General features: G+C 42.3%; 1 protein-coding gene and 2 long non-coding RNA genes across 15 annotated transcripts in view; 1 reads left to right on the top strand and 2 right to left on the bottom strand.

Moving 5' to 3' along the window:
- Positions 1-17,496: 17,496 nt before the first annotated feature.
- LOC139702318 (small integral membrane protein 36-like) lies at positions 17,497-99,189 on the bottom strand. Of its 13 annotated transcripts, none has more exons than XR_011704914.1 (5): positions 99,102-99,182; positions 67,584-67,660; positions 58,309-58,810; positions 38,902-39,406; positions 17,497-17,734 (listed from the first exon to the last, which is right to left on the bottom strand). XR_011704914.1 is itself a non-coding variant. In XM_071603155.1 (5 exons), exon 5 carries the CDS (start codon positions 39,377-39,379, stop codon positions 39,098-39,100), a length of 282 nt encoding a protein of 93 aa, XP_071459256.1. In that variant the 5' UTR covers positions 39,380-39,406; positions 58,309-58,810; positions 67,584-67,660; positions 83,863-83,995; positions 99,102-99,178; the 3' UTR covers positions 38,898-39,097. The 13 variants fall into 13 exon arrangements, 6 of the variants coding, with proteins under 6 accessions (XP_071459256.1, XP_071459255.1, XP_071459258.1 ...); XR_011704915.1 differs by lacking the exon at positions 17,497-17,734 and adding an exon at positions 37,899-38,470; XM_071603155.1 differs by lacking the exon at positions 17,497-17,734 and adding an exon at positions 83,863-83,995 and having other exon boundaries at positions 38,898-39,406; positions 99,102-99,178.
- Positions 99,147-100,117, top strand: LOC139702319 (uncharacterized). Its single transcript, XR_011704921.1, has 2 exons — positions 99,147-99,213; positions 99,388-100,117. It is a non-coding gene; the product is annotated as an uncharacterized lncRNA (long non-coding RNA).
- A 10,302-nt stretch (positions 100,118-110,419) lies between these two features.
- LOC139702435 (uncharacterized) overlaps positions 110,420-121,896 on the bottom strand; it is a 42,292-nt gene continuing 30,815 nt past the window's right edge. The window contains exons 14-17 of the long non-coding RNA XR_011705048.1: positions 121,006-121,196; positions 120,336-120,386; positions 113,826-119,272; positions 110,420-112,263 (exon numbers count right to left, since the gene is read on the bottom strand). This is a non-coding gene — a long non-coding RNA (uncharacterized lncRNA). The remainder of the gene's footprint in view (positions 112,264-113,825; positions 119,273-120,335; positions 120,387-121,005; positions 121,197-121,896) is intronic.

Below are 121,896 nucleotides of genomic sequence, written 5' to 3'. Positions count from 1 at the left end.
AATACAAAATGACCAGAAATGACAGTTTGTGACCCAGGGCAAATTTTTTTTTAGTTTCTTCATTGCTAAAGTGAGAAAAATATTAATATTTATCTCACGGAGTTGTATACATTAAATGAGCTGCTCAGATAAAGTTAACCTGGCACATAGCATCAACTCCATAAACATAAGCTATTATTATCACCAAGGAGTCTTATATGGTACTTAATCTTTCTTAAGTTGTCCTTTGCTAAGTATGCGCAGGGAATGGGACCAAACAACAGAGTCAATCTCTGTGTAATTGGTGGTGGTGGTAGAGGGGGATAGAAAAAAAAAATCTTAGACCAATGATGTGCCTTAGCAACTTGACATTATTCAGTTTCTAGACTGGCAGAGTGTATCCTCTTAGGTTTGGAGTTAAAGTTTCAAAATTTAATTTAAATTTTGAGTTTTCAAAGTTTGAGCTTCCACACTTTGAGTTGTAAGGCAGATAGCTGGGATACCTGGACTAAAAGGAGTTCTGGAAGTTTCCATTGGGGAACAGGACTTATAGAATAACTATCTATTATGTGCAAAGTTCTTTCTAAAAAAAAATTCAGGTATTAGGCCAAATACTTGGGAACGAGAGACAAAGATGACATATTTAAGTATCACAGCCTAGTGACCTCGAAAAGTCCAAGACCCTAGCTCAAGGGATTCACTATATTGACTCTCATTTCTGCTGTTATTTGTAGACTGTAGGAGGCGTGTTTATTTTTCTTTTAGGTCTTTAATTATTCTCAAAGTTCAAACAGAGGTGGAACCAGGAGATAAAGCAGCACATGAGGCCATTTACATAAGAGACTCATGAGGATGTGGTTAGATAATGCTCGCAGAAGGATGTGCTAACCTTCTTTCCACCCACTCAGTCATCATCTGAAAAATAAACTCGGATCAGGAAATGAGTCTGGGCAGACATGGGATGCTATTGTTGATTCTGTTGTGATTTCTGCCTCTTCTGGGATCAGTATTATCACTACTGATTTTTACCCCCATATGCATTACATGTCAGACAGATGGGTTCAGACCCTGACTGTCCCTTGTAATGGCTGTGTGGCTTTGGAAACTCTCTCGGTTTCCATATCCTTTCATTTTATTACAGTAAAATAGACATAGTATCAAATTTATCATTTTACCCATTTTTAAGTGTGCAATTCAGTCGCATCGAAGAGCTTCAAAATGCCATGCAACTATTGCCACTGCCCATTGACTGTGGTTTCTGTCTTAAGGGTTGATAAAATCTATTTCACACAAATTATTGTGAGGATAAGATAACTAGGAAAAGACTGGGTATTTAGGGGGGTGCTCAACTAATGCTATTTTCTTCCTTCTTCCTGGTTTATAAGTTTACATATTTCCTTAAAACCTTAAGTAAAGGGTATAATGAAGGGGGTGGGATGATTTTTGTTCTTTTTCCATGCCTCTTTTGATTCCTCTGTTATAATCTCTCAGCAGCGTGGCTTTTCATATTATTTATGGAAAGAAGTTTCTCTGAGAGTATGCTTGGGGACTTGGGAAGGTGAGGTTGGGGAGCCAATAGGATGACCATAGAAAATGGAAACAGACATCCAGTTGGTGATATGTCACTAGGCCTAAGAATATTTGTTAGCTGAAGGATCTGCTAACTTTTTCCAAAACAGCAGTAGAGCTTACTACAGAGATAATGATCTTTGAAACCTGACTCTCCTTATTGCAAAAGCCTCAAGTGTTCAGATCTGGGCCATTGAGACTGGAAAAAGAAGATCTTTATCTCACTTCAATCCTTTCTTCTTTCAAGGGCAGATGCTTCCCCTCAGAATAGTAGTAGGACAGGGCAAAAGGTTATATATATATTTTTTTTTCCTGTAACTTAAATAGGTGTCTCAAAGGATCCTGAGGAAAAAAAAGTATCTATTTAATCTTGAATTCTTCTTGGGGAATATAAATGGGGTGAGGGCTTCTAGAAGCCACTTGACTAAACCTCTCTCTTTAGAAAGCTAATACCCAGACAGCTGGAGGGACCTACATGGCCAGGGTCATAAGAAAAGTTGGTTTGGAGTAGGCACTAAATCCCTGATCACTTCCAGTCTAGCTGAGTATTTCCTTTGTTGCTTTACAGATCAACTGGGGTCCAGCTGATTTCCCCAACTTTGAATTTGAAGGCAGATGGCTGGGATACCCTCACTAAAAGGATTTCTGGAAGTTTCCAATGGGAGCAGCACTCACTGAATAACTACCCACTCTATGCAAAGTCCTTTACTGAGCACGATGAAGGAGAGGTGATAGAAATGGACACCGGGCTGAATGGGGACTCTGGAGCGAGGAAGAACGATGTCTGAAAATAGTGTGAAGATCTATTTGGGATGGAGGAAACCGATGTCTTCAGGGGCTTGAGTGATAGCCTCCTAATAGACAAATTTACATCCTGATTCCCAGAAACTGAATACTACTTCATGTGGTAAAAGATTGAATGATGCTTTACAGGGCAAAAGATGTGGTTAGGTTAAATCTTGACAGTGGGATTTTATCCACTGGGATTATCCACATGGGCCATAAATACATACACAAATATCTTCCTTACAGGTGGCAGGCAGAAGAAGATTTGAGGGAGAAGAGGAGGAGGCCATCTGACCAGGAGGTTAAGATTGGAGGGATGCAGACCGGGAACTCATTAGCCCCTAGAAACTGTCAGCCCCTGGAATGGATGTTCCCTAGTCTTTGGAAGCAAATCTGTTCTGCTGACACCTTGATGTCACACTTCCAGCATCCAAAATCCAGGAGGTGTCATTTCTGTGGTTGGAGGTGCTCCACGTTTGACGATTTGTTACAGCAAACCAGGATGACATCTAACACATGACTTTTATATTTCCTCCTTGCTTCCACTCAAGGCCCTAATTACCTGCTATTAATCTAGTTCTGTTGTCATGAGAGGCTTAGAATAGGGTCTCAGGATGTTGGAAGTAGGTGGATTCGTTCTTTGAGTTTGCTTTATAGGTGAGGTGAAGGAGGCTCTTAGGGCGGCGAAGCAACTTTGCCCCTACTCACGGCTCCTTGGTGTCAGCCCAGACTCCATTCCAGGTGTGATTACCCACACAGAATTCTTTGTTTTATGCTTAAGGCTTAGAGAACGGGAACCTGCAGCTGAGCTAGGAAATAGGCTCACAGGCGTACATACCAGCGTAGCACACATAATGTGTTTGGGAACAGAAAATCCAAGCGATCATCATGGAGAGTCCAGTGAGATCTACCTTCAAGGTACATCTCCAGTTGCCCTCTTCTTTCCATCTCCCTCACTGCTTAAAACTCCCTAGTGGCTTTGGATCACCCTTCGACTAAGACCCAAATTAAAATCAGGAGATCGCAGCCCGACCAGCCCTCCCTGATCCAAGACCTCTACCTTCCAGCATCTTCACCCCTCCCACCCTTCAGAATTGCCACTCTGGGCAGAACCTGGCCCAGCCCTGGAGCCAAGGTCTTTTCCGTCCCTGGGACTGTGCACTTGCTCTCTGTCTGCCTGGAATGCCTACCCATGGCTCTTCCTGTGGCCGACTCACATTTCAACTTCAAGTTGTGGCTCGAATAGAGCCCCAGAGAACCCTTGAAGGGGGCCCTGCCCATTTCTTTTATATGCTTCTTATCACAGGCTGAAAATATTTTGTTCACTTGTTTAGTGTCTTCTCTCGAATAATCAAGTTGCTATGAAAAGGAGGTTGAGAAAGACACACCTCTATACCTGGAACACTACCTGAGTAGGTACTTAGGTTTGTTGAATGAGTGCATTTACCAGTCTTCCTAAATGAGGTTGTCTGAGGAGTTGCTGCATATTCCTTACCAAAAAGACTGAAGATTTGGTTTCCTCTTGACCCTTCACAATGCGAATCACCATCTCTAGAAGTTCTAAAGAAAACACTTCAGCAAACCCAGCATTCCCCAGGTGTATTTGATCATAAGTCTCTTTTGTTCAAGAATTTGAATGCATAGGGGAGCTCCACAGAACACAGTTTGGGAACTGCTGGCGTAGAAATTGCTAACCACTGCAGGTAGTTAAATTCCTCGTTTGTTGGAAAACACTGGGTTGACTCCAGGATGTCATGTACATGTACACACAGTTTTGTGTACAGAAGACAGCAGAGAAGAGCTGCCACTGGAACTGGGTCAGTGGGCCTGGTGGGGGAAGAACTCACTGGGCTGGAGGAGTGGGCGACTGTGACCTTTGATGTGACCTCTGACCACTACCACTGAAAGGGATGTGGGGTGGAACACCTTCTAAGCTTCTCCATGGGACCTTGACCATAAGCCCAGGCAAACCAAGAACTTGCCGTGAAGAGCCCACAGAAGGCTCTAGCTCTGTTGCCTCCACATGATTTGCTCACCCAGGCGTCATCCTGTTCTAGAACGTGGGCTTTGGCACCATTCAGCTTGTATCCTGTTCCTGAATGACCCGAGGGTGACCTATAAAAGTTTTGAATTTGCTTTCTCCTAAGAAAAATGACTCTGTCAGCCAATGTTGTATTATTTTCATACCCTCCCCCGCCAACTATGTCTTTCCTGAAACACAGGCACCCAGGAGAACAAAATCACTAGGTCATGGTTTGTTAAATTCAAAGTCCTCCTTTTAGGGTTGGCCAAGCTGAAGCCCAGAAGGGGAGGAGGGAGGTACTCAGGGGCCTGGTCTCTGAGGGCAGGCCTGGGAATGGGCTGCAGTGTTTGGACTCCTGCCACACTCCTCTCGATAGTTCCTCAGATTGTGAGGCCACGCAAGGTTTCTAAGCACCTGTTTCCTACTCTCCTTCTTTCCTTACACTCTCAAGAGGTCTGCAAACCACAAATCATCCTACAGGCTTCTTGGCAAGTTCGTCACTACTCAAGTCAAGATACACCAGAACCTTTGCTCTGGGAATGGCCATCACAGTGTGTAGGTTGGTTTTCTGTTTTTGTATTTTTTAAACTTTATATTGAAGTATAACAGATTTACTAAAAAAAATGCCCCTCATCATTGGGGAACAGAAAGGACTTCTAAAAGTGGAACAGAAAGGACTTCCGAAGTGGAACACACCCCTTACAATTAGCACCGAAAACAAGAATCAGAATATTCTGAGCTCCCCGGGAGGTCCCAATTGCTCCCTCCTACCCCTGCAGGTATGAATATATCACAATTTATTTACCAGTTATGCTGCTGAGGGGAGATCCCCAGGTTTTAACAGTAAGTTCCAGAGATGTTCAGAGTAGGCGGGTCAAGGCTATTCAAGCATGGTGGTGGGGTGGGTCTTCACTGGTGATCCCTGCTTTTGAGTCAGTAGCAGAGCCGTCACTCTGAGAAATGGCATCATGGGAATTTGCAGGGGGTGAGACTCCGGAGATCCCCCTGCAGACGCAGTGGGCTGGCAGGAGGTCAGGGCGAGTTAGAGCCTGGTCACCTTCCTCCTGTCTAGTAGAAGGAGCCCCGACTGCTGGTGACTCAGTGTCACCTGGTCCCAGGGCCATGAAACTGTTGCCCAAAGCCGAAGTGACTTTCCTAAGATGCTGGTTTTGAATATATGTTTGGTGGGCTTCTCTGTAATATTTATATTTAAAAAGCTGATTTATAGAGATGCCCAGGAGAAAGGGAGGAAGAGTTAAGAGGTAAACAAAGCTCCTAAATAAATTATCCCAGACAAAACCAAGCCTTCAAAGACAGGATGGATGGAGACAGGGGCATGTCTTGTGGCATCTAAATACATGTTGCCAAAAACAAAGAACTGCTGAGGTCATAAATCATCCTTGCTGGATTACCCTCCTTGCTAAAATAAACAAACAAACAAAAACACCTGTATGGTTTTGCCTTCAAAAAGGGCATTAAAGAAGATCTTGGAAAAAAACATCAGTTAAGAGATTATTTTGATTACGTTATTTTTAAAAAAAACCTATGAATTATAAAAGACCAGGAAGTAAAATTTTAATGCATTAATTTCACAATTGGGGATAATCACTATTAATTTTTTGTGAATATTCTTGTAGTCTATCTGCGTGGATTCACATGCCTTTTTACAACACTGATCGTGCAATGCTTACTGCTTAGCCAATTGCTTTATTTCAATAAAAGTTCATCTTGGATTTTTTATGTAGATAAGGTGCACAGGCAATTAAAAAAATCTCTGGTTTCTTATTTGAGAAAAATAATGGCTGTAGTTTGGTTCTGGAGTGCTCCTCATAGGCAATGTGCTAAAGGCCTGGTTCTCAGCTTGGCACTATTGGGAGGTGATAGGAACTTGAAGACGTGGGACCTACTGGGAGGTTTTAGGTCACTGGGGGCATGCTCTTGAAGGGGATTATGGATACTGATCTCTACTGGTCTCTTCTCTTTCTTTTGCTTCCTGGCCACCATGAGATGACAACTCTACCAAGTGCTCCATGCCTTGTTATGGGCCTAAAAAATGAGGCCAATCAACCATGAATTGAAACTATGAGCCCACATGACCTTTCACTTTGTAGGTTAATTTATCTGAGGTATTCGTTACAGTAACGGAAAGCTGACTAACACAAAAATCACAACAAATCTAAAATCTTCACAATTTGTCACAAACATTTCCCTGTGTCATTAATGATTCCTTGACAATATATTTTATAACTGTTTTTCCATCATAAAGAGGCATCATAACTCATTTAATTTATTCTCTATGTGAGAACATTAGTCAACTTCTAATTATTCATTTCTAGCATGAGCACTTTAATAGATTTCTTTAGAGAGAAATCTCTGTGCACTTTCATTGTTTACTTAGAGTAAGTAAATTCTTAGGTAAACCATTGCTCAGTCAAAAGCTATGCCCTTTCAAAGCATTTTGGTACTCAAAACAGGCTAGTAGACCAATGGTACAGAATAGAGGACACAGAGACTAACCCACAAAATTACAACTACCTTATATTAGACAAAGGTGCCAAAACCATGCACTGGAGAAAGGATAGCATCTTCAACAAATGGTGCTGGGAAAACTGGAAATCCATGTGCAACAAAATGAAATTGAACCCCTATCTCTCACCATGCACAAAAGTTAACTCAAAATGGATCAAGGATCTAGGGATTAAACCAGAGACTCTGCATCTAATAGAAGAAAAAGTAGGCCCTAATCTCCATCACGTGGGGCTAGGCCACAACTTCCTTAATAAGATGCCTATAGCACAAGAATTAAAACCAAGAATCAACACATGGGACGGATTCAAACTAAAAAGATTTTTCTCAGCAAAAAAAATAATATGTGAAATGAATAGGGAGCCTACATCCTGGGAACAAATATATCTCACACATCAGATAGAGCTCTAATCTCTAGGGTATATAAAGAGCTGAACAAGATAAGCACCAAAAAAAAAAAAAAAAAAAAAAATCCAATCAATAAATGGGCCAAGGACCTGAACAGACACTTCTCAGAAGAGGATATACAATCAATCAACAAATATATGAAAAAATGTTCATCATCTCTAGCAATCAGAGAAATGCAGATTAAAACTACTCTAAGATACCATCTCACTGCAGTAAGAATGGCAGCCATTATGAAGACAAACAACAACAAGTGCTGGAGAGGATGTGGGGAAAAAGGTACACTCATACATTGCTGATGGCACTGCAAATTGGTGCAGCCAATTTGGAAAGCAGTATGGAGATTCCTTGGAAAACAGGGAATGGAACCACCATTTGACCCAGCTATTCCTCTTCTTGGACTATACCCAAAGGACCTAAAAAGAGCATATTATAGGGACACAGCCACATCAATGTTTATAGCAGCACAATTCACAATAGCTAAACTGTGGAGCCAACCTAGATGTCCTTCAGTAGCTGAATGGATAAAAAAATGTAGCATTTATACACAATGGAATATTACTCAGCAATAAAAAAATAATAAGAGCATGGCATTTGCAGGGAAATGGACGGCATTAGAGCAGATTATGCTTAAGTGAAATTAGCCAATCCCCAGAAAACAAATGCTGAATGTCTTCTCTGTTATAAGGGGGTGGAGATGACTCAAAATGGGGTTGGGAAGGAGAGCAAGGGAGGAAGATTACCTCTAGATAGGGAATAGGGGTGGGAGGGAAAGGTAGGGAAAAGGGGAATAGCATGGATGGCGAAAGGAGATCTCATCATTATACAAAATACATGTATGAAGATGTGAATTTGGTGTCCACATACCTTATATATAATCAGAGATATGATAAATTATTGTATAATGGTGTATTAAGAATTGTAATGCAAATTAAATAAATAAATAAACAAACAAATTAAAAAAAGAAAAAAAAAAGCATTTTGGTACTGATTCCCAAATTGCTTTCTAGAGAGGTTGGATCAATTGAAAATGCCACCAGCAGTTATTATGATCGTTTGTGAGTGCTGAGTAAGTAGGAGCATTTAAAGAAGTCTCTGGAAACTTGATAGGGAATATACAGTACTGTGTGCTGTGCATCAAGTACAAAGTCCTCATCTGGTCTCTGGTTCCATTCACAATAGGGCCGCCATCTATCTTTCCAGATTCATCTTCTCTTCCTCTACCGGACCCCAGATACAGACACACACACACATGCATGCACACACCACTGCCGTTCACACAAGATTCGTGCACTCCTAGCTTTATGTTTCTTCTTTGACGACATTCATATTCCATTCAGTCTCACCTTAGCCTTCCCAATGATATCTCAAAATCTATTATCTGACACTGTTTGTAAGGCCACATCCCTCACTGGGTCTCTTTTGGACATCCCCAGTCAAATGGAAGCTTTCCCTTCTCCTCCTGTAATTATCTTACTCTACCCCTTGTCACATCCATAGTTCCAGAAGGAGGGAGGAGGACCATTCATCATTCTATCCTACACTGGGAGCAAGTCATTTTCCTTGCTGTGTCTTAGCTTCTCCTTCTGCAAACAGAAGGGGGCTAATCCAGACTGGGTGATTTCAAAGTACCATTTCACCTTTAACAACTTACCCTTTGATTTATACCCGAGTGATTCCACAATGAGCACAGTGACCCTTAAATTTCTGGAAGTCACAGATGCATTTGAGAATGGAAGGGAAGCCCTGGGCCCTATGTGTGACAAATTGTGAAGATTTAGAGGAGTGGATATGTAATAGCAACGTGTTTATTCAACCATCACTAGAAGTCCAGTTAAGGGGCCAAGGTAAAGAATTTGACTTCTCCCACCACTCCCTGTAGTGGGAACTGAGCTCAGGGGTGCTCTACTACCCAGCTACATCTTCATTTTTTTAAATTTTTATTTTGAGAAGGGGTCTTGCTAAGTTTCTCAGGGCTTTGCTGAGGCTGGCTTTGAACTTGTGATCCTCCTGCCCCAGCCTCCTGAGACACTGGTATTACAGTCGTGCACCACTGTGCCTGAGACAAGCATTGGACTCTATGTTGATGAGTGTTCGTGTTTCTCTCTTGAATATCATAGGAAGGTTCAATAAATATTTTTCACTGTGAATCATATTCAAGCAGGAAGGTGGTGAGACTAAAAAATAATTATGTGCGTTACTCTGAAATCTCCATTCGTATCAACACCCTAAAAAGGTTAATTGAGAGGTTTGCAGAATACATTGGAAATAGACAACGACTTTTAGTCTTTGAGGCATCATTCAGCAGCAAGCATTTTGGTGAATCTGCCCATGCAGTTTGTGACTTCAGATTTCGTGAGCGAAAGGATTGTAAATCGGTAAGCAGTTATAATGTTTTTCAAACACAAGGGCACATATTTTTAAAAGATTAATTCATGGCATAGGAGTCGATTAAGAGAGGATAAACCAGGCTATTTTCATGAAAGTCTGCAGTATTGGAAAATACAGACATGCTCTCTAAGTAAAGAGGAACCGTGTTTATATAGGCTTGTATTAAAAAAAATAATGCTGTTGACAGCTCTCAAGATCTTTATCTGATTATCTCACTAAAAGGAAAATATTTGTGCATACCATTAACCCACAGTATGCTACTTGTTCTTGAGACTAAAAGGGTGGAGAGAGTTGAGATTTGCCTGCTATGTGAACATCTGCACATAGGTATGTGGTCTCTGTTGTTAAAACTGCATGTTTTTTCTTTTGTTTTTCCTGCTTTACATTAAAAGGAAATTAAGCAGCATGCACTACTTAGCATGGAGACATTAATCCTATATTTTGAACTTGAGGGTTTTTTTTTTTCCTTCTTTAAAACCAATTATTGGATGCAACCTGGTAGTAAAGTGAAGAGGAATGACTTGATCTTGGACTTTGTATTACTCAGCGTCTCTGATTGATCCTCCATCAAAGCAAACAAACAGGCCCACAGACACAATGTGCAGTGGCTGCAGTTCTGTGCATATTTCTTTTGAGGGTGTTGGTGTAGCTGCTGATATCATCCACTTGTGAGGAATGAGTGGTGGATTCACACTATTGATGATTTCAATTTTAAATGGTCTATGTAGCTCTAAGTCATCTCTACGTCACCTGGGTTTGACTCATCTCTCCAAAATAGTTCCTTGGGCCTAAGTTGTCTACAATCAGTCCTAGGTTTCTTTTGGTCAAACTTACCCTTTGGAAAACAAAAATGCAAGACCCAACTGGTATATACCCAACATATGTGGCTTACGTGAGTCTGCCTCCGAGAACTTGAACCTTAGTCTCAAGATGAGTTTATGTCCTCTTGTTAAAAATGCTCATACTGGGGCTGGGGCTGTAGCTCAGTGGTAGAGTGCTTGCCTAGAACGTGTGAGGCCACTGGGTTTGATCCTCAGCATCACATTAGAATAAGGTATTGTGTCCATCTACTATAAAAATATTTTAAAAAAATGCTCATACTACTCATTTTCTTCACAATTTTAGACTTACTGATATCATTTTTTATAATTAATTATACAATTATCATTTTCATATAGTCCTCCATAAGAAACTGTCTGTTACAATTATTTCTTTATACCCAGGGTTTAGCAAAACTCCTAGAACAGAGTAGATGCTCAAAAATATTTCTTAAGTTTTTACTACTAGAAACAGTCATAGCAAATATGTGTAGAGCTCTTTACAGTTTTTGAAGTACTTTACATAAATTCATCTTAGACAGATCTTAAAAACACAATTCAAGCCAGGTGTGGTGGCACATACCTGTAATCTCAGCAACTGGGGAGGCTGAGGCAGGAATTTGAGGCCAGCCTCAGCAACATAGCAAGACCTTGTCTCAAAATTTAAAAAGTGGAGGGGTGGCTGGGGATGTATCTCAGTGGTAAGGCACCCCTGGGTTCAATCCCTAGTATTAAACAAATAAGCAAACAAACAAACAGTGCTCAGTTTAAAAGCAATAGTACAAGATCTATACCACAATACCATTCCTGTGAATTTGAAACACATACATAAACAAATCTGTACCATATAGATTTTAAGAATCCATATACACCTAAGCACATGTAGTGAACACACAAGACAGAATCTGGGAGGAGGAGATTGGCAGTGGTACAGAGAATAAATTAAGAAACATAATACAATTAAGCAAGAGTGAGACTTCACACAGACGGAAGGTAACAGGATATTGGAAACAGAAGTACGATGATCTCAACTCTGGCAAAAGGCCTACAAGAGAGGAGGAAGATATTTGTCTAGACCAGATTTTGGGAAAAAATCTAAAATAATCGTTTGCACTATATTTTGAGTGCATTCAATTTCCCAAATGCCAAATAACTGATTCTTTTTTTGGTTCCTGGGATTGAACCCAAAGATGCTTTACTATTGAGCTATATCCCCAGCTCTTTTATTTTTTTTTTTTATTTTTTTGTATTTTGAGACAGGGTCTTGCTAAGTTGCTTAGAGTCTCACTAAGTTGCTGAAGCTGGTCTTGAACTTGTGATCCTCTTTCCTCAGCCTCTCAAATCTCTGGGATTACAGGTGTATTCCACTGTGCCCAGCACCAAATGCCTCATTCTTAATATCACCCTACTTTTCAAAATCACTTTTCTATGATCCTTCCTTCATTTCTTTCTTACCTTCTTTCTTCTTCTCCTCCTTTTTCTTTTTTCTCTCTCTCTTTTTCCTCATACTTTCTCAAAACACCTTCACAAAAAGAAATGATTATCCATGCAATCACAAGGATGATTTGAGGCCTATCTAAGTGAAAAAAAAAGAAAAAAAAAAACCAGACTCAAAAGGTCACACACTGTATGATTCCATTTATAGGTAGAACTATGGGCATAGAAATCAGGTCATTGGTTACCAGGGACTGCTGGTGGGGAAAGAGGATTCACTACCAAGGGACACGAGATGACTTTGGAATGATGGAAATAATACATATCTCTGTGGTGGATACAGCACTGTATTGGCTGTCTGGGGTTGCTATAACAAAATACCACAAGCCAGGAGGCTTAAATAACAAAAATTTATTTTCTCACAGTTCTAGAGGCTGGATGTCTGAGACCAAACTGCCATTGGGGTCAGTTTCTTCAGGCCTCTCTTCTTTGCTTTCAGATGCTGTCTTCTCACTGGTCCTCACACACTCTTTTCTCTATACACAAATCTCTAAACTCTAGGTGTATTTTCCTCTTTTTATAAGGACACTAGCCATCCAACATTAAAGTCTCATTTTGATGACCCCAATTAACCTTAGTCACCTCTTCAAAGGCCCTGTCTCCAAATATAGTTGAGTAATGACAACGATCTTCTGGTCAATGGGGACCACATATACCTGGCGGTTGCATAAGATTACATCTCCTAGTGACATTGTGGCTTCTCAGTTTACGTAAGAACACATTACAGTGTTCACACAATGACAAAATCATCTAGTGGAGCATTTCTCAGAATATGTCTCTGTTGTTAAGTAATATATGGCTATACTGTCCTTTGGTAGCATAGGACTTCTATATGTGAACCTTGGGCACACATAATTCAAACCAGAGCAACTGTATAATCAAAATGCATAGAACTGTACACCTCATGAAAGTGTGTATTACTCCCTATGTATCATATCTCAATAAACAAAATATAAATTGTTCACTTATCTAAAAGTCATGGTGTACATTCTGATACAGAAAACAAACACATTTCTCTGAATATTCAGAACATATATAATTTGTTTGCTTTCATGACATTACTTTTTAAATGAAGTTAAAAAACAAGACCAACTCTCCCATCCCACCAAAAAAGAATCCCCCAAACCCTAGACCTCTCCCAGTGGTTATGTTGAATATGTTGAATGTCTCCTCAAACTCATATTATTTTTAGCTCTGTAAAGTTGTTAGTAAACAGGACAATTCAGGGAGAGAGTTCATGTGGAAGAAGGCTGCAAATGTAGGTTACAGTAGGAATCCACTGGGGATGACTGGTCTAGAGTAGCAGATGGGAAAGTTCATAGACATGGGTGATAGCCAAATTCATATTTTTCTGGGTAAATTATTTGGGAGATAGTTCAGGTCAAATTTGAAATAATTTTGGACAGAGTTTAGGGCAAGCAGTGAATGTGGAAAGTGTATGACTTTGGATTTAATCTTGGATTTACATCAATAGTCTCAGATTTGAATATTGGCTTCTCCAGTTATTACCTTGGGAAAAAATGAATTTCTCTGGATCTTCATTTCCTCATCCACAAAATGGACTAAAAAAAATATAGTGTGTAGGGTTGTTATGAAGATTTGAAATTAAACCCCAAAGCCATAGAGAAGTAGATTGGCACTTAGTAAGTGTTCAACCATTCACAGATTTGATTTTCAGCATGCTTTGGTTTAGACAGCAGAATTCACAATAGGTCAGGCCTAGAGATAGAACTCTCAAGTGTCTGGGGTCATGACCCCAGACAGTACCCTGGAGAGCTCCTTTGAAGGCCAATAGCTGTGTCTGAGAAATGATGGAAGGCTTCTTATCCCTACCAAAACCCTAGAGCCGGGGAACTCTATTGAAGAGGTCTTTCCCTTATTCTTATACATTTAGTGCCTAGGAGCTGGGTAATTGACTTTACTCACCCAACAGCATTTGACCCTTGAGTCAAGGAAAAGGCATTTCTTTTGTCCTAGCTAGAGTTTTCACAGGATCCCCCCAGGACATATAACAGTTGTTCACTTACATGAGTCAACACAAATAATAGGAAAGTGTAGATTCGTAACTCCACTGGTGGGTGTGATGGAGGTTCTCTAGAGTTTAGAAGCCTGGGCCTTTGATCTGGTGTTTGCTTTTTTGTTTTCCCCTAAGTAGGTGACTTGAGGTGAATATTTTATCTTATTTAGGTCTCATTCTCTGATTGTTTGAAAAGAAGATGTTCTTTTAAGCTTCTGTCCAGCTAGGGTATTCTAATATTCTATGATTTGAAACTGGAGAAGGATCTTAATGAATTGATGGATGTGGATAAGGCTTGACACTGTACTCACTGGATGTTGAGCCTGTGTGCTGTGTGCTGTGGAGTTAATGAATGAAACAGAGAGAGAGGCCTTTCCTGGCTTGAGCTAATAACTATCAGAGGGATTCAAGGTCAATTCCTATTCAATATTTTTATTTCCTGTTCAAGGTCAATTACCATTCAATATTTTTATTTGTAACCTAGAAGGCATGTTAATACCATTTGTGCAAAGTTCAGAGCTGGGAATGTCTTCAGAGACATTGTGTGGTAGATCGTGCTTTCATCTCATTCCATGCAGAAAAGCAACCATCAAGAATTTGATGGTTACACTGTCACTGAGTTTTTCTTTCTTCTTTGGGCAGACTCCAGTGGTGATATCGCTCCTTAAATACAATATTCAGAATAGAACGTATTTCTTGTCAACTTTTCTGTCCAGAACAGAGTTCTCTTTCTGCCCACTGTGTACATTTTCTGTTAGCCCAAGATGATCTACTATCACTTGGTGGGATTGTAAATTGGTACAGCCCATAGTTTACACTGTTGGTGGGATTGTAAATGAATACAAAACCCATATGGAAATCAGTATGGAGCTTCTTCAAAAGACTAGGCATGGAAGCACCATATGATTTAGCTATACCACTCCTCAGTATTAATCCTAGAGAATGAAAGTCAGCATACTATAGTGATTATGGTTTGGATATGACTTGCCTCTGAAAAGCTCCTGTGTTAATACAGGAATATTCAGAGGTGAAATGAGTGGATTGTGGAATCTGTAACCTAATCAGTCCATACTAGATTGAATGGGCTAGGCAGGTGGACATGGGTGGAGGAAGTGGGTAACTGAGGAGAGTAGTGCCCTGGAAGAGTGCATTCCCATCCCTTTCCTGACTATTCTGAGGGGAGAAGCTTTACTCCACTGTGCCCTTTCCCCAAGACGTTCTGCCTCACCTTGGGTCCAGAGAGATGGAGTTGGCCTTCTGTGGACTGAGACTTCTGATCCCTGTTAATGATGTGGATAGCAACTAGTTCCATAATCTCTTTCCCTTAGTACTGTCCTTTATCTTTTCTTTCTTTTGCTCCTTTGAGACCAGGATGTGCCTTACCTAATCCTGTGTCCATTCCTGTATTCCTACGCCACAGTTCTTTGATTAATAAATTAGAAGTAACAGCAATTAATAAATTAGAAATAACAGCAGTCCAAGTGACAGTAGAATCAGAGTTTTAGTTGACACCAATTAATTGTGTAAGGGAGCTGCTAGGAAATACCAAGATCATCTTGGGCTGTGTTAACAGAAAATGTACACAGTGGGCAGAAAGAGAACTCTGTCTCTGTTCTGGACAGAAAAGTTGAGCAGCAGTATGTTCTATTCTGAATATTGTATGTGAAGAGAGATATCATCACAGGAGTCTGCCCAAAGTAAAAGGAAAATAATTAGTGACAGTATAACAAAGTTGTTAGGATATCTACTTTGGAGTCACACAGACTTGTTCAGGTCCAAGCTCTGACACCTTGTCACCTTGGTGAACTCACTTAACCTCAGTTATCGCCTCTATACAATGGAAATAATAACAGAACTTGCTTCATGGAGTTATGGTAAGGGTTACAATAATGATGATCAATTGTGATTTACAGTTGAAGGAATTAGGATTGTTAGACTACTAAATTTGAAAACTTAGACATTGGTCGATGAATTGGAAATGGTATCCATTATTAGATATTTGAACAGTTGCGATGGGAAGAGTCGATGGACTTTTTTGGGTAGACTCATATGCCTGAATTAGATAAAAATCCTGGAGATTTGCAGAGAAGAAGATGATACTTCATATATAGCAGAAATTTTTGATAATCAGCCTTGTTTAAAAATGGAATTCAATGCTTCAATCAGATGGTGACTTCTAGACCACAGTGAAGTTTCAAGCAGAGGCTACTTCCATGCCTGAAGATGGTATAGAGGGGCATCTTGTATGGGGTATGTGAATTGGGGTTATCAGGGGTTCCTAAACTTGAGAATCATCTGGGAGTAGAGATCAGGAATCACTAATAAGCAGACATTTCAGGTGGTTCTGAAAAGGTGAGTCTCTCGATAGAAAATTTGGACCCACTGGTGTGGAGGATGCATGTCCTTTCGCCTGTATGAATCCGGGTGATGGGATTCCAGAGTAAAGATGTTTCAAGCAAGGAGACATGAAGATACACTTATATTCATGCCAAATATACTTTGGAATCTTTTGATCAGAATGAAGATTTCAAGCTAAGGAATGTCTGGGAGTTGACCTGGGATGGGGAGTTAGGGCCTGTGCATGGAGAAGTTTAGGTGCTATGGGTGCGAACTTGCAGGTTACCAGGAAGGATTCCACAGTGAATGTAGCAGTTACATGCAAACTCCCTCTGAAAGAATGAGCTAAATAATAAATAAAGGCAACTTTCTTTATTCCTTTCTCTCTTGCAGTTATCTAGCTTGGAATCTGTAGTTTGAATCGTCACCTGCCATTTCCTTCATTCCCAGCTATTCGTTAATTACACACTACGTAGAGATCAATCCTCACCTCCAGGCTCCCTTCCATTCCCAGCATGTGGGAAGCCAGGGGGACTTTCACTGACTATTCCTCCCAGCTGGTAGAGAAAGCACCCAAGTGTCTGCTCAACATAAAAGCGAGAGATCACAGTCTTGTTGACCACAGAGGTGCTCAGGGCTGGGAGCCAAAGTTCAGAGCTTACTTTTGAGGGACAAGTTCTTTTGCCTATGCTCAACCCTACTTCTTTCATGTCAGCAAGTTTGTTCTTATCTCAAGGCAGTTCTTAAGTTAATTAGTAGCAATTATTAGCTCTACTGCAGTGGAATGCACAATAACAGAAGAGGCCATTGGGGAGATGTGGTTGGGTACTCTGAGATAACACCCAGAGGAACTAGAGCTAGTCACAATGATCAATTAAGCCTTAAGAAGAAGAAGAAGAGAAGAAGAGCAGGAGGAGGAGGAGAAGGAGGAGAAGGAGGAGGAGGAGGAGGAGGAGGAGGGAGGAGGAGGGGGGGGAGGAGGAGGAGAGAGGAGGAGGAGGGGGAGGAGGAGGAGGAGGAGGGGGAGGAGGAGGAGGGGGGGGAGGAGGAGGAGGAGGGAGAGGAGGAGGGGGAGGAGGAGGAGGAGGAGGAGAGAGGAGAAGGAGGAGGAGAGAGGAGAAGGAGGAGGAGGTCTCAAACCAAAATCTGCTTCGGAACCCTCAGAGAGCAAAGGACATCTAAAAGTGCAAAACATGAGGCAAATGTACTTACACACTGTTCTTTCTAATATCTGCCCAAATCCGAGATAGTGAAATGTTCCTGAAGATGGTCTGCTGTGGGACTGAATCACAGCGGGCAGAAAGAATCATGAGGCTTGTTAGAAGCTGTGGGTTTGAAGGCTTCTTTACTTTATTTGCTGTGGGGTTTGGGGCCGGTCGGTTCCACCACCTGCAGAATAGAGATAGATACACCAATCTCAAAGGAAATTGAAGTCTTCCATGTGACACACCAGCTGCCATACTTTTTTTAGTTTGATAAGCACAGGTTGGGGTTCTGGTTGCCTCCCTATAGACTGACTCTCCTGCTGGGCCAATACACAATCTGCTTGCCTCTGTCTTTGCACCTTCAAGACACCACTGTTTTCTAGGATTGATCTCTGCTACTCCAATACCATTCCCAGCCAAGGATGTCTAAATCTGCACATTTTCAAAGAGGCAGATTTAGACGTATTAATAATGTGCATAAGGGTTTTCAAGTTGTATTAGTTTCCTAGGGCTGCTTTGTTAAAAGAACCCAACGTGAGATGCCTTCAAGTAACAGAAAGTTATTGTCTCATGGTTCTGGAAGCCAGGAGCTTAAATTGAAAGTGTTGGCAGGGTCATGCTCTGTGACGGCTCTAGGTGAGAATCCTCTCTCCTGTCTTCTGATTTCTGGTGTTCACATCCAATCAGTGGCTTTCCCTGGTTTGTAGACACATCACCCCTGTCTCCTGGCTGTCTTCTTCCTGTGTCTTCAGCTGGTCCTCCCTGTGTGTGTGTGTCTGCCTCTGTGTGCAAATTTCCCCCTGTTTATAACATACTGGTCCTTTTGGATTAGGGCTCACCCTGATGTCCCCATTTTCATATGATTATATCTGTATAGCCTTTATTTTAAAATAAAATCTCATTCTGTGGTGTTATGGATGAAGGTTTCAACATATCCTTTTAGGGGACAACCACATCAGGAATCCTACAGATCTGGGCTTGAATCTTGGAGCTACCATTAATTAGATACAGTCTTGGTTAAATGATTCACCTTCCTATGCCTCCATTTGTTCATTTCTAAATCTGGGAATACGCTCTCAGCTACACCATCAGGTTGCTATGAGTTTAAAAGGGGATAATGCTTTTTAAGTACCCAGCCAGTGAAGAAGAGGGGCATTTTCATGGACCTATTGTTTTTAAGTTGTGGTGGGAGAGAAGGTCTTTCCTAGAAGCCCCCCAGAGGAACAGGTCACAATTTCATGTCTTCATAGAAGGGAGACTGGAAAAGTTAGTGGCTGTCATTTTCTGCCTCAATGATGGGAGGTGACAGTGGGAGATGAGTTCTTCCAGAGAAGAAGAGGTGGGTTGTGGGTGGGAAACCCTCAGCAAGAAGGCCCAGGTCGCGACTGTCTTTCTTACCTATGTTTCTACTTCCTAGTGGGGTGGCTTTCATGTTTTTGGGGGGAGGGATTGAACCCAGGGGAACTTAACCGTTAAGCCACACCCCCAGCCTGTTTTTTTTTTTTTTTTTTTAATTTTGAGACAAGGTATTGCTAAGTTGTTTAGGATTCACCAAGTTGCTGAGGCTGGCCTTGAACTTGCAATCCTCCTGCCTCAGCCTCCTGAGCTGCTAGATTATAGGCACGTGTCTAGTGCTGTCACCAGTTTTATGATTAACAATACTTTTGACCATGACCCTTCTTTCAGAAGCATGCCCTTGGTAGAGAAAACCCCAACACTCCTAGGAGGCAGGGCCATGCTATGTGAGTGTCCTATAGTAACCTGGGCACTGCTTCCAGCTCAGCACCATGAGAAGAGATAGAACAGGAAGAAATGGGTAGGAGCTCATGCATGCCTAGATATCTTGTCATCTGGGCACAGACACGGCTGATGGGGCTGACAGGTACATGGTGAGCTGGGCAGGAAGCTCAGGGGCAGAAAAAGGAGTACTTGGAATAAAAAGCAATGTCCTTCTGACTATCTAAAGCCCCACGTCTAAATACTAAATGGTTGTGAGCACACAGACAATCTGGATTTCTTACAAAATCAGACCTGGGTGTGATAATGGTATTGCAGTTATGATGGATTTGGAAGCTTAATTATCGTGGGGTGAAAATCTCTCCCAAACTTCTGGTCTTAGTCCCAGATCTGCTAAAATAGACTCTCGATAACAGGCTCCAAGCACCTACATTTTGAACAGGATTTCCAGGTGATTTTGTTTAGCATAGGCATTGACTTTCTCTGAATCCATGTCTGTTGAGTCCCTCATACACTGATGTGGGAGAGATGTGCAGGATTTCTCATAATAATTATCACACGGGTAGCAGCTCATAGTAGCTGAAGGAAGTCTCTTTGGGGATCAAGGGACCTCAAGCCAAATAATAATTTTCTTTCAATTTCCCAGTAGGAACGTGGCCTAAACATGCAACTGTTATTTCTCAGAGATAATGGCTGCAGCTTACCCTGCCTCTGAATAATCACGGAGCCTGTCTAGCACAGGGGGTAATTTTTATATACAGTCCTACAAAATGCCTTGTTATCTTCAATGTTCTATGCTTTCTAATTTCTCTAGGAAAATTACGGATGGTCATACTTAGCTGTCATGCACTCACAGTAAAAAAACAGAAGGGAAAACCTCACTTAATCACATACATAGAGATACCTCTCCATCTTTGACACACTCACAAACACACATGCACGCGTGTGTACACACATACATTTAATTGAACAGCCCAATCAGAGCCTGGGATACATCTCAGTGGAAGAGCACTTGCCTAGCATATGGAGGTCCTGGGTTCAATCCCTTGCACCACAAAAACAAACCAACAAGTCAACAAAACCAGCCAGACTAGAGCCAAAGGGCACTAAGTCTCAAGATACTTTACATCTAGTCAACCTTCTTATACCCACTCTCAGAACTTACTCTTATTTTACATGTTGTTCTAACAGAACTTGGATCTAGTTTCCAATCCTCAAGTATAAGAGAAACAGCAAACAGACAGAAAGAAATGGGAAAAAAGGGGTAGAAACATTGAAAGCACCAAAATCTGTGAGCTAAATGCTCAACAGAAATGGTAGAGAGGGAAAAAAACCAACAACCAACCATATAACAAAGAGAGCATTCTGGAGCCACCGAGTTGAAGGATAATACTCCCCTGAGCCTCCAGGGATCCCCACAGTCCTGTGGTACTTCTGTCCTGACAGTTGAGTATGATTTTTTTTTTCTGTTTTTGAGGATGACTCTGCATCCTCATAAAGGCTAGATCAAGTTCTTTGTTTTTTTGTTTAGGAAACATGGGCTTGGGCATTATAGCTAAGAAAAGATTTATATCTTGAATGTTGAAATTTTCAGACAAGCTTAAGATTCTGACAGTCAGAGTTTTAGAATTGGAAAACATGTAATCTTCGGAAAATTAGGACTCATTGAGAGGGGATATGACAATAATCCTCTCTGTTAAGCTGACCCACCAGCTGTGACTGTCTACTACCCATCAGTTGAAACTGGTGAGCCAGAGAAAGCCTTTTTGACATTTCCGTTTTAGATGAATTGAAAAATCCTCTCCACATTGCAGAAAAGGAAGTTATAGGTAAAAAGAGAGAATTCACTGTCTGCCACAAATAGCACTTGTCCAGATGTCTTTCCTACTTTTTCTTTCCCACGGTACCACTACCCGGGTCATTCTATCTGCCCTACCCCACCTCATCTCTCAGGTCCTAATCTGTTCCTATTCTTCAGATTAGCTTCAGTGCCTCCTCTTCCAAGAAGCCACGTGGAATCTTCAGCTTGGTCTGTGAACTGGGTTTCTGAAGTTCCATGAGATGTTACGGAGCTCTCTTATTGTACTCTTCAATCTCTTGTTATAGGTATTTCCTTTTTCTTCCTATTAATTTTGCTCAAGGACAGAATCTGGATTTGCTTCATTTCTGTACCTTTAATAGCACCTGGCATAAGCTTTTGCATAGAATGAGTGTTTGATAAATGCTTGATGAATGAACCAACAAATAAATCGAGGTAGACTTTGCATTCATCATTGCAACATTGAAAGCTACCTTTATTGATCCTTTGCCTTTGTCATCCTTACATTGTTGACATAGAGAATTAGAGACTCTAGGGGAAATAAGAACTTAGTGACAAAGGCATCCATGTGGAAAACTGGTACTCTGATTCTTTTTCCCTTAGGAGAGGAACAACTTTCCCTTCTCTTAAAATGTGGGGCCCCCAAATCACTGCTTCTCTCAAGTGGGGAGAAAGTTATTGACCTTCATAATGTGGCATGAACTCACAGCTACAGCGTCTGAGTGCATTTGCTTGACACTCTTTGGTTCATTGGTGCTTAACAAAAATAGTCTTAAGAGCATCTGAGATTTGTGTAATGAGTAGGGTTTTCAGAATGCTTTGATATGCAGTCTTTTTTGGTGTCATAACAAAATATAACAGGCAGGACACATTTTCAGATGAATGTCCTGAGGTTCAGTGAACTAATGTGAGCTGCTCAAGGTTATGTAGGATATGGCAGAAATAAGTGCATTTTTTTTTTTTTTTTTTTTTGGTCAGCATTTGGTGTAGCACCCAACCCAGCAGGGCACAAAGAAATTACTAATTCAAATCTTTCTTATTTGTTTCTCTGTTATCTTTGAATGCCTGCAGTAAAGCATTGATTTTTATCACTCAGCATTTTTATTGTTGTTGTTATTATTATATATAAATATTGATACAGTAATGATTAATTTTATGTGTCAACTTACAATATCTGGCTATGACACCCAGATATTTTGACAAACACCAGTCTAGATATCACTGGGAAGATATTTTAAAGATAAAATTAGCATTCAAGTCAGTAGAATTCAAATAAAACAAATGATCTTCCATAATGTGGATGGGCCTCATTCAATCAGTTGAAGACCTTAGGAGAAAAAAAAACTCAGACTCCCTGCTCCCAGAGGACTTCTGCCAGCAGACTATCTTCAGACTGAAGTTGCAACATCCACTTTTCTTTGAGTTTTTAGCCTGCCTGACTGTCCTGTAGATGTCAGATGTGCCAGTCTCCACAATTGTGAGTCATATTCCAAAACAAAACTTCTCTATATATGAGCATTACATTATTTTTCTCTAGAGAAACTTGACTAATATAGGCAGCTTTTAATTTATGAGGCTAATTTTTTTATGAATGCATTTAAATTTAACATGTAAGAACTCATGAATTTATGATACTGTTTTCTTAAAAGAAAGAAAAAATTTCCCCAATAAAAACAAACAAGCAAATAAAAACACTCAAAAAAAAAAAAAAAAAAAAAAGAAAAGAAAACTAAACTAAACTAAACACCAAACAACTAAAAACCAAAAACCTCTAATAAACTAGACACTGTTGGAAGTAACTAAAATTTCAATGCCATATTCTGAAAACCAACTGTTCGAAGGAAAGAGTTAAACATTTTTTCTGTTCTTCCTCTATAAATGGTAAGTGCAGGGCAAACAAGCCTGAGCTGGTGAGAGAAAGTTTTCCTTTACAAAAGAATTCCATTCAGTACATGGGGAAGGGATGGTGGAGCTAGAACTGTTTCCTAACCTTTGATGTAGTAATTGATTCAGGTAATGATTGACAATGCGGAAACCGTGAAAAATCCATGAAGAACTTTATGGTGGCTTGATCATGCTGACCTCATATGAACCCGTTCATCAATTTGTGGATCACCAAGAGTGGAGCAACAGGACACTGCACACCTCCTGACATGGGGTGACATATACCAAACAGGAACATTGATGAAAAAATTTTGCCAAAAAGTATGTAAGCCTGAATCCAGTCTTTAACATCAGTGTACAGGAAATATAAGCAGATAGAAGAATAAATTAGAGCAAACAATGAAACACACGGACAAACCACAAATATGTAGCATGACTAAGAAAGAAAGGGTGCTATTCATAATTGTACTGGGATAAAGTTATAAACCTAGACTGCCCCAGTCATAAGAATGTGTTTCATTCTAATGGACCTTTGGCCTGGTTCCTGCAATAAGTGAGAAAAAGGAAGAGACTGTTTTAGATGAAGAGGTTTGAGAAAAATTAGAACCAAATGTAATGAGTAGAACTGATTTGGATTCTGACTCCAACCACTAGGAAACTAGGCCACTATTGACTGGATTCTAGAGATTCCAAGGAATCCTCACTTTGTAGATAGAGGAAGAATGTTAAGATCATGTAAGCAGGTCTCTATACTTTGTCAAGATGCACAATGAAATCCACAGGTGATAAAATGACATGATGTGATTTTTAAAATATTGTTTTATGAAAAGTAGGTAAGGTTAGTATGGCCATATCTTGATAAACTATTGCATTTGGGTGATCATTTTATGGAGAGTGTCTACCATTTTCTCTACTTGGTCCATTTGAAAATGTTCATAATACAAATGAGAAGCTAAATCAGAAAAAAAAGACCTCCTAAAAATCAGTGTATGCCATGGATGTTGGTCTTAGAGCACAATTAACTTTTTAACCTATAATTTATAGAGTAATGTTAAATATCTAATACACATTGTACTTGTTACATGCAGTTCCAAGTACATTATGTGTACTTTTACTCTAGATAGCTATTATTATCACTGCCATTTCACCTTTGAGGACACTAAAGCACAGACACATTAAGGAATTACCCTAGGTCACTTCTCAAGTGGTCGAGAAACTGGAGACTGAACTGTGCAGTGTATTTCTAGCATCTAGCATTCTTGTTTTTTCTACTATTTTATATTTGGATGTTAACTCCTTTGAGTAGAGTCATATAAATTTCCATGTGACATAGGACAATGAATTATGGGACAGAGAAACAGGAGAAAAAGAGCTTTCTTCTACGGACAGCTTTAGGCAAAATTTTAGAACACGTGTGGTTTACTTTGGGCCATTTTTCTCTTGGTCTTTCTAGGCTCCTACTTTCATTTTGATTTCTTCAAAACCCCAAATGTTTAGTGACTTTATGTTTTCCTGATCCCTCTCATAACAATTGGCTGGGAGATGATAATTCAAATGGAGATCCAGATGCCCATTTCACTAGATTTTGATAGTTTGGAAATTTTGGAAGTTGTACTTTTAATAAACATTCAGTTGATTTTGATATAGCTTGTCCTGGCCACACTTCAAAAGGATAGGGCTGACATTTTCAACATACTGTACCCAATCCTCTAACCCAAGTGAACTTATCTTTCTCCATTCTAATCTCCAAGTCAAGTATTAATTTCTCATTCTTTTTTATTTTTGATTATTTTTTGTTGATGCCTATTAATTATACAGAATAGTGTGTGCATAAAAGCAGACATGCAGACCCATGGAACAGAATAGAAGAAACAAAGACAAACCGCAAAGCTATAATAATCTCAATCTGGACAAAATTCCCCAAAACACACATTGGAGAAAAAAAAAAGCTTCTTTAACAAGTAGTGCGAAGAAAACTGGATATCCATATATAGAAGAATGAAACTAGATCCTTATCACCCTGTATAGAAGTAAACTCAAAGTATATCAAAGATTTAAATGTCAGATCAGAAACTTTCCTGGTATTAGAATAAAAAAAAAAAAAAAAAAAACCCACAGGGAAACTCTTTAACAAACAGACACAGGCAAAGACTTCCTGAATAAGACTGTCGTGGCTCAGGAAATAAACAAAGAGCAAATAAATGAGAAGGCATCAAATTAAAAAGCTTCTGCACAGCAAAGGTAACAGTGAACAGAGTGAATAGATAGATTACAGAAAGGGAGAAAATCTTTACCAGCTACTCTTCCAAACTAGGACTAATATCAGAAATTATAAGAACTCAAAAAACTCTACATTAAGAAACAACAAATAACCCAATCAATAAAATGAGCAAATGAACTGAGCAAACTTTTCTCAAAAGAAGAAATACAAATGGCCAACAATTCTATGAGAAAATGTCCAACAACTTTAGCCATCAGGGAAATGTGAATCCAAACTGCACCAAGATTCCATCTCGGTTTCATATTCTTTTGTTTAGCACGAATAGGAAAGCAGTCCAATCAAACAAACCAATTCACACTAAGATGAGAATAACTAATAGCAGCTCCTTCAAAGTTTCAGAATTCTTCACCTTCTAGACAGAAGATAATTTGCCACCAAGTTAGAGCAAATTGACTGATGGATGTGCTTGTTCATTTACTTATTTGACAAACGTGTATTAAACACATGCTGTCGGCTGGGCATAGAGAACACAGAGGTCAGGAAGCCACGGCCTCTGTTCTTAAGGAACTTATGCCAGAGCTGGAGAACAGAGACTAGAAGCAGGTGATTCCAATATAGTCCCTATGGAGTTTAGTAGAGGTTGCTGTGTGGTCACAGGTCAGGATCCCAGAGTGGTGAGGAAGGTGAGGTGTCAGGAGAGATTGCACTGAGAAAGAGGATCTCAGCTGAGCCCTGAAGTTCCCTGCAAAAATCTAAGAGGCAAAAAAAAAAAAAAAAAAAAAGGGGTGGGGGTGGGGTAAAGTCAATGGAAGAAACCCCAAATACGAAATACCAGAATTGAGGGGTATTTCAGGTGGGTGGGGAATCGCAAGAAATGAGGCCTGGGTCAGTCCTTGTGGGTGCCTCGCTCCATCCAGTTTAGCTCCCTGGGGCTTTTCCCTCTTCCCGCAGGTGGTATCACGCAGGAGGGCTTAGACAGACATCACGGAAAACAGCAAGCAGCTAAGTCAAGTCTCCAGTTCTGCTTCCTTGAGAAATCAGGAGAGGCAGGGCTGACACCCCTTGCTGCTAAGTAGTGCTGTCAGCCTTTGGCTCTTCTGAGGCAAGTGGTTGCAAGAAGCCTAAAGGTCATCTGGAATCTGGGCAGATTCAAACAAGGCTTTCGCTGCTCTGAGATAAAGTTACCAGGGAGGTGAAGTAAGAAGCTATGCTTATTTCCCCTCAACTCTTATCTTTACTCAGAAATTGAACACTTTGGGGTTGGCTGATTACAATGACATGGTCCAATAGAGTCCACCTTGGCTCTTCACCAACATCCAAAAGTCAGTATCCAGAGTCAGGCCAGGACACTAGCCCCATGTCCACTGAGTCTGCACTGGAGACCAAAAGAACTTGCCCACTTCTCCCTGGTGGCTGGAATTACTTGCACTCTGATAGCTCCAGACAGAGGTGTCGTAACTAGTAGGTTGGCATGGAGACTGTATTAAGAAATGCTCCCCAAAGGCCCTTTGCCTTCCTTTAAACACTTGCCCAGCAATGGAAATTCATCATAGAAAAACTGGAAATTATGCCTAACTCTAAAGAAAAAAATATCACAGTTGCCCAGGGTTCCATATTGTTCATGCAATTTTGTTGCTTGTGTTTCCAGACATACAGAAATATGCATATGTATTTTACATATATATTTTTACTATTATGGAATCATATATACTATTCAGAAATTACCTTTACTTCCCTTAATGGTGTATGATCCTCATATTAAAATGTCCATTAATTCATTGCTACAATGAATGCATACTATTTCAGTGTAAAGATACGCCAAACATTTAAACGATTCTCATTTTGAACATTTAGCTTGTCACCAATGTTTCATTCTTTCTTTATTTTTTATGTACTTCTTATATGTGCATTCGATTTTTTTTTTCCCAGAGGAGAAACTGCTGGGCCAAATATTTTCAATTTTTAAAGGCTTTTGATGCATGTCAATTGCCCTATAAATAACTTGTGTGAGTGTATATGCTCAGCAGTAGGGTGGAAAAACCCATTGTCCTACATCATTGCCACCATCGTCATCATCATTGTCATCATCGCCATCATCGTGGGCATCGTACTGGTTAATATACACTGAGCACTTAGCATGTTCCTGGCAAAGGTCTAAGCATTTCATTTGCAGCATCTGATTTAGCTGTCACAACAACTCTGGCAGATACTATGATTATTCAAAATGTAGGACAGAGAAAGTGCAATTCATGATTATACTTAAAAAACAGAATGTAAATGAAAAAGTAAAAAAAAAAAAAAAGTTATTTCTATCATTTTCAAATTCCACTGTTGACAATTGTCACTGTTCAAAGCCTTGTCTGTGCTTCTCTAGATGTTTTCTATGCACATAAAAAAACATCTAAGTGTGGGAATGTACTTTTTATTAAAACACGGAAGAGATATTACAGACACCATCAAACTCTTATGAAACCTCCATTTTCTTCTAAGAGTACATCAGGGTCTTCTTTCCATAGCAGTTTCCATAGCAGTCTGTGTAGATTCACCTCCTTGCTTTTCACAGGTGCCTGGCATTCCAATATGTGAACACACCACATTGGTTCATGTGTCTTTCTCATCTTCTAACCAGGCTGTAAATTTTGTAAAGCCATAGCACAACTCCTGGCATTTAGCAAAGGTCTGAACTTGTAGCAAGTAAATATGGAAAGGAGGGAAAAAAATGTTTTCTACAGAATGTATATTTTCTCCGAAAGATCAACTACGCTAAATAGAAATGGTAATCTGATTAAGCTACCCTGAGCAAGTTATGAATCTCTATTTAGTTAATGTCAGGAATTAGTTAATGCCATTAGTAACTGGCTACCGTTGGGGGGTGGGAATCCTGGGAAATCTTATGAATTATATTTTCAAGGAGACATAACATCTTTGAAGTTTCCCTGATAGTTTCATCATCAAAAGCATCTGAAGTAGAGGGGGAAATCAGTAGAAAAGATCTCAGCGGCCTAGGTGTGGCACTGTCCATGACAGTATGACTTGAGCAGGGCGTTTTTCTCTTCTCTTTGCTGTTTCATTAGGGGTTTGGACTGCTGAGGCATGCATGAGGACTCTTTCTTAAAAAGTCATGACATCCAATGAATTTATAAGACAGAACAAAATCCACCATGTGAGGCATATGGTGGGAATGAGCATGGTAGCTCATGTTCCCTCAAGAATAATTTTAACTCTTGGTTCGTACACTTGACATTTTTTGAGATGGAAAAATACATAAAGGAGAGCATATAATATGGTCTCGGAGTGAAAGTGAGAAGTGAGCCAGCCCTGCCGTATGGTCTCCCAGAAATGGTGCAGGAGAAAAATCAGTCTACGCTATTCATGCCCTCCTACTTCAAGCACATTCCAAACAGATTTAACCATGATTGGAATACTGTTATGAGGAGCCAGGGATACACTGGGTAGGGTCATATGCAAATTCACTCATTCGATGCAGAAAGTGAAAACAAGAGGTGCCAACTGGTACATACACTGTGATTATAAATATGCACAATATAGATATATATATAAAGAATGTCAGAAAATGCAACAAAATAGTGTAGTACAATCTGGGTAATGGGATTATGGGTGAATTCTATTTTCTTCTCTCTACTCTGCTGTATTTTTTTTCCCTCAAAGTTTTCCAAATGAATAGGCATTCCTTTTATGATAAAAAAAAATGCAATCAGAAAACATCTTCAAATATTAATTGAAAAAATGAGCAAACCATGACATTGCATGCTACTAGAGATGGCTTCCAAGTAGTTCACATCATCCTTTCCTTCTCTGAATTTTTCAAGATTATCTCAACAAGTGTTAGAAGGTGGTGGAGGTGGTGGTGTCGGGGGGAGGGGCGGGAAACAATCCTACTAGGGCGATTGCTCATTCCAAACTCATTCTCTCCCTTTTCCTTTCCAATGGAACCCTGGTTTCATTTGAAATGTTGATGTCCCCAACAAAAAATCCACCTCTTTCAGTCTTCCTTCTAGATAGATGTAGACGTTAATTAAGTTCTAGCCCATGAAATATAAATAGAAGTGTGGGTGAGCCTTGCAGCTAACTCAACTAGCATGTGTCTCTTTGCTTTTCCTCCTACTCCTCTCCTTGCCTGGAATTTAGACTGAAGATTTGAAGCAACTTTTAGTGAGAAGACTACCGCAGGAATGAAGAAAAGCTGGTGGAGCAGAATTAAAGGTACCTGGGATATTGGGGGCATCTTGGAGGCTCTGTTTCTGGCTGAACCACTTTGTTCCCAATCTTGGGCTGCAGGAGAGAGAACAAACTCACCACTGCATTCTGCTTTTTTTTTTTTTTTTAAATTTTCATAGCTAAGCATAATTTCTAACTCATGTACCCAGAACAATAAGGCAAACTTGAATTCCTAGCCATCTTTTTTTTAAAAAAAAAAAAAAAAAAAACAATTTTAGGGAGAATGCAATTGAAATTCACTGAGGATAGAAATTACAGGCAATATTCTACTAAAAATTAAAGATCGTCTCCAAAATGCCAATACATCAAATCTGTTTCCCATCGCCGTCGTCATTCCACGTATGGTGGTGATTTCATTATTTTTACATTTGGGGACAATAAGCGTGTCCATACACCCCAGCAACTAGGAAATCAACACACCACCATATGCCTGAACTGAGACCATTTGTCACGGTTTACGTTCCTTCCAAAGACTGCAGAACAGAGCTTGACTTGAAGAAGCACCAACGTGGGAACAGTTACTTGAAATGTCAGATGGAAAGCACATTAGCAAATGGGGTGTGTGCATGCACCCCGGAGAAGGAAAGGACTCAACCCTCCATTAGGCTTCCTGCTGCCGCCCTCTGATCAACAATGCCCCAGCTACCGTTTTTCAGACAAATCCTCCCGTCACTAGATATTTAATTCTAGAAGGCCAAAGTGGGAAGAGACAGAAAAGATCAGGGAAAAAGAAAAGATGCTGGGTCAAACATGTCAGAGCTGAAAGAACCTTGGAAGGTGACTCATTAATTCTAGCATATGCAGATGAGCAAGTGGGGACTGGTGTCCCTAGGGAGAATGACTGGGTTTGAGATGGAACCCTTGGTTGCTTCTCATGGGCCTCCTTGATTGTAAGCCTGTCTGCTGCATCCCCAGCCTTCTGTACCCACTTGAAGCATGTCAGCCTCTTCCCTACTGTGAGTGGCAGCAGTTTGTTTCTACAGGGATGCAATTTTTGCTCTCCAATGGATGTAAACTATCTTTCTTTTTTTCCAATGAGAAACAAAGTCATCCCCGGAGGATGGAGAATTCGTGATGTGTTTAGTTCTTTACTAGGTACTGTGGGGGGTTGAAACAGATGTATGAGACAGTCTTTTGCTTGAAGTACTTAAGATCCAGCCAGGAAAGAGAACACAAAGGAAATGAATCGGATTTATCAACTAAAGGGAGAACTTACCTTTGCATGTAAAATAGTCATCCAGGAATTCTGCAAACCATCCTTGGCAATACAAAGATTTATTCCCCACGTGAACATTATTATTTTTTACTTGAATCTATTTCTTACGTCAAATTCTTAGACAGGGTTCCAGAATAAAACCTGGGGTTGGTTAGGTGGGAGAAGATTGGAGGTAGATTATTCCCATTAGTCACAGACCTAATCAGAGCTGATACAGTGGAGGGATAGAGGGCAGATCTCCAAAGTTAGACATACAAAAAGATTTATATAACATGCATATGATTTAAAATAATGTGTATGTGTGTCTGTCTAATGCACAAAGGCACACTGTTTATTTATTTAAGTAGACACTCACAGGGTGAGTATTAAAATTTTCTTGACTGATGCTCAAAGCCATTTAGAGCCACTGGTTTAAATAGTTTCTTTGAGCTTTGGAGCCTCAATTGCCTAAAATGTATAAAATCGGGAAAATGTCATTACCTCTCCAGGTAGTAGTGATCCTTCAGACAACGTATGCAAAGTGCTTAGTACGTTTTTTGCTGTCTCTTGGGACATTTCATAAAGACAGAGCTTACATCTGTTGTGGGCAGTGATGCATCCCCTGACCCTGGCATTGGGTGTGCAGGAAGTAGGTGCTCTGTAAGTATTCGTCAGATAGATGGAGAATGGTCTGTAGGTCTATACAGTTCCTTCCACATTAACTGTGCCTCCAAGTGTATCTGCGCTCCACAAGTGACATAATTGGAGTACACAGGACTGAGAATGACATTGTGGTGGGAATAACCCTCAACTCACCTTCTGTATACAAACAGGTCCATCGTTCATTAGCTTAGGTAATTCTTTTATTTTTTTTAAATATTTTTTTAGTTGTTAATGGGCCTTTATTGTATTCACTTATTTATATGTGGTGCTGAGAATCTAACCCAAGTGCCTCACACATGCTAGGCAAGCGCTCTATCACTGAGCCACAATCCCAGTCCCTAGTTTGGGCCATTCTTAATGGTAAAACAGATGATTTGCAACACAGGGCACAGTAGACGGTGATTCACCAGTATGCTATGACTGTATGCTTTCAGCCACCTTTCCAACCACATCTTATCACACCTTCTGATCTAATCTGAATCTGGATTCTTTTACCAGACACGTTTGGATAAATCACTGACTAAACAGTGTTTTTTTTTTTTTTTTTAATGAAACCAGAAAAGGTGTAAATGAGAGAAAATGAATGTAAAGTTCCAGAGCAGAAAAGAACTAGGCTACATAGAGGGAGACCTTCTTGATGGTGAGATTTGTCAAATCTTGTAAGTCGTCGATTATTTCCTTCTCTGGGTCTTCTGATTTTCCTCCTGAGCATGTGTATCATGATTGTTGCATGTGAGTTTTTCTCCCAAATTCGATTGTCAATATCAGCTTTTCTTCCTCCTGCAGTGACAGACTTTTGCTGGTAAATTGCCATGATAGGAATGCTTTTATCCTATTTGGTCGGTGTTCCAGATTCCAAATTCCACTACCACATTTCCACTGAACTGCTCTTGTGCGATTATAAGGCCTCTTTCCAAACAGCACCTTTTCTCTCTCCCTGCAGCATTTTGGGCTTCCAAAAAAAGTCTCCATCCTGCAGGTATCTCGAGCTTTATACTGTATGCTTATCAACTCTCAATTGTAGTTGAGGCCACCAGGCTGCGATGTGCCAAACAGAACCAGCCGATCCCAGCCTATGGTTGGGGTTTAATTAAATAACGGGCGGGTGCAGAGAAACCTCAAGTTAAAAAAAAATGTGCAGACAACTTCCCACTCTCTTGAGAGATTATGGAACAGCTAAGATCTTTCTTACTCTTCGTGTCACAAAGCCCTTATCTGGAACTGACAGCGTGAGAAGGTTAAAGTTGACATCAAGTGTTACAACACAGGTAGCTATAAATGTTCTTGTACTTTCTATATCTCAACCACCAGTGTTCTCAGGAAAGGGGAAGTCATGAGAAAGAAGCTGTTCTCAACACTCCTGAGAAATACTGGGTGGCCTCTCAATCCCAGGGAGTTTGGGCCTTCATCTAGAGGACTGTGTCATTCAAAACACAAAAATAAAGCCAGGGAGTGACAAATGGCAAGAGTGTGTCAGATCTACATCCATCTTGACGAATCACTCTGTGACTCTGCATGGATTCTGGGCAGCTATGGAATCATGGGGCAGAGTCAGAAATGAGTCAGGGTCTCTGGACTCTAAGAATTCCATCCCAAAAGTTTATGCAAGAGAAGCTGGAATTCCCCTGTCTCTGAAAGAAGAATAATGGTTTCTGCCCCTACACATTTTCAGGAGGATTCAGTGAGGTACCTAATACTTGCATGATGGCTTTTCCAGAAGTCATGGGGTATCTGGAGAGACTTTGGATCATTTGGAGCTAGTTCTGGGCTTTTTCTGCTTCAATCAAATAGTTTTGCACAGGAAGCCCATAGTTTTACTTTGTGACTTGTTCCTGGTCCCAAGACCCCCGACTCTGTCTCTTCCCATAGATTGGAGTAACTGACCTTGAAGAGGCTTGAGGTGTTAAGCATCCCATCCTGTGTCCTAAATATTCCCTTCAGGCACTCTATTAGTTCATTAGGGCCATCCTAACCAAGTGCCTCAAACAGAGTGACTTAAGAGAAATTTACTGTCTCACACTTCTGGAGGCTGAAACCCAAGATCAAGGTTTCAGCAGGGATTGCTCCCTTCAAAAGTGCAAGGAAAGGATCGTTCCTCGCCCTTTTTCTACCTTCTGGTTCTTGGGATGGTGGTGACATCACTTCAGACTTCATATGGTCTTTGCTCTGAGTGCATGTCTGGGCTCAAATTCCCTTTTATAAGGATGCCAATCATATAGGATAAGGGCCCTTCCCGACACCCACATGACCTTATTTTCACCCATACAACGGCAATGACCCTATTTCCAAGCAAGGGCACCTTTGAGGGGCTGTGGTGAAGGACTTCAACATATAAATAGGGGAGAGTTGCAGAGTTCAATCCAAAACAGATGCTTTCTCTTCTTTCCAAATTTCTGCTGCATGTGACCCCCTCTCCAACCTCTCAACCCTCCCTCCTCAGCACTCCTGCAAAATAACCTGAATTGGCTGAGCCTTCCCGTGAGGCCATCTCTCTTTATTGTCACCGTATTTGCTGGCATAATAATAGTGGCTTTCATTCTGTTGAAATCTTACTGTATGTTGAGATACTTATGCATGTTATTTCAAACCTCATCGACATTAACATTACATCCACGTTTTCATTACAGGAAAAGGTTCAGAAGTTAAGTGTACGTGAAGCTTAAGACCAGTATTGACCCAGGGGGACTTGAGCCAGGCCTGTCTGGTTGTCCGCCCAGTCTTTGTCCACTCCACCCCAGTGTCTTATGGAATACCAGGGAACAATGTTCTGCCCAAATCTCAAAGATTACTTTTTTTCCTCTAATGGAAAACCACAGCCATATTTTTCAGAGGAGAAAATCTGCAAGTCCATAAGATCATTTAATAGACATGCATTGAATAACCCTCTAGGGATTAGATTGCAATTCTAGCAAAAGAGGAGAGAGAGAGAGAGAGAGAGAGAGAGAGAGAGAGAGAGAGAGAGAGAGAGATATCAGGTAGGCAGAACAAACAAGAGGGGACACTTTCCTTTAATAGCCGGGCACAGTGGCACATGCCTATAATCCCAGTGGCTCAGGAGGCTGAGGCAGGGGGATCGTGAGTTCAAAGCCAGCCTCAGCAAAAGCAAGGCCCTAAGCAACTCAGTGAGACCCTGTCTCTAAATAAAATACAAAATAGGACTGGGGATGTGGCTCAAGCGATCAAGTGCCCCTGAGTTCAATCCCTGATATCCCTCCCCCAAAAAAGATAGGGCAGAAGGCCACACCTCCAGAGCTGAGTTCAAATCCTGCCCGCCCATGTGGGCCAGCTGTGTAGCTTTGCATGAGCTTTACCTCTGAGCTTTCAGGTCCTTATCTTTAAACTAGTTTTTGCTCGGCTTCTCTCAGAGAGGAGTGTGAAAGTTAAGTGATAATGTGAATAAAATGTACCTAGCAAAATTCCTGATGGATCTCCATTCCCCGCCCCCCTCACTTCCTTCATCTTGGAAGTGTTCTGCGTGTGTTCTTCCCACAGTTGTGATTCACATTAGGCCCCGATTCTGCATTCACTTTGATACAAATTGCTCGCGATGAGAGAGTAATGGGTTAAAATAAAGTGAACTAAGGGAGTCCTAATCCCGTCAGGCAGAGTACTCGAAGGTCCAGGGGGTTTCTCGGTTCCAGCTGGTAATCCATCCCACCAGGTTTTAATACTATATTTCTAACGCATTAGAACCTCACAGCCGCACCACTAATCGTTCCATTAGGAAATGAAATTTTAATTAAAAATAAGAAATAATTCATGAAGGTTTAAAATACAGAGAGCTAAGGAGATCATGTTGTAGAGAGAGCCTGGGGGCAGAGACAGGAAAAAGGCAGGGCATGAGTCCCTGCTCTAAGGCCAGATACCCCTGGGAAAATCATGATTTCTTCTGGGCTCATTTCCTCACGGGTTGCAATGGTTTGAATGTGTTCCCCAGATGCTCATGTTGGAAACTTAATCCCCAAATTTATATATTAATGGTATTTAGAGGTGAGGCCACTGGGGTACCTAGGATTAGATGAGGTCACGTGGGTGGGGCCCCTATCCTACCATTAGAGGATTTATAAGAGGAGGAAGAGAGACCCAAGCTGGCATGCTCACTCTGTCTCACCATGTGATGCCCTCTGCTGTGCCATGATGCAGCCAGAAAGCCCACAGCACATACCAGCACCATGTTCTTGGACTTCTCAGCATCCAGAACCGTGAATTAAATGAACCTCTGTACTTTATAAACCATCCAGCCTGTGGTACTCGGTTATAGCAACAGAAAATGAATAAGATGCCAGTAAAATTCTTAATTTTTTATATCTCTATATTCTGTAAGATTCCAAGAGTAGATGATTTACAGAAGAGATTATTTTAAGTGTTAAGAATGTAGTTTCTGTTTAAAGAGCATGAATTCAATGAACCCCAAATCAAATCAACCAGAGGCTTGATTTACTCCAAATTCACCTTAGAGTGTTTTCTGTTTCCTTCTTTTCTTCCTTTTTTCTTTCTGTCTTTATTTTTGTTCCCTTTATCTGTTGTAGTGGTTATGATTGCTATTATCATCATTTGTTTTTTTCTCTTGTAATTTATTTTTCTATTCTCCACTTCTGTTAATTTTCCTCTTCAATTGATTCTAATATAAAATAAAGACATAATTGGAAATATTTTTATTTAAAAATTTTTGAATATTTATTTCATATTCTTTTTTTTTTTAAATTTTTTTAGTTGTTGATAGACGTTTGTTATTTATTTATTCATTTATATGTGGTACTGAGAATCGAACTCGGTGCCTTACACATGCTAGGCAAGTGCACTACCGATGGGACACAACCCCAGCCCCTATTTCATATTCTTAACTTTAATATTAGATGGGTTGAACATATGTTTCTGTCTCTCAATAACATACATTAATTATTATTATTATCATTGTTTTCTTGTGGTCCACTGATATTTTTTTCCCCAATTGATGAATATATATGTATATTCATTCCCATGACAGGGGAAATAAGAAGATTAGTCCAGGGGAAGCTCACACTAGAGAAATAGCAGATTCCTAGAAGACACTGTGAATTTACTGTGTTTACCCCTTCCTTTTATATTTTCATTATAAAAGCAGAGATGACTACTTGACCATAAAAGAAAAAAGGTTGTGTTAGTCAATTGCTGTGACAAAATACCTGAGAAAATGAACTTGATAAATAAAAAAGGTACATTTTGGCTCATGGTTTCAGTGCATGGTAACTTGGTTCTATTGCATTAGGCCTGTGATAGGACAGTGTGTCAGTGGTAGCGTGTGGCAGAGGAGGCCTGTTCATTCATTGGCCAGGAAGCAAAGAGAGAAAGAGGATGGGAGCAGGTACCCAACAGCCCATCAACAGAATGCCCCCGGTGACCTAATTTCCCTCCACCAGGTCCTTTCTTGAAAAGGTTCCACCACCTCCCAATGGTGCCACAGGCTGGTGGCCAAGCCTTTAACACATAGGCTTTGGGGAAGCTTTCAAGATTCAAACTATAGCAGGATTTTCAATATCATTTTCACATCATTTGCCTACGAGAAAGTATACTTTTCTGATATAATCAGAACAAAATTAAAAATAAATGTCAAAATCAGAAAAAAAAAAAAGAAGAGGGGTTATCTTCACCTTTGCTATAGCTATTTAATCATTCAGAGTGGAAACCGTGCTCCTTGTGACCGCTGGCAGGGAGGCTGTGCCAGGCCCTGCTCTCCAGAGGGCTGTGGGGGCCACTCACCCTTCAGTCAGAGTCTCTTATCTTTGATGCCCAAGTCTAAGACGGAACTGGCCATTCAACATCATTCGAGTGCTCCTTGAGCCCTTCCTGCACACGTGGCACCTCTGTGGACTCCTGGACCCTGGGTGGACTTCTAGCAGAGCACCTGCAGTGCCTTCTCCTTCTTCATTGACTAAGTCACCCGGGACCCCTCTTCCTTCTGTCAGGCAGCAAAGACCAGAGGGCACGGGGCCTGATGGGCTTGTTTCTTTGTATTTCTACCCAGGTCCTCATGGGAAGAAGGGTTGAATAAATCACCAAAGGAACATGTAAGTTGCCCTGAGATCAGGGAGAGGAGGATTAATACACACACACACACACACACACACACACACACACAAAACCTCTGGAGATAATAATGCAAAATTAGGCCAGTAAATGAATGAACAGGGTAACAAGTTGATTAGTCAACAACAATGAACAAAGGGCGTGAGAAAGATGCCCAGCAGTGTTCTGGGGAGTGGAGACACCAAGCTGAGGGACCTTGACCTCAGCTTGATTGAACCCAGGGACACTTAACCACAGAGTCACATCCCCAGACCTTTTAAATTTTCCTTTTGAGACGGGGTCGTGCTAAGTTGCATAGGGACTTGCCAAGTTGCTGAGGCTGGCTTTGAACCCGCCATCCTCCTGCCTTGGCCGCCCACGCCGCTGGGATTACAGTTGTGTGCCACTGCACTTGGAAGAACCTTGGCTTTTTAATGAGCCTTCACAAACTTTGTATTACAGATTGGAGGACTCAGGTCAAACAACTTGACGAGCAGCATGGCAGGGAATCATGACCCCAAGTGTCATAAACGCTATGGCCATGCGACAAGCAAGGTCTCAAGTGCTCTCTCATTTACATAGCCCAGGCCTGTCACCAGGCTGAGGCTCGAAGAGCTGGCTGACACAGCCATGGTGACACAGCTGCTAAGTGGAGGAGGCAGGTTTGAACCCAGGCTCCAAGCTTTGCCATCTTCATTGTATGCTCTACAGTGACCATGTTCCCTTCTGCCAAGCGGCCAGCGCTGGCTTCATGAAAGAAGGTTCGGTTCATAAGAAATTACTAGGGAGTTTTTAATTAAAGAGACAGACTCTCATTACCTTTAACACCAGCTCTGAGAGGGCTTCTCCTAGCTCCCGCCTCCAGCCACCTAATGCAGTGGCAAGGTTTACTGAAGAGGGGAGAGAGAGAGAGAGAGAGAGAGAGAGAGAGAGAGAGAGAGAGAGAGAGAGAGAGAGAGAGAACACGCCAGGGAGTGGGCTTTTATTGGGGAACAAAAAATCCCAGGGAAAATCCCATCCAATGAAGGTTAAGGGGGCAGCATCCCAAGGTCAGGGGTGACGACTGGGTCTTCAGGACAGTGGCCAGGCCCACCTCTGCACGGACAAGCCCTCGGACCTGGGAAAGGGTGGGGAATGGCTCAGACACAGCTGTATCTAAGCGCCTCTCACCCAGCCAGGGAGGTAACTCAAATCACGTGTGAGATTGGCCTCCCACATTCCCTACACTGACATACTGTCACCAGGTGAAGAACTGCTAAGTACAGAAATAACAGTAACCTGAAGCCAGTCCAGCATAGTCACCTTGAATGTAAAGGACTTGGAAAGTATAGGAAGGATTTGAGTGTCATTCCTCATTTCTCTCTCTCTGCCTGTCTCTCTCTCTCTCTCTCACACACACACACACCTCTCTTCTACTCTTTCCTTTCAATCCTTACTCAACGCCAACCTCTCCTATCAGGAATGACAGTAACTGACTTCATCATACAATAGTCCTGCTGATATTTTGCATTTGGAGAATTCAACTGAAGACCACTTTGGGCATCTTACCTTAAACAGTTGCTTTATCTACAAAGAGGGGGGACCAGAAAGCAGAAAGTAAGACAGACGTCCAGCTTCCTTAGCCAAGCAGGACCCACGTGCTGGGAGAACTGGAGCCACTATAGGCAAGAGTTGGTCCTCTCTTGCAAGTCCAGGGGTCTCTCCCCAGGGTCCAGTGGTCTCTCCCCAGTGTCCCATATCCAGCTCACACCATGGTGCTTTTCTTCCCCAGTGGGGCAGGATCTTTCATATGAAGGCCAGGCCCCCTGGCCCAGGGGGCCCCAGGAGTGCTCTGTGGCATCATCACCAGGCGTATGGAGGGCGGGGCGTCCGCGGTGGCCTCGGGAGCATACTCCTTACTGGGGTCCTTGCCTCGGCAGTCATAGAGCACACAGGAGATGAGGAACACCAGGAGCAGGATGACGTAGCTCACAACTAAGATGATCAGGTTCAAGGTGACAGGGTCGATCTCCAAGTAGAACTCCATCACCTCTCCTACGGTGGGGACGTGGACCTAGCGGAAAGGCATTTGGGGTCAGTTTTGGCCCGGCAGGGAGCAAACTGTAGTTCATTAGAATAGCTCCATGGACTCTGTTGTAAAAAAAAAAAAATACAATAATCCCCACTGTTCCAGGAAACCTTGAGGATTAGAGCTGCTCTGTTTAATAACTTAAGCTCTTGCTGTTAATACCCCAGAGCCACCAAATCACAGACACCGTCTCTCCCCAGTTCCCCTACACAGAGAGAGAAAGAGAAGGAGAGATGGTTCTCATGCTACGAAATCCTGGTACGTAAGGAGTGACCACAAAAATCCCCCATGGAATTTTTGGTGAGCCAAAGCACCGTCAATAAGCACACCGAGATTAAAGTTAAGAACCTGGATTGTCCTGGGCCAACTGCATTGTTTTCATTTAGTAAGGAAAGTTCAATGCCAAGTATGGAGTGATTGGGGCTATCAAACCGGTGGCCTTTGGGAGTGGTTGTATTTCTTTAACAACAGGAAAACACCAGTAGCTGGCATTTTTACCCTCTCTTCATTTCCCACCCCCCCACTCGTCAATTAAAAAATAATTCTAGTCCTTCTCCTGTGTTTCAGGCTCTGTGCTAAGCAAGGAAAGTGTGACAGAAATAAGATACAGATGCATTTAGTCACCAGGGCCGATAGATGTTAAATAACTGCACAGGGCACCCTGGAGGAAGGCTGGGAATAGTGGGTCACAAGAGAAAACAGACAGACCCCAAGAAGCAGCAGCTCCTATGAAGAAGCAGCACTTAACCTTTGACCTGAAGGATAAGTGGAATTTAGCTAGGTGAGGTTAGGTATGGAAAGTTCTCTGGCTACAGAGAACAGCCTTTGTGGATGCTCTGAGCAGCAAAGGCCTGGGCAATCGGAGGAACTGGAACAAGGACAGTGTGAACTGGAGCATCCAGAGAGAATTGGGGAGCGCAAGGTGAGAGAGGAAGGAAGGGGGTCAGGTGGCACAGGGGCTTGTGGGCCACTGAGAACCTCAGACTTCCACCTTGAGCAATGGGATGCCACTAAATAGCTTAGGTAGGGGTGTGACGCCATCCATTTGCATTTTAAAAAGATCCTTGGCTGCTGTGTGGATCAGGAAGACATGCAAATTGAAAGGAAGATCAGATACAAATTAGAACATACTTATTGATTTACAATCTTTTTCTTGTCTCAGTTGTAGCCCTGTCTCCATACTCCTAAATAGGGCCAGCCAGCTTCCTGGGAGTGTAATTGTGCAGGAGACCAAGGCCCTTTGCTCAGAGTACTCACTTGGTTTAATGCTTTACTCTTACTCTCTTGAAACTATTCATAATTTTTAAATTTTGCATTGAGTGCCATAAATTATATATCTGACTTTGGTCTCATATGTATTTTGGTGGTCCCAAACAGTGTACCAATAGCCATTTCTCCAACAACTAATGGGATTCTCTTGATACATATAGTTAAAGGCTAGTGCTTCCAGAGGTTGGCTATTTCCTTAACATTGATAAGCTTTAGTGGACTGGCAGCTTTTGGTCAAGCTCCTTGATACACAGCTTCCATGGGAAATTGAAAGGTCAGGGGTGCTGTAGAAGGGAGTTCTTATTCATCAGGAGACCTTCCCCTCCTACCCCCCAAATAAAATACTTCCTGATTCTTTGCTCCTGGAGTAACCTGTGGGATTATACTCAAGAAGATGAACAGTTCTTATACACCAGAGGTTTAGGGGTAGCCTCACTGGAATCCTTTGGCTTCTTAGGAATACAGATTCTGTGTCAACCACATCGACTGAGTTAGAATCTTTGGGGCTTGAGTCTGGGAGTCTGCATTGAATAAAATTCTTCATGCATAATTTTGATATGCAACCAGGATAGAGAGTCCTGGACATGAAGAGTGAAAAAAGGATGTGAAGGAAAGGATCAGCAACCAGGAGTCTTGATCAGGTGCCAAAAACATCCCAGCTGGCATTCAACACAGAATTCAAGGCTCTGAGTCCAACAGGTTCAGAGAACGAATTTTGTCCAGAGGAAAAATTTTTTTTTTCCATGGTGGCAATTCACATTTACCAAGCTCATAAGAGACTGATGTTAAAAATACAGAATAGCAATGCATTAAACTTCCGTGACCAATGCAATTGTTCCAGGGTTGGGAGTGGCTTGTACTCCGAAGACCACAGCTTTTCTTCCTGGAGGCTTGATCTACAGGAAGAAATTTCCATCAATCATTGGGAAGACTCCTGATGAGCGCACAATCCCAGGAAGTGGAGGGGTCCATTGCATCTGGAAATCACATGCTACACAACCGAGAGGAAGCAAGGCTTAAAAAGCAGCACTGTACTCCAGATGATTGCTGTCTTTCACCCACGCTCAACTCCAGATTCTTGACTTCTATAGGGAACTGAGCGTATGGCCCTGGTGCCTCCATGAAACCATTTAGGGGAGTTCTTTGGTGCCTTTAAATAGGATGGCACAAGGATTTGTTAAGAATTGACTCTGAAATGAGAACTACATACAGCATGATCTGCATTAGATTAGAGTGATCTGCATTAGAGTCTACACAACAACTCGGTTCTGTGGAGTGGCATTTTCACAATCCGTTCTAGGTTTCTCATTGTAGTGGTGATACTCCTTCACCGTGGGGGTTGATCTGGTCAGCCTTCTTGCATTGTCCCAGCTGTGCTGATCTTCCCCTGGGGTCCCAGAAAGTTATTCAAGATCACTGTTCTTGACTCCAGTATCTTATTACTATTTGCATAGTTTTTTTTTGTCTCTGTTTTGCCCAGTGCTCAGAGTTCATTTTAAGTTCATCCTCCTCCTGGAGGCTTCACTTCCTTTCAGTGTCTTGGGTGAACTGTTGCCTACCTATTTTACCGATTTAACCTGGAGGATGTCTGCTTTATTCCTATTGGGGCCAATTTCCCATCTTGCCTCATTTCTGTCTTTCAAGGACTTTCCTCTTGCGCCATCTAGTGGCCAAGGCAGAGGCTGCTCAACAAAGAAAACCTTTGTAGGCCACAGGGAAATGAGGGTGGTCAGTACTATTTAGCAGAATAGGGGCCTATAGCTATTAACAACACATTTCAGAACAACCCCTTGAAATCGTGGGGACATACTCGTTCTTTCATTCACTACAAACATGAATTGCACACTTACTAAAGGCTGGCGAGGTGCTAGGCATTTTGGAGCTTGATTATGTGATAAATAATGAAATGGCACTACACACTCCATGTGAGAGAACTCCGATGAAAAAATGAATTATTAAGCCCATTTCTGGAAAGAGAAAATTGAAGCTCAGAGAAGTCATGTAATTCTAATGAGCTCATTCTTGTTCCCTTCCCCCTCTTACTCTGTCACCTCTCTTTTCTAGTGCCTGAAATATGAATCAAATTCTTACATAGAATGCCCTATGTTGTAGGGTATTTGAAACTCCTGGAATCCTTACCTGTATGCACATTTATTTGCATTACAGTCCATTTTAACTGCTGATCTGGAACATGACTTCCTAAATACCTGGCAAATGTGTGTCCCATATAGTTGCGAAACTCTAGTTGTATTTCTAGGCAACTGGAGTTAATTGCTTAAAATACCAAAAATATATTTTTTTGTGTGTGATTTTACTCTTCTGGAAGGGGAATTTACCTCTGGTATTACATTCGGAGTGCCTTGTGTCCTCAATAAAATATGGTATCACAAAAGTCTTAGTGCAGTGTTAGGTTTTAATAACTCCAGGGCTGAAAAATGTCACAAATATCCCCCAAAGACCATTGGAAATTTCATTATTTTCAGGATACTATTTTTGAGCACATTTAGACTCAGTGACAGAAACAAGGCTTTAAGGCAGGTTTTTTTGAATTCTAGTCTAGTTGCCTTTATTCACTGGAACTCTCAACTAGATAGAGTGAAACTTGAAATGACAATGGATGCTGTATAAACTAGCATAGAGAGAATGACAATAATGACAAAAAACAAATGCTAGGCACCTATATTTTCAAAAGACAACTTGCCCTTCAAATCTGCACTGAGGACAGACCCCTCCTCCCAATCCACGGCTCTTCTTAGCTTCCCAGTTATAAATCTAGTGGGTTGCTCCTCTGGGAACCCCTGGAGAAATGCTGCCACACTTTTATCACAGAACAATTTTATCTTTGAATAGTATGCCCTTAACCCCAGTTTCTATCCACATGGAACCTCAAAATGTGACTTTATTTGGAAACAGGATCTTTATAGAAATAAATAGTTAAGATGAGGTGTTACTGGATAAGAGGGCGTCTTGAATCCTGAAAGAAGGAACAAGGCTTGTCATCGTAGCAAATGCCCATTTATTGAGGAACAGCTTTGCATATTTATAGAGCCAGGGGTGGTTTGACAGTTGGCATGGGGTGCTTTTGATTGGAAGGTAAGGATCAGGTGAGCCAGCAGGGCTAGTCTGATTGGTGGGTAGGATCAGGTGAGCCAACAGGGCTCTGATTGGTGGGTAAGGATCATGTGAGCCAGCAGGGCTCACCATTGGACGGCTCTTCTTGGGGGATGGGGAAGTTAATCTTTGGAGCCGGGGCCACTCCCAACAAATCCAGTTACTGGTGTTCTTATAAACTGATCATGTGAAGATAGAGAGACACACAGAGAGGAATACCATGAGGAGATGGAGGCAGAAATAGGAGTGAGGTGTGTATAAACCAAGGAACACCAGATGCTGTGTGAGAGAGGCAGGGGACAGGTGCTCCCTCAGAGCCTCAACCAGCCTGCCGCCATCTTGATTCCGACTTCTAGTCTCCCTAGCAGTAAGGGGATAGATCTCATTGTTTTAAGCTACTCTTTTTAATTTTATTTTTTTAGAGCAATTCTAGGGAACTAATGGATGACCTATCTAATGCATAGATTAAAAAAAAAAAAAAACAGAAATGGCTCAGAGAAAACTGAAGTATGTTAAGTTCTTTCAGATCGTCCTCTGTTTTCTTTTGGCACTTGCTCTTTATGATTCTGCTCCCTTTTTCTCAGGTATGACAGCAGAACAAAATGTTCACGATGAGAGAATATTCCTGTAGGTGAGATTTACTTCCATAAAAAAATAAATAAATAAAGACCTTCCATTTAAAATAGCATCTGGCTGGCAGTCCCTGGAAGTAGCCTTTTATACCTTCCCAGTAAAATTCCTCAGAAGACAGAAAAATGTAAAAACCTACAAAAAACAATGAAAAACAAAGTAGTGGGGGATGATATTTTTAAGATCTTAAGGTATTGTGTCTCCCCTCTCTCCTTCCCAAGACTTATTTGAACCCATTTCTCTTGTCCTTTGTCTTCAGGATTTTTTAAGAGTAGTGACTTTCAGGAGAGATCCAGTCTGGAAGAGTCAAATTCATCATTCTTGAGCTTCTTGGTGGACTTCTCTACATTCATCCCAAAGTCCATAGTCTTAGAACCATAGACAGTGGGGAGAGCAGGGCTCTTTTTAAATTTGAAAATATTGGCAAGAGACTAAAAGCATAAAATTCACACCAAAGACCTGTGAGCAGCTTTGCTACCCTAAAAGCAGTAGGAGTCAGAAAGAACTCCTACTCCAAGAGGAGATAACAAGAACCTAGATGTCAACCAGTGTCCTTAAGAAGGTCCCATGGGATTCAACAACACATCATATATTGGGAGAAGGGCTGTAGAATTACCAGAATGGACACTCCAACACAGAAAGGCTTGGACTTTGATGCCATGCGTACCCTTGGGAAACTGTCAGGTTGGTGGAGAAGTCTCATGCCCTTTATGACACTGAGCAGCTATGTTCCGTGATTGTGGAGAGCAAGAATGGAGAAAAGAGCTAATGGGACCACAGGGCTACTTTACAATTGAAAGTGTACTTAGATGCCAAAAGAAAGTGGCTAAGAGTTTCTAAGACTTCAAGACTGAGGTGGGAGAGTTGAGAAGATGAACAAGGGCCCATGGTTCTACCAAGAGGACAGAGTGAACTACTGGGCCTAGGGGGATATCATTTAGTGACATGTGCACGACAGGGGCAAAGTAGGATGTGGGTGGTGGATAGAGAGTCCACCTTTGGTTTGGTGATATTTGAGATGTTGAGGAGTCAGTTAGATATCTGAGCCTAGATCCTAGTGGAAAGGTTAGTATTGCCAACACAGATTTTGGAGCTATCCATATGTAGGTAGCATGTATAATCGTGGAACTGGATGAGATGGCATTGGCAGAAAGTGCAGGTAGGGAAGAGAAGAAGGATAAGGACGGGGCCCAGAATATTCCAGCAGAGTATTCCAATTAGAGATTGAGCAGAGAAGAAAGAGCCAATAAGGGAGGAAAAGAAAGTGTGGATAGTGAGGTCAGAGGAAAACTGGGAGAACCTGGTGTCATGGAAATCAAGAGAGAGGAAGTTTTTACCAAGAAAGAGGCAACAGGGCTCGGAGGTGGACAATGGTTGAATAATATGAGAATGGAGAATTGGCTTTAGTTTTGAGAAATTCATAAAAACTAAAGGAGTTTAAGAAGAGATGAGGTGAGGGATGAAACCCCCAAAAGTAGGCTGAGGAAAGAATATACGGTAAGACGTGGAGACAGTAATGACAGATCATTTTGAGGAGGTCGGTTGTGAAAGATTGCAGAGAAACAGCTAGAGGGGAGAGGGAAGAAAGGATTTCTTCTTTGTTTTAGATGAGTAATATGAAGGTATGCGCAAGAGCCCACAGGCAATTGAGGATACAGGAGAAAAGGAAAACTTGTAGGAGCAAGGTCCTTGGGCAGAAATGCATCCAGAGTAAACATGGAAGGATGGGTGTCAACTAGGAGCAGAGACAGTTCCATTGTATCAAGAGAAAAGAAAAGTGAGTGGGTTTGGGGTGGTTTTAGAGGTAGGAAGAGGAGGTTGGTTTTATCTCATTCCTGAGTGTGTTTTTTTTTTTTTTAAATCCCACACAGGAAAACATTAAGACCATTAGCTGAGACTGGGCGGGGGAAATGTGTGGTGTATTTAAAAGGAGCAGGAGTTTTGAAATCATTATTTTGAGGAAAGAGGAGACAGATATCCTATAGAGAAGCAGGTCAGGATTGCTGGGCAGTGTTGGGTTCCCCCGCGGGGTGTGTTCTGGGAGTTTAAAGTGATGTGTTTATCTGCTCAAAGTCAGCAGATAGTTTGTGGGGCGGGAAGTTTAATGGGGTGGATAAAACAGAGGGTGGGGCGGTAAGGGAGTGAAGAAGGAAAGGTTCTGATCCTGGATCCCAGCCTCTGAACAGGCAGGTGGGGAGGGAACCCTGGAGAGGGGTGTGGTGGGGCAGGAAGCATTGGGGGTGGCTGTAGACTGTGGTGAGAGAGTGTTATGGGGAGATGCCTCAGAAAGCACTCTAAGTCCAAATTCAAATCAATAGAGAGCTTTATTTACCTGGCCAGGGACTGTCACCCACCATAGAGACTCAAGTTCTGTGGGAGGACAGCAGCTTCCTGGTCCATCCAAGGAGAACATAAGGACAAACCCCACAACTCAGTGACTTGTTTATTGTCATGTAAGCTAGCCAATCACAGCAATTAAAACATTAATAAGTGGGACCTGTGGGCTCTGGGCAGGACTAGATTTTTCCAGTCAGCAAGCAAGTGATAAACAGAAGCTAAAAAAGCATTAGGTTTGCAGATCACTTGACCACAGTCCTGGGTTTGAGCAGGTGCTAGACAGTCACATCCTGAACTTGGGTGGGGTGAGAATCTACTTCAAAGTCATGTAGACCCACACAGGCATTCAAACCCAGGATGTAGCTCACCAGGACCACCCCGACCACCACTGCATCCTGGGTAGGATACAATTTGTGGGGTACAAAGTACAGAAAGACAATTTTTAAAAAAAAATTTTTAAAAAAAACAGCTTTCATTTCAGTTTCTCAGAAACAGCTCTTGTTTTTCTTTATAGAAGGCAGCAAAATGGAGTCTGGGGCCCACCTATCACAGTTCTTACTTTATTATTAATTGTCTTCTCTCACTTATCAAAATCTTATATCTATAATCTATATTGTTTACTAATCTATATAACTTACACTTTTATTGGTTGTGTTTATCAGTTCACACCACAACAAGGGGAGTCAGGGGAAAGGTGGATGGTAATGGTCGAAAGATCTGGAGTTCAGGATTAGTGAGTGCTTCAGGGGGTTGGCGGAGGTGGCTGGAGAAGGGCAGGGCTGGAGCAGAGATTGGGGAGTTCTGGGGAGGACCCTGAGGATGTCCTGCTGGGGCGGAGTGAAGGGCGTGTCTTTGGCACAGAGGAGGCCAGACATCTAGAGGAGCAAGAAGGAAAAAGAAGGAGTGGAGAGGTTGAGGGGAGCCCAGTGCCTCGGCCCCGGGGGAGAGGCTGGTCACAAGCAAGGCCAGTTAAGTTCGATGATGGGCCCTTCGCTTGCACACCGGCTCAGGATTTCTATGTAGAAAAAGGAAAGAACAAAATCTTTAGAAGTGACAATGTGGGGTAAAAAATCACCCACGGAAATCGCAGGCCCTGAAGTAGGCAGTCATGTTTCCTATAGTAGCTGTAATAAATAAACACATATTTGTGGCATAAGACAAATTTGTGGCCTAAAACTACAGACATTTATTCTGTCACAGTTCTAGAGGCCAGAAGGGCAAAATAAGCACCAGCAGGCCAAAGTCAATGAGTTGGCAAAGCCGTGCCCTCTCCAGGCCTGCGGGAGAATCTGCTCCTTGCTGTCCGCACCTCCACCCCCCCACCTTTTAAAATTTATATTTACTTTATATTTTTTATTCTAATTTGTTATATATGACAGCAGAATGCATTGCAATTCATATTACACAGAGCACAATTTTTTATATTTCTGGTTGTATATAAAGTATATCCACACCATTGGAGTCTTTATACATGTACTTAGGGTAATGATGTCCATCTCACCCCACCATCTTTCCCCTTTTCTTCTCCTATTCATCCATTAATGGGCATCTGGGTTGATTCCATAACTTCATTATTGTGAATTGGGCTGTCTGCATTCCTTGGCTTGTGATCTCCTGGCTCCCATCTTTAAAGCCAGCATCTTCAGGTATCTGCTCTGCTTTCTCATTACCTTCTCCTCCTTATGGGGAAAATCTTCTTTTGCCACCTTTTTTTTTTTTTTTTTTTTGTAATCATGTTCAGAGTTTTTTTTAAATTAGAGCATTATAGTTATACAGAGTAGCTGTGTTCATCCTGACAAAATCATGCATGCATGGAATTTGATCTTTGTTCACAATCCCTCCACTCTTCTCTCATCCTTCCTCCCTTCCCTCCTTCTTCTTCCTCTACTCTGCTAGACTCCCTTTGGCTTATTCATTTATTTTTTTGGTATCAGGGATTGAACCCAGGGACACTGAACCACTGAACCCCACCCCCAGCCCCAGTTAAGGACAGGGTTTCACTGAGTTGCTCAGGGCCTCCCTAAGTTGCTGAGGCTGGCTTTGAATTCATGATTCTACTGCCTCAGACTTCCCAGCCGCTGGGATTACAGATATGTGCCCATACACCTGGATATTTATTTATTTTCTTTTGGTTCTTCTTATTCATACATGAAAGTGAAATTCCCTGTGGTTTATTTATATATGCTCAAAACATGATTTTTTTAAAGAATTCATTTTGCATTTCCTTTTCTTTCCCTTCCTTCCCTTCTGCCTCTAGATCTCCTTTTTCTACATTACTGTTCTTTCCTCTAGCTTTATGATATCCTATCCTTGCCTCCTCCTTTCCTTCCTTTTACTCTAGCTTCCACACACGAGAGACAACATTCAACTTGGATTTTCTGAATCCGGCTTATTTCACTGAGCATGATTGGTGTCCATTTTCACCTATTTACCAGCAACTGCCAAACTTTCATTCTTCTTCATGACTGAGTAGAACTCCATTGTGTATACATACCACAATTTCTTAACCCATTCATCTATCAATGGGCATCTGGGTTGATTCCATAACTTAGCTATTGTGAATTATCCTGCTATAAACATTGAGGTGGCTGAACTGCTATAGTATGCTGATTTTAGGGGTTTTTTTTGAAAAAAAAATCCCAATGAGCAGATTAGCTGGTTCATATGGTGGTTCCATTCCTAGGTTTTTGAGGAATCTCCATACTGCTTTCCACCATGGTTGCGGTCTGCAGTCCCCCAACAGTGTGCAAGTGGACCTTGTTCCTCACATCCTCTTCCACCTTCATTATTACTTGTGTTCTTGATAAATGCCCTTCTGAGAGGAATGAGATAAAATCTTAACATAGTTTTAATTTGCATCTTCCTGATTATTAGAGCTGTGGAACATTTTTTTCATATATTTTTGCAAATTTACATTTCTTCTTTTGAGAAGTTTCTGTTCAGCTTTTTTTGTCAATTTATTGATTGAGCTATTTGTTTTTTGAGTTTTTTTAAAAATATATATTCTGGGTAATAATGCCCTATTGGAGGAGTAGCTGGCAAAGATTTTCTCCCATTTCTGTAGGCTTTCTCTTCACAATCTTAAACATTTCCTTTGCTGTTCAAAAGTTGTTTTTTTTTTTTTTAATTTGATAGCATCTCACATAGTGATTCTTGGTTTTACTTCTTATACTTTGGGAGTCTTATTAAGGAAGTTGGGGTGGCACCAATATATTGGAGTGTTGACCTTGTGTTTTCTTCTAGCAGTTGCAAGGTCTAATTATGAAGTCTTTGATCCATTTTGATTTGACTTTTGTGCAGTGCCTCCCTCTTATAAGGGTATAATGTGACTACACTTTTAGCCCACCTAGATAATTTAGTATAATTGCCTCATTTCAAGAAACTTAATTTAATCACATCTGCATAAATTGCCATGTAAGGTAACATTCATGGGTTTCAGGAATTAGGGAGTGGATATTTTCCGGGAGGCTCAAGTTTCTAGAAAAAAACCGGCTTCCATTATTATAGATGTCTAGTGTGGAACCAGTGTCCTCAGGACAGTCACTTTTCCATAAAGAGGATGCCAATCATTGTCATAATAATTTTTGCTTCATAAAAATTAATGTTGATTTAAAGATGAATGTATGAGCAAAAATCAGGGAAAGAGAGATGAGCAGAACCAGGTTACATGCTCCATTTTAAATAAGAAAAACTAAGATGACACCAATTTCCCTTAAGTTCAGCGGTTAGAAGACCATTTTTGTAAGCTTGCTTTTGCACGTATCAGTGAGAACCTTCACAAAAAACAACTGCACCATTCGAGTTACCCAGTTTTAGGGAGAGCAAATTTTATCACTTCCCTGGTTTGCTTTTCTTTCTTCTGCTCTCTTTCCCTTTTCTGGTTAGAAATGTTTCACACTCATAATGGCATTCTGCATTTCCTTATCTGAGTCTCATACCATCTGGAGGAATGTTCTGCAATGCTTTTGACTTTGGACTTTTTTATAACCCGTGATTAGGGTATACATGGCTAACGATGCCTACTATATCTTTATCCACTTTCCCAAGTAGAATGTATGTAATGTTAGTGTTCATTTATTTGGATATGTAGATTGGACTTGGGAGGACATGCATGGATTTAAGATGTATACTTGGCTCCAAGATAGAAAGAGTGCTCAGATGCAACTAAAACTTTGACAGTACTAATTGCCAGGATGCCAAAAGCAACCCAGAGAGAGGCTCGGGTGCCATATGGGACAGCAGAGATTCCTGGTGGCTCTACATTTAAATTATACTAAGAATCCAAACCTCACTGTTTCAACTTTGTGCCAAACCTCTGTTATCTCCAGATTTGACTTGCAACTAGACTATCTGCTCAGCTTTCTCCATTGCCTTTACCTGGACTATTCTCAGCATAACTCGAGTGAACCTTTGAAAACACAAGTCAGAATATGTTAGAATAACATAATAACATATGCACAAGAATGTGCATAAAACCTTCAAAGGCATCCCATTTCACTCCAGTAAAACCCAGCATTCTTGCAAGGATGAGAAAGCACAGTACGAGGTGGCCTGACCTACCTCTTTCTTCTCACTTCCAAGAGATTTGTCCCTCACCTATTCTATTTGAGCCACTTTAGTGTTCCTTGGACCCTCTAAATCACTTCTACCCCAGAACCTTAGTACTTGCTATTCTTTCACTAATCATCTGCATTATTTTTTTTTATTCCTGAGCTTCCTTCGGGCCTTTGCTCAGATATGAATTTATGAGAGAGGCTGTCTATGACAACTTATAAAACAGTAACCCTCCCTGCATGGGGCACCTCTTATCTCAATTATTCTCCTCCATAGCACTTGTCCTCATTCGACATAATCTGAGGGATGCTGTGTTTCCCCTTATTGGAAAGTACTCTAAACGACAACAGGGGGTTTGTCTATTTATTGCTGTATCCTTGCACACTGCTCAGAGCATGTGCAATACATATTTGGGAAATGAAAGAATGGAGTCATTCACAAAAATACCTCTTGCCTTTCTTGATAAGTTATCAGATTATTTACTATGAGATAGTGGTGACAAAAGAGATCCTCTTGACATTTATTGCCCAATAATCTATTTAAATTTTAATCAAATGGATTAACCCACTGACCAAGCTAAAGCTCTCATAATCATTTCACCTCTGAACATTGCTTCATAGCCTGACATGAGCTTTTTCTGGGGGGCACTTCATATCCAAAACATAACATTCTACCCCTAGCCCCTCAAAGCTCATGTCTCTCTCATGGTGCAAAATGCATTTAGTCTATCTGTAAGAGTCCCCACAGTCTTAACAGTTCCTGCATTGCCTAAAGGTCCAAGTCTCATCTCAGTGTGAAGGCAAACACTTGGCTGTGAGACTCTGTAAAGCTTTAAAGATCAAGCAAGTTAAATATATAGAATACAAACATAATGGCACAGAGCAAGCATTCCCCTTGCAGAGTGGAGGAATAGCAGCACAGAAAGAAGGGATGGGCCTAAAACAAGACCAAAACCCAGCTAGACAAAAATTGGGTCCTGTAGCTCGATGTCTGGCATCTGGAACATGTGACAGCTGTTATCTCCAAAGGACTTGTGCATCCCCATCCCTAAGACTTCGCTGCTTGCACCTCATATGGCCTCTCTCTTAGGTGGGCTCTGTCCAAAGCCAGCAAGCTATCTTGGCAGATTTTCTATGTTTTTGGCATCTCTTAATCTTGGGGGTCTCCACTGGAGCTTTGGCTTCCTTCTCACAGCTTTATATGTCACATCACCTTCTCAGGGACAGCCCACAGGGATTCCACTCTGCTCAACTTCATTTGTACTCCTAGGATTTTCTTTGAAATCTGGGTGAAATCCTCCATGACCCCTTAACTCTAGCATCTTGAATTCCTGCAGAACCAGTACAAGTGGATGATGCCAAGATCTCCCACCAGCTTGAGCAATAGCCAGGCCCCCTTGACCATGGTAAAGTGGCCTGAGTGCCTGGGTGGCTGGCACAGTGAAATGAATTCCAGGGAAACAACTTCCTAGGCCCCCCTATATATGAGCAAGATGCCTGTAAGTTCTCTTAAATGAATTTTTATTTTTACATCCTTGAGCCAGCCATGGGTGTAGTCTTGCTGATTCTTGAGATGCTCTCAAGGCATTTTTCCCATTGTCGCTGTGCAAAGTACTTAGCATCTCTTTAGTTGTGGTGATGTCTTCAACAATCACAGTTTCCTTGGTTTCAGTTTACATGTGCTTCTCTGGCCAAACTGCAAGTTTTTAAAATCTTTCTTCTAGAGTCCTGCTCCTGATGATTACAGTAAACCTGAAACAAAGCTGCCAGCAGCACCTGTGCATTGCTTGTGTGCTGTACTGTCTTAAACTTCCTCCATCAGATCAATTAGTCCAATATCTTCAACTTCACAGAAAGTCTTAGGACATGGACAAAATGTACACAAATTCTTTGCCAGAATGTAACATAAATGGCCTCGAGTCCAATTTCCCTCATTCCCTTCTGAAACCTCAGTGAGCACAGTCTTTACTGTCTGCATTACTACTAGCATTCTGATCTTCTGAGCTCCTATCAGAATCACCCATTAAGCTCTACTTACAAAATTCTAAGTCTTCTCCAGCCTGAATTACTAGAGTTTTCTAAACTCCTCCTACAAACAAGTTCCAAAAGTTTCTGAACCACACCAGCAAGTTAGTCACTCACCCTACTTCTATTATCCATTTCTGTGTTAGTTGGCTTTTGGGGGCTATAAACACCTAACAAGATCAACTTAGAGGAGGAAAAGTTTATTTTAGTTTCATAGTTTGAGATGTCTTGGCTTACAGTCAACCAACACCATCGCTCTGGACCCAAGATGAGGCAAGGTGGAAGGGCATGGTGGAGGAAAGCTGCTCAGCCAATGGCAGCCAGAAAGAGAGAGAGAGAGAGAGAGAGAGAGAGAGAGAGAGAGAGAGAGAGAGATCAGTGGACAAAAATATTGCCAAGGGCATGCCTCTAGTGACCTAATTCCTCTAGCCATGCCCTACTTGCCTACGTTTACCACCTAGTAATCCATTTAAATTATTAATTGAATGAATTAAACCACTGACCAGTGTATAGTTTTCATAATCTAACCATTTCACCTCTGAATGTTGCTACATTGTCTAACATGAGCTTTTCTGTGAGGGACACCTCATAGGCAAACCATAACAGCCTGAATCCAATCTGGTTTCTTCCCTTCCTCTTCCTCTTCCTTCTTTCTTGTTACCAGTGATTGAACCCAGGGATGCTTAACCACTGAGCCATGTCCCTAGACCTTTGTATTTTTTATTTTGAGACAGGAAATCGCTAAGTTTCTTAGGGCCTTGCTAAGTTGCTAACATATGATCCTCCTGCCTTAGCCTCCCAAGGCACTGGGACTACAGGGGCCGATTAGTTTCTTTATAAGAAGAGGAAGTTGGGACACCCAGAAGACACCAGAGATCCCCGAGTCCAGGGGCGCCTGGTAGTTCATGATTTCTAAGAGGGAAGGGTTATCTTAGTACTAGAAGCAATTGTATGAAGCTAGTTTGATTTCAATCCTGATGCAATGAAGGGTCACATAAAAGAAAGAGGACCACTGTATTGCCATCGTTGTAGTGACTACTGCTGATTGAGGGCTGACTGTGTGCTAGGTTCCTTCCTGACTCCTTGATATGCATTGAGTCATCTCATCTTCACACAAACTCTAAAAGATTATCACTCATTTTACAGATGAGAAAACTGAGGCATAGAGAGGCTGAGAAAGTTGTTCAAGGTCATAAGTTTGTACATGACAGAGCCAAGATTTGAATTCAGGCAGTGGGTCTGGAGCCTGTGCTTAACTCCGGCCCTCTGCTGCCTTTAATATGTCTCCCTCTGCCTTCAGAATTTGTTTTTTTCTGCACATTTAGATTTGTTACTCCCTGACCTGCTGGGGCAAGTTTTTACCTTACCTATTAGCAAAAAAAAAAAAAAAAAAATTACCTTTCCTGCTTTATTTTTTATTCCTTTTTTTTTTTTTTACTTTTTAAACTTTTTTTTACACCTATATCTAGAAAATTTGTATCAGTTCTTGTTTCTCAGTTTTTCCCTAACTCAATTTACTTATTTATTATTGTCACTCTAATTTCCTATACTGTCTTCTGTTCTCATGCTTACCTGTACTCTATAGCTAGAATTCACTCCTCAAGACCAAGTCTAAATCCTACCTTCCCCATGCAGTTTTACATGAACTTTGTCTTTTGAAACTTCCATTGCATGCAAAACTCATTTAGGAATTAATAATTTACCTTCTTATTAAAATTCTTCTTTTGATGACTCAATAGTCTCTAAGCATCCTTTGAAGACTTAATTTCTCATCAGTTTCATGTTTCATCATCAAAATAGATTTAATTCACTGAGGCTAGGGATACTATGGTACTTCGGTACTTTGAACAAAATGAAAATGCAGTAGAGATTTATTAATCTGCTTTTAGCTGATTTGAAAAAAAAGGAACAATCTAGGTTGAAGAAGGAAAGAATAAATGTGGTCATTCTAATTAAGAGCCAGCCTCTTGCTGAATATATTATGTATGTTAGTTCATTTAATCCTGATGTTACTATAAGGTAATTACTGTTATTATCCTCATTTAATAAATGAAGGAAATGAAGGTTAGAGATATTATGGAGTTTGTCCAAAGTAATATAATTCGTAAATGTTAGGGCTATGATTTAGAAGTGTGGTGATATGCTAACCTGAAGAATTTTATAGGAAGGAAGGATTTCGATAGGGTGAATTATCAGAAGAGATAACACAAATTGAACTCTAAAAGTTCTGGTAGCCATAAACTAGAACTTGGTCACCAAAATCTGTGTTCTTCTTGGGCACATAAAATCTTCTTGGGCACATAACTAGACTGCATTTCCTGGCATCTGCTCCAGGTAGGGGTGGCCTAAGCACTAACCAATGGAAAGTGAGTGCAAATGGTGGAGGATGTGATTTCTTGGTCTGTATGTTCCTCTAATTAAATGCATATGATGGTGAGGCCCTATAGGATAGCAGAGCCTCAAATAAAAGAGACCTGGGGCCCTGAGTCACTGTGTGAACAGCTGCCTGTGGAGCAAGAACTCCTCCTTAGGACTGATACATAAGCAAGATTAAAAAAAAAAAGTATTGAAGGGGTCTATTTGTTACTCCAGCCTCATTGACTGATACACTAGAGCAAGCTTAAGATATCTGTCAAGGGAGTCAGATCATTCTCAATTATCCTAGTACCAAATCGGGTATTTGTTGTGGAGTATAAAGGTCAGCTTCAAATGTCTCTCAGTCATAATTACCAGCTTGTATGTCACATCTGATAGGGAACTATTAAAAGTATTGGTTCTGTCTGTCCTGATCCATGATCCATTGTGCTTTCAGTGAAATGAAACAAACTGTCAGAGCAGCTCTCTCCAGAGGAGCCAAAGACGCCTCCTTCCGCCCCTAAATTGGAAATCCTTGATCTAGGCACCCTGGGCTTCCGAATTTACATGGTCCGTACCACAAAGAATACTCCATCATTGTAAAACAATTCAGAATGTGTAAGACTCTGTAAAAAGTCAAAAATGTAGAACTTCTTGTTGTCTTTTTCAGGGGATCAAACATACAAAATTCTGTCTCTTACGAAGATGAGAATACCAGCTATTTCTGTTAAGATGACAGGTTGGAGGGAAAGATGGTTTGGGCCAGTTAGTGCTCTTTTTCTCTCTCCCTCCGTTTTCTCCCTGTTTCATCACACCTTCTTTCAGCATCCATCTGCTGCTGAGAGCTGCCCTCCTCTAGACACTTCTAGGAGTTCCATCCATTTGATGGTCTAGTCCTGTGGACTCAGGAAAGTGCTCGTTCATGAGTCCCTGTTTCTGGCTGCTGCCTTGGAAAGAACTTTTAGGATTTTTATGTCCCTTTTTCTCCCCCGCCACCCTCCCACTTTTTTTTTTTTCTTTTCCTCTTATTATGTAACAATTATTGTTGAGTCTCAGCACCTCCCCTCCCCCGCCAGTTTCTGGATGGGCCCTCTATCTTTCCTCCAGGAAGGCAGCTGCAATCTTTCTCCCCGCCAGTAGAGGGCACCCAAAGACCACAACCCTGTGCCAGCCTAAGGTTTAGGGTTCAATTTTCCTTTCCATCAGGAGCAGGAAAGGAACAATAGTGGCTTGGAGGATAATGGAGTTTTCTCATTTTCCAATTCAATTCTTTTCATCATCAGTGACATTCTTCGGGCAACGACTGAAAAAACAAATGACTCCCCTCCCGTCCATATAACCACTCACAGTTTGCTTCCACACTCTGCCTCCTTCTCTATTTCCAGTAACTGTTTCCCCCTTAATTATGCATTTGCCAGAATAATCGGTGGAACATTGCAAGCTGGAGCATTTCCAAATCCCAAGATCCCACCACCCCAGGGGTCATCTCTGCACTCTCCTTAACAGGCGGCTTGCCAGCACACTTAACCATTCCATTGCACGCTGGAAAAATGAGATCATCTAGGAAGAAGATGCCCTCTTGAGTGCCCTCTTGTGCTCAAAAAGCAGCATTTGGATGATATGTTGCTGGCAGATTTTTACTTTAAAGGGGTGGATTGCAGGAATGGGTAGTGATTCTGCCGGATGTATTCACATTATTTACCATCTTCAAATAGGCTTTTTAACAGTTAAAAATGTGAGAAGAAGTAAAAGGGAAACTTGTTTGGGCCAATTATCTCTGGCTGCTGTGGAAAATTCAGAGGCTAAAGCTGCCACAGCCAGAAACAATATTTTTCTCCTGGTGCAGATTCTCTGGTTTATTCAGAATCATTAACTCCCATCAATGTCATCAAAGTACCAAGCACTTTACATTCATTCAAGACACAAGAGCCATGGCTTCTGGAAGTCAGGGAACATCAGAGAAGGAGGACTAAGATCAGGTAGTGCAATTTACTGATTGAATAAGCAGAAGCGCAAAAGCCTGAGGTCATCAGGCCTATGAGACCTTGTTTCTCTCAGTCTATGCTTCTGACCCCCCCATGCCTACTCTTATTGCCAACTGAAGTACCTGTCAGGGGAGTTGTGCCTTATTCTTAAATTTGTAGGAGGGAGCTGTATGCAATTCTAATCAGGAACATCTATTTGTCTGTCTGTCTATCTAGATATTCCTGAAATATAACTAAATATTTACTTTTTGGATACACACACATGTATCCTTTTTTGCAGGAAAAGGCTGCATGTGAATTCTCACCAAGAGAGGGCGCACATGGAACAGGAATTTTCTCTTGCAGACCATTTTACAGTCAGGGAAAAAAAAAAGGCTAACTCAAACAGATCACTGGAGATGGGAACTAGCAACTTAGCTATGCAGATAAGTCTTCATTTCCTATTGTTTTATATCCATGAGACCTTGGCCACCTTGTTAAGTCAACTGAGACTGTTTCCCATAAGACTCATAGAGGTCCCTTTAGGGATGAGGATTTTAACCCATAGCCCACCCTCAACCTGAAAACTGAGCTCACCTCCAAGTCTGAGAAAGGGAAAGAGAAACAAAAGAGAAAATTTTACCTAAAAACAACAAATCTCTCCAAATCACCCACAAAGGATCTGCAGACTCCCGTGGGGGATTTGGCAGAAGGCCATTTGGATTGCTTGGGGCAGGATGGGGTCCTCTTCAGAGATTGCCTGTGGTGGTGAAGATCAGGAGGTGGGGAGAGGAGGATTGCTGACCAATTCAGCTCAGGACAGTGAGTGCTGCTCTGGGAACTCAGATCCACTTCACTCCCTACTCTGCCATTCACAGAGGAGGCCTTGGGGTCCACCTTCTGCAACTGAAATGTTTGTGGAGGCAGGAGGCTTTCGTGGGAGCAATAGGGATGGGAAGCTCAGGGGCAGTGGAGCTCCTTCATGCAGACTGTTCCAGAGGCAGTTACAAATGCAGGAGAGCAGAAGGAATTGCTTGGAGGTAGAACTTTCCATCTGGGAACTGGAAATTGTCCAGGGCGGCAGAAATAAGTGAAGTTGTTTTGACCCTCTTTTGCGAGGCGAGTTCGCCATCAGATTCAGGCAGCTGGGCACAGGAAATCAAATAGAGATGTTCTATTCAGACCTAATAATAATGATCTGACTTTCCGGCTCTTCCCCTGGTCATTACTGTAGTTGAGACGTTTGTACTTACAGACTTCATTTCTATCTCCTTCCGGCCCATTTTTTTTTTCTCCCCCAAAGCACCTATTTTCTTAATCATGCAGATTTCTATCAGCTTTTGTTCCACAGTTCTCAAAATCAAGGCCAAACATCTGTCATGCCAGGACTTCCACAGTCCCCCACCCTGCCTTTCTCTTTTCTCTTCCTAGGCCCACATCTCCCAGCGTTCCTTGCTCAGGTGAGGGTTTACATGTAGATTCAGGCCTTTGCCTTCCCCTTGTGCCCTCTCTCTCCTGTTGGCTGGGCAAAGACTCACCAATTCATAAAAACTTGCTTCTGTCATCACCTTCCTTTGAAGTTTTTGTATCTCCCTAAGGTGGGTTCTTTGATACCTCTTTATATTATCTTAGCCTTGTGTCTACACCGGCCCCCATTTTTTGTTTTCATTTCTGTTTCCCAACTGAATTTATTATTCCTGTCTGGGATCCTACTTCCTGGCTGTGCCATTCATTATGAGTTGTGGCCCATAAATATTTGTGGCATTAATGATCTTCTTGTTACTTAACTTTTGGTCTCAATAAAAACGAGAGTGTTACGTGTCCGCTGACCCATTGGAAGAAATAAATGTCAGAGTAAAAACAAACAAAAAACCCAATTAAATTATTTTTTTTCCTTTGAAACCCAACTCTACTTTGTATAGATGACTTTTATTCCCACGACTCATCAGTACACACAGTCATTGTTTTACATACACTCCGTGCTCTAGCAGATATAATTGTTTCAGAAGCGGAATGTAAACACTATAATAAGTGGAGACGACACAATCATCCGGAATGGGACCCAAGAAGGGACTAAACAAACTGGACAATGGTAAGATAAAGTTGAAGAGGAGGAGATAACATTCATGGGGACATTCGCCATGATGTGGACAGGTGTCTCTCCCTTCTGGGACCAGCCTTTATTTTTAAACTCCATAGATGACATTGCTATGGAATAGTCACACCCGTGGATTTTTGTGGTATTTCAAGACTTTGCTCATGTCCCAGTGTGTTTCCTCACTATTGCTCTTAAGTTCTGCTTTTTGAATTCTTTCTTTATCTCTTTTACTTGAAGCTTGGGTGTGGGAGGCCAGCCTTACACGTGACTGAGTTACACTCCCTGGCTGGGTGCTGAGGCTCTCAGTCACAGAAATGTGGCACCCTTCTTGGGTGTGAGGGTCGGTGTCTCGTGCATGGATGTGTCTTGCTACAGCCCCATGGGTGAAGCTATGTTCACCTGTTCCTTTGTAATATAACCCCTTGCCCTGTTTAGGATAGAATCTTCCATGGAAGTGCCTTGTGTGTGTCCCCTCCTCTTACTGTGCCCTTGGGTGTGGCCTACCCAGGTGTCAGTCAACCTGCTGACAGTGGACATCATGAAGATAGACTCAGCTCCCTGAAATTTGACCCCTTGCCTCATTTGAATGGCTTCTCCTCAATAAAAGGGGTCAGCGGGTGCTCTTGCTCTCTCTCTTTCTGTGGACAGAGGAGCCGTCACAGCGACCCCAAAGAAAAAGGTATTTGTGTCTCTTGTGGTTATTTCGTGCAGCCCAGTTTGCCCAGTTTAACTGGAGTGACCCCTGAGCCTTTTAGTCGTGAACAGAAACCCAGCAATTGGCGCCCAAGGGGGTAACAGATCTTATAGGACAGCACCATGTAGACAGCAGCTTAAATATTAGATATTAGAATACTAGATGTTACTGTCTTAAAATTCATCATCTATTCCCTGCCATAGGGAACGTCTTCCTGCTTTTATGAAGGGCTGGCCTTCCTTCTTGTAGCTCATATCTTTTCATCTCTCTTTTCTTTATACTATCTTGCCTGAGTTGGCTTTTGAGATTCAAAGTTCTTCTCCCTTAATTGTACAGAGCAATTAACTTTTAAAAAAATTTCTAGATCCTCCCAGACTATGCCTGGGGTGGAGTGGTTCAATGAGGTTCATTCTGTTTTAATGAACAGCATCTCCTCTCATCTGATGCTACCCTGAAAAGGTGCAGAAGAAACCACCATCTGCTCTTGTACTCCTTAGCAGTTTTCTTCTTCTGGATGCTCACAGAAACAATTGGTTTATACATTCAGAATTTTCTGGAACCAGAAGCATGGAAGTCCAGAATGTCTGATCTGTGAGCAATATTAGAACTGAAACAAATAGAGTATGTCCATTTTTTTTTTCTTTTCTTATGTCTATAGATTTTCAACAGCTCGTCCTCATTACATAAAAGTCAGATGTGTAAAAACCACACGGGAAGCTAGTCTCATAGAATGAATATTAACTATGGTCCAAAAATGTGCCAGGGGCTGCCTATAGGCTTTCTTTAGCTCCGTTCTTTGTTACCCAATAATGCTTTAAGTTACTCCAGTTTAATGATTTACTTTTAGTGGAATTGAACTTGAATGTCTTATCATTACATGTATTTGGTTTGGGTTACAGTCACACACTTGTCCAACAAGTCCCACGAACTACATCATTGATAGTGGTCAGACACAGTAGTAGCAACGAGATACATGATAACTAGCTAACTGGTTAGAAAAATTCCTCAGGAATGATTAAAATAAGAATAACAACAACAATCATCACTTGAGTGTCCCTATGTGCCAGGTTCTCTCCTAAGCTCTTTCTCTAATAACAGCCTTGAAACAACCCTCCCTGTGAGGTATGCATGATCAGCACCCCAGAGTACGGCTAAGGAAGTAGAAGCACAAACAGTTTAGCTCCCTGTCTAGGGAAGGGAGACCCAGTAGCACATAGGTCTATAGTAGACCCAGTAGCCTATAGGTCTCATGCTAGATTCTCTTTATTTCTGATGAGATTGAAAGAATGAAAAGGCTAAAATTCACAGAAGTGAAGACACTTGTAAAGATGAAGCTTCACACCAGCTGACCCTCCCTTACTATAATACCTGCTCTCGTTTTCCCAGAAGTTTGGAGTTTCAGTTTCTGTGGAAAAGGGTATAGGTTTTGCAGCTATCTGGAGGCAATCAATAAATGGCCACTGGGCTGGGTTTGTGACTCAGTGGCAGAGCGCTTGCCTAGTTTGTGAAGCACTGGGTTTGATCCTCAGTACCACATAAAAATAAATAAATAAATAAATAAATAAATGTGTGTGTGTGTACCACATATCTTGAAAATAAATAAATAAATACATGGCAGCCATAATACAGCAGTGGCTCCCTGGTTTCTTTGTTCTTAGGAATATCTAGCCATTATTCCAGAAAATAATTAATTATTAGGTATTAACCTGTTCCTGATTCAGGAATGTTATTGGACATCACCATAAAGATTTCCACCACTGTGACCCTCTCTTCAGCCTCATAAAAGCCATATGTCATCCCAATTGATAGAGATTGGCACAGAAAAACAAAAAGATACAATTCTCGACATGCGGTCATCTTTTAGTTATTTGAAACTCTTAGATGCCAAGCAACTTCTCTTTCTGGTCAAGCCACAAGTTAATTCAGATTAAAAGGGGTTGGGGAGGAGAAAAGCACTTGAAAAGATTTCTCCATTAGGGTTCCCAATCTGGTTTGAAAAAGCCACTTCAAAACCCAAGAAAGACTTTTTTGTTGTTGTTAATAACAGAAAGCAGCTTGAATTAGTCTAAGTAAGAAAGAAGAATTTAATATACAGGACAATATAATATAATGTCCTAGAAGCCAATGACAACGATGCAGCTGTGACTCAAAAAAGATTAGAAATGGAAAACCATGAGCAGCCCAGAAAACAGGGTTTCTCTATTTTTTCATTTCTGCTTTTCTCTGAGAATGTTTTTCATTTGTTGTCTTTGCAAATCAGCTGTAACTCATCTGCTCCTAAGACGATCACTATGTCCCAGTTCTGAGTTTATATAGTTTCTTATGAGTGATTCCATATTAAGATTTTACTCTCTGAGTCACAGTTATAAATTCCCAAGGAGGGGCTCTGATTGGCTCCGTTTTGTTGTGGTGCTCAGCCATTGTCCAATCAGCTGAATCCTAGGCAATGGCTTTCTATAGCTAAAACGTGGCTTCCAGAGTCCCATCCCTGGGACCCAGGGGAGCAGAGTGGAGAGCCGTTCTCAGAGAAGGGGGAATTGTGAGCTGGACAAACCCCACAAAGGCCTCTTCTATTCCTATGTCACTAGGTCTCTGTATAAAGTCAGCCCTTAAAAATTCAAGGACTATGTTGAATTCAAAGACAAGGGTCCCTTCTCTCTAGCTAGGCATATTTTTAGACGAGATCATTTGCCTATGTAATTAGAGCAACAAATTTTCAGCCGGGCGAAACCAAAATGTTGATTTGAGTCTGCTGCTGCAAACCATCAAATATAATGGATCCTAAAGCTAAGTGGAAATATTTTGGATTATGTTTGACACCACACCCATAATTTGTGGGGATAATTGAGATGCATCCAAGCTTTGAGTCTTGCTGATGATATTTAAGAGTTAGCTCAAATTAGACTACTACATTTCCTGCTGTAACTGATGGTCAGATCCCTGAAGACTGCAAGGGTTTTCAGATGCCTGCATACAATTATACAAAATTAAGCCGGGAGATGCATGCATGGAGAAAGAGGAGGTTCTTGTTATATTTCTTATGTGTTTTTTATATTCTCCTGAGATTTGAAAGAAATTTCAGAGATCAACCAGACTGATCCTCTAATTTTTACAGGTGAAAACAGAAGCACAGAAGAGAAAAATGGCCAGTGTGCTATCCAATGTCATATGAGTGGCAGATCTAGGATCAAAATCCCAATTCTAATATTTTTTTATTATGTCCTATTATTAAATGTAGGATTCACAAAACAGAATACCACTGCTTGGCAGTAATGGTTCCCCTAGTTTTTAAATTGCTTTCCCCCTCCCAACATCTGGACTTTACATATTCAATCTAATTTTATCAAGTCCCTGAGTATAAATTCTCTGGATAATTTTCTGGCTAGTTCAACTCACCTGTAGCAGCAGCTTAGATGATTAAATAGTAAATCAAATTTTGTTTTGCAATTTTTTTTTCAGAGAAAGAGTTTCAAGTTTTCTTATTTGCAGAAAGAAAAAAGAGCAAGCAGGCTTAGTAATTTGGAGTACACTTGTTCTGTACCTCAAATTGTGAAGTCCTATATGGACAAATATCCCTAACCATAATTTCATGTGTTAGAATCATGAAAAATCAATGACCCCAAATACCTTTTATCTTTGTTTCCTTCACTCCCTGAAGGCAAACTCCAAGAACTGGGCTTTAGATGAGAAATTAAAAATTGGTTCATAGACTTATGTATGCACAATATTCTTTCAGACTTTCTCCTTTCATTGTTCACAACCAAGAGGAAATATGACTAATTCAAAATATGAAAATATGACTGATTCAAAGATGGCCATGCTAAATTTCAATATGCATTGTTAGTTTCCAAATAATTTTGGAAGTGAAACATGATGATAAATAGAAAAATGAGGTGGGGGGAGAAGAAATAAAAAGATAAAGAAAAAAAACAGTAAGTGCAGTGTGTCAACCTCTTTTGGCCAAATGGCCTGAGTCCCAAATATATATTACATTAACTTGATTTTTCAGAATAAATTATTTGATCCTTAAATGGACTTTTTTTTTTAAATTTCAAGGACAAGTTTCCTAAAATAAAAAAAAATACGAAAAAAAGACTTTTAGGGATACAGCTCCCTAGAGATTTTAATTTTTCCATTTTAATTAAAAATACTATCAGAGAATAACCATTATGTTGTAAAAATTAAAACAGACCTACAAGGTCCTGTTCCCTAACATCACGTAACACTTCTAGAAGTGGCAACTTTCAACTCTTAGTGGACTCTTCCCAATTTTGCTTCCTTACACATAAATATGCTGAAGAAGTATTGATTTTTTTTTTCACAATTGTAGACATTTTATTGACTGACCTTGTACCTGAATTTTTTCACCACCTGAACTACAACTATTTGCATGGTGATGATATTATTAACCATGAATTTTGGTTTATCCCAAAATTGTTAGATCAGGAAGGTGGCGGTGGAGGGGAGTGTATGTGAGTAAGTGAGGGACATTAGAATATGTAGATCTAAATCCTTTTCCTCTGTCATCAGTGTAGAAGTAATCAATACAGTAGCACAGAGAGTGTGTCTAAAACAAGGGGGTGGGGTGCTGTGAACTCTTTGGTGATAGATGCCTTTTAAATGAAGCTTTTTTTTTTTTTTTTTAAATCAAAGAAACACAGTTGACTGTTACTTCTTAGGACAACCTTTGTTTTCCAGAGCACTAATCATTGGTTTAATTTTTGGTTTACCCTCCTTTTCTCCCATGGGTCTAGCACTAATTCATTCTAACACTTTGCGGGACTTGAATATCTCCTCTCAGTACAAACATTTGAGATAGTCTATCAGTTCTATTTCTTTTTTCCCCCTGCGCGCGTCACCCTGTAGGAAGTTTCCTTCCTCTTCTACCAATCTTGACAGGTTACTGGGCTTGATAACCAGCTAACACCCTGGGATTGCTCTCTCTATACCTTCCTTCTGGAAAATTTTTCCTTCTCCTGTGTGTGATTGTGTTTCCTGGAACCTCTTTATTGGGCTACTTTCTCATTTCATAGGGTATGTTTTCCCGTTGCTTGTGGAGAAGGATGCTGGATGACTAGAATTTTGAGGCAGAATTTTTCTTTTTTCTTTTTTGCAGATCATCGAGAATTCGTTTATATATTATTCCAAATTAGGAATTCATTGAAAATTTTTGCCCTGATTGTTTGTGTGATTTTCTTTTTTTAAAAATTTTTTTATTTGTTTTAATTCTGTATCTAAAAACATTTTGATTCTACTCCTTCGATGATTAATAGGGATTGTGGGCATTTGTGTGCATACGTAGAATTCTACCCAGAATCTCATTGTCTCTGAAACTGAAAGACATTTGCTACTTTGTCTTTTAGCTTCAAATGTTCTTGTGAAGAAGCTTAGTATCAATATGATTTCACAGTATTTCACATGCATGCTTCTGGTGTAAATTTCACAATAATGTGTGCCAGAGTAGGTCTTTTAATAAAACCTATTGGGTTGGACACTCAGTGGGAAATTTTTATCTGAAAAATTTTATTCTTTTGTGAAAGAGCATTTTTTTTTTTTTTTTTTTGCTAAGAGTTTTATTTTCTCTCTTCCAAGATGACTTGGATTCCTATGGGTTGGGGGTGGGTGGTTGACTTCATTTTAGGGAGACTGGGCGTAGACTTGGCTGATTTATTGGGGAGCTCCAAAAGTCCTGAACTTCGTTTCTGCAGAGAGGAATTGTTCAGTCTGTGGACTCATGTTACAAGTCCAGCTGCCAATGCTGGGGAGCACAGCTGAGAGATGAGAACTGAGAACTGGTTAAATTTTTCCAGGCAGTAAACTCCGTTTAACGGAAGGAGGGCAGTTAACTAGTTTGCGGAAGGGTGATGGGATTTGGGGGCCTTTAACCTCTTATATAATCCTGCTATTCCACTGTTTGACTTGACCATCTGAGAAACCTGGTGTCCCAGTACTCTCAGCCTCTCTGGGTTCCGTGGAATGAGCTGCTTGTTGGTCTTTCACTCTGTTACCTAGGTTTATATTGGACTTATCAAGTCAATTAGTACTGAACCCTCTGTTGTGGTTTGACTATGAGGGCTTCCAAAAGCTCAGGAGACAGAGCTGTAGCCTGATTAGTGAATTAATCATTTGAAAGGACTATTGGACTTGATAACTGTTCTACTGGTAACTGTAGGCAGGTAGGGTGTGGCTAGAGGAAGCAGGTCACTGGGATGTGCCTTGGGGATTCTATCTTGTCCCTGGATTCTCTCCCACTCTCCCTGCTTTCTGGCTATCAGGAGCTGTGTGGCTTTCCTCTGCCATGCCCTTCCACTGTGATGTTCTGCCTTATCTCAGACCCAGAGCAATGGAGTTGGTCAATCATGAACAGAATTTTTGAAACCATGAGCCCAAAATAAATCTTCCCTCCTCTAAGTTAATCTTTTCAAGAATCTTGGTCACAACTGATAGAAAACTAACACACCATTTTTTTTTTCAAGTTTCAATACTTTGTCAATATCTTTATATACTATTTTCATCTCTATTGCTCTCTTTAAACTTGAGTATTTATATTATTTTAGTTTGTATCAATTTAACTCCTTTATTTCCTTCCTTTTGGAAAAGTTTTTGGGAGGGAAGAAGGATAGATTTGTGTATTTTTTTTCCACTGTATTTATTTATCCTTCAGGGAGTCAGAGCTGACCGTCACAGGCTGATCGCTTGTTCCAGTCCTTTTGGCTTTGACTTCAATCATTTATTTTGGCAGGCGAGTGACTGATGTTGCACTCACAGTGTAATATCAAGCAGCTCTCGAGAGAAATACTTGTACCTGGCTGCTAAGCTTGTTTTTCTGATTAGAATTCTTTCTTTCTTTCTTTCTTTCTTTCTTTCTTTCTTTCTTTCTTTCTTTTGCAGGTCTTAGTCACAAAAGATGCAGTCTTATGGGAAATAGTACATTGTTGGAAGAGAGAATCAAGACTTAGAATATGCAAAGTTGGCCTGCACAAATAAGAAAACACTTAATCTCATTAAGTTAAACTATTCATTGAGGTTAAAAAAACTTGACTATAGAAGCATAGGATGGGAATTCCTATCTTCTTAACGGTCCATATGAAAATGAGCTGAGAGCTTAAAAGGTAACATGACTCACATTTTGTCAATGGTACCGAAAGCAAGTGTGTTAGGGCTGGGGATGTAGTTCAGTGGTGGAACGCTTGCTTACCAATACTGAAAAAAAAAAATAAAAAGAAAGAAAGCAAATGTTACATGTGTTTATCAGATTACATTCTATAAGTATTTAATTTAAATTCTGAAAGATCTGATTACACCTAGAGTTTTGTGTTCACTTCTGAGTACTCTGTTTTTAAAAGAAGATTTTAAACGGAACTATATCCCCAAACAAAAGTGTTTAGGATGCTGAAAAGTTTTGAAAGCTTATCCCATGAGGAGTGGTTCATTTTCCTATAGGTAGCCCAGAGAAGGGGTAACAGGATAGTTTTAAAATATTTAAAGAGAATTAAGTAAAAGAGGGAGCAAATTGATTTGGTTTCATCCTGAAGGTCAAAACTAAGATGAGTCTAGTATTTAGAATTTCACGGCAGAGCCCCGATCAGTGCAGAGAGCTAGCAGACTATTGTATTTCTTGGCTTGGAACCTTCCCATTCTGCTTTGCAATGTCAACAGAGGCTGTTCCACGTGGCAACTGTTGGATGTCATGTCATCGTCTTTGGATTTATAATAGCCACTCTGAAGGTCCTTATTTCTAGCATCATAAACTACTCCTATTTTTACTTTAAGATACTTATTGCATGCTAGGTCCCTGATACTTGGGGTACAGAAGAGAAGGAGACAGATAGAGCTCTTCCTTTAAGGAGAACATATTAAATATGTGATAACACAATAGCCCCCGTCACTCTTTCCTTTTTCTACTTATTCCTCTTTGCCACCACCTGACAGACCCTATGTCCATGGACCTACTTATTTATTTATTTATTTATTTTTTATTCCAATGGCATTGTTCATTTTGTGAGAATAGGGCCTTTATTCTCTTTACTGTTGTATCCCCATTTTCCAGAAAAATGTAGTGAATACTTAATAAATGTCTGTCAAATTAATGAGTGTTGAATGAGAGTGCTGCTCCAAGAGGAAGGCTGGTGTGGTGGAATCCCACAGCCTGGTTTACCCCCTCAGAATTAGTTCTTGGAACCACCCACACCAGATTCATTTCAAGCGATTGTTTAACATGCAGATTTTTGATCTCCTCTCCAGAAACACTGATATTGAATTTCCGAGTGTGAGACCTTCCCAGAGAGTTTGCATATACTCTGAAATTGGTGAATTGCTTAATTGATTTGTGATATAGAAAAAGCCAAAGAGAAGTACTGATTTAAATGAAACTCTGAATGATGTGTGTGTCCTCATGTGTGCGTGTATAAGTACACACATGTGTGCATGTGATTTTGTGTGTAGATTTAGAGTTGAGGGGTTCCCATTTCTGGGACAGGGATTAGCACAACCTTTCTGTAAGAAAGAACTATTTTAAGGAGTTTTTTTTTTTTTTTTTTAAATCAGGAAAGTGACATAAGTAAGTCCACGTTTTTAAAAAAGATCATCTGACAGTAGGAGGTAGTTCCATTTGTCTAGAAACCCCTGCCTTGTGGCCAAGAGATACCATGTGCAGAGAAGAGATGGTGATTTGGGGATCAAATAAACCAACACAGGCTCTTATTAGCTCTGTGATTGAGTAAAACTACAAATTTCTGTTAATCTTTCTTGCTTTCATTAGTTAGTTTTGTGTCACTGTGACCCAACCAAAACACTGAAAGAAGGAAATGGTTACTTGGGGCGCACCATTTCAAAGGTATCAGTCCAGAGACGGCCAACTCCATTGCTCTGGACCTAAGGGGAGGCAGCACATCACAGGGGAAGGTCCTGTGATGGTGGAAAGCTACTGGCTCATGGTGGGATCAGGAGGCAGAGAGCAAAAGCCAGAAAGAGGCAGCTGCAGGGAAGATGCACCCCTCCAGGGAACACCGCAGTGACCTTTCTTCCATCAAACCCCACCTGCCCAGAGTTGCCACCTAGTCCGTCCATTCAAACCAGGATATATGACTCTACAGTTTGCATGATCTAATCATTTCACCTCGGAATATTCCTGCATTAGCTTTTGTGGGGACACCTCCTATCCAAACCATAACACAGGCAAAACTGGGACAGCAATATTTTTTTTATCAGGTTTTTTGGAAGGAATTGAAAAATTCAATTCAGACCCGGGGATAGCGTTGGTTTTTAGATGACTCTAATCCTCAGGGTTCTTCTACCTGGCATGCCAGAGCCAGTGATAGTGAGTTGTGAAACCAGCTGCAGGTTTGAGGAGTCCTGAGCAATGGAGTGGTGACACTGTGGGTAAGAAAGGGCTCTGAGAGAGCTATAGTAATAAAAGCAGCATGATATTGGCACAAAACCAGACACAAAGACCAATGGAACAGAATAGAAGATAGAGACAAACCCCCATAAATACAATTATCTCATACTAGGCAAAGGCACCATAAACATACATTGAAGAACAGATAGCCTCTTCAACAAATGGTGCTGGGAAAACTGGAAATCCATATCTAGTAGAATGGATTTGAACCCCACCCTGCACAAAACTCAATTCAAAATGGACCAAGGACCTAGACATTAGACCAGAGACCCTGTGCTTACTATAGGAAAAAGTAGGCCCAATTTTTTCATCATGTCAGCTTAGGAACAGACTTCCTCAATAAGACTCCTAAAGCTTTACTTCTTAGTAAAATCAAGAATCAATAAAAGGGATAGCATCAAACTAAAGAGTTTCTTTATAGGAAAGGAAACAATCAAGAACTTGAAGAGAGAGCCTACAGAATAGGAAAATCTTTGCCATCTGCACCTCAGACAGAGCATTAATCTCCAGGATATACAAATAAGTAAAAAAAAACTTGACACAAAAGAAGAAATAATCCAATCAATAAATGGGCAGAGGAATTGAACAGGCACTTCACAGAAGAGGTCAACAAATATATGAAAAAAATGTTCAACATCTCTAGCAATTAGAGAAATGCAAATTAAAACTACACTGAGATTTCATCTCACTCCAGTCAGAATGGCAATTATCAAGAATACAAGTAACAATAAATGTTGGTGAGGATGTGGGGGAAAAGGTACATTTAAACATTGCTAGTGGGACTGCAAATTGGTGCAACCACTCTGAAAAGCAGTATGGAGATTCCTCAGAAAACTTGGAATGGAACCACCATTTGACCCAATTATTCCACCCCTTGGTTTATACCCAGAGGACTTAAAACCATAATACTACAATGATGCAGCCACATCAATGCTTATAGTAGCTCAATTCGCAAGAGCTGAGCTATAGAACTAGCCTAGGTGTTCTTCAATAGATGAATGAATAAAGAAAATGTGGTATATACACGATGAACTATTACTCAGCCATAAAGAAGAATGAAATTTAGCATTTGCCAATAAATGGAAGGAACTGGAAATTATCATGCTAAGTGAAATAAGCCAGTCCTCAAAAACCAAAGGCTGAATCTTCTTTCTGATATGTATATCTTAACCCACAACAAGGGAGGGTGGGGAGAGGAAGAATAGAAGTCCATTGGATCAGACAAAGGGGAATGAAGGGAAGGGAGGGGCGTTAGATACAGGAAAGACAGTAGAATGAATCAGATCTAACTTTCCTATCCTTATACATGAATATACCACCAGAGTAACTTCACATCATGTACAACCACAAGAATGGGATCCTAATTAGAATAAGTTATACCTCATGTATGTATAATATGCTAAAATGCACTATACTGTCATGTGTATCTAAAAAGAACAAATAATTAAAAGAAGAGATAAAGAAAGGACTCTTAGAAGAAGCAGAGTCTGGAGATGGAGAAGAAGGTGGTGCAACCAGTTCTTGACGAATAATTTATACACAGAGAGTCTTTGCCATCGGTGACTGGGATTGGTGGCCCACTGTTCAATAAGATCTTTCTCAAAGACCAGCACAAATTGCTTTAGTTCTGTCAATAAAGTCTTCCAAGTATTTCATTAGAGTTCCCTCCTCCCTAGTGATATGTTGCTCTTAATTGCATAGAATAAAAACATCAAGAACATTGGGTTTCTTCCTTCTCATTCTCTTCCCTTCCCTTTTCTATCCTTCCTTCCTTCCTCCTCTCCTTTCCTTCTAAATCACATCTTAAACAATTAGCTTCTAAGAGTTGGGCCTGTTTTTCATTTTCCTATTACTGGAGCCGAGCGATGGTTTGAGAGAGATCCCCGTTCCCAAGTCACCATCATGTCCTTTGCGCCCCCACATGCCCTTGGCTGTGTTCAATCATCTCTCATTAAGTTTCTTATGGTCTGAGTGCAGCCTGCGCCCTTTGCAAGTGCCCTCCACAATTATTGTAACCTTCTTTCCACTGGTGAAAAGGGAGATGCCCAGGGTCAATCTTGGCTCAGGGTAAAATTTCCCTTGAGAATTTTTTTTTTTATTCAATTAAAGGTAAATAAACACATACACACTCTCACATAATCTTGAGTGCCTTTCTAGGTGCCTGGCAGTATTAATACTAGTACACATTGTGAATAAAATAACCAGCATCCATGCAGTCATGGGAGAGAAGGACAAAAACCACACACAAGACACATATATATAATGAATAGTGATAAGTTCTATAAAGTAAATGAAGAGGGCACATTGACTGAGAGTCATAAGCAAGGGAAGAGGGAAGACCCAGGCAGCAGGACCCCAAAGGCATCTCTGAAGTTATGAAATTGTAGAATGAGACCACTGAGGAGCAGGGGTATATGTGCTCAAGACTTGATGGAACAGTGGAGTGAAGGCCTGAGGCAGGAAAGCCGTGTGTGTGTGTGTGTGTGTGTGTGTGTGTGTGTGTGTAACTGAAAGGGGCCACTCTGGCCTGGGAATCAGATGTAAAGAAATAGAGTGGCCCACGATCTTTAAATGTGATAACAGATGTGGTGAAGGGATAGTGTTATGTTGTACTACTTTTCCCCCTATTTCTACCACCTGATCTTTTCCTTTTATAATTTAATTGCCAAAGTCAACACTTTTTTTAAAAAAAAATTAATTTTAAATATACATACACAGTATTTACAACATAAAGGAGATTTTTGCTTTGAGGCAACTCTCCATTGATTAAATGTCTTATAATCAAAGACTCAGAGTGAATTTCAGAAAGATAATTTTCCTTTCCTTTGTTTTAAATTATGGTCAATTATACAAACTAAAAAGTCCATTAGGGCTGTTATGACAAAATGCCATAGACGGGGTAGCTTACTAAGCAACAGAAATTTATTTCTCATAATGCTGGAGGCTAGGAAGTCCGAGATCAAGTTGCTGGCAGAATTGGTGCCTGGTGAGGACCTGCGCCCTTGTCCAAACAATATCTTCTCATTGTCACTTTACATGGCACAAGGCCAAGGGAGCTTTCTGGGGCTCTCTCATAAGAGCATAATCTCATTCATGCAGGCTCCACACTCAGCACCCTATCACCTCCGAAGCTCCCACTTCTGATACCATCACTCTGGGGGACAGGGTTTCAACACGTATATTTTGGAGAGATGAAATGTGTAGAATACTTGGAACTTCATATATCAAACTATGTATTAGACACTAATATTACTGTATGAATTATAGATCACATAGGGAATTGTGCTTTTAGATACTGTTATAGATTGAATGTCTATGTTTCCCCCAAATCCACATGTTGAAATCTTAATCCTATAGTAATAGTTTTAGGTAAATATTTGGTTTTTTTTGTGTGTGTCATGGTTCTTTTATAATTTGGACTCTCATCCATCTTTCTCTGGTCTGTTGCTCACATATTAACTTTATTTTATTTTTTTGTCATTCTAACATATTTCTTTCACTCAAATAGACCAAGCTTTTTCTTCATCAGATTTGACTTTTGTGACTTCCTCTCCTAATGTCACAAAGATAGTTTCCTTCATCTAGAACATTTCTAAAATGTCTAAAAAGCTTGGTTTTCAGATGAAGATTTTTTAATCCTTATGGAATTCGCTTTTTGCATATGGACCCACGGAGGGGTCTGTCTACTTGTACTCATTTCCAGTTGAACAGTCAGGTGTCCCATAAAACTGATTTCACTCGTGTTTCGTTTTTTCTGCTAGTTCTTAGAGCTTTGTGTCTCAACAAGTCCGTGGGCTGAATCTTCTCTTCCTTTAGTCTGTTTTGTCCATTTTCATGCCAATACCACAGGGTTTTAATTACTATGATTTAAAATGCATCTTGATACTTAGTAAGGCAAGATCTGTCTCCTTGTTTACCTTTTTCATAATTTCATGGTCTTCTACCAAATGAATTTTAGAAATAGGCTGTCAACCCACGGGGGGGGGGGAGGGGATTCTCTGTGCTGACATTTGTGAGGTATATTATTTTCTGATCCCTTCGTTTTTAACCTTTCTGTGCCCTTCTGTTTAGGTTATGTCTTTGTGAACAGCCTATCTTGCAATCACAAAAAGAACAGTGCAGTTTAATAGTTTGTCTTTTCAGAGGGGAGTTGAATCTGTGCACATGTATTCAGATTTGTACGTGCTTCAGGAAACAATTTCGTTTATGTTTTCTGTTTCTCTACCTTCTTCCTTCCCTCTCACCCCATTCCCTTTCTGTCCTTTATCTGATGAATGAGGCTTTCTTTATTCTTGCTTTTGCTTCCCTGTAGAAGTTCAACATTCTGTTTCTGTTCTTGCAACAGTTGCCTTACATCTTTAACATGTGTGCATTAGAAAGGCTGAAATTGCTAGGTGCAGTGGCTTGGGAGGCTGAGGCAGGAGGACTGCAAGTTCAAAGCTAGCCTCAGCAGAAGAGAGACTCTAAGCAACTCAGTGAGACCCTGTCTATAAATAAAATACAAAATGGGGCTGGGGATGTGGCTCAGTAGTTGAGTGTCCCTGAGTTCAATCCCTGTACCTCACCCCCCCGCCAAAAAAAAGAGTCTAAAATCAATTGATCTCTTTCATCTCTTTGTAAACAATACCTAAAATATTTTTAGCTTTTTCTGCATTTCTACTTCCATGTTTTTGTTCCTTAGTTTCAACTTGTTTTAACCACCCCCACCCAATTTGCCTAATATTCTTCTTAACAATACGTTAGATTTACCAAGGTGTTTGCCAATTTCTTTTCTCTTTTTGAATCCTTATCTTTCCATCGGGGCTTAAGGTTCTTTTAGCAGAATGTTATTCTGTAGAAGTAGTTGACCTGAGACTGTAAATAAGAAACTCAAGTCTTTTTTTTTATTTTTTATTTTTTATATTTTTTACTTTTTTTTTTAAATTTTTTATTGTTGGTTGTTCAAAACATTACAAATTTCTTGATATATCATATTTCACACTTTGATTCAAGTGGGTTATGAACTCCCATTTTTTCCCCATATGAAATTCAAGTCTTTTTGAGGTGAAAGATTTCTTCACTTTTTCTCATTCCTGTGTGAGGATTTAGATGAGTATAGAAATCTAGATGGGCAAAGAGTTTATACTTAGCTCTTTGAAGATATTGTTCTACTGTTTCCTGGCATCCGTTATTGCTAACAGGGAGACTTCTCTATGTCCTGGTCATTTCTTCGTGAATAATCTGCCTTTTCTCAGGAGATTTTGATGTTTTGATCCAAATGATTTGTTTTCACATTCTATCACTATAAAACAGATTATGGTGTATCTGGGAGAATTACTACACTATTAGTATAACTAGGTGTTTTTTGTTATTATTATTATTATTATTATTATTATTATTATTTTCTTTTTAAGACTAAGAATCGTCCTTCATTCTGAGGACTTCAGCCCTTAAATTCTGGATAACTCATCATCCAATCTCTATTTTGATATTTCTTCCCTCCTCCCTCATTTTCTGTGTTCCCTTCGAATTCCCGTTAGCCCCTCGTGGGCCCATCTCACCCTACCCTCCAGTTCTTTTATCTTGCCTGTTTCCCATTTGGTTGTCTCCTGTGATAATATTCAAGCATCAGCACCACATTCTTATTTTTCAATTATTTCCTCAGATATGAATAATAACCTGCCTTTGACCCACGCATGAAGTATGATTGTACATATTGCAATGGCTACGTGTTTCTTATCCAGATTTCTATTTGGTTCTCAAGAGATATTTTTCTTAAAATTCTTTAAAATGTTTTCATAATGTCTTATGTTTATGTTCCTTCTCTCTTTAAGGCTAAAAATATTTATTTTAAAATAATTTTCATGTTATTCGAGCTCTGTTTTCTATGGCCATTCCTTCTATTCGTTGCCAATTTCCCCTTGTGTGACTTATTGGATGTTTGGAAATTGTTTTCTGGCTCATCCTCAGGGAGTATCAGCTCCCTTATAGAGTGATCTGAGTTTACTTCTTGTAGAGGTCAATGGATTTTTACCAAGATTGAATTTGTTTTTGTGCTAAATTCTAAGCTTTCTTTGCTTTCCCCAGGTGGAAAATGTTAAATTAGAGTCTGAGATTTCTTATAGGTCTAAATTTCTGCCCATGGCACCTGGCTGATAGTGCGTAGCTTTCTTATCATGCATTCAGACCAATGGAAGGAGTATTTCAAGACCAATTCCATGGTCTGATGGCACTTTGTGCCAACAGCTCTAAGTAGGGTACTCAAGTTCAGCACCTTTCCTGACAGAGACCTGAAACATGACTCCCATCACGAAGGCCTTTGCCAATTTCTGCCCATCTGTCCACCATTCCCTACCCTGTCTCTGAGTTTCCGCTCTGTTTGTGGAACCTGGGAATTTTCCTTCTATTATTTATGAGTTTGGTAATGTGTTTAAATGTTTTACTTTTTGCTATATTGTGTGTCATATTTCTCTGTGTGTTTGATGTGGAAGGGCAACCTTTTCACCTCAGCTCAGTTCTTTATATAATCAGAAGGCACTCTTACTAGTTATTTACATTTTATAGATGAGGAAATTATAGCCCAGAAAGGGGAAGCGTGTTGTCCAACATTTCTAGACTGTCAGTAGTGAAGCCAGAAATGGTGTCTGGTTTTGTTCATCCAGAACCCACCCTCCTCACCACTCTGTTCTGTTCTATTTGGATGGAAGAGGTGGGTGGATGGCTTGTGTCAAGGTTCAGAAGTGGTAAACAGCAAGTCCCCAGGGGAACCAGTAATCTGGTGAGAAGAAACAAACTAAGTGGTAGAAAAAGAACTACTCAAAGTGGACCCAGAAGGGAGGTATTTGTAAATAAACAAAATCAGACTTCTGTTTTCACGTGCATCGTGCCAGAGAAAAGGAAATCCCTATGAGTTCTTCAGCTCAAGAGCCAACACACTGTGTGAGATTAATGTCTATATTGCTTCTCATGAAAATTTGTGAGCACTGCGGCTGTTGCAATTGAGAGCTTTCGGGAAGTTAGACTTGACCCCAAGTAGAAGAGATAGGATAGGTCTTTGCTACAGAGGTCTCTTGCATTTATTGGCAGTGATTTAAATAAAAACAACAAAACAAAAAGAAAAACAAAAACAACATTATGGGAGTAGATATGCATCTTTCCAAAAGTGCATCACAGAAGATAAAGTTGATTGCAACATTGACTAAACTAAAAAATCCAATGGAAGGGCATTGTCTTCTAAATGTTTATCAATGGTTCAAGTCTAGATAGAACAATAGTCCTCATCTTGCTGGTGCCATTTTGGGAGGGGAACATCAAGATTTGAAGAGGTTAAATAATTTGTTTTAGCTGATAAGTTGTCAGTGAATCCTAGGTCTTACTTGAGTTCAGCTGGTAATCCCTGTGTTCTAAACTTTACTGTGGTCAAGATGGAGGAATGTGATGGACATCATTATCCAAAGTACATGTATGAAGACATGAATTGATGTGAACATACTTTATATACAAACAGAGATATGAAAAATTGTTCTATGTGTGTAATAAGAATTGTGATGCATTCCGCTGTTGTGTATTTAAAAAATAAAACCAATAAAAAATGGAAAAAAAAGAGAAATATTTCCTGAGCACCATTTGCAAGTGTATTATAAGCTCTGTGGGGAAGAGAAATCTTGATCAGATGTAGTATGTGTCCTTGAAGAATTTATAGTGTACTAGAAATATGCGAATCCCTTGAAACACAAAGTGGAAATGATAAGAAAACAACAGATTGAGGGATAAAAAACTCACCTTTTAGAAGACTCCCTGGAGGGTGGAGCAGTTGAAGTGGGCCTTTGAAAGGGGGTAAGATGCCGCCATGCTGAGCCAAGAAGATAAAAATAGAGAGGGAAGATACAAGAATTCCAGGGAGCAAACAGAGCAGGAGCAAAAATATAGAAGTGATAAAGAAAAAGCATTTTTTATTTTTTGGAAAAAAAATATAGCCAGTTTGATCAGAGAGAGAGAGAGAGAGAGAGAGAGAGAGAGAGAGAGAGAGTATGTATACGGGAGTGGGAAGAGCTAATGATGAAAAAAATACAATGATGATTTCGATAGTATGAATAGCAATGGAGATATTTGCTAGGTACTGAAACACACTGAGTTCTGTCCCTGGGGTTTTAAATTCCTTGTCTTACTGAAAATGTCTAACTAACCCAGGAGATTGATTGATATCATCCTTACCCCGGTTTTATAGATGGATAAACTGAGGTTTAGAGAAGTAACTTGTCTAAGGTTATATGAAGAGTGCTGGAAATCCCAGTTCGTCTATCCTGAAGCCCACATTCCCATTCTTGGAGCTGTATGGTCACCCAATAAACACTAGTACGATGCCAAATGGGCCCTGTTTCAGAACTACAGTGCTGATCCCCTGGTGATATTTTCTTTCTCTTCTGATTTACATGGGTCTGACATTTGTTGTCATTTCCCTGCAAATTTTCAGAGGGCTATGAGGAAAGGATTGGCACTACTTTCATTCCAGTGGAGAAACTTAACTATATGAGGGTTAGGTCTTCACAGGCTCTGTAAGAGAATGGACTCATTCATTGTCAGATCAATACTGGGAGAGGGATGGAGGGCGTCATTCCCTGAAGGTCTGAATGTCACTTGAGGCATCTTCTAAGAAGAGACATCATACTTGGCTTTTTACATAGGATTACTAATTCTGTGATACTAATTCTGTAATACTAATTACTATTACATCCTGTTAACCTGGCCTAATTATGAATAGCACCATCTTCACTTTCAAGCTTTAGAGTCTGGGTGATAAATTAGGTGACCCCTCTACTGAAGGTCAGAGCTGTGAAGGAGATTGCAGTGATTTCTAGCACCATCATTCTGGGTGGAGTTTCTGTTTTATAGGGAGTTTCAGCCTGGTTGAACTGGCGTCTCTAATTTGCTCCTTCACAATTTGGCAGAGTCATAACGCCTTAGGGAGGTGAACTCCACCATGCCACCAAGTGACAGCTGGGATTTTGGCTGCTCCCAACATAGTGATATCAGGTTCCCTTTTTGGTATTGGAGGGGATGAACTGAGGGTGGTAGAAGAGGCTGAGCTCATCCATGACGTCAGCGGTTTTGGGAAAGAGAGGGTGAGGACTAAGAATGCAAGTCCCAGGTGATCTCACTGAAATCAGGGTCATGTGGAGAGCCACGTGAAGGGGGACACATTGTGTCCTTGGATAGAAGTGGCTTTAGTGAGGCATTTGTGAAGCTCCCTTCCTCTAGGAAAGAAGGTACCCATGTTGGAAGAGTTATTTGTTGTCATGGAAGATTTTTAGGCCAAAACATTTTGTAAGACATATACAGAATACCCGCTTATTTGGATTACTTCTGAACTTGGTATACTTTGATTATCAATGACTTAGTGGATATTATTTTCTTATGCAATTCATTCAGAGTATTTGTTAAGTGTCTTCCAATTGATGGGCCCAGGGATGAAATGGTAAGAGATGGGAACCAGAGTAAGACAGTGTTGCTGTGGTTTATAAGCTCATTCCTAGCATCTGCTGCAAATATTAGACAGACATTTTTAAACTCCTCAAGCAATACTGTATACTGTTTATGGAAATCTTTGTATGTAACCAAAGTGCAAAACCATGCATGAGGATGATACAACAACCCCAAGGAAGGGAAGAGGGAAGGTAAGGGATGGGCCCGGGATTTAGCTGTATAAAGAGTTTTATTTAGCCAAGCGTGGTGGTGCACACCTATAATCCCAGAGATCTGGGAGGCTGAGGCATGAGGATTGCAAGTTCAAAGCCAGCTTCAGCAACTTAGTAAGGCCCTAAGCAACATAGCAAGATGCTATCTCAAAATAAATAAAAAGGGCTGGGAATGTGGTTCAGTGGTAAAGTGCTCCATGGGTTCAATCTTTCAATCCCTAGTACTAAAAAAAAAATATTTCTGGGTGGGTAGAAGGGAGGGAGAGAGTGGGAGAGAGAGACCTGGAGCAAAACTGACAACATTTTAACATTTGTTATATCTTATTTAAATCTGTTACATCTTAAAATGATATAACATTCTCTGCTTATCTAAATGTTTACAAATATTTTTATGATTAAACTCTAAAATAAAATTGTGCTTCATAAATATATATACAACTATAATTTGTCAATTTAGAATAAAAAATAAAAATTAAAAAATCCTACCACAACTTTCTAAGGAAGATAGACCTGTTTAAAGAAATGACTGGCTCTTTTGTGATTACAATGATCTGTCCCACAAGAAGGTGGTGAAGAGGAGAGATGAGGAACAGGGACATTGAGAGGAGGAGAGGCTAGGGCCCCAGAGGGTCATGGAGTCTATGAAAAATCTCAAAGTGTGGTTTGATTGCTTCATAAAAGGGATAGCTACCTGTGATCTGAAGTTGCTCTAAACCTCTCCATCCACGCACACAGAGGCACCTGCTGTGAATTGTTTTTTTTTAAACCGAGGAAGTGATCAGGTTCTTATCTGGATGATACTGATATAAAAAGAATTAGCAAGATAGACACTGTTAGCTCACTCAGGGGAATTAGGTGTTCAGACCCTGCGTTCACTCAAATGATCTGCCTCTTGAAGAATTCACCGAAAATGTGGAGACATTGGTTTTCCACAGGTTGGGGCATAGGAGCTATTGGAATTGAGGTGATCTCTGAAGCCTTGGAGCAGGGACACCTCAGTGGTCTCTGGTTGAAGTTGTTTGTCCCATTGGGGAAGAGGGATCTTGAAAAGATGGGGAAAACAGAAAAAGGTGTGTGTTTTTGGGGAAGAAGGAAGTAAAAACCGGAGAAAGTGCAAGTGATAAGAACTTATAGAGAGGCACAAGGGGGTTCCCCAATCCCATTGAATGGCACCAGCGTGAGCAGCAGCCGACATCTGGTCCTCATTGGCCAAGAACCTTCCAGGTCCTTTGGAAACTTCTGGAACAATGGAGGATGCTTGCCTTCCATACCACCCCTGAGTTCTGAGGGAGATGGTGTTGGAGGGTGGCAGCTGGGCTCTAACACATATCTTACTCTTTCTGCCTTTCAGACTGGGCCTCTAGGATTCTTATAAGGAGTCCTACCTGCAAACAAGCTGGGGCCACTTCCACCAAGTTGCCAAGCTTTAGGACCACAAAATGGACTGAGGTCCATGGTCCCATTAACCACACAAGCAAGAAGGCAGCAACCTGGAAATGACCAAGGCCGGAGAATAATATTTTGCCTTCTCTGATTAAACTCTCATCTCTTTATTTCCTAGGTCTGGTATTACTTAGGGTCCTTTTGCAGCTTACTTCCAAATTTGTAGGGTGGGAAAAGGGGCCTGATGTAGAAGTGGATTGGGTTAGGGGTGAGATGATGAGGGAGGGCTTGGGCAGAGGGAGGAGGCAAGGGCCCGGAAGACTGCAAGGGAGGAAAATCAAAACAGGTTTCTTGGAAATGAGACTGCTTCCCCAAGAGAACAGCATGATGTGATAAGAGCAAAGTAATAAAAAACAGACGGCCTCACATCTCCCTGAAAGTGGAGAGCTAATTGCCACTGGGTTTGGGCTGTTCCCAGATGGTTGTATAAGTAGTCTAAGTCCTTCCCCAGGACCTGGGTGGAGAAAGGGGTGAGGGGAATCTTGCTTTGAAAGTTCCCCCGCTGAATCTATGGCAAAGAGCTCAAAGCCTTGGAAAGAGCAAGCTCCCTCCTGCCCTGAGGATATTGCTATTCCCAGCATTACAGATACAGGGCTAAGGAGTCCTTACATAGTTCACTGGCTCCTTCTTCTGTTCCCCCCACATTCCTTGCACCCCCATATCTGCTTTAGTAAATCATCCAGCTTGGAAAGAACTGCCCACATACTCTTGCTTGTTCTCTTGCTGAGGGGAGGGTTTCTCTAATTTTAAGAGGCAGTGGCTAACTGGACTCTCAATGTCAAGTAAGAAGGCTTCATTTGATAACCTCATTCAGAGCTGTCAGTGGTGGGGTGTGAAATGAGATCAAAGAGATTCTCCTCCCACTGGCTCTTACCCATCTCCTCCTAAGCAGCAGGATCCCCAGAGCTTTCAGTGTGTACCCAAACACAGTCTGACTTCTTGCGCCATCTAATGACTGTCGTTTCTGAAACCTGGTGGAGGCAGCCTGTTTCTCTGCCAGCTGGAAAGGGGAAGGGTCTGGTCTCTTAGGAAGAAAGGGAGACCTTGACTTCAAGCTGAGCCATCCCTGGAGCTGGAGGAATAGGCCCCAGAGTCCTCGTTTCCTCTGAGAGCTGCAGGAGGGGCGACCCTGAAAGCAGAGACAGCTCTGCCAAGCCCAGGGTGACATCCAACACTGTAGCTAGAGCACTGCTGTGCCAAAGAATGAGAAGGAGCAGTTATGTAACTTTCCCACGTCAGCTGGAGATTTGAGTCTAGGCACTGGTCCCTCCAGGGGATCCTCTCCACCGATCCAAATGGCTCTGTGTTTCCTAGTCCTGGATCCAAATTGGTGGAACATAATCTCCCACTGCCCCCCAGCTCCTTTTTTTAAAAAAAAAATGTCATGGAGCCTAACGCAGCAACATTGATTGAGTTCACATTGGGGGCAGGGGTGAGGGACTCTAAGATGAGCTGAGTGCTGTGGTGGCTGTCAAAGATGTGACTAGTCCAACAGGCAGGGAAGAACACCTGGACTGATTTCCAAATGGTTCAGCTTAGACTTAAATATGTTCTGATGACTGCAGATGGATAATGAAGTGTATGATCCAAAGAAATCTATGTACCTGGCTCTTTTTTTGGCCGGAGGTTGGGGGGAGGTACCAGGGATGAAATCTGGGGCACTCGATAATTGAGCCACATCCCCAGCCCTATTTATTTTGTATTTTATTTAGAGACAGAGTCTCACTGAGTTGCTTAGTGCCTTGCTGTTGCTGAGGCTGGCTTTGAACTCCTGATCCTCCTGCCTCAGCCTGTTCAGCCACTGGGATTACAGGTGTGCACCACTGCATCCGTTTTTACCTGACTTTTGAGAGAAATTTTATAGGTCATTCTAGTCCACTAGAATTTAAGTTCTAGTAGACCAGGGAATTTGACCTCTTTTACTTCCTTTTACATTCCCAGTGTCTAGAATCCTGCCTACTCATTGTACATATTAGGTACTCAATAAAATTAAATTGAATACATACATCTATTCCAGCTCCAAATCTCACTTATATTAAAGTACTGTTAAAATTATTTCCTAAATTTCTTATAATTTTATCGGAACCCAAAAGATAAGAGGCTAAGCTTAATTTAAGTTTTACTTGGTGACTCAGAGCTTGATACTAATCTCATTATGCTATTATCTGAAGAGGCTAGATGTCTTCAGTATTATTTGAGACCCATGTCTGTTTGTTCCTCTGTAAGGTGACCTCATGCTGTTTGATTTGTTCTGTTGTGTTTGCAATCTCTTCCTGAATCCTCCTTCCAGGGTCACTTGTAGCTTTCCCATCTTGCTATTCTTTGGGCATTGACTTATAATCTTCTGAAATTGTAATTTGCTGTTTTTAGTCTATGACAGGCATGGCTTAGCCTGGTGGCCCCCCAGGGGTCTGTTTTTCTTCTGCTCCACCCTTCCCTGCCATTTGGGCAGGAAACTGAACGGAGCCTCAGCACTGTCACAGATGCTGGGGTGAGCACCTGCATGCAAAGGGGGCCTGCCTGGAAGACCCTGAGGGGCTAGAGTGCTGCTTGGCTCTGTGCAGAAGGAAGAAGGAAGGCCACATGCCCAGGGCAGCACTGCAGCACCCAGGGCGTGAAGGAGCCCTGCCTGTGCTCAGAGCCTCCCAACAGATTCTGGGAGCAATCCAGTGAGCTCCTGATTCCTGTCTTAGAATCACAGCATCCATCATGAGGAGTGGCTCATCCATTTCCATGTTTCTTCCATGTTCTTTCTACTCTGCACATCCCTCTCCTTTGGACTCTCCTGCCTGGAATGAACATTCTAGAACCCAAACCGCCACCCATTAGAGGTGTAAGGAGAGCTCTGCAAATGAGACCAGAAGAGTCCATTCTGATGCAAAAGTTACCTGAACTGAAAAGAATTCCAAGAGGGAGGACTGATGGGAGTGGAAGCTGCACAGAGGTCAGCAGGCACAGGCCGGCAGCTTTTGCTGTGCTCTGGATGCTTGTTCATACCAGCTCATATACTGAAGTCCTCCCCTGCAAGGAGACGGTGTTAGAAGGCGGTGCCTTTGGACGGTGATTAGGCTTTGGACTCGGACCTTATAAAAGAGATCCCACAGCCCTCTGTCACTTGAGGTCTAACTGGGAACATGGCTGTCTCTGAGGAAGAGGGTTCTCACCAGAGCCTCAGTCTGCAGGTGCAGACTCCAGTCCCCAGCCTCTAGAATGGTGAGAAGATACATTTCTGTTGTTTGCAAGGCACTCAGGCATTTTGCTATAGTAGCCAGAACACATGAAAACAACCATGACTCGAGGTTTGCTCTAAGTCGGGTCTGCAGTATCCAACACAGGAGACCAGACGCTGTGTGGCCAGACACATCCCAGCAAAGGGATATTATAAGATAACCATCTTGCATTGAAGAACTAGCTGTGTAAATCCATTCATCCAACTGTTAATTGAACTCTTACCATAAGGCAGACACACGACTATGCTAGAATAAGCCCTCATTGTTCTTTTCCTAATAGAGATTTCAGTTTGATAGAAATAAAAGGCAATCATGACTCAAATACATAATCACAGATCACAAGGATCATGACGGTGGTGGTAACTAACATTTAATGAACAGGACCCTTAACTATGCGTCAGGGCTTCAGGTATTGTGTGAATCTTAAGATGCATTGAAGTGGGAGCTATCGCTATTCCTGTTTTCCAGATGATAAGACTGAAGTTCAGAGAGGTGATATAATCTGTATGACATCACACACAGCTACCATCTGGAAAATCTAGGATGCCCACCGGGAAGACCAACTCACAGCCTTTGTTTTCAACGGTACATTTCAACCATGATTGTTGCTGTGAAGGAAATACTAGCCATTTCTTGGAGCTGTAAGTTCAAGGATCTGTAACACCATGTTACAGTCAGCTCTGACCTAGGATGGTGTCGGGGAGATGGAAGAAGGATCCTGGGGAAACGATGTGATATTTAAACTGAGATACGAAGGCAAAGAGAGAGTTAAGTGGGCAGATGGACTGCCAACTGGAAGACAGGAGCATGCAGAGAAAACACTGCGGGGCGGGCCTGAGTTGGAGAGCAGCTTGCTGCACTTGAAGAAGTGAGAGAAAGTTCAGAGCATGGGCTGTTGATCATTTCTTGGTCACGAGGTTGGAAGCCATCCTACCTGTGTGTGTGTGTGTATGCCTTGGGAAGCAGCCTGTCAGGGAGGGAAATGAATGGATGTAGAGGGATTTCTGCTCTGTACCAGGGCGGGCCAGCATGATGGCTTATTATTTTTTTTTCTATTACATTTCTTTCAATTTGAGCTCCAGATCATGAGCATATCATCTTTTTGTCATCCCTGGTGTCCCTTTTATCCTGCTTCTGCCTGCTCTTTCTGCTCCAAACTTCCCACTATTCTATTTTATTATTTATTTATTTATTTTGGGTGCTAGGGATCAAAACCAGAAGCACTTTACTACTGAGCTATACTTGTAGGTCTTTTTTTTATTTTTATTTTTTTAATTTTGAGATAGAGTCTCCCTAAATTGCTGAGGCTGGCATCCAACTTGTGATCCTCCTGCCTTGGCCTCCTGAGTCACTGGGATTACAGGTGTGCATCACCACACCTGGCTGGACATGGTTTTTCAATCCTTCATGCTCCTTCCATCTCCTTCTGCCTGACCAATTGTCTATGATGTGTGGGGCACTGTCCTTCGCACTGTGGTGACAACTAAAATTCAAGACATGCTTCATGGTATAGAAGAGCAGACTAACTGAGGAAAAAAATGCAAAATACAAAGAGAGAGAAATAAATAAGAGGGAGATCCATTGATGGTAAAACTTATGGTAACAGAGAGCCTGCAGAATGGGAGAAAAATCTTTGCCACCTGCATCTCAGATAGAGTGTTAATCTCCAGGATATACAAAGAATTCAACAATGCTTAACACTAAAACCCAAATAACCCAATTGATCCATGGGCAAAGGAAATGAACAGATACTTCACAGAAGAAAAAATCCAAATAGTCAACAAATATATGAGAAAATGGTCAACAACTCTAGCAATTAGAGAAATGCAAATTAAAACTAGGCTTAGATTTTATCTCACGCCAGTCAGAATGGAAAATATCAACAATACAAGTAAAAAAAAAATGTTGGCGAGGATGTGAGGGAAAAAGGTACACTCATACATTGCTGATGGGACTGCAAGTTGGTGCAACTACTCTGGAAAGCAATATGCAGATTCCTCAGAAAAGTTGGAATGGAATCACCATTTGACCCAGTTATCCCATTCCTTGGTATATAGCCAAAGGACTTAAAATCAGCATACTACAATGAGGCAGCCACATCAATGTTTATAGCAGCTCAATTCACAATATCCAATATATGGAACTAATCCAGGTGCCCTTCAACAGATGAATGAATAGAGAAAATGTGGTATATATACACAATGTAATATTACTCAGCCATAAAGAAGAATGAAATTATAGCATTTGCCGATAAATGGATGGAACTGGAGACCGACTATCATGCTATGTGAAATAATCCAGTCCTCAAAAACCACAGGCTGAACTGAACATTCTCTTTCATATGCAGATGCTAACACACAATAAGTTGGGAGGGGAGAATAGAAGTCCATTGGATTAGACAAAGGAGATTGAAGGGAAGGGACATGGGTTGGCATTTGGGAAGACAGAATGAATCAGACATAACTTTCTTATATTAATATATGAATACATGACCAGTGTAACTCCACATCATGCTCAACCACAAGAATGGGATCCTGGGCTGGGGCTGTGGCTCAGTGGTAGAGTGCTTGTCTTGCATGTGTGAGGCACCGGGTTCCATCCTCAGCACCACATAAAAATAAATAAACAAAATAAAGGTATTGTGTCCATCTACAACTAAAAAAATTATATATATATATATATATATATATATATATATATATATATACACACATATATATATATACATATATATATATATATAAATTTTTAAAAAATGGGATCCTAATTAGAATAAGTTATACTCCATGTATGTACAATATGCCAAAATACACTCTACTGTCATGTGTATCTAAAAAGAACAAATAAAATTTAAAAATCAAGGGATCACATGGAGAGGACCTTTGTGCATGTTATTTCTATTTATTTATTTATTTTTGTATAGGAATTGTCTAACTCAAAAAGATTTTGGTGCGTCACAATCACACGTGATAATGAGATTCATTGTCATATGCTGATACGTGAACATGACTGTCAGTCATGTTGACAGTCTTATCAGTTTCATTCCTCAGCATCTCCCCTTTCCCTATTCTCCTCCGTCTTCTTGGTCCCCTTTCTCTACTGGTCTCCCTTCTATCCTTGGTGTACTTTAGCTTGGTGCTTGAGGAAGACCTCGCTGAAGCCATTGAGATCTAAGCTGAATGATGAAAGCAGCCAGCCAGGTCAGAAGTTGTAGGAAAGAATATTCCAGGCAGAGAGTCCAGGGTGGGGGTAGGAGGGGAGTTTGGATTTTATTCCAGTTGTCACTGGAGGGATTTCAGAAGAAGACTGGCATGATAGACAGCAAGGGTGAAATAGTTCCTAAGACAGAAGTGGGAGGGAGGGAGGGAGAGAGAGAAGGAAGGAGAGAGTGAGGGATGATGATGATGTATGTGATGAGGTCATGGGGAGATGTGCAGGGAGGGAGGAGAAGGGGGCCTGTCTGGTTATCTGCTGTCCATCATTCCTGTTTCCTGGCAGGGTCTCCTTGCTCATGAGTGCCTTCCCAGTCTCCTGATTGGGTAAACCCTTTGTTCCTTCAACTGTGCTGAAGGCAACACCTGCTTGTGTGATGGGTAATGGGATTTGTGTGAGAATTGCATGATTGAGGGATTGCTTGTTGGTGGAGTGTCGATTTTTGTTCACCAAGAAAGATGAACACCTGAAAACAGCCCCGAAAGGATAACAGTGTTCTTCAGTGTCATAGAGCATTGTGTAATAAGCCTGTGGACAGGTACTGGTTATTATTTGATGAACTATTTACCTTTGGTTAGAGTCCAGACTCTGTAAAGTTAGCCCTGAACTTGTAGAAAAATTGATAAGATACAAATTATTTTTGTCCAGTAGAGTTTTGATCACAGAGGTTATGATTTTATGATAGTGTAGGTGACTTTAGCAAATATATGACCTTAGATGTGGATTGAATAAAAAAATACTTTTTAAAGACCGCAAAAAATTAAAAAACAACTTAATTCATGGTATGAGATAATAAAACATCCCATTACTAAGTTATTAGCCTGTGCATAAGTCCGCACATATGTGTCAGTCAGTTTTCTGTTACTATTACAATTACCTGAGACAATTAACTTATAAAGAGAAAAGGTTTATTTTAGAATCACAGTTCTGGAGGTTTCAGTCACTGGTTGATTGATCCTCTTCACTTGGGGTTTGTGGCAAGACAGTGCATCATTTTGGGAGAATGTGATGAAGCAAAACTTCAGATTTCTTGGCCAGCAGGCAAAAGAAAATATTAAGATGAAGGGATCAGGATCCCCTTGAAGGACATTCCCCCAGTAACCTAATGACCTCCTCTAGGCCCTATGTCTTAAGGGTTCCACTAACTTCCAGTCAAGCCATGCTGAAGGCCAAGCCTCCAGCACATGGATTTTAAGGGGATGTTCAAGATTTTAAACTATAGAAGCATATAATTTAAAAAAAATGTATAGAATTCCAGTATTCATTTTCAATATTTTCTTATTTAGGAATTGATAAAACTCTTAATTGTGAAGTAAAAGATTCTCTCATGGTCTATTTCGGATGATTCCCTCTTCCTTTCATACACAGTTACACACACCTTTTTGAAGTTTCAAGCAGTCCATTGATCCTGTTCTTTGTCTTAATTACTGATCCAGATGTTGTTATTACTTCATTCTAGCAGCGGCTTTATACAAAACGCAGACAACTCTTTATCTACGTACAATTGTTTGAAGTACAGATTTGGAGTATATCAACAGCATTTCTGTAGCATCAATTGCTACGCTGATGCTAACATCCTGAAATTCTAGAAGAAGAGCTCCCCTTCAAAGTGCTCAGCAAAATGCTAACTGCAGCTGTTTTTTTTTTGTAAATGAGTGGAAGAACTACTATCACCTCTCATCCTCTTTCTGGTCACTTCAGGAAGAAAGCATCTCTCTTTGTGTTGCCTCTATGCAAAACCTGCTTCCCATCCAGTCTTTCTCTGTTCTACTCTACAGTACAAAGGGGTTGTTGGGAGACAATGACATTCAGGGTGAGTCCATCATTGCTTACACATCTAGCCTTCTGTTAGAGCAGTCCAGGGACTTGCTTAATCATCTACGTCCTTGTGAGATGCCCTTGGTCATGACCATTCCTTGGATGACATGGGAGCTTTTGCATTCATCTCAGTATCCTTGGCCTCTCACCAGCTGATTGATCACTGTGCAGCTGAAGTAGGATGTGGTGTACTTCCGGATGGTACAGGACATGGGTAGGAACAAGAGTACTGTTGCCTAAGAAGATGAGTTTACAAGCTGAAGTTTAAATGAAGGTGGCATAAGGAGAAATTCTGGTGAAGAAAAAGAGGAGGCATTTAAAAAACTATAGTTTAGGCAAAGATACCCAGACACTATATCTTCATCCCTCATCTGTCCAGCAAATATGTATCGACTACATGTTTGGGATCGGTTCAAAGTAATAGGGAACAAATTTCAGTGAACATCATTCTAAGAAATTATTAGAGACAGAAAGTAGATAAGACATTATCAGGGGTGGTGAAAAGGAGAAAAATGGGGAGCTGGTGTATGGGGTGATAAAAAAGTTTTGGAAATAGTGGTGACTGGTTGCATGAACTAGTGAATGTAATTAAGGGCAGTAAATGTTTCATTTAACAATGGACAAATGGCATATTTTGTTTAACATAAAATATATTATTTAATATAGAATATATTTAATCACAACTTAAAAATTAATATGAAATATACCAAAAGCCACTGAATTGCACAAGTGGGTAAATTATACAGTGTGGGAATTGGGTCTGAATGAAGTTGAAAAACATCGGCACTATTCTTGTTTTAAAGGAGTTCGCCGTGTAATGGAGAAACCCATTCTATAAACAAGATATTACAAAACAGCAAAACCATAAAAATGCAATGGTTATGAGAATATTCAGGGAGACAATTAAACGCTGGCTTTGTGTCACTAACTCTGTAGCCCCAAATAGCTTGTTGAAACCCAGATTCCTTATCCATAAAATGGGTTTAATATTAGTGCATCCTTCATAGGGTTGATTGCCATCATCCAGGGGTGTAATCTGTTTAAGAATGCAGTTGCATTTAGAGAAAGTTATCACTAGTGCAATGATAGTGAATATGCATTGAAAAGCTAAAAGCATTATGTAAATGGAGACATTTTATGCATGTCCACTATGTATTTAGAGAGAAGAGCTCCAAGGTAATATTAGTTTGATTCACAATAATTGGCATATGGTACCAATTGTGATGTCATTGATCAATAATTTTAACAGAAAAATTTAAATTGACACCTTCAGTAATTTCTCAGATCTGAGTAACAAATAGGCACCTATGATGAGGTGGGAAAAGTCTCATGGACACCACTGCCTAAGTATGTTTATGTTAAGCTACTTAAATACCTGCAAACATAAGTGAAACATTAGTTCCTTATGTTTACACCAATTTACAAAATAAATATATCAAACTATAAATCATCTAATAAAGTTCAAATCAGACAAATTAATTTAATGTGCTAGATAATATTGTTTTGGTGATATTAAATTGTTAATCTGAGAGTTCAGAGTGAAAACCAATGAACTTTGGGTTTTCTATTTTCATGGCTGCCCTGTTTCTTTTCTATTTGTGCATGTGGTATTATCACATAATTATCACATCATTCACTGTTTTTCTGTTTTAATAATAAACAATAATTTTAATTTTCATTATAGGAAAGATAGTCTCCCCACATCAATGGCATTTCTCCAAATGCACACACCAGTGGGCCCTCCAAGTGGTGGTGGATGTCACAGCACCTTTTCACTTATCACATGAATGGAGTTTTGCATCTAGGATACTTCTGTTATCTTCTGTGTGACGTCTCAGTTCTTTCCTCCCTTTTGTCTGCTTGCACAACCCTACAACTTCATTTAAAAGTGCACCAGACCTTCCGGAAGATGGCGGCGAGGGGAGTGCATTGCCCCCGTGTGCTGCTTCACTGTGTGGGAGTATGACAAGTCAGGACGGCTAAAGGCTATCTTGTTAGGAATTTCCAGCAATAGTGGGGTGCTCCGGAACCTGGAGGAAGGATTTCCATCGCACGAAGATCGGCTACGGGGACTCAAATGCGAGAGGTTTGTCGCACGGAGGGTAACACTGCTTATTCAGCAAATCGCCCCATGGCTAGAGTCTGCAGTGCGCGCTGGGAAACGAGGAGATAGCGATGCAGGGATACAGCGCTGCAGTTTCTGCCAGCCATGCAAGCACCGTACTCAGGGCTGAATTCTGGGTTTGAGACGGGGGAAGGAAGCGGTCCATCTCGGTTCTCCACACCGGTCAGACCACAGAGGAGGCCAGCGGCCACCATGTTGGAAAGCTGACGTCACCATCCCTGTTTTCGACTGACCGCAGCTCATTCAGCCATAGAACAGGTAATTTCAGGCTGCCATTCGCCTGCGGGTTGCAGACAGATTGCTCGGGCTCAGTGCCTGGGTGCTTCTTAGAGCCTGCTCTTATCGGAGCGAGCACCGAGCGCAGGGCGGCCTGGCCCAGGGCTGGGGAGCCTGCGGAGGCTGCTTCTTGGAGCCTGCTCTTATCAGAGCATACGCCGAGCATGGAGCGGCCGAGTTCCGGCTCCTGGAACTGCCCTGGCCCAGGGCTAGGAGCCCGTGGAAACTGCTTCTAGGTCCGGGTCCTGCTGAGGGCCGGTCAGGACTCACCCGTTGCTTTGGTTGCCCGGCAAGGGGAACGAAATGCTGCCATTCGCATAGGATACCAACATGGCAGAGATCTGATGTCATCAGAAAGCGGCGGAGGAGAGAACTTCATCAATACCAGCGGCGACAGAAACAGTTGGTCTCCTGGTAGGGGGGGTGAGGCACAGACACCCGAGTCTCTCTCGATTTGTCGTCGAGCCAGAGGGGAGGAGCCGGGCCGCCGCCAGCGCCCGGAGCAGGTCCAGCGGCTCGCCTGCGTGGTGACCGCGTGACCCCAATTTGAGAGGGGGCGGAGCGGAGCCACCACCCGCACCCGCAAGGTGGGCAGACCCGCGACCCAGTGGTACATGGGCGTGGTAGGAGGGGCAGGGCAGAGCCACCGTTTGCGCTTGCAAGGTAAACAGACCTGTGACAGACTGGCGGGTCAGGCCCAGCGGCCTGCCAGCATGGTACACACGTCACCCCAACTGGAGTAGGGGCAGAGCAGATCCTTCGCCCACACCCGGATCAGGCCCTGCCGGTGTGGTGGTCACGTGACCCCAATTGGAGTGGGGGCAGAGCGGAACCGCCACCCGTGCCCGCAGGGTGAGCAGACCTGTGACCAACCTGCAGATCAGGCCCAGCGGTCCGCAGGCGTAGTAGGAGGGGCAGGGCAGAGCCGCCGCCCGTGCCTGCAAGGTAGGCAGACCTGCGACAGACCGGCGGATCAGGCCCAGGAGCCTGCCGGCGTGGTACACACATCACCCTAATTGGAGCAGGGGCAGAGCAGAGTTGCCGCCCGTGCCAGGAACAGGCCCAGCGACCTGCCGGGGGGGTAGTCACGACACCCCAATTGGAGTAGGGGCAGAGCAGAGCCACCACCCGTGCCTGAAAGGTGGGCAGATCTGCGACCGACCAGCGGGACAGGCCCAGTGGCTTGCCGGTACTACAGACACGTCACCCCATTTGGAGTAGGGGCAGAGTAGAGCCGCCGCCCGCGCCTTCAGGGTAGGCAAACCTGCAACCGACTGGCGGATAAGGCCCGGTGGCCTGCCAGCGTGGTACACTCGTCACCCCAACTGGAGTAGGGGCAGAACAGAGCCACCGCCAGCGCCCAGAACAGGCCCAGTGACCTGCCGGTGTGGTAGTCACGACACCCCAATTGGAATAAGGAGAGAGCAGAGCCGCCGCCTGCGCCAGCAGGAAAGAAACGCAAGCAGTATGAAAAGACAAGGAAAGAAAGGACCACAAGCAATGAAGGTCAACGCAACTTTAGAAGAGGTAACAGCTGCAGCAGATGGAATGTCAGATAAAGAATTCAGGATATACATGCTTCAGATGATCTGGAGTATCAAGGAAGACATTAAACAGCAAAATCAGACAATGAAAGATCACTTCGACAATGAATTACGCAAACAAATCCAGGAAGCAAAGGATCAACTATACAGGGAGATAGAGGTTATAAAAAACAAACAAACAGAAATCCTAGAAATGCAGGAAGCAATAAACCAACTTAAAAACTCAATGGAGAATACTACCAGCAGAGTAGAACACTTAGAAGATAGAACATCAGACAATGAAGACAAAGTATTTCAACTGGAAAAGAACATAGACAGCTCAGCAAGACTGTTAAGAAACCATGAGCAGAACATCCAAGAAATATGGGATAACATTAAGAGACCAAACTTAAGAGTCATTGGGATACAGGAAGGTACAGAGCTCCAAACCAAAGGAATGAGCAGTCTATTCAATGAAATAATACGAGACAACTTCCCAGACTTGAAGAATGAGACAGAATCCCAAATCCTAGAAGCCTACAGGACGCCGAATGTGCAAAATCATAAGAGATCCACACCTAGACACATTATAATGAAGATGCCCAACATACAGAATAAGGAGAGAATTTTAAAAGCTACAAGAGAAAGGAAGCAGATTACATTTAGGGGTAAGCCAATCAGGATAACAGCTGATCTTTCAACACAGACTCTGAAAGCTAGAAGATCCTGGAATAACATATTTCAAACACTGAAAGAAAATGGGTTCCAACCAAGAATTGTGTATCCAGCGAAATTAAGCTTCAGGATGGAAGATGAAATTAAAACCTTCCACGATAAACAAAAGTTTAAAGAATTCGCAGCTAGAAAACCATCTCTTCAAAACATCCTCGTCAAAACATTACAGGAAGAGGAAATGGAAAATAACAATGAATACCAACAGTGGGAGGTAGGACAGTAAAGGGGGGGAAAATAATCAAAGAGGAAAACAAACCATGTTTAGTATCAGAAATAAACAAATATGGCTGGAAGAACAACCCATATCTCAATAATAACCCTAAATGTTAATGGCTTAAACTCACCAATTAAGAGACACAGGCTAGTAGAATGGATCACAAAACAAGACCCAACAATATGCTGCCTACAGGAGACGCATTTGATAGGAAAAGACATACATAGGCTGAAGGTGAAAGGTTGGGAAAAATCATATCACTCATATGGACTTCGGAAACAAGCAGGAGTGTCCATACTCATATCAAATAAAATAGATTTCAAGCCAAAGTTAATCAAAAGGGATAAAGAGGGACACTACATACTGCTTAAGGGAACCATACACCAACAAGACATAACAATCATAAATATTTATTCCCCAAACAATGGTGCAGCTATGTTCGTCAAACAAACTCTTCTCAAGTTCAAGAGTCTAATAGACCACCATACAATAATCATGGGAGACTTCAACACACCTCTCTCGCCACTGCACAGATCTTCCAAACAAAAGTTGAATAAGGAAACTATAGAACTCAATAACACAATTAAAAACCTAGACTTAATTGACATATATAGAATATACCGCCCAACATCAAGCAGTTACACTTTTTTCTCAGCAGCACATGGATCCTTCTCAAAAATAGATCATATATTATGTCACAGGGCAACTCTTAGACAATATAAAGGAGTAGAGATAATACCATGCATCTTATCTGATCATAATGGAATGAAACTGAAAATCAACGATAAAAGAAGGAAGGAAAAAGCATACATCACTTGGAGAATGAAAAATAGGTTACTGAATGATCAATGGGTTACAGAAGACATCAAGGAGGAAATTAAAAAATTCTTAGAGATAAATGAAAACACAGACACAACATATCGGAATCTATGGGACACACTGAAAGCAGTTCTAAGAGGAAAATTCATTGCTTGGAGTTCATTCCTTAAAAAAAGAAAAAACCAACAAATAAATGATCTCATACTTCATCTCAAAATCCTTGAAAAAGAAGAGCAAAACAACAGCAAAAGAAGTAGAAGGCAAGAAATAATTAAAATCAGAGCTGAAATTAATGAAATCGAAACAAAAGAAACAATTGAAAAAATTGACAAAACTAAAAGTTGGTTCTTTGAAAAAATAAACAAAATCGACAGACCCTTAGCGATGCTAGCGAAGAGAAGAAGAGAGAGAACTCAAATTACTAGCATACGGGATGAAAAAGGCAATATCACAACAGACACTTCAGAAATACAGAAGATAATCAAAAACTATTTTGAATCCTTATACTCCAATAAATTAGAAGACAGTGAAGGCATAGATAAATTTCTTAAGTCATATGATCTGCCCAGATTGAGTCAGGAGGATACAGAAAACCTAAACAGACCAATATCAATTGAGGAAATAGAAGAAACCATAAAAAGACTACCAACTAAGAAAAGCCCAGGACCGGATGGGTATACAGCAGAATTTTACAAAACCTTTAAAGAAGAACTAATACCAATACTTTTCAAGCTACTTCAGGAAATAGAAAAGGAGGGAGAACTTCCAAATTCATTCTATGAGGCCAACATCACCCTGATACCTAAACCAGACAAAGACACTTCAAAGAAAGAAAACTACAGACCAATATCTCTAATGAACCTAGATGCAAAAATCCTCAATAAAATTCTGGCGAATCAGATACAAAAACATATCAAAAAAATTGTACACCATGATCAAGTAGGATTCATCCCTGGGATGCAAGGCTGGTTCAATATACGGAAATCAATAAATGTTATTCACCACATCAATAGACTTAAAAATAAGAACCATATGATCATCTCGATAGATGCGGAAAAAGCATTCAACAAAGTACAGCATCCCTTTATGTTCAAAACTCTAGAAAAACTAGGGATAACAGGAACATACCTCAATATTGTAAAAGCAATCAATGCTAAGCCTCAGGCTAGCATCATTCTGAATGGAGAAAAACTGAAGGCATTCCCTCTAAAATCTGGAACAAGACAGGGATGCCCTCTCTCTCCACTTCTGTTCAACATAGTTCTCGAAACACTGGCCAGAGCAATTAGACAGACGAAAGAAATTAAAGGCATCAAAATAGGAAAAGAAGAACTTAAATTATCACTATTTGCAGATGACATGATTCTATACCTAGCAGACCCAAAAGGCTCTACAAAGAAACTATTAGAGCTAATAAATGAATTCAGCAAAGTGGCAGGATAAAAAATCAACACGCATAAATCAAAGGCATTCCTGTATATCAGCGACAAATCCTCTGAAATGGAAATGAGGACAACCACTCCATTCAAAATACCTTCAAAAAAAAATAAAATACTTGGGAATCAACCTAACAAAAGAGGTGAAAGACTTATACAATGAAAACTACAGAACCCTAAAGTGAGAAATAGAAGAAGATCTTAGAAGATGGAAAAATATACCCTGTTCATGGATAGGCAGAAATAACATCATCAAAATGGCGATATTACCAAAAGTTCTCTATAGGTTTAATGCAATGCCAATCAAAATCCCAAAGGCATTTCTTGTATAAATAGAGAAAGCAATCATGAAATTCATATAGAAAAATAAAAGACCCAGAATAGCAAAAACAATGCTAAGCAGGAAGTGTGAATCAGGCGGTATGGCGATACCAGACTTCAAACTATACTACAGAGCAATAGTAACAAAAACATCATGGTACTGGTACCAAAACAGGCGGGTGGACCAATGGTACAGAATAGAGGACACAGAAACCAATCCACAAAACTACAACTACCTTATATTTGATAAAGGGGCTAAAAGCATGCAATGGAGGAAGGATAGCGTCTTCAACAAATGGTGCTGGGAAAACTGGAAATCCATATGCAACAAAATGAAACTGAATCCCTTTCTCTCGCCATGCACAAAAGTGAATTCAAAATGGATCAAGGAGCTTGATATCAAATCAGAGATGCGCTGTCTGATAGAAGAAAAAGTTGGCTACGATCTACAGTCGGTGGGGTCGGGCTCTAAATTCCTCAATAGGACACCCATAGCACAAAAGTTAATAACTAGAATCAACAAATGGGACTTACTCAAACTAAAAAGTTTTTTCTCAGCAAAAGAAACAATAAGAGAGGTAAATAGGGAGCCTACACCCTGGGAACAAATCTTTACTCCTCACACTTCAGATAGAGCCCTAATATCCAGAGTATACAAAGAACTCAAAAAATTAGACAATAAGAGAACAAACAACCCAATCAACAAATGGGCCAAGGACCTGAACAGAGACTTCTCAGAGGAGGACATACAGTCAATCAACAAGTACATGAAAAAATGCTCACCATCTCTAGCTGTCAGAGAAATGCAAATCAAAACCACCCTAAGATACCATCTCACTCCAGTAAGATTGGCAGCCATTATGAAGTCAAACAACAACAAGTGCTGGCGAGGATGTGGGGAAAAGGGTACACTTGTACATTGCTGGTGGGACTGCAGATTGGTGCAGCCAATTTGGAAAGCAGTATGGAGATTTCTTGGAAAGCTGGGAATGGAGCCACCATTTGACCCAGCTATTCCCCTTCTTGGTCTATTCCCTAAAGACCTAAAAAGAGCATGCTACAGGGACACTGCTACATCGATGTTCATAGCAGCACAGTTCACAATAGCAAGACTGTGGAACCAACCTAGATGGCCTTCAATAGACGAATGGATAAAAAAAATGTGGCATTTATACACAATGGAGTATTACTCTGCATTAAAAAATGACAAAATCATAGAATTTACAGGGAAATGGATGGCATTAGAGCAGATTATGCTAAGTGAAGCTAGCCAATCCCTAAAAAACCAATGCCAAATGTCTTCTTTGATATAAGGAGAGTAACTAAGAACAGAGTAGGGACGAAGAGCAGGAGAAGAAGATTAACATTTAACAGGGATGAGAGGTGGGAGGGAAAGGGAGAGAGAAGGGAAATTGCATGGTAATGGAAGGAGACCCTCAGGGTTATACAGTGGAGGGGGTAGAGAGAGAGGAGGGGAGGGGAGGGGAGAGGTGGGGAGGGGGGAGGGGGAGGATGGGAAAGGCAGCGGAGCACAACAGACACTAGTATGGCAATATGTAAATCAATGGATGTGTAACTGATGTGATTCTGCAATCTGTGTATGGGGTGAAGGTGGGAGTTCATAACCCACTTGAATCAAAGTGTGGAATATGATATGTCAAGAAATTTGTAATGTTTTGAACAACCCACAATAAAAAATAAAAAATAAAAAAAAAAAAACACCCAGCAACTACTGCCAAAGCCCTGAGGTCAAGCCTGCCCCAACTCCCTCCTGTACTCGTCCGGAAGGATTCTCTTCTGGCTCTTAAGACAGTCGTGTGCAAAAGGGAAACAAATTGACTCGCTGCAGCCAGCCTCTGCGGACAGAAGCCTCTGCGGACAGAACCCGCCCAGCTCTACTAGCCACTTTATGCAGCATACAGGGATTCATGCATGGGCTATGCTGGGACCTGCCCATCCCTTCTGATGCTGTTACTATGTTCCAAGCCAGGGGCTTATGGGAAAGGCTGGGGAACAGAGCCTCTTGTCATAGACGGGACACTAATTTATTTGTCCCCCAGACCACAACCTCACTTGGCTTCATCCGCAGGATCCTGGGTACCCGATTTAGTTGTTCCTCTCAAGTCCTTACTACTCCTGAACTGTGGGAAAATTCACCAGGTTTGGTTTAGGAAATCTTAGGCTGTGCTGCTTGAGGTTTCTCCCGCATTTTCAGCCTCCCAGTCTGGCGCGCTCCACAGCCCTCTGTCCTTGGAAGTTGCTACTAAGTTGCTAACAAAGCAAATCCCTCAAGCAAGAAAGGAGTTCTCAGGGCAGTGCCCAGATCTGGGGAGTAGGCTGCCTTTGCCAAAGCCCTGGTGGGTGCAGACCTAGCGCCTTTAAAGGACCCGTGCAGGGGATCCAGGAGGATTCAGTACCTGTCAGTGTTTCTCCTCTGCAGTGTGTCTCTCTCCTGGAGTTAGCCACAGAGCCTCCCAAGTCCAGAGCAGAGACCTGACCCTGCAGACTCAAATGCTTATATCTGCTGAGGTTGGTGATGTTTGGGGGCGGGGCATTGTGTAAGAGGCAGAGGGAAACCCCACGATTGCATTTACGTGGACTAGGAAACCCATCTCTGCATAGGGAATCCTGGATGACTATGAGTGAGTGGGGTGGATGGAGGGGAGGGAGAAGGTGAGTTGCTTTTTCTTCCTTTTTATTTAGATTTGCAGGTCTTATCCCCACACTGGGAAGGAAACCTAGGTGTAACCCCCACGTCCTCCAGGCCTCCCTGGACCAGCTCTGGCCCTCCGTGAGATGCCCCGGGCTCGGGCGTGCTCTGCAGGTCTTTCCCCTTACCACCTCAAAGTCCCCCTAATTTCTGCTTAAATTGCTGCTCCAAAGGCTTCAGCTCCCAGCCAAATGAGCCAACAAGGGAGTGAGGGAGCCAGTAGCTGGAGGCACTGGGCAGCCCTGAAAGCAGAAAAATAAAGCCTTTCTTTTGCTCCCACTTTCCCAATAATTAAAGAATATTGATCCACCTCCTTTCTTTTGCAGGTTCTTCAGTTTGTTAAAGGGTGATGTGTGGTGAAGCCCCTGGCCCTAAACAGGGAAAAGAATAAGTTCCCTGTCCCTTGTTTCGCATGTGAAGGCGAGAAAACCACCGAAGTCTGAATTAGCCTTGTGGGCTTCCACCGAAGTCTGAATCAGCCTTGTGGGCTTCCTGTCTATCTGCCCTCATAGAGCACTTGGGACAGATGGTACCTACTGATTAGCTGGCACAGCTGAGCCTTGCATGAGCACCCTGCAAAACCAGACCTAGTTTGCTTAAAGCTGCCTGAAACCGCTTCCTGCAGTAAAGAATGTGTGTATGTGTGTGTATGCTTAACCCAGAGTATGGGAGGATATATAAAAGGGGGGGAAAAAATAAAATCTCTCTCTCCTGGATGAAGAACCTTGGTGTCCTGTGTCTTTTAACCTCGCCGTCCCTCGCCGGACTCGGCTCCCTTGGCCGGACGCGGCAGTGATGCCTGCTACTAAGGACTCCAACTGAGGCCTGCCTGGGCATAAGTGGGGCCACTTGGGCCCACAACAGCATGCTCTGTCAGGGGCATTTGGTGACCAGAAAGAGAAGCTGTTCTTTGAATGGGTCGCCCACTGCAGACTTGACAACACAGCCTTGTGCTGAACTCAGTTCAATTTGTTCCTCTTTTTTCTATTATCAATGTGTGTTAGAGTCTGTAAACAAGTCAAAATAACACCTGGCATTTTGCCAGGGGAATGTTAGAGTTCGTAAACAAGTCTGGATGGTGCCTGGCAAAATGCCAGAGGGAGTGGTTTGAGAAGTAACAAAAGGGAGCCATTAAGTGTGGAGATTCCTTATTGGTTGACTGATGTATCTAGTTTATGTTAATTAGATAAGCTGTGTGGAATGTATAAATACCGCTCCTGTCCTGCAATAAACGGCTTCCACTCCTGCTGTATCAATCTACACAAGTTGTTCGTGTCCCCCCCCCCCCCCCCCCCCCCGGTTATTTTGCTGCAGCTGGACTGCGGCAAATGTGCTTTGGTGAAGCAGTCCAGAGACCCCCACCCAGAAGACTCTTACCATAATTAAGCAGAAACCCACATCATATTTGTCACATGTAAGTCTCTCTTCTTATCAGAGAGCTTTTTGCATAGCGCATTAGCTATCTGCAAAAATCTGCAGAAGGCTTGTCATTTCCTCTTTTTGTTAATTGCCAGTTTTGCAGGAAAACAAACACACTTGTGAAACATCTATTTAGAGGATGGAAAGAAAAGCACTTGCTATTGTAAAGGTTAAATTTAAGTTTTGCTTTTCTGTAAGTTTAAGTTCTGTTTTCCTGGAACCCGAAACTTATGTCAAAAACAGTTACTTATGTCAAAATGTACCCTGACCCAACACCCCCTGACAAAACGCATGATTATTCTATAATGGTTATTTTGTAACAATCCCACCCTCGCACCCTAACTGCCATATGAACTTCCCTGTTTAAACACTGCATAAAAACTCTGCTTAAGCTGTGCTCAGGGCTCCAGCTTCTCTCAGGAGAGCTCTGAGCCCCAGCATGCTGGTCCAATAAACCCCTTTGCTTTTGCATGAGATAGTCTCTTGGTGGTCCTTTCCTCCGATGTTTGCCCAACCCTAACACTATGTGAACCTCCTAGCTCCCCCACTCACCCCCCACACTGGATATAAAATTCAAAGAATTTCTCTACTCATGGTCCAGGGGAGAATTTTTAGGCAAGAGCTTCTATGGACCCTGCAATTAAGAAACCTGCTTCTCGAAAATTCCTCAGGTGTCCAGCCTCTTCTGTCCTATTTCACTGAGTACTCACGAAGGATCTGGCTACACCAAGCCCCACCCTCCGAACTTGCAGGCAGATAGATGTGACTAATGTTGCTTCCTGGTGGTGTCTCAGGCTGGGAACCCAAGATCCAAAAGGGTACCCACCGCAGCTCAGGGGGCCCAAGGGAACTAGGAGTGGACTTCCTGGGGGCTGATTTGAGCTGAACCTTCAAAGGTTTAAGTAGCACTTGGGTGTTTCCTGGAGCATTCAGTCCATCCTGACTCCAAGTGCTCCTCTTCCTGCCCTTCCTCAGCCTTCTTAAAATTCCAGTTAGCAGATGATTCTCCATCTTCTCTCTTTTCAACTCCAGGGCCCAGGGTTCCTAGGACCCCTGGAACCAGCTCCGAAGACCCTCTCTCCCCCCATGCACCGTAGAATTCAAGTGGACCTGGCTCAGGAGACAGTGGTCTATGGAACCTTGCTCAGAAAGACCCTCCAAAGAATCAGGCCCAACCAGATCTTGTGAGGCTGAAGAGAATGTGGAGCTTTGAACTAATGGGAAGGGAGCTGGGTTTAAATGGGTCTTTGTAGAACCCCATAGGTCTCTGGGGAGGCTCATAGCTGCTCAAGCACATGCAAATCCCTGCCCTGAGAGGAGGGTATTGCAGCCCTGCTTATTTCTGGCACTCAGGCAGTCACTTCCAGACATCCTGGGAAGATAAGAGCTCTGGCCAATTATTCAAGGCAGAGGGGAACAATGCATTTAAAAACTGAACCTCAGCCTTCTATAGTCATTTGAGGGGATTAGGGATCATTTTTTTTTTTTTAGTGGTCAATGGACTTTTGTTTTTTTATTTATATGAGGTGCTGAGAATCGAACCCAGTACCTCGCACATGCGAGGCAAGTGCTCTACCACTGAGCTACACAGCCTCATAGGGATCAATTTTTAAATGCATTATCAAATAGCTAAGGTGTACAGAGAGCACAAAATAATAAATTAATCACTCATGTATCATGAGTAGTGTATAAATCATTCCTGTGAGCTATGTGAAACCCTGGAATTTGGTGCTGCTTCTTGGAACTCTTCTGGGTACCTTGCAAATGGGGCATGACTCATTCAATGAGTCATCAATGAAAGATGACTCCTGCTCCTAGGGGAAATTTCATGCTTGTCATAGAATTCTCTAGTTCTTTTAGCCATGAATTTAAATCCCAGGTGCCCAGAGATGGGTGTAACCTGATAAGTCCCAACCATGTAAGTTTTTCCCTTTTTTGTTATTCACACTGAAACCCTGTGATGTTCCTACCTATAAAATAAACATGCAGGATTTTGTTCCTTTGTTACATCCAGTTTCTACCAGAACTGGTCGCCCACCAGACCTCCCTATTTCATCTATTTTTGTGTCTTTTGTCCTATTACTTAATAATACTCTGGGGGCTAGGGCAGTGGTACAATGAATGCCTAGCACGTGTGAGATGCTGTGTTCCAACCTCAGCACCACATAAAAATAAATAAAATAAAGGTATTGTGCCCAACTACAACTAAAACAAACAAAAAAAAACTCTGAACTTTTATTTTCTCAGCCAGCCCACAGCCTGTGTTTGGAGGACTGTTTGGTGCTGTGTGGGTCAGCACCCAGGCATTCCCTATTCAGCTTAAACAAGAAAACCTTAGCAACACATTTGTGTCTACCCTGCTGGTCTCAGATCCTCATCCCCCACTGTCCTCCGCTCACTATAATCACTGCAGCGTTCCAAATTTGAACTTTCTGTTCTCATGCAGTTCTTTGTGCTTTTAGTATATGTGTACCTGTTCCTCATCGATACACAACTTTGTTTCACACATTTAAATATATTTAAATGGTAAATAGTACCATATATGTAGTCAATAGAACTTGCTCCTGTTCCTTAACATTTTGCTAAGATTTATTTGTGTATGTAGATAATTTTTTGGCACTATTGTATGAGCTGGGTCCTTCCTGCTCATCATCCCCTTGGATTCCCAGAGTATCCAGGTCTCCCAGATTCTCTGCAAAAGAACAGTATCCAGCAGCTTCCAGGTCATCAGTGGGCCAATATAACATTTCTGTTTCCATCCTCAATCCCAATCTCCTGCACCCTTTTCCTGAAGTGGCATCCCTTTTCTCCACAGAAAAGTCTTAACTGGGCTTCTCCAGAAATCTTCACCATGGCTAATTTTAGGACTGTCAGCAAAAAGTCTCTGCAAAAGAGTTCAATGTAGATAAACTTCCTATTTTTGTGTTGCACTGTCTTAATTGGCCACTGGCTGGGAAGATATCAGCACTTCAGGTGCTAGACACCCTCTTACTAGTTTTTCACAAATGTATCCAGTATAGTAGTTTGTGGAAATGTGCAAACAAGGCCTCTGGCCTTGAGCTGGGCTTCACAGAGATGTCTACATTTTTAAGAGAAGTTACCAATTGGGCTCCATGGTAACAGCTGGCAGGGGAGGAAAGAAAGGGGAGAAGAAGCTCTCCCCTTCTCAGGTGTTGTCCTTGAAGGGTTAACTTGCCCAGAATGGTGAAAGAAAAAAGCTGCTTTATGTGAACTTCTGCAGACTGTGAACTTCTGAGCCCCTCCCCTTACATGCTGGGTATAAAATTCTGAAACTCCCTGAACTCGGGGTTCAGGGGATTGATTGATTACAGCAAAAGCTGTGCCCTCTGAACTTGGCTGTGTTATGCCAGATTCGTGGGACCCCAATAGACCTCCAGGAGCCGAATCTGATGCAATCACACAAGAGTCTTTATTGCAAGCTCGAGCCTGGACTCACAACCCAGGGAGTGAGTCCTGTTCCTTTGTTCAGTGAGATTTTATAGGTTTTGGGGGGATACTCTATGTGTCACAACATCACACAGCAAATCATTCCATACCGCGCGGGAAAATCAAACAACTCTTAGCGTTGATTAGCATATTCAATGGCGGGAACAAGTTGGGTAGGGGTAATTGGTTAGTACAAGAGAGGGATTCGTTTGAACTGATTGGTTTAGGCCATGAGGGGTGTACGTGCTAAACTACATGGTTTTCCAACATGTTATCAACCACCATAAACTACTGGGGGGTCATCTGACATCCCAGGTATTTTCCCTGTCTCATGCTGATTGGAGGTTGCTAGGGGGGTTGCTATGGGTCCTCACCTAGCCTAACTGAGTCAGGGACACCTGGCGCCACAGATCTCTCCTGTTATTTACAGACAAACAACTCAGCAGGGTGGGTATGTGCCTAGGAGTGCTCTGTAGGTCTTTCCAAGGACAAGGGTCACGCCCCCTTCCTTGGACAGGCTTTGCTCTGAGGTAGAGGCTGGTTTCTCAAAAATGGAGTCACATTAGTTTCTCAGATGCAAAACTGTTTCCTGCTATGTTCTTTGCCTTGCCTCATCTGTCCCTACAACATTTTTGTTGATCCAGATGGGATGGAGGAGGTAAGGATGGCTATTCTGTCTCTCTTGTCTCTGGGGGAGACAGTGTTTCCCGCAGTGGGGGACAGTGTTTCCCCTTAGAACACACAGTCAAATCTTGGCCTGAAGGAGAGGCCACTCACCACCCAGTGCCCTGGAGCTGCCACCCCGGAGCACAACAGAACCCACAGGCAGCAGGAACCAGAATTAGGGTTTTGGAGCACCACCCAGCTGAACAGGTAGGATCCGGGTCCATTTGGTTTTGTAGCCCACCTGACTTCCCCTTCGAGGCCTAAGCGGGTGGAAGAAAGGCTTGATCACCCTCTGTTGGGTCCCGAGTACCCTCCAAAGCGGTTGGAGCTGAAACGGACCCAGACCCGGGGAGTCGCCAGAGTAGTCTCTGTTCGGGGTCAGCGAGCAGAGGGGAAACCGTGAGGCCCTTTTCTGTTTGGTTTGGAATTGTTAGAATTTGGGCGGTATAGAAATTTTGTTCTGGCCATGTCTGTGTGAAAGTGTGTGAATGAGACGGACAAAGGGAAGGGTTCTGACTCAACCTGAGGGCCGAAGTGAGTGCAGAGTCCTGATCCGTGATTCCATGGCACCTCATACAGTCTATGGCGGAATTTCACCAACCAACGTCTAGGTGAAAGCTCCAGGTCGGGGGATGATACCGACCCCCAAGGCTAAGAGGGCCCTAAGTCCCCGTGAGGGGAGCGGCCAGAGTGGACTAAGTGGGAGATTTGTCCCAGTACCAGAGCCACAACCCAGATGAGAGCTCTCCAGATGCCTCTGCAAGGGACTAAAGGACCTGCCCATATCAACCAGAGGGAAACACCTGAGGGAGACAAGGCAGTTTTGTGTGCCAGCCTTTCTCCACCACTGAGCTCATAAGCTGGAAAAAATCATACTCCCTCCCCTACATGGAGAAACCCTGGGCCATGACTGATCTGATGCAGCCCATTATCCAGACCTAGGATGGGGTCCCAATGAAGAAGAAGGTCTAAAGATCAAGAGATATCAAGAAGCCTTTGTAGGAAACCTAAGAGAAGGGAAAAGAGAGCAAGATTTCCCTCCACATGCATATGAGCAAAGGTTCCCAGCAATGTTGTGTATGCTGACTGTTTCCCTCCCAGGTTGTAAATAAAACATGCCATTTCTCACTGTGTCCCTCCTGGTCCTTTGGAGGGAATAACAAATGGTAAAAAGGAAAGAGAAAACAAAATGAACTGTTTGTGCCCAAGAGTTAGAAGGAATCAGAGCCAGCCCTAAGCCCTAGCCTAAGCCGGAGCCCATCTGCAGACAAACAGAGCAGAGCTAAGCCTCCCGCTGCTCCAGTATCTCCCCTCTCACACCCTCGATAGCCCTGAACATATCTCTGGGCCCCACCTCTGTCTAAGGCCCCTCTGCCCTATGAAACTGGCAACAATGATCAAAAGAGATGTGCCCAACTGACTCAGAGCTAAGTGTCTGGGCCACCACGGCTGCTGTCCCTCTCCCTGCTCAGAGGTGCTTGGGAGAGGAGGGGTACCTACAAGCAGAGCAGCCTTGTGTGCAAGTTTATCAGCGAGGAGATGCAGAGGCTCAAGCAACAGGTGATCAATGCAGCCTTTATGAGAAAAACTCAGAGTGACATTGGCCAAAAATTACAAAAACTAGAGGGCTTTACTGAGAAGTGTGCCAGAGAGCTGATTAAGGTGGCCACCACAGTTATCACCAATGAAGACTCAGAGGCTCAAAGACGGACGGACCAAAAAGATAAAAAGGAGGATGGATCTCTTTACAGCTGCCCTCACCACAAAACCAGAGGTCACTCAAAGCGGGGGTCTTACTAGAACAAAGCCAATGGTCCAAATGTTTATAAGGGGGAAAAACATGGCCAGACAAAAAGGGAAGCCTCCAGTGCCCTGCTGGGCAAGCACCCACTGCCACGCTCAAAAGCTGAGCCCTGAACAGAGAAGGAGCAAATGTTTCCCCCAGCCTTTGGCCCCAGCCCCTCCTTTTAGTTCTCCCCACCTGCTTGGAAGGTGATGACTGATGAAAATGGCAGGGGTCTGATAGACACACAGCTGCATCTGATGCATGGGACCCAGGGCCTCAGGAGGGCTCAGCTGCTGCAAGCCCAAGAATATACTGGGGATAAGTTCACATTAACAGGCAACAGTGGGCCATAGGGTGCGCACTCCAAAAGGACATGCCACCCCAGCTCCAAGCCACATGCTGTGAGCCACCAGCAGGAAGGGCCACAGAGCCCCATGCACCCAGGCATAGTGAACAAAAACACAAGAGGGGCAGCTACTATGTACAATTAGAGCAGGCCCCTACCTGGTAGGAGGAGGAAGCCAAGCAGACAAAAAGCAACACTTAGGTGGGCACAATACGGCTGCCACACCAGGACCCGCACGGGACCTGCCCTCCAACCTCAGCAGACAGCCCACAGTGAGATTTACATAGGTGCCTTTTATACAAATGATGTCCCAGGTCATTCAATCTCTGCTAAGGTTTACATTAGATTTAAGAGTTGGAGAATTTCAAAAGCCAAGATCCTGCACCAGAAGATAACAAAAAAATCCTGCATCTAAAAGCGCCAGAGGCTCTGTGTATGCTTCCCTTCCCTAAATGACAGTTCCTCCTAGGTGCTTGAGTACACCATCTTTGGGACAGCCCTGGTCTCTGAATTATCAAGAAAAAGTCACTTAACTTGGTTACCATCTGACTCAGCAATAGAACAGACAACAGCAACTGGTGGTTCTCAGGAGTAAATACACATTCCAAATGTGTTTGGAGAGAATCAACATGGCCACCTACGAACCAGCACGTTCTCCACCCACCAGGTGTCTCTTGCCTAGGGTGTGAGTTCAGAAGGGCCAATTGCTGTTTTATCAAGAATATTCAGCGAATTTAATCTTCATGGAGTCTGAGAGGATTTTAAACAACAGATGGTCACAAATGCAATCCAGACGTGAGAAAATTCGAGTCCCTTGGTGAGGGGAACCCTACCAGCTGAACAGCGGCTCCCCGCAGCTGGCAAAATTGAATGCTGCAGAGTTCTGGCAGTGCAGAGAAGCAGAGTTTCAGATCCTGTGGAGATCTGCCACCCGCGCCTACACAAGGCACCAGACCGGGGACTGAAGTTGGGACTTAGTAAAGAAACAGTCCGGGTCCATCCTTCTCACTGGACACCCCACACGGAAATGGGCGGTCACCATCTTGGAGAATCAACTTCATCAGCTTTGGGGGGATTGCACAGCAGTGAGTTTGGCGACAGATCAGGTGTGTGACCCCCAGCACTCCCCTCCACCCAGCTGGGATAACTCAAAAACTTTCTCGCCAGCTCTCCGTGGGCGTGAATATCAGAGCCCAGTGAACCTGAAAAGGTGCCTGATCTCCAATTCCCCTTCCCTCCAGCGGTGATAACCAAAACCTTTCTTGCCAGCTCTCGATGTGTGTGGCTATCAGAGGGAATAAGTCAGAACAGGTTGCCAGTTTCCAACTCCTTCTCTCCACAGCCATGATGACTGGGTGACTAACAAAGAGAGCGCCCAGGTGTTCAAGAGTGCAGGGCGGCCAGGGCACTGCATGCCCAGAGTGAAACTAGAGCTGTGGAGAGGAGCCCCAGTAAGTGGGGCCTGGCGTGCAGAAATGAGGGGGCTAGAGACCAGGAGCAACCCAAAGAGACTGGGATTGGAGAGACATCCAGCAGGGGAGGGAGAGCCACCCCACACAGATTGCTTCCTATATCCTGAGGGCACCTACTGGAAGAGAAGAAAACAGAACTCTTAAGAGTGCATTTTTTTCTTTTCTCTTCCCTTTTTCTTTTTTCTTTTCTTTGTACTTTTCTCCCTCCTTCTCTTCCCCTCCCAACCTCCCAAGCATTACTACTTCTACTACATATAATTTACTAAATGCAAATAGGTGAATGTTTCTAGGCTTTTTATAGTCCTCCTAAGTACCTACCCCCAAATACTCCTGTCTACTCTCCTGTTAATATCCCCCTTCATTAGAGCTCTCCTCCAAAGTAGCTAAGGTATACTAACCCCCATATCCTCACATCTTTCCCCCTAAAGATAAAGTCCTACGACCAAATGTGAGTGTTCTTTCCCTATTCATAAAGCTTCTGCTGCTATCACCACTCATGGATTCATAGGATGCCTCAGTCATTGCCATAAAACTTTAGCTCCAAACAAGAAACTCATCTTACTGCAATGGTACACCAAGATGCAAGTCATTAGGGTTGACAAGGGACTCCAGGAGAGTGGGGAGTTGAAGCTCCAAACCTCAGTGCTTGTGTTTCAAAGAAAGAAAAGTTAAAGGCAGACCCAAAAAGCCATGCAGGAGAGCTTCATTATAAGTAAAAGTAGAGTAAGGCTCAAACACAGAGCACTCCTGAGTGGGTCTTCTCCCAGCCGAGAACAACAAATGGAACAATGCTGTCTCCAAATGGATTGGTGTTTTAGGGGTGCCCTGAGAGCTGGGGTCCACCTTCAGCACTATTTGACAATCAGGGTTCAACTCCTTCATGTCAGGTGGTAGAGTTTTGGGCCCTAGTTGGTCCTTTCCAGAACTGTCATGGTGTCCACCTAGGGAGGGGAGTGTTATTTACGAGTCAATCCTATGTTAATGTGAGAATTGGGATACCTGTGGCCATCAATTCTAGCTTTACAATGACCTCAACTGACCCTGTCAAGAGTTAGGAATAGCCCCCATTAAACCTTTGATGTATTTCTTATTTGGCTCCTTTTGTTCTCTTTATTTGTATACTTGTTGTTTTCCTGCATTATCTGAGTACCTACTTGCCTTAAAATTAATTTAAAGAAAACCTTAAAAGTAACTTAAGGAAAACCCATGACCTTGCCCTGATATTGGCTTGCATTTCACTTCTCACTACTCACTGCTACCTAACATCTCCCACTCTTTGAAACTGCAGGCTGCATGGCAGATGAACAGCAGTCCCCCTGCCTTCCACAGGGACCATACAGGAAAGCAGGTAGAGAGAGGGTGGGGGCAGTCTCACAGACAGCTTTGGCAGGGTGCCCCACTCCTCACGCTGTAGTCCAACCAGACTTAGTTAAACTTCATAAATTTCATCACAGATCTTCAACAGCCCCATGGCACATTGGGCAAATATTCTCACAGATGAGAGATTAAAGCAGAGCACAGCAGTCAAGGTGCCCCAGTGTAAGCAAGTAAGGGGGCAGGAATGCAGGTCCCACCCCCTAGGTCAGGGCTCCTATCTACTGGGTGTCAAAGAACCAGGCACACATGGGCACTTCCCTGGTCAGGCACCACGCTGTGGCTTCACCAGACCGAGGTTCTAATGGAGTTGATGTCTGCTGCAAAGCTTTAATTCAACATGTAAACTTTTAAAAACAGGAAAGCATGAATTCTAATCACCAAAATATCCCCTTTACTAACAATGTTACTGTACAAAATTCTGATGTCTTTTTCAGATTTAAAAAAAATGTAATCACATCATTAAATACTATTACAGCATAATATTAGAAACAACCCCAAATGCAAACATGACATTCAATTTCTCACAAAACATGTTTATTCAGATGTATCATTTCTATACTTTACAGGGTATATCATAGCAATACAATATATGTATACAAGTTTCATCATGCAACACTGAATCTCCCCCCAGGAGGTCACTATAGTGTAATCTCCCTTTAGTTTTTTGTGATTAATATCTTTGGATAGAATTCATACTGTGGCAGAGTCAGAGAGACTGTCTCTGAGTGTCCTTCAAGAATGGGGACATTCTAGCATTTCAAGCAGGTATTGATGTCTAGGACAGAGGAGGATGGAAATGTGGAAGAACAAGGTTTATTTAAGCTGGTGTAATCCAGAGGGGCTAATGCCAAAAAATCCCTGGACCCCAGGTATGGAAGTTCTCTGTGATTTCTACTCAGTGAATGGTTACACAACACAATGGTTAACATAATAGCTATTTTTATTCCATGTTCTTAGATTGGACAGAGGTTTCACAAGATTTTACTAAGAAAAGAGAAAGAGTAACTTTTGTACATCAACAAGCTTGATTGCAGACATAACTTTTTTTTTAAGTTGTAGATGGGCACAATACCTTATTTTTATGTGGTGTAAGAATCAAACCCAGTGCCTCACACCTGCTAGGTAAGTGTTCTACCACTGAGCCACAACCCCAGCCCTGCAGACCTAAGTTTTACAAGAAAGACAAACCTGACCTTTACAATAAAGAGGAGCTAAACCACAATGAGCTCTCTAGAAATCCTGTTGACTTTTAAAAAAAAAAATCTTGTTTACTAGGAGAAAGGCTTATATGTTACAATTAAGGTGGGGATCTTTTGGACACTACATCATTTGGAGTATTTGTGGTACATCGTTACCCCCTCTGATGCTCATTATTTAACCCTTTAAATAAAAAAAATCATTATCGTCTAGGCTTAACATTTTATATAATGCCATAATCTTAATTTCTCTCTCTGTTACTCCCTCCCCACCCCAATAGCTGCTTCTGTAGTTGACCCAATGTTTCATTGTAAAAGGGAGACAAACATGAAAGCAATAAACAATAGCATAATCCATACTATGTCAATTAAACTTTTCAATCCACCAAGAATAGAAAAACCATCCTCCAAAGAGTGAGCTTGGTTCCCAAGCCTTAATGCCCTTTCAGGTTTGAACTAGTACATGTGCTAGTTGGCTTTTTTTTTTTTTTTTTCAATTTAATTAATAAGTTTAAATTTTATACAAGAAAAATGTATATATTTTTATGACCATTAAAGTATCCAGACTTCCTTTTAAGCCTTAGTCCTTTATGAATTTTTTTCAATTAGTTATATATAACAGCAGAATGCATTTTGACTATTAAACACAAATGGAGGCAACTTTTCATTTCTTGGTTAGAAACAGTGCACAGTCACCCCATTCCTGCAATCATACATGTACATAGATTAATACAATCCACCTCATTCCACCATCCTTTCCACTCCCATATCCCCTCCCCTCCCACACTCCCCTCTGCCCAATCCAAAGTCCCTCCCATCTTCCCTTGCCCCGCCACCCATTATGGGTTAGCTATGTGTTTGGTGGTTGTCAGTCCTGTAGTAAAGACCAAGGAGAGGACTGTGTATATGACAGAAGTAAGGGGTGGCAATGCACCACAGTATGAGAGCCCTCTTACAGGATGAAACAGTCCATTTGTCCTGTTGCTTAGTTTATTTTCCTCCTTGCATTGATCAGCCAGCCCTCAAGTGGCTGAAGCAGGGCTGCTGTTTCCTCAAGCTTTGGTGTGTGCAGGCTAGCCAGCTTCCAGGGTGACCAGAGCAGGGCTAGTGTCCTTCTGATCCTCAAGCTTCTCTGGTGATTCCTTCTTCCTGATGGTCAGCTGAAGGGGAGCAAAAGAATGTATATGAGATTCTATTACAGACAGTCTAAAAACAAACCAAAAAGAACAAAATATTACATAATACATCATGTATATGTGTGCGAGTATATATATGTGTATGTGTGTGTGTGTGTGTGTGTGTGTGTGTATACACACACACACATACATTTGGTGATGCTGTAAAGAGGAGTAAAAAAGTTGTGGACACTGCTCCCTGTGTGTGCGGCAGAGGTGGGGGATATCCTGGAAAGTTTGAACTACATAGATTTATCTCAATGTAACTTTAAACAAATTTGAAAACAGCTTTTAATTCCATGAGCCTGACCCAACATTTCATGCTTTGGTTTATGACCTTCCATATATTATTATTTCCTCTAAAAACATGATGTAAATTTCAACTCCCTACCTCACAGGTCAGTTGTCATCCAAAGGTGCACTTCTAGGTGTGTCACCTTTAGTCTGAGAATATATTTCTGCATGGAAATATTGCTGAATGCCTACCTAGCTCCCAAGGTGAGGTAGTGCAGAACAACTTGATTTGCCCATGGCTTATTGTCGGGAGCTGCCTTGGATGCAGACGCCTTTAAGCCCTGATGCACCGGGTTCTGAACAATTACTGCATTCAGTCTGGCAGGGCAGTGCCAGGTTGCAGTAATGTGGCATCACCCCAGCTCAGATAACAAGGCATGGCTCCAGGTGTAGGCATCACCCAATGGGGTTGAGTTACACTCATCTGTTCCCTTGTATTCTGACCCCTTTGCCCTTTTTTGGATAAAATGTTCTATGGAAACTCCCCTTGTGTGTCTCCTATGTAAAAATAAAGAATTCCAGTGGCTCTATGTCTTTCCATGGGCCCTTACGTTTACAGAGCCACCCCCGGATTATTGAAAAGGTACTTCTGTGTGGTTGTGTGCCTTCTTTGTCATTTTCTTAAGTTATTGGAATAGTCAGATTTATGAACCACGCATTAGGTCTCCAGCTATGACAGATGGTGATAGCTTATCATCCTCACCATCTTTGTTTTACCAGATGCAAAACCAAGGTTGTACCTAGTTCTGGACCCTGGACAAGGTCACCCAGTTAAAAGGGATGTGAATTCAGCTCTACCAACTCTGATGCCTTTACCTCTCCCCACACTACCCTTTGCAAGACAAAACTAGGTAACATATTTTTCCTTTCTTGATAATCTCATGGAAGAAGCCAATGTCAGACTAAGTTTGGTAGTTCTAGGAGGGTATTTTCCCAAGAGGGGGCTTTTCCCCAAGTCCAGGTGGGTGGAGTCTGTCCAGTCTGGCTCATACCACTGCCCAGAGCCCAAGAGCCCAGATGGCTTTCTCTGGAAACCAGAGTCCCCTTCAGAGAGGAGTGTGAGGGTGAGTTAGGAAGCTGCTTCCAGGCTGGACTCCCAGAGCAGCCAGAGATCCCTCTCCAGCTTGCCCCACAGGGTCAAGGTCCAGAGGAGGCCAGTAGCTCCACCTCTGCCCCCTCACCAGCAGGCTGGACCCACCTAGCCCCGCCCACTGCCTGCTGTGAGGACTGCAACCTTTGTTTAAAGTACTCACTTATTTTCCTTGGATGAGTTCCCTGAGTCAGCACAACTCCTGCTCAAGGGCCCAGAAGGACTGGTGGGTGGTCCTGGGGGAGGAAAGGCAGGCGGCAAGCGGTGGGCACTGATGAGGCGACTGGGATGGAGACTGCCCAACTTCCCAGCTTCTGTGGTCTTGGGCAGCACAGCAGCATCTTTGGGATGGAATCACTGAAGAGGCCTCATGGAGTGGTAGCATCTGGTGGCAGCAGCAGCAACATGTAGCTGCTTCAGGCGTAGGGCATCAGGCGAGGGAGGTCCGGAGTTGAGAGTTGGCGTGGGGGTGGCAACAGCTGAGGTGTTGGCATCCAGCTGCAGTTTGGGAGATCCCTTGCTGCATACTCACAGTGGCGGTGGCAGCAGAAGAGTCCAGAAGCTGCTGTGGTGACAACAGAGGGATGTTGCCATGATCATTTCTGTCCTGCAGTGCCACAGGAGTCTGACTGCAGTGGGTGAAGTGGGCATCCAGTGCTGCGTATCGCTGTCTTGCGTCCATGATGGAGTCTGGTGGTGGCAGCAGCAACATGCAGCTTCATCCGGGAGCCGGCATGGGGCACTGGAGTCAGGCATCATGGCGGGGGATGAAGGGCATTGACGTTGGGCCCTTGGTGGGCAGCATCATAGTCCAGCTGGGGTTTGGGAGTTTGGTTGCTGCACGGTGGCGGCAGCACCAGTAGAGTCTGGAAACGGGGCTGAGGACACAGAGGCGTCCAGTGGTGAGCATCTTCATCCTGCTGGGGTAACAGGAATCCTGCTGCAGTGGCATCTGGCGACCATGTGGGGAGTCCGGTGGCTACAGTGAAGAGCTCCAGGCTGGTGGCGGCAGCGAGGGCGCAGGGCAGTGAGCCTCAGAGTGGAAGGGCGACGAGAGGCTGGAATGGCCTCTGCAGTGGCTTTTCCAGGCCCTGGGTCTTGGTCCTGGCTGAGCGGCCTGTTCAGGAAGCAGCACGAAGGGGGTGGCAATACCCAGGCAGCTGCTGAGGACCTTAGGCTGCCCACACCTGCCTCGCCTGGCACTGGCCATGAGCCCGCCGGGTGGCTGCTCGCCCCATCCCCGATGTGGCCTCTGCAGGGGAACTAGGCCATCTGCCAGGTGGGGCAGCCTTGGGAGAGGACCCCCACCTTCCTAAGAGACATCCCACCTGGGCTGTGGGGGGAGAGAGCAGAGGAACTAGGACCTCTTCATCCTCAAAGTGCATTTCTGATTGGAAGCATTTCCTCTCAGAACTGGAACAGGACAAGGATGCCCTCTCTCACCTTCTACTCTACATAGTCCCTGATACTCTAGCCAGAGTTTAAACTATACTGCTGTTTAAACTCCACTACAGCTTAGACTACACGACAGAGCTGTAGATGAAAGAAATCAAAGGGATGGGAATAGGGGAAGAAGAACTCAAACTATCCCTATTTGCTGATGACATGATTCTACACATAGAGGATCCAAAAAAACTCCACCAGAAAACTTCTAATATTAACAAATTCAGCAATGTCACAGGATATGAAATCAATATTCATAAATCAAATGCATTTCTATCTATTAGTGATGAACCCTCTGAAAGAGAAATTAGGAAAACTATCCCATTCACAATAGCCTCAAAAATGAAATATTTGGGTATAAATTTAACAAAAGAGATGAAAGACCTATACAATGAAAACTAAAGAAAGAAATTGAAAAGACTTTCAAAGATGGCGGACCAGAGGGAAGCAGCATCTGTGTTGCTCTGTGACCCAGATCTCTCCTAGTAGGAATTCTGCATCTCTTGAGAGTGTTAGAGGCCCCTGTACAGCTTCTCTCTACAGAAATGACCAGCGCTGTGACCTCGCGCAGGACTCAGGGCCTCAGTGTCCGAGCAGGACCCAAAGCCAAAGTTGCAGTTCACTTAAGACTTGGCCAGCGCCTTAGCAGAACCACCTACCAACACATCTGCAGACCGCCGAGACTCGCTCCACTCCCACGCAGGTCACTCAGCTGCTACCTCCCCACAGCACAAGGCCATCGGTTCCCCTGACATCACCAGACACCCGGCTCTGGAAGCACACCGACTACATCTTGGAAAGCATCCCTTGCCATTTTGAGGTGGGTGTGGCTATCGGATCCCTCCCCTTTTGAGCAGGTACCTGATTGCAATTCCTCCCTCATGGAATTAATATTGTCAAAATGGCCACACTATCAAAAACCTTATACAGATTTAATGTGATTCCAATTAAAATCCCAATAACATTCCTCATAGAAATAGAAAAAGTAATCATGAAATTCATTTGGAAAAATAGACACAGAGAAATCCTTATTGACAAAGCAATCCTTAGCAAAAAGAGTGAAGTAGGAGACATCACAATATCAAACCTTAAACTACTACAGATCTGTAGTAACAAAAACGGCATGCTATTGGCACCAAAATACACATGTAGACCAATGGTACAAAATAGAAGATACAGAGAAAAACCCACATAAATGTAGTTATCTCATTCTTGACAAAGGTGCCGAAAACATACATTAGCTAAAGGATAGCCTCTTCAACAATGGTGCTGGGGAAACTGTAAATCCATATGTAGCAGACTGAAATTAAACCACGATCTCTCACCTTGCACAAACACTCAAAGTAGATCAAGGACCTAGGAATTAGACCAGAGACCCTGTACTTAAGAAATAAAATCAAGAATTAATAATGGGATGGATTCAAACTTAAAAGCTTCTTCTCAGCAAAGGAAACAATAATATGAAGAGAGAGCTCACAGAGTGGGAGAACATCTTTACTACACGCACATTAGATAAAACACTAATTTCCAGGATATATAAAAAACTCAAAAACGTCAACATCCAAAGAATAAATACCCCAATCAATAAATGGGCTAAGGAAATGGGCAGACACTTCACAGAAGAAGATACACAGTCGATCAACAAATATATGAAAATATGTTCAACTTCACCAGAAATTAGAGAAATGCAAATCAAAACTACTCTAAGACCATCTTACTCCAGCCAGAATGGCAGTTAACAAGAATACAAGCAACAATAAATGTTGGTGAGGATGTGGGGGGGAAAGGTATACTCATACATTGCTAGTGGCATTGCAAATTGGTGCAACCACTCTGGAAAGCAGTATGGAGCTTCCTCAAAAAACATGGAATGGAACCTCCATTTGACCCAGAAATTCCACTCCTCAATCTATACCCAAAAGACTTAAAATCAGCATACTAGAGTGATGCAGCCACATCAATGTTTATAGCAGCTCAAGTCACAGTAGGTAAACTGTGGAACCAACCTAGAAGTCCTTCAAGAGCTAAATCGATAAAGAAAATGTGGTATATGTGCACAACGGAATCAGCTTTAAAAGAGAATACAATTATGACACTTGCAGGTAAGTGGATGGAGTTGGAGAATATTATGTAAATGAAAAAAGCTAATCCTCAAAAACAACAGGCTGAATGTTCTCCCTGATAAGTGGATGCTGATCCATAATGAGGGGGGCAAGGGAAGAATGGAGGAACTTGGGGCAAAGGGGAAGGATAGGAGGGACAGGCATGGGGTAGGAAAGAGGGTGGAATGAGAGGGATATCATTACCCTAGGTACATGCAGGACTGCACATATGGTGCAACTCTACATCGTGTTCTACCAGAGAAATGAAAAGCTGTGCGCCATTTCTGAACAATGAACCAAAGTGAATTCTGCTGTTATGTACAACTAATTAGAGCTAATTAATTTTTTTAAAGTACATTTCTGTGTCTAAGGGTGGCAGAAGACCAAGACCAAGGACAGCACGTCTTGGGGTTCCCTCTGCCATCTATGCCCTCCACCCTTGTCCAGCCCCAGGGATGCGCTTTGAGGGGGAGGACTTGTAGCCCCACCCCCCACTGCCTCTGCTCTCAGTGGCCACAGCCCAGGAGATGTCGCTGGGGAGGGTGGGTGTCCTCTCCAAAGGCTGCCCCGGCTGGCAGCGGGCCTACTCCCCCCGCAGAGGCCGCAACCCAGGGAGGGACAGGGCGAATCCGGGGTGGGGCGAGCTGCCACCCGGGGGGCTCAGGGCCGGTGCCAGGCGCCGCCTGCGTGGGCAGCATAAGGTCCTCAGAGGCTGTGTGGGTACCGCCGCCTGCCGTGTCCTGCTTCCTGAGCAGGCAGGCCCTGCCAGGAGCAAGACAAGTGGCCTGGGGCAGCCACAGCACAGGGCACCCCATCCTCTGGTCGCCCTCTGACTCTGAGGCCCGCTGCCCTACGCTGTCGCTGTCGCCACAGCCAGCGCTCCACACTGTGGCCACTGGAGTCCCGACCTGGCCACCAGAAATGCTGCCAACACCTCCACTGCACTGGAAGCAGACTCCCGCCACCGCCAATGGATGAGGATGCTCCTATTTGGACGCCTATTTCCATGCAGCCACCGATTCAACTGGACTCCCCAAAGGGCCTTAGGGCGCCTAGGCTCCCTGATGAACGCCCTGCCCGCAGAGGGATGCCGCTGGTTGCTGGGAACCTCCAATGTGGAACATTGAGGGTGGCTGCTGTTCACTTCCACACTGCAACTGGACTCCTCCACAGGTGGCGCCTACACCTCCAGGCTTGGGGAGGGTGTGGGCACCCCATTTTATCTGTGCCACCTGTTCATCCTGCCAGGGGATTAATTCACTAATTGGCTTTAGGCTCTCATAACAGGATCATTTCCCCTCTAAACCTTCTTGCATTGTCTCACCCATGAGCTTTTGGGGGACACCGAGAAACTCAACCATATCGTGTCTTCATCAGATAGCTTAGCCAGATCTTCTTCACGACTTGCTGTAGCTTCTACATCAGCACTTGCTGCTTCACCCTGCACTTGTCTTATATGGAGATGGGCCTCTTGCCTCCAACATCATGAACCAAATTCCGCCACCTTCAGACTTCTTCTGGAGCTTTCTCCCTTCTCTTGGCATCAGAAAAATCTAATGTTTTGGCCTTATCTGGATGCGGTTTTGGCTTAAGGGAATGTGGCTTGTTTCATCTGTTCTCCAGACTATGAAAACTTTATCCCTATCAGCTGTTTTGCTTTCTTATCATTCACCTATGCCCTGGAGCAGCACTTTAATTTTCCTTATGAACATTTCCCTTGCATTCTTATTGGGACTAACTATTCAAGAGGCACAGCTTTTTTTTTTTTCTTTCTTTCTTTCTTTCTTTTTTAAATAGTTTTAGATCAACAGCATGCCTTTCTTTGTTTAGTTGTTTTTTTTTTTTTTTTTTTTTTGTAGTGCTAAGGATTGAACTCAGTGCCTCATACATTCTAGGCAAGCACTCTGCCACTGAGCTACAGCCCAGCCCAAGGCACAGCTTTCTATTTGGAATGCAAAACTTGGAACTCTTCCTTTTTTTCCAACTGTTCAGTCCATTACAGAGTAATTAACTGGTCTAACTTCAATATTGTTTCTTAGGGAATGAGAAGAAGGTGAGTCATGATCTGTGGAGCAATAAGAAGACACATATTAAGTTTGCTGTCTTATATGAACAGGGTTTGTAGTGTCACATGACATCTAACCTAGTTAACGTCACAGAACACAGTAGGGGATAAAATGCCCTGAAATCCTCACCACCCTTTAGGCAGTCATCTCGGCTCCATGCACAGGGGCCCCACAGGACCCCTGTGCTCTAAGGGCGCTCTCCATCTTCAGCTACTCAGTGCTGGGGGTGGCACAGCCTGGTGAATGGATTGAGCACTATTGTGTCAACATAAATGTTTGTTACTAAAATACTTACAATGCCATCCCAGACATTTAAAAAAAAACCACCATCACAAAAAATAAAATAGACAGTTTTAGTGGGAGGAGGCGGATAGCTGTGGTGGGGCATCTGGCACAATGCGCAGGTGCTCACATGTGGGAGGTGCCCTCAAGGACTTTAGAACTAGGGCAGCGAGAAAACATTCTAGGAGAAGTGGAGGCTTCTGGTCTAATCGTTTCTTGACCCCCTGCCTCTGGCATTTGTGTGTGTGTGAATTTTATGTAGCTGCCAGGGAAGATGGCTGACTTTGAAAGAATGGGATGGCAGCTTGGGTCACCACCTGTACCAACTGGAAGATAATGATGTAAAGGGCCTCTCCTTCAGCTGGAACCTCCCAAGGCCCCCTGCATGGGGAGCTTCCCAGAGAGTGTCCAAGCAGGTCACATGCAGCAGAGCAAAGGGGGCAAAACTGTGAGGCACATGTGTGGGTGGGATTCTCCCCTCACTTTCTCTCCAGTCTCTATACAAAAAAGCATGGGCAATCCAGGCTGGGATTGGCTGTGCTGGAAAGGGATCCTCACAGGGCCTGGCTCTGAGGCTCCAGCCACGCCTCTCTTCCTTGGGTACCCAGAATCCCACCACAGCTTGCTTTGTTCCTTCTACAGAGTAAGCCCCAGACCTCTGTCCTCTGCTGGGAAACAACAGGGTAGATCCTGAGGTCTGCCCAGCCATCCTCTACAACAGCCCCCCAAGTGACCACTCTCGAGACAGCAGCCCTCCCTCTTGGCCCAAAGACCACTCACTTCTTGTCTTGAAGGTACTCCTCCTCAACATATGGCTGGAGGCGTCCATACCTAGAGAATACCAGGAGGCTGTGACCTCTAATATCCTGTGTCCCTCATCTGTCGAGATGCCTGGTGGACTTGACTAACTTACTGACAATAACGGGAGCTCAGGAGGGCTGGGAGAGTTTGTCTGCACGGATTCCTAAATGATAGGCCAAGTGCCTGCCAAAGGTAGGTGCTTCATATATATTTGAGCCATGAATGAACCCACCCACCTGCTGCCTGGCTACCTCAGGGCCAGGACCCTCTCAGTTGACCCCAGGGGTCCCTGTTCTGTCTACAGGCAGGTTGGAACCCTCCCAGATGCAACCCACAGACTCCTTCCCAAATGTGGAAACTGCTTTTCCTGAGGCCTCAGAAGAGTGAGGTCTGAGGCAGAGAACTTCCTCTCAGGGAGGGGACAGGCCCCCAGGGAAAGGCCAGAGCCATCGCCAGCCTGTGTCCCAGGACCACTCTGAGGCAAACACTCCTAGGGCTCATCCTACTTGGATTTCTAAACACCCAGGCAGAGTTCTCCTCTGAAAAACCCTACTTTCCTCAGAGCTGACGGAGGTTCAGAGTGATGCCCGGCATTCCCAACACCAGGCCAGGAGATGGCCATGGGCCAGGGCTTGGAGGTCATACACACCTTTTACCCAGCAGCTCCAGAGCCTTCTGGGTACTGGCCAAATCTTGGTACAAATACAAAACCCCATGGACATAGGGGGTGTTCCCCTGCTGCAGGGCAGGCACCAGGCCATCCTCGAGCTCCCAGAGAAGTACTGTGAGGGTTTCCACAAGACAGGACACATCCACTGATGAGCCTTGGTCATCTTCTCCCTAGGATGGGCAATCAAAGAGGGACATTTCAACAGGAAAACGGTAGCCATTTGCAAAAGGAATCACTGCCATACGTCAGGGGAAATCAAAATATTTTCCCTCCATATTCTCAGGAGACATCACACACACACACACACACACACACACAAACCTGGTGAGATCTGGCACTTTTGAAAGGGGAATCTGAATGTGGGTTAAACTATGGACACCTGTGGTGCCCTGTCTTGTCTCACTTCTGGTCTCCTTGGGAAAAATTGCCAGAGTCGTTGGGACACAGCGCTGACCCAGCACCTCCACACTCAGGAAAAGCCCTGAGGCTTAAGCACCCACAGATCTGTAGACAACAAGAACTCATGGCTCTGGGCTTGCTGTCTCAACACCAGTGAGCAGACTGGGACTGTGAGTTCCATGGCCAAGGAAGTGAGGTCACTGTCTCAGGAAGTCCTTTGCTGAGTCCCTTTCTTACACAAGATGGTTCCAATGGCCCACTGGGCTGCAGTCTTCCCATGACATAGGCACAGGTGGACCCAGTTACACCAACACACCCTGGATCAGGCCCTCAGACAGGCCCGGGTGTAGCCAGCTCCCTTGGTTTGGGGAGGCAGAGCTTGGTTGAGACCCTTCCCCTTCTTGTGGGTATGTGTGTGGCCCTGAGGAAGTCATTGTGCCTTGCAGGGCCTCCATAGCTTCTCAACATGTT

The sequence above is a fragment of the Marmota flaviventris genome, chromosome 17 (genome assembly GCF_047511675.1).
Source record: "Marmota flaviventris isolate mMarFla1 chromosome 17, mMarFla1.hap1, whole genome shotgun sequence".
NCBI lineage: Eukaryota > Metazoa > Chordata > Mammalia > Rodentia > Sciuridae > Marmota > Marmota flaviventris.
Note: the sequence above shows the minus strand (reverse complement) of the source record. Positions and strands in the feature narration are given on the sequence as shown.

Excerpts from the sequence above, each read along its gene's own strand:
- LOC139702318 (XM_071603159.1), bottom strand. The coding sequence starts at position 39,379 with ATGGAGTTCTACTTGGAGATCGACCCTGTCACCTTGAACCTGATCATC.